Source organism: Eublepharis macularius, chromosome 4, assembly GCF_028583425.1.
Source record: "Eublepharis macularius isolate TG4126 chromosome 4, MPM_Emac_v1.0, whole genome shotgun sequence".
NCBI classification, from domain to species: Eukaryota; Metazoa; Chordata; class Lepidosauria; order Squamata; family Eublepharidae; genus Eublepharis; species Eublepharis macularius.
In genome coordinates this window covers 31,577,186-31,716,900 of record NC_072793.1, presented here as the reverse complement: position 1 = coordinate 31,716,900, position 139,715 = coordinate 31,577,186, and the positions used below count along the sequence as shown (strand labels likewise).

The 139,715-nt window shown below is 42.9% G+C and overlaps 3 protein-coding genes across 3 annotated transcripts; 1 reads left to right on the top strand and 2 right to left on the bottom strand.

Annotated features, from left to right (window-relative positions):
* Positions 1-6,608: 6,608 nt before the first annotated feature.
* CDR2L (cerebellar degeneration related protein 2 like) lies at positions 6,609-52,220 on the bottom strand. The gene is made up of 5 exons (XM_054977659.1): positions 51,458-52,220; positions 17,505-17,617; positions 14,854-15,002; positions 12,815-12,979; positions 6,609-7,696 (listed from the first exon to the last, which is right to left on the bottom strand). Exons 1-5 carry the CDS (start codon positions 51,534-51,536, stop codon positions 6,811-6,813), a joined length of 1,392 nt encoding a protein of 463 aa, XP_054833634.1. The 5' UTR covers positions 51,537-52,220; the 3' UTR covers positions 6,609-6,810.
* Positions 52,221-58,683: 6,463 nt separating this feature from the next.
* On the top strand, positions 58,684-106,483 carry HID1 (HID1 domain containing). The gene is made up of 19 exons (XM_054978302.1): positions 58,684-58,853; positions 69,361-69,510; positions 73,203-73,373; positions 80,574-80,687; positions 83,876-83,982; positions 85,524-85,640; positions 88,082-88,304; positions 91,184-91,240; positions 91,329-91,469; positions 92,257-92,347; positions 93,383-93,534; positions 93,725-93,803; positions 95,128-95,292; positions 96,310-96,537; positions 97,191-97,327; positions 98,410-98,490; positions 99,705-99,796; positions 100,610-100,768; positions 104,066-106,483. Exons 1-19 carry the CDS (start codon positions 58,788-58,790, stop codon positions 104,127-104,129), a joined length of 2,394 nt encoding a protein of 797 aa, XP_054834277.1. The 5' UTR covers positions 58,684-58,787; the 3' UTR covers positions 104,130-106,483.
* Positions 106,484-108,570: 2,087 nt separating this feature from the next.
* On the bottom strand, positions 108,571-134,110 carry OTOP3 (otopetrin 3). Its single transcript, XM_054978097.1, has 7 exons — positions 134,050-134,110; positions 123,413-123,875; positions 121,585-121,721; positions 116,058-116,116; positions 114,017-114,135; positions 110,904-111,817; positions 108,571-108,979 (listed from the first exon to the last, which is right to left on the bottom strand). The coding sequence occupies exons 2-7, from the start codon at positions 123,792-123,794 to the stop codon at positions 108,809-108,811; spliced, it is 1,782 nt and encodes a 593-aa protein (XP_054834072.1). The 5' UTR covers positions 123,795-123,875; positions 134,050-134,110; the 3' UTR covers positions 108,571-108,808.
* Between the last annotated feature and the right edge of the window lie 5,605 nt (positions 134,111-139,715).

Genomic DNA, 139,715 nt, shown 5'->3' with positions numbered 1-139,715 from the left:
CTAGGTGCTACTGGACTCTTGCTCTTTTCTACTGTACTAAGAAAGAATTATGTGAGCGCCATCCCCGTTGACCATTACAGAATGAGCTGGACACTATAGCCACCGGCCTCCCCCCGCGCGCCTTTTCCTTCATTTTCTAACGTTTGTAAGCGCAGCCGTTCAAAGGACCGGTCTCGCAATTTAAGCGTGGCTGCTATGGCAACCAACATGGCGCCGGAGCTCTCCAGAGGGAAGGAAATATCTCGAGATTTCCAAGAGCCTCGCTGCGCGCTGCGTTTCTCGTAGTGTGAAGAGAAGGCGCTTGCAATGAGTGAGATAGGTATACTAGGGTCTGTCTCGCTCGTTAAATTCTATCTCCCCACCTGAGTTTAACACGGCGGTGGGGATTCCAACCTAACCACAAACCGCTACATTGCAAATACTGTGATTTGATACGATACTGATTTATTATTTTATTCTTGTCCTGCGCTTCTTAATGTCTCGCCAGTGTCCTCAAGCGTCCAGTGATTCCAAGGGTTTCTCCTCGCCCCCTACAAAATAGTTCAAGCTCACAAAGTGTTCATATTTGTATTTGTTAAAGAAAGTGATTGTTTTTTTCAAAATTTCACTTTTAAAAAAATAAACATTTTTATTAATAATCAAATCAACGTCCTAACAACATTCAACTAAACATAAATTGCGGCAGTTTTGTATGGAAAGCGATTACATATATCTATCCTTGTCTAACCACAATATCAAATTACAAAGTAAAGTATCCAGTATTTGTTATTGAAGTGTAGTATCAAAATTTCACTTTTAAAGGATAAAAATGTAAAATACAAATGCAACTGTAGTTTGTAGATAAGGCAAAATACTTCATAAAAAAGAAAATTCAGATTGCAGTTTGCACATTGGAAGACTGACTGAGCAATGGGTGTGTGTGTGTGAAAGCATTTAGGAAGCCAACTAGCTACACCATTATAAATAGTTGTGCCAGTGCAACAGCCTGGTGTTACCACACCTGTCCTGGCTGCTGACACTGCACTCCTGCAGCCCCCTGCTGGTGGGCTGATCTCTGTGCCAGTATGGGTTGGGGGTGTAGCTGGAGTTGGTCTGTTCCCTAAATTGCTCCAACAGTGGTGGAACCACCACTAGTATGCCCCATAATTCAGTAGGTAGGCTGTGTGGCACAGGACTGTGTCTCAGAGCCCTCTGCTGTACATGGTGCTCACAGCATTGCATCTTTATGGCAGGAGAAGCATAGAGTGGGCACTTAGCAGTACTACAGGAGTGCTTAACACTAACCCCTAAGGAGGAGAGCATGACATCTCATTGTAGAATCCTAGCAGGTTCCCCATCTCTGGAGGCCTCTCAAAGGAGCAACCATGCACTGAGAGGTAAGTTGGGGTAGGAATAAAGCTGCCCCATCCTGGGAGCGTTCACCTGCTACTTCCATTCTCGTTGCCCAGGGCTGAGTGCCATCCCAACAATACTGGCTTCCACTACCAAGGCTGGTGGTGTGTGTTTGTGCAGGGTTGGCCCAAGCCAGCTCCTTCTGACACCATGGCCCATGCCATGCAATAGGGCATATTCCCAATAGGGCATGTTCGTGGAAGAGCTGCCTATAATGGGGGGAAAGTTGGGTTGCTTGCAGCTCTGTACTGGGCTGTTAGCACACTTTCTTGCAGGGGACAGAGCACAAGTGTGGTTTGGGGTACCTGTCAGCTGCCCTTACTGCACTGTGTGGATCAGCTGGCTGAGCAACTCAGGGACCCATTGACTTGCAGGATCTGAGCTCTAGACAGCGGCAGCAGCCCTGGATGGGGCAGTTAAAATAGCAGAGTACTTCTTCATGGGTTGAGTGTTATTTGGATGGCAACAGCATGTGCATCAGGGCTCCTGGCAAATGCCCCCATGGGGGTGGGACTGCAGATGCTGGTGGGGCGCCACAGGCATGATTGTGGCTGACATGGCATCTGTACTGTTTGCCATTGTTGCACATGTCTGTTTTGCATCTATGCAGGTAGTGATTCAACAGGGAGACTTTAGAGTACGGCCATTGCAGACCCTACCACTCTTCCCAGTCACTGGTTCTGCCTTCTGGATATTCCTGCCTTAGGCAGCTTTCTGACCTGGGAGTCTGCCTCACTCTGATGCATGCTGCACAAAGGATGGCTCCCCATGATCCCTGGGAGCAGCTTGCAAAGACACAGGTGCTGTACTGGACAGAGGGAGTTGGCAATCCAATGTATCAGTCCTCTTTGTGATTTGCAGTTCAATAAAGGTTGGGGTGTTCTGTGACTCTGTCCCTGTCTGTGACTGGATGAGAGTCGCTCCATGCCCCTCCCTGCTCCATCTGTTTCCTCCATCTGTGATTTCCCCTTAGGGCTGCCCCTTCACATGTTCAGGAGAGTGGGCGCTGACTCAAGAATGCAAGCTTCCAATGGCACCTTGCAGACAAACCCCTGCACTTAGGACTCCCCCCACCACAGTGCTGACTGCTGTGTACAGCGTGCACAGGGAATGGGTTGGTGGGTGGTCTGGGAGGATGTGTGGCTACTCTTGGAGGGTGAGGGTCTCTGTCTCTCATGTTCTCGCACAGCACTCTTGGTGTCTGATGAGCCATGCAGCTTGTTGGGGCAGGGGCGGGGATGCAAGATGGCTATTTCTATGGGTGCCTTGGGTGTGTGAGTGTTGTGGAGCACCATCCTGGTGAAAATGCTGGGTCTCCAAGCTGACTCATCAAGTGAGCTGCTCCATTCTCCCTTTTGCAGTTTATGTGGGTGAAACGTAACCTCTGGGGCTTTTGCCTGCCTCTCACCACTGTGGCTTTTCTGCTGTAAGACAGTGGATGGACCTGGGTGTTTGCTGGGTGAAGACTCTGGCCCTTCATACCATATGCATTTGAAACTTACTTATCTAAGATGCCTACAACTGTGCCAATTCAATCCCAGTTAGTATGGATCCGTGTTATAAAGCAGCTTCATGTGTTCCCGCTGAATTCTAGAGAAACTTGAAATTTGGTGGCTGTTTTAGAATTCAAAGATTATTAAACAACCAACATGTTCCAAAGGTCCTGTTGCATGCCAGTTACACCAAAAGTATCATTAGGGCGAAAAGGCTGTGATCAGTGTAGCATAGACTGGATCTTCAGTGCTACTTGGGCGGAGGAATAGAAAGGGCCAAACATGGGCTTAGGGTACAGGAGGGTAGAAGCCTCTAGGCCCTTGTATGTGCAGGTCATATCACCAACAATATACATGCCAAGGAATCTCAAAAGAAATTGAGCTATAACAAACTAGGTATCAATTGAATGGCCATTGACCAATTTACAGTGCCATCCCAAACAACTACACCCTTTTAAGTACATTGAAATCAATGAGCACAGAAAGGTATAAATCTATCTAGAATGCTACTGTAAATGACACAGCAAAGCTAAATGAATTCTGACCATGACAGGTGGAGTGTTTTCATTCTTAATCCCAACTGATTTCCAGTTTGTATTTTCATGTCGATGATCAACCTGATCAGTAATATGGCACAAAATATTAAGATGCACATATACTATAGAGGGAGAAAGTATATTTTTTATTTTTAGCAAAAGGCAACAGCTTGTTAGATTGAGACACAACAGTGTATATATAATAAAGCCAGTATTATTTTTGGACAAAGAAATGATGGGTTCAGCATTTTGCTGAATGAACCGACAATATGCTGCAGCTGTTCTTTTGTTAAGCCAAGTGTTAATATCTTGTCACTTGCATGAGTAATTACTTTGGAACCTGTTCAAAAAATAAAAACTGGCATTTGCAGGGATGGGGATGTCAAAAATGTTTGCAACTCACTGGAGCATTCAGAATGTCTACATATGTAAAGAGGTGCTTTTTATTAATGTAGTGAGTCCTTGTCCTGGAGATACAGAAAATGTCTATTATGTAATAAACTAGCCGTATGTCCATTCTCATCTTTCCTCTACTTTCTTATGCCTAAAGCATTTTCCTGACCTAAATGATGCTGAAAACGGAAAGCAAAGAAATACACACAGAAAAGTTCAGTGGTCAGAATACTGGTGTTTCTTTTTTATTTAAGAACAGAATAAAGCATTTTTTAAATATATTAATTTGAAGTATACTACACTTAAGTGGGATGCTTGTTTGTACATTAACAATGTTCAAAACCAAAGATGACTGCAATGCCTCACACCCACCCCAAATATTGATGCAAGAAACAGATGACTTCAGAACAAACATCACTCCAAAAACCCTTTAGTAGAAAGGTAGTAAAGGAAAGTTAACTAAAACACCAGCAGCCAGGATAGCAGCAATGGTGGACCAAGGTTAATGCTCTTAGAAACCAACTTCCTTTGTTATTGTTTCCAGATAACTGATAATTTTCACACTGTAAGGCATGAAGGTTTGTCATATGGTTACCAGCTTGGTAGCCACAATCATGTCTATGGCTCCTAATACTTCCAAGTTTGGGCTACATCATGGGTACAGAAGAAGACAAGTTTTGGCATTAAGTAATAGAGGAAGAATCCATCCAGAACAGGTCGTCCCTAGGCAGACTACCATGAAAATACTTTTTTATTTAAAAAGTGACCTCAATTTATTGAACACAAGCCCCTCCCCCCCAAGAGTATCCCACAGCAAGAATCTAGAGAACACACAGCAAGATGATGATCTTGTGGATGAGTATAAATGTTCATATCGGGTTTTAATTCATCACTGGTACCTCCACATGATTGCCCTCCTACCCTGTATTCACAAAACTGGCATTTCGTGCCACCATTTTGGTCAAAACCAGTGACAATATAATGAAATGTAAAAACATGGCAAGAGGCAGCAATGGTGAAAGGCTGCTATTGTGACAGCCGTCTGTAAGAAGCCACGCGTCCCAACCTGTTTGCTCAGGCCTGATACTGAACACTGTAAAGAATGTGGCGAACACTGCTTCAGGATCTGAGCTAAAGAAAGCAACGTGCTTAAAAATTACAGAACATGAAGGTAACATGTTGCGAATAATGAAAAGGCAGACTGAAATTCTTGTTTACACTAAAATAATTCCAAAGAAACACTTTCGACTTTTGAGTTTTATTCAGTTGCAACTAAAATCAGAAACGGTTCCATAATTCCTTCAAGTATAATACTGCTTGGTAAGTTAATAATCATTGCTACTATTGTTCTCTTGCAAAAGAGAACTCTGGTATGTGAACCCTACACTTAATGAAATATAATACTGCTTTGTCTTAATATATGGAGGTGACCCCAGTTAAATATCACTTACTGGTGTGTGATTAAAGAAGTTCAATTTTGCATTTCTGTGAAATGCTACTGTGATGATTCCTGAGACTGGAGAGGCCTTTTGCGTGTAAATGTGTGATACAAATGCAAACTATACGTATGAATAAAGTACAGACGCCTTCCGGACAAAAGGAGCGCAACTAACAAGTGAATTTGTGAGATAAGTGGCAAGTTAGTGGCGGCAACTGAACTTGGCGCTTGGCTCACGTACTTAAACAAGTCATCACTGTTCAGTTTTTGCAAGTCCATGCAAGTCACGTCTTAGGAGCCAGCTACAAAAGACAGTAAAAGGAACAGCAAGGCATGGAAAATCAACACCCAAACAAAGGTGAGGGTGTCTCTCCAAGCCATTAATAGCACTTCTTGTTTGGCTTCCGGGAAAGCCCAGGTAAAGTAGTGAAGTGACAACTTACTGAAATGAAAAAGTGTAAATCTTATGTTCACACTGTCAGATGTCTATGAGCAGAACAGTTAGGTGTGCTGGATGACGATGTAACAGCAATCAGTCTGACATTTCTCTTCAAGTTTTTCCAGTTGCAATGAGCTTGCATTGTAAATATTGAAAAACCTGACCAATAAGAGAATGGCTTAAACAGGAAGAACATACTTTCATTCAGTAAGTCCAGTCAAAAGTCTCACTGATGAATTGGTGAGTCCTTTACAGAGAACGGGGAGGAAAAGGAAATTCCAGAAATGAAAAAGAGTTCTAAAGTTCCTTCTGAAAACCAAAATGAGTTCTGAATTATTATGCCTAGAACTTGCCAGTAAGAAATCCAAGCTTAATCCCATGCTGTTTGCAGGAAACTAATCAGTGGTTATGGAAGAAAGTGAGACTGTAGCTGGTTGGTGGAATATCCTTTCTGCAGTTTCTGGTTGCTACAGTGACATTAAAGGGATTCCTTGTAAAATCTCTGATACCCACTACAACTACCACACACAGATTTTGCAGCACATAGAGGGACCCAGGCAACTTGGAGCACTGAGAGCCAAAACACACGTTAAGAAAAACCTAGGTTCAGCACGTGTTCTCTTACCTCAAGGTTTGCCGGGATCTGTAGGAGTCCTGGAAGCTTAAAGTAGGCATCCTGGAAGCTTAAAGATCTGTAGGGGTCCTGGAAGCTTAAAGTCCTGGAAGCTTAAAGGATCTGTAAGCGTCCTGGAAGCTTAAAGGCGTCCTGGAAGCTTAAAGCTTAAAATACAGGCGCCTGTATTTCCCTTTCCCTTTTTGCTGCTCTGTAAATGCTAAACTTTAAGCTTCCAGGACGCCTACAGATCCCAGCAAACCTTGAGGTAAGAGAACACGTGCTGAACCTAGGTTTTTCTTAACGTGTGTTTTGGCTCTTACTTAAAGAATGTAACTTGAGCTCTTCCCTTCTTGAAACACTCCAAGAGCTCCCTTGGAATATTCCTTGGGCTCCCTATGCAAGAGAACAAAGTGAGAAGCTTCCAGGCCTTGGAGGCCAGGCAAAATTCCTGGGGCCAAAAGGAAGAGTTGGGTGCGTGTGGCATACTGACGTGGCTGTTGCATTCATTTGCTGGTCTTCTTTTTCACCTTGGTGGCATTGATGTCTGCTTTTGTCTTCTGGATTCGCGAGAATATCTCCTTAAACAGGGCTTTGTACTCCGGCTGGCTCTGCTCTAGCCGCTTGTCCACAGCCTCCACATGCTTGCTAAAGCTCTTCTCCATGGTCTTAAGCTCATCTAGCTCGTAACCCTCTCCCCGGAAGTCTCTAAAGGAGCTATCACGAGAGATGGGGCGGGAGGTCTGGACCCCGGTATGACGCACACTGTCCTTGTGCTGTCGGCACTTGCTGAGGAGCTCCTCATATTTCTCCAGCAAGGCATGATACTGCTCATCCACCTCCCTTAAGATGGACATGCCCCTCTTGCGTACGTTATTGGCATGGAGCGTGTAGTTGCCCTCATGGCGGCTCACAGCATCCTTGGCCACAATGGCATTTAGGGCTGTGTCGCTACAACTTTTCCGGACTGGGTGGTTTGGAGAGGCTGTCATGGAAGATTCATGGTTTTTACCTCCATCTTCCTCTGAGAGGTCGATATAATCAGCTTCTGGGGCATTGTTTAAAGGCTCCAGAAGTGCTTCTGAGAGGTTGTCCTCTCTGCTGAGGAGATACTTCTTGACTTGTTTCATTTGCTGGAGTTCCAGCAGCTCTGCCTCCAGCTCTTTAATGCGCAGCTTGCAGCTCTCCATCTCACACACACGCTGCTCAAGGTCTGAGTACTCCTGAATAACAGAGGTATACTCTCTCTCCACTCTCTCCTTCCGCTGCTTTTCCTGGTTGACTTGAGACCGGAGGGAGTTTACCATTGCTTGCAGTCGCTCGTTCTCCCGTTCTAAGGGCATCTGACTGAACTCCATTGAAGAGCTGTGAAGCTGGAATGCATCTTCGTATCTGATATTAAAAAAAAAACAGCAACAAAAGTTGGTTAGCAAATTAATAAAGACAGATCTTAGGGAGAGCAGGGGAACCTGTAAATCCAGTGAAATCATAGATGAGTTATCTCCATATAACAAAATGAAATTTGTTGACACTTGTTTGTTTACATCTCAAGGGAACACATACTTAATCCTGATGTGTTACTTTACTGTGTATGGAGTTGGTCTCCCCGCATGAAGCCTTTAAATAGGTGATTTCCTCTACCTGCACTTTGAAGTAGTACAGTCCAGTAAGAGTTGTATCATGCGAGTCTACTGAACATGTGCCTCAGGTTCATAGAAAGAGGGACACAGATTGGCCTGTATCCCACCACTCCACTGAGCAGTCTCCAGCCCAAGAATCCTGCCTCCAACTTCAGTGGCTCTTCTTCCAAAGGAAAAGCAACTCAAGTTGGACAAAGACTCTTTAGGCTGGAGGAAAGCACCTTAGCTGAGAAGCCGGAAGTTCCTCCTGCCGAGGAAGGATCCATGCTGCTATGTACCTTTTAAATACACATCACCTATGTACTTTTTAAACACTCTACTGTCTGTCCTTTTCCTGTACTAAAGTTCTTCTAAGTGTACAGTGGAGCTAACTTGCCATACAGCACAGAGTGCATTTAGGGAAAACAGAAGAATCACCACCAGCAGATAAACCAAGTGGGCTAGGAAGGTTTATTCATATGGCTCAACTATGGGTGTGAACGTTTATGCTATCACTCATTCCTTACTCCCTCTGCTCAAACACTAATGAACATTGATTGGGGAACATGAGAAAGGCATTGCCAGAAGCCAGATTTGCAGAAAATGGAGCTGTCACTGTTCATTTAGTCTGGGAGCCCTCATACCGAAGGAAAAGGGAAGCTGAAGCAGTTCCTGAAATGAAAAGCACCTGGGTTAACCCTAAAAAAGACCATGTGGGAATTGGATGCTTCTGCTCTTCAGACATCTGGTTTGGTTTGAAAGGAACAGTGAAAGTGGGATGAAAGCAACTTTTACAAATTAACAGGCAGATGTTCACCCCTAGGTTTGGGGTTTTTACCCCATGGGTATAGGGCAGAATATCTCACTTGTTTAGTGGCCCCACATTATCGCAGAGCTTATTCGTTAGCTCGGTTTAATGTGCTACCTTCTGCGATACTTTATGGGAGATTCCATAAAACGCCATATGATAACAGGTTATGCACTTGTGCTCAGCGAGACATAGAAACCCTGGAACATGTTTTTTTGTATTGTACTTATTACTGTGATATACGTCCCACACTCATTGACCCGCTGTTGAGAGAGCAAATTGGAAAATCTGATAAATGTAAGTTATCTTCCTATTGGCTACTCAGAACCAAAAAGTTATCGAAACTGTAGCTAAATTTTTTGTATCTTGCATCTATGAGGCGAGTTGTGTATTTGTAGACTGAGTTCTGGTTGCGTCGAGTGTTTTTGTTAACATGGATGTAATGCCAATAAAGATTGCTGCTGCTAAATTTTTTTTTTTTACAAATTTACACATCTCCTCCACTTAGCAACAAACTGGGCTATCCAGCAACCACCAAGTAATACCACAACCACAGCTGTACTATCACACACCTGATGCTTTGTACAGATGATTACATCTGCAGCAATGGAAGCATCTTTCCTCTTACCCTTGTGGTACTACTAGTTTGATCCAGCATTGGTAACTTGATAACTCCACAACTGCAAATCAGGGGAGGAGCTGCTTGCCCTTTCCCCTAACCTCTTACTGAGCAGCCATTTCCCTGTGTTCCATACTGAGCCTTATTTACCAGACCAACTGTAGCTGCTGATTTACTTAATTTCACTCCTAAAAGAAAATTTGCACTGTTTCTTTAATATGGGCAAAACTATAAATAGCCATTCATCTCCTTTGTATACATATTGTTGTTGCTGTTATCACAGTCCACCAGATGTTTGGGCTGGAATTTTTGGTTCCGCACTGACTCAGAATCTTGTCGTTATCATCATGTGATGTTATCAGAGTCCACCAGATGTTTGGGCTGGCATCATTTGCTCCTTCACCAACTCAGATTTTATTTGTTTGGATTTTGAAATCCCACAAGATCGTAACTTGCTTATTTTCAACAACTTTCTTGGTCTTAAGTTCCTACCAATTGTTCATGGATTGTAACTTGTACTTGTTTCATAAATTCCAATACAGCATTGCAACGACTTTATAACAGCATTTTTTATAGTCAGTTTGTGCAATCTTGTTGCACACACTGATGAAATGGTCAACTCTTTCATCCGCTTTGTTACATAATTTACACTTCATTCATATTCATCGTCTTTTCAATTTTTGCTTTCATACAGTTCATTCTTAATGCCTGTTCTTGTGCAGCAGTTTCTTTTTATGTTGAGTCTCTTTTTTCGATATCCCTTGAGTTAGCCATTTCTAGTTGTAACTCTTGTCGACTTTACCCTCAGTATTCTTCATATATTGACCATGCAGTGGTTTCCTTTGTCATGCCTCCATGTGGTTTTTCAGTGTTTCTTTTCTATATTCATCTTTTGTACCCTTAATTTTAATTATTCTTTCTCTGTAAATGTCAACCAGCATCTTCTTTTTCATGCTCTTGATGTAATTATTCAGTGCCCTTTTTCCTTCTTCTATTGTCTATTTGTAACAATCCTTGGTCACCATTACTTCATGGCAAATAAAGTCAATCCATGTTGCTTCAAGGATGTAGTGTGTGATTCGTTGTCATAATTTTCCTTGTTGTGCAGTCTAGTGCATCCAATTCAGCTTGTGTCCAGTCAACAATTCCAGTGCAGTATCGAATCACTGGGGTGGCCAAGGTATTTATAGCCTGAATTATATTTCCACTGTTTAATTTCAATTTGAGTATTTTTGGACCCTTTATGTATTCAGCACAAGTTTTCTTTTCCACTATTGTATGCTGAATATCATTAGCTTGCAATATACCCAAATATTTGTAGTTTTTTTTCATAGACTAAGCTTTCGATTGTTTCCATTCACATTGTATTCTATCCAATCCAGTCATCTTTCCTTGTTTTATAGACAGCACTGCAATTTTTCAGTTCCAATAGCTATATCTTGACTAAATATTCGCACTGTATGCACCAGAAGATTGATTTTCTCTTCAGATTTTCTGTATAATTTAAGGTCATCCATATATAGCAAATTAGATATTTTCCCCATTCCCTTTGAAATCTCTTATCTGCAATATGTTTTACTCAGTATCATTGTTAATGGTATCATAGCAATGACAAACAATAAAGGTGATAGGGTTCACCTTGAAATATTCCACGCCTGATACTGGCACATCCTAGATCCACCCCGTCAGCTGTCAATGTTGTGCAGCTTTTTCTCACTGTTGCTGAAAAGCACTTTCTATTATTGTTGTTTTTGCTGTTATTAACAACCGTCACAAGGCTTTTCAGTACAGCATAGACTAAAAAAGACAAGTGTCTGCCTTCAGGAACACAATCTAATTTCTATTGTGGAGGAAACAAAAACGGAAAAGGCTGGAGGGGAGAAAAAGTGGGGGCACAAACAGACATCACGAAGATTGTGGCTGTTCATCAGTCTGTAAAAGGTAAATTGCACATGAGTTGAACTGTGATTTGAACAGGGTCATGCAGGAAGGGAGAGGGGATTTAACTCTTCAGGCAGTTTTGCTAATCAAAATGAGGCTACTTACACCGAGGATCTGTTTTTTCCCCTTAAAAATTCTAGAAACAGCATGGAAATCTTTATTTCAATTAGGGATAAAAAACCCTTCTCCTCTTCCCATGTGGTCCCAATCCAAACTCTGGATGCACCCATAATTTACCTTTTACAGACTGAGACCTTTTTCATATATGTTTGTGTGTCCTTAGACTAAAGAGTAGTAAGTGTGAATTTGAACAAATTAGTTTTGGCATTTTTAGGCTTACTTTCATTGGGGCGGGGGATGACGACATAATAACCTTCATGGGAAAAAAGGATTTCAAGGAAGAATTCGGGGGGAGGAACGACGACCCTATTATTTTATTATTAATTAATCAGTTTTTAAAAACTCTTTAAAATAGTTTCAGAAATGCTCTCAGCATTGCATCTTTGCACTGTTTATGATTGGCATTGTCCAAAATACGGCTACAGATTATACAACTACTTAAGACATTCATCTATTGCAGCAGTGTTGGAAATGCTTCTAGGGGCTTGTTCTGGTTCCCCAGGGAACTATTTGAAACACTAAACAAATCTGTTCAACCAGTCTGACCAGAGGCCCTTGCATGACACAACACATGAATGTATAATTCTAGGATAGCTCATATGTTAAAGTTTGTCTCTAAATCTCAAAAAAGCTAACAGTCTTTGAAGCAGTTCAGAATGAGTGGGAAGGGGAGAAGCATGCTCCAGCTGGAATTCCATGTGGAGGGCTGGGGGTGGGGGGGCAAGCTATGATTTTTCTTGGTCAGCATTCCTGTACCTTAATAAAAGCCCATGGTACATTAAGTACTTAAATGAATAAAAGGAAGATAAGATGTACCCTTTCCCCTTTTCTGAGTCTATTCTAGGAACTGCTGAGAAGGAGAGAGCCTTGAGACCTTAGTTGCTATAAATCAATGTGACCTTCAAAAATCCACATGCAAATTTTATAATCAAACTGCGCAGTCTTAAAACACTATGGGTTATGTACTACTGAAGTATTTTGGGAGAATATATCCACATAGTCCCTGAACAGATTTTGCCGAAGGTTAGCTTACGCCCTACTAATATCTTCCTTTCATTAAAACAGCAGTATTTGCCGGATCTCAGTGGATTGTGTTTTCTGTGCTGTCTATTGATTGTTTAAACTGTTTCAGCTCTCAGAATGATACAGGGATATTCTGTATCTAAGTTGCTAAATATCATCAATTTCCTCTGCAGTAAATAGGAATTCAGTAACTTTGGGAACTGCTGCAATGTAGGAATATACTTTCAACAAATATTATATTAAGTATAGAGGCAAGGACCAAGGTAGATGCAAAGGGCCAAATTTAATTAAAAAATCACAGGTATGCTATCAAAATCATCAAAAGACTGTTTAAGGAAAAGGAAGTCTTCCCCTTCCCTACCCATTTTGCTGCTAAGTACCTGGGACTTGAGCACAGCTCCTTGAGACAAGGGAACGTGTGGATGGTTCGACGTCGCTCTCTTTTCTCCCGGCGGACACGCAGCTGATCTAGGCTCTGCATCTCTTCCACCTGCTTTTGCAGCTCATCTACTTGGTTCTGCAATCCCTCAATGGTTTCTGTTAGACTTCACATGAGAAAAGGGAAAATGTTAAATTGCCTTTAGACAGAGGTACAGGTTAAACATTACAGTAAGGAAGATGTGACATAAGAAACAGGGGAAGCTACCCATTTGCCTCCCCTTTTCCTGTGGTAGCATCACTTGGGATCCCCAGGCTGCAAAATCTGTCCCGATTTGCCCAGATAGTTGCAAATCCACGTTTTTAAAATGCCCCCATCTCATCTAAAGTGTGGGAATGAAAAAGTATACAATTGAAAGTAAAAAGAAAGCATGTGTGGAGGGGTGCTGAACAATCCACCCTATCTATAACAGAAATTATCCTGGCTGAGAGAACAGTAATAGAAGAGGCTGGATGAATATTTGTCAGAGATGCTTTAGGCCAGGGGTGGGCAATTGTTTTGGCTCGGGGGGGCCACTTTGTGGGAGCAGAGGTTAGCGGAGGGCCGCACCTTTTAAAATGATTGCATTCATTAGTTAACTTTGCATTTCAGAAAAGGTATAAATTGTATCATAAAAATCAATAAATATAAATTAAATAAAATAGTGGTTTCACTAAAGTTGGAAATTTATAGATTTAGTGTTGCAAAGACAAAATTGAAATTAACCAGATCAACCGGAAAAGCACGTATCTACACTGCGCATGCGTATTGACGTAGCTGTCCTAGTGGAAAATACGAGATGAATCTTCAGTTCAAGGCGGATTTTTCTGACTGTCTTGGCGGGCCACAAAAAACTCTGTAGCGGGCCACATGTGGCCTGCGGGCCGCAATTTGCCCACCCCTGCTTTAGGCTGATCCTACACTGGGCAGGGGGTTGGACTAGATGGTCTGTATGGCCCCTTCCAACTCTATGATTCTATGATAACAAAGGTGGAAGAAGGACTCAGGATCCTCCACTGCCACACTTTCCATATGACGGGGCAGATTCGCACATGCAAATTGTCACATGTAGTTGGGACTAAGAGATGGGAAGGGAAACTGTATCCAGGGAGATAGTTTCAGGTAGGTAGCCATGCTCATCTGCAGTAGAACTGCAGGATTTGAGTCCAGTGGCACCTTAGAGACCAAGAAGAATTTCATGATATAAGCTTTGAGAGCCAAAGCTCTGAAGAAGCTGAAGAAGGGAGCTTTGACTCCTGCTGTTTCCAGGGAGTGAACTGTAAGAACAACAAGGAGGAGAGTTGTGCTCTAGTCCTGGACATTTGTTCTGTGGCACTGTCTTGTCACCTTATGTAACATCAAATTTTGCAATGTTTTGTTACTAAAGGTGTGCCCCTTCAAAGCACTCATGACAGCACAAGAAACCTTAGGATTTGCCTGCATCACACTGTTACAGTTAGCATTTTAGTTTGAATGTGTGCTTTTACTTTTGAGTAGCCATAGCAGCCTATTAATTGAAATGGCACGTCTCTCTAAAATATGAGTAAATTTACTTGCAGCAACATACATCTTGCCTCGAACGACACTATATGAACATCAGTGCCTTATGAATGAGTAACTCACTTCTGTTAGACAAATCCTGGAAACAAATCCTGGAAACAAAGAACATTAATGTAGGAAGAGGCACACTGTGGACTAGCTCTTTGCAGTATTTCATGCCCCATAAAATGGAGCAGACATACTTTTAGGGTCAACATGGCTTCAAAGAGGAATACTGAAACCTATAATAAGCTCCTGACTTATTGGCACTCATGACAGGTGATTATGAACTGGAAGTGCTAACCTCAGTGTGTAAACACATGAATTTCCTTTCCACTTCAAAAGCGACTTTTCAAAATGCATAGCTCCATTTAGAGTTGACAGCACAATGTTAACGCGTGTCAGAACCCCCCCGCCCAGTGGTCTGAATCCACCTAAAGGACCCACTAGAAGAAGGATTACCATTGTATCTTCTGCTGGGATGCTTTGCTTTCCAGCACAAGCTTCTGATTGGCCAGTTCTAGGTCCCGTGCTGTCATATCCAGCTGCTCATAGACCTTAGCGTGCTGTTCATTCATATGCCGTAACATTTCCAGCTGTTTTGTCAAATACTAGAAAAAGGAAAAATAAGAAATCCACAAGAAGATTTGAAATATAATACCATATGGGTTATTCTTTAGAGATATGATGGTTGGTCAAATAACAGATTACATTTCTCAGTTAAAAACCTTGCGATCAACTTGCGATTTAACTGGGTAACATGTTTAAAAATACTAATTCTCTTTAATATTATAAAAACTGCAAATGGCAGCCACTATCTTAGACAAGACATTGCCCTTCTCTCATACAGGAAAAAGGCCCTTTCTACAGTTGATACCTTCAACCTGTAAGAAGAGTCCTGCTGGAATGAAGCAGTGATCCATCTACTGCAGGATCCTGTTTCACAGGATTAGTTGTCCTGTAAGACCAACAAACAGGGCACAGAGGCCCGGCCTTCCGATGATGAGGCCTCCTTGCACTGGGTTTCAGAGATTGACTACCTCTGAATATGAAGGTTCCGCTTATTCACTATTGCTAGTAGCCACTGCTCTCCTTCTTGAATCTATCTAACCCCCCTTTAAAGCCATCCATGCTTTAACCGCTGACAGTGAATTCCAGAATTTAATTATTCATTGAGTAAAGAAGTATTTCCTTTTGTCTGTCCTCAATCTATTGTCCATCATCTTCATTGAGTCCCCTGAGTTCTAATAGTACAGGAAAGAAAGTTCTCTGTACTCAGTTTGGTGTAGTGGTTAAGAGCGGTGGGACTCTAATCTGGAGAACTGGGTTGGATTCCCCACTCCTCTACTCGAAGCCAGCTGGGTGATCTTGAGTCAGTCGCAGCTCTCCGGAGCTCTCTCAACCCCACCCATCTCACAGCGTGATTGTTGTAGGGATAATAATAACATACTTTGTAAACTGCTCTGAGTAGGTGTTGTCTTGAAGGCAGGTATATAAATCAAATGTTGTTGTTATTATTACCCACCTTCTCTACCACATGCATGATTTTATAAACCTCTATTATGTCTCCCCTCTTTCTCTAAATTGAAAAGTCCCAGACTCTTCAGGCTTTCCTCACAGAAAGATGCTCCAACCCCTTAATTACCTTACTTGTCCTCTTCTACAATTTTTCCAGCTCTGCAGTGTCCTTTTTGAGACCAGAACTGTACACAGTACTCCAAATAAGGCCACACCACAGATCTATAAAAGGACACTACAATATTGGCTGTTTCCTTTTCAGTGCCTTTCCTAATAATCCTCCATACATACATAATTTAAAAATACACTTTTGTTCTTCAAAACTATTGGTGTATTCATGCATAAATTTACACAGATTTAATCAAATAGTTAATGTTAAGATTTGTGTGATTAATCAGATGTGATTTCCAAGTGACAGCCCCAACATTCACAGTTTCTTCTCCAGTAAGGAGGAGGAGGAGGAGGAGGAGGAGGAGGAGGAGGAGGTGGTGGTGGTGGTGGTGGTGGTGGTGGTGATGATGATGATAATCCATTTATATACTGCCCTTCAGGGCAACTTAACAGCCATTCAGAGTGATTTACAAAGTATGTAATTATTATCTCCACAACAAACACCCTGTGAGGTGGGTGAGGCTGAGAGAGCTTCGGGAAGCTGACTGACCCAAGGTCACCCAGCTGGTTTCAAGTGGAAGAGTGGGGAATCAACCCCGGTTCTCCAGATTAGAGTCTTGGCACTCTTAACCACTACTCCAAACTGGATCTCCAGTGTTCCATTAAAATGACCAGCCTCTCCTGCTACAACCTTTTTCATACAGCTTTTTAAGAATTCCAGAATACATTAGTAATACTGATTAGGTATGCTGTGGGGAAAAACAAGGTTATCTCAAATAAGACAGTTGTTTTAGGACCTTTTACTTCTGTATTAAAAGCCAAGAAGCAGGAGTAAAATTCCCCTTTTCTTTATTTTCTTAAAGCCCTGTCTTACTCTTTCTAATATTTCTAGTTTAGAGTGGTCAACATTTTTCTCAGGAAAAAAAAATCTGCCTCTTAAGTATTAGAACTTTAGAATTACTAGAGGTTTTTCAAATCCCCTTTTTCTTTTTTCCCTTTGACTTCTATCTCCCTCTCTCTTCCAATGCCTCTAAACATATTGTTTAAAAATGCACTATCAAGAATATTTAATATATTTGTAATCATAATTTTAAAGTCTATGGGAAATGTAGAGGAAAACAGATGCATGGTGTCATGAGGGGACAGAACAATTTAACCCAGTTTCAAAGCCTTTTCGAACTAATCTGAGGACTCATAAAGCTCAAAGTGACCCTTTCAAAAGCTGCAGAGCTTGGAATGAAAACATATGGGTTGGGGGAAGCAGGCACATTCTCACTGGGTGGCTATGTTCTTGCAGGCTTTAATCCTTCCTGGTTTCAGCCCCCTCTCTGTATTAATGCATCTCCATGGCAGTAACTCGTGACGACTATATTGGCTAAAATGTCATCTTAATACACACAAAGTTTTGATGGTGTATTTTAACAGGGAACAGCAACAAAAATGGTTAAGTAGGTGACTGCTTCATCAGCACCTGCCTTTAGTACCTCTATCTCTTGCACTTGCTCCTCATTGGTTGCGTACATCTGTTGCAGAGAATCCTCCAGCTCTTTGTTGCGCTCCAGCAGGGTCTTGCCCAGTTCGGCAGCTAAGTGCAAGTCTGAAAAGTAAAAGAAAGGAAGTGTACGGAGAGCCTTTTCTCCACGCTCTTAGGAATGGAATGTGTGCAACTGCTATAGCTGATCAAGGAATTCACTCAAAATATTTTTCTCTTGCCTTTCCAAGGTTCAAAGCAGCTACCCACGCTCCAAAATATCACACACAATTCAATAATTTAATTTAAACATTTAAATCCTCCCTTTCCATCCAAGATAGGGTCCCCAAGGCAGAATTTTAAAACAATAAAATATCATTTAAAATGCATATTGATCATATTGACTTATACTGTTTAACCTGCCTTGAGTCTAAGTGAGAAAGGCAGACTATATGTAAACAACAACAACAACAACAACAACAACAACAACATACAATTAAAAACATAGATATATAAACACACAACCAGGGAGGAGAGTTTACTGGGGATACACCAAAACAATACAAAAAGTCTTCACTTGCTGATGGAAGACAATGACAGAGGGATACGGGCAAATTTCCCTGGAGAGGGAATTCCAAAGTTTCAGTGCTGCAACCGAGAATGCCCTTTCTCAGGTTGCCACCTGTCTAGTCTCAGATGGTGGGGACACCCAAAGCAAGCCCTCCAAAGATCATCAAAGTGGATGAGATTCATTTGGGAGAAGGCAGTCTTTAAGGTATGCTGGTCCCAAGCTGTATAGGACTTTAAAGGTCACTACCAGCACCTTGAATTGGGCCTGGAAGCAAACTGGGAGCCAGTATATATGGAACAAGACTGGAGTGATATGGTCCCTATGACCCACTCCAGTCAATAATCTGGCCACATAATTCTGTACCAATTGCAGCTTCCAGACAGTCTTCAAGGGCAGCTCCATATAGAGTGTATTGCAGTTATCTAATCTAGATGTTATCAGGGCATGCACCACAGTGGCAAGATGTTTCCCACCCAGAAAAGTCTGCAGATGGCTCACCTTTAGGGTGATATTGCCATTCCTGGGTCAAACATTCCAACCAGTAATACCCCATTTTGTCAGGATCAAATCACAAGCAAGACCCAGATTTATTGCTCAGAATTACGAGAAGCTTTCTTAGATACTGCATTTGCTCTTATTTTCCTAGTGGCCACGGCAAAAAGTGCCACTTTATAGGATACAGAGGCATCTACATCAGATCACTAGTATCGGAGTCAGAGAAGGAGTGTGTGTTAGTCAGGAATTTCTTTCTGGGTTCCGCATACAAAGGACAAGCCAGAACATAGTGAAGAAGGTCCTCTACTGTTCTACCACATAAACAAATGCATTGCTCCTTTGGTTTTTTGGAGCACCGACCTAAAGGTAACTCAGTTGGCATTGGCCGTTTTCATACTACTAACCAGCTTCCGTAACATTGCGAAACATCACACAAAAATGCGGAAGATAGCATCTTCTTGTGAGAGTTTTGCACGACATCGCGCAAAACTTTTTCAAGAAGATGCTATCTTCCATGTTTTTTGCGCGACATTTCGCAACGTTACGGAAGCAGGTTAGTAGTGTGAAAAACAGCCATTGTTTGGAATCTCAATGACGTAAATGCCATTCTAAGATTGTGCACAGTCAAGTAGATGGTTGGACAGTGGAGTGGGTGCTACACCAACAGAATCCCAATCCTATTTCGCACACAGCACGAGATATACACTCTCAAACCTAGCAGCGTCCTGGATAGTGCATCGAGCCAGGGGAACAAAATACTGATAGACTACAGTGACATCACCTCCCCACCCGCCAGGCCTATGCTGATGTGTCACCGATTACCCCGGGGCATAATGCAAGAAGTTAACTCCCCTCTCCCCCCAACCAGGTCTCAGTGATAGATGTCATGCCAGCCTTTTCAACCACAATTAAGTCCTGGATGGCTGCTGTTTTACCTGTAACTGACCTGGCATTTAAAAGAAAGATATCATATCCCGGCAGGATGTTGATATGATCACCACCATCACTTTGGCTGGAAGAAAAACTAGAAAGGGCAACAGCTTGCAAATGTCTGCTGCCCCTTCTCCTTATCTGGCCTGTTCTACTCCTACCACCGTATCAACCCTACCCAACACTCTTCTGATTGCGGCACCATCCCCCACCCCAAATCAGCAAACATAAAAAAGCCTTAACCAAACACAACTGTTCATAACAGTAAAACAGCAGCAGCAGAGGTGATATGTCTTCTGAAATAAATATGTCTTACAACATCCATGGAAGATGATGTAGGAAGATCTCACCGATACCTCACCAAGAAAGGCATTAGGTCAGTTGCGGGAAAGGCCTTGCTCCTGCCTTCTGATGGGCTAAATTCTCGAAACGAAGGAATGTGGTGCAGGGTCCAGCCTACAGGACACACCAGCTATGGGTGTTACCACCATGTCTGGTTGGGGAGACAAGCATGTACTTGATACATATATCTGGATGATTAGGCACATTTCTCAATGTGGCCCAATCCAAATTCACTCTGGGAAATCTCAGGGCAAGATGAATCCTTTCCTTCACTGTCTCTCATTTCCATCTTAAGAGGGAGCTTCAGGTTGTCCTTGGAGTACACTGAGAATGATGCGCACACAACCTCTTAAGAGATGTCTTGACAAAGTTTGGAAAACAGCACTGACATCCAGAGATATTAAAAACAGAGATAGCGAGCAGAATATAAAGTACGTACAAGCATTTAGAATAATGTCCAGTTTGCAGAGCATTAAATACTAGAAAACTCGTATAACCTCACTTTTTCTGAGGAATCATGATCAATGATCTTGGCGAAGGGGGGGAATGGGTATATGTTGTTTGGATAATGCAGTCAGGGAATCCTGGTCTTCTCATAATTATCTGCTCTAATAGAGTCACTGTGTTCTGTTTTAGCTGTGTGTTTCATTCCCAGTAGCATCAAGAGGGGTGGGGGAAGCGTTAAGGTCTTGGAGAAAAACTGCTTCTCCTTGGTTTAAATCTCCCCCACCACTGGAGAGCTCTCGTTCAATAGTGTGGCTCATGATGAGAAGCGATTGGTTGGAGGGTTATGTCGATGGCGATTTCTGCTGGTAGCAAAGTAGGGCGCATGTTCAAGAATCTCCTACTGGCCAACCCAAAATTGGAAGTAAGAAAGGAAGTTACTGAAAACATGAATTGTGCATGCACTTGAATCACTTGAGGGCACAAAAATGTTCTGTAGAATAAATAATATTTTAAATAAACCTTTATTTCAAGGTGATTCTTTTATTGCTGCAGTGATAGATCACAGACAAATCTCCTTTCCTGCTTTCTTTTGTTTTGTCCTCAATTGTGTTTGTCTATTTCACCTTGAAATCACAATCTAATTGTTTATATTAAAATTGTTTCCTCTGGTACGGAAATATTTAGCCCCCTATATAATACTCCAACCCCTATGAACATAGAAAAATGAAAGTAATACACCACTTACAAACCATTGGTGCATCGATCTAGCACTGGATTTAGACAATTTATTTTTAAAAAGGAGAAAAGATGAGGGGGGAGGAGGGAAGAGATGGAAAAAGAGGGGAGAGAAACGGGCTGGGTAGATGAGAATGGCCAGTTACAAAGAAGTGGCTGGCAGGGGGCAGAAGAGGGCAGAACTCTAAAAGCCAGAATAAAGATTATGCGCGGGGAAAGTATCGAATGGAAAACGTGTGTGTGTGTTTTTTTAAAAAGTCAGGGAAAAAGTGCTCCCAGAAAACCCAGGGAAAAGTCACATAAAAGTTGGACAGACTACTAATGGCACAAAAAAGGATATGGCAAGTTGAAAATAAATCGATGCAGGTTGGGAAATGACTTTACAATTAACCAGTCCTGAAAGGGTCTGATTCTCAGTCTCCCACACTGTTTTCTTTGGATTTTAATGAGCAATGTCTGTATGTGATAGAAGAGCAGTAATCCACATCCTTTGTTTCCTTCCTTCTCCAACTCTCCACACTTGTAGGCCTTGGGCTTCAATAAAGAAATTAAGAAGTTCTCTTTGCAGATGTCTTTCTTGTAATTAGCACTTACTGAACTGTATGCAAGAGTTGCAAAATGGAGTCCACAAAAGCCCTACTGAAAACGCACATAAAACTTGCTATTCTTAAGGTAAAGGGAGGTTAAACTAGAGCAAATCAAGGTCAGCATGACTTACATTGCAGAGTAGACATTAATAACTGGATTTTACCCACCTTTTCCTTATCCTTTACAACCTGTCAGAAAGTATATGGAAAGTGCTATATTACATCTGAAGGACAATCAAGGATTTTGGCATTATTCTTATTTTACCAGTTCTACTTAATTGTTTCTCAGAAACCTGATCTCCAGCTCTCAGTATTGTACCCTAGGATGAACTCTTGAGCGTTGACAAGCTCTTAATTCTAATAAACAATGTGGATCTGATAGCTACAATCTCTAGAAAGACTTGATTAAAAGATTAGTAGTACATTTAGTGGTAGAGAGATACTGTGTAAAGGATAAGGTGTTGGACTTGTATCTGGGAGATTCAGGTTCAACTTCCTACTGTGCCACTAAGCTCACTGGGTGACCTTGGGCCAGTTACTGTCTCTCAGCTGAACTAAACGTGATGAGTTACTAGAATTCTACACGTGTCTGCTTAGTTCAAGGTTTGATGGGAAGTGTAGGAAGTGTAGGTCCTTGCAGCTTTAAGTTTAAGGTTTACAGAGCAGCAGGGAGGGAAGTGCAGGTGTGGGTTTCTTGCTGGGTACCACCTCCCCCTCTGCTGTGTGTGCATGGGGGTTTCAGGGCCCCTCTCTGCCCCCCCTTCCCCACACAGCAGACAGGGTGCCTGGCTGCTGCTAGCGGGGCTGGGCGAAGAGGTCAGCAGCAGACAGGGCACCTGGAGCGCTGCTGCATCTCCCCCTCCAGTCGCCCAGCCCCCACCTGAAGTCACGCGGCCCAGAGCTGCATAGCCTGGTATCGCTCTGCGGGGGCTGGGTTGAGCAGGGGGGGAGATGAAGCGACATGCGGCTTCGGGCGGGGACCGGGAGAGCAAGGGGGGGAGATGCAGTGACACTCCAGGAGCCTTTCCCCCACTCACTCGGAGTATTGCTGCATCCCCCCCCCCACTTGCCCGGCCCCCACAGAGCAATGCTGGGCTATGCAGCTCTGGGCGGGGGCCGAGCAAGTGGGGGGAGGAATGCAGCAACGCTCGGGGCGAGCAAGGAGAAAGGCGCTTGGAGCGTAGCTGCATCTTCCCCCCACTTGCCTGGCTCCTGCCTGAAGCTGCATGGCCTGGAGCTGCATAGCCTGGTGTTGCTGTGCGAGGGCTGGGCGAGCAGTGGGGGGGAAGATGAAACGATGCTCCAGGCAAGCGGTGGGAAAGGCAGTGCGATGCTGGGCTATGTGGCTCCGGGCCGTGTGGCTTCAGGCAGGGGCCAGGCGAGCGGGGGGGGGGAGGAAGTTGCAGTGACACTCTGGGCGCCCTGTCTGCTGTGGGGGGGAAGGGGGGAAATAGAGAGGGGCCCTGAACCCCCCCCACACACACAGTGGAGGGGAAGGGGGGAGCTCAGCAATAGCCCCACGCCTGCACTTTCCTTCCTGCTGCTCTGTAAACCTTAAACTTAAAGCTGCAAGGACCTACACTTCCTACACTTCCCATCAAACCTTGAGCTAAGCAGACACGTGTAGAACTCTAGTAACTCGTCATGTTTAGTTCAGCTCTCAGACTAACCTACCTCATAGCATTACAGTGAAGATAAAATAGAGGAGCAGAGAATGATGTACACAGCCCTAAGCTCTTTGGTGGACGAATGGGATAAAAATGCATGAAATAAATAAATAATTCCTTGCAGTTGCCTCCAGTTTCCAAAATGCTCCCAAGAGACAATGGTTCATTCCTAGGGCTACCAACAGGCCAGAAGAAAGGTATTTTGTCCCTTTAAAGGAGGCTTAATGTGTGGAAATGGGCAGCTGAAGCTTTTCATGGTATGGAAGTAAATAACATTCCATTAAGCCTCTATTAAAGGGACAGGACATTTTTCTTGTAGTCTGTTGGCAACTCTATTTCATTCCTCTGCAGGTCAAGACAGAAATTTCACTTGCATTAGCTCCCTCATGTGTGACTGATGTCCTCTTCTTCTTCCCTAAATCAAAGGTTTCTGCTGCAAATTTTATCCTGACCTGCTTTGCCCGACATAACGATATCAGAACAGAAGCATTCATACTGCCTCATGCCAAGTAGCAAAGCTTAGGGGTATCCCTGTGTCCCCAAGGATTATATTAACCTCATTCCACCATATGGCATCTGATTTAATCTGCTGGGGTGAGTTAAGTGGATTATAGAGCCCAGGATCCAGCATCATGATGCAAAGAACCCTTTCAGCACTAATTCTGCAGGAGTTGGAAGTGGTATAAAATAGAGGCAGAAAAGATGAAAATATTTTCAGGAAAGAAAAGTTATTCTTTTCCAGCACTGAGGCTCTATGGAAGACAAGACAGTTGACCTTTCATTTAAAAGCAATTTCTTAAAGGGCTGTTTCAATAAACTATCATACACACCAACACACCAACAAATGACTAAGCAAAAATATCAGAAAAAAATTACAATTCAGCTCCATTTCAGCTTTATTTTACGGGATGCACCCTAGAGAAACATATGAATCCTCCACTGCCCTACATTCCCCCTGATAAAACCTGTATTTTAAGGCTGATTATGAACAAAAAAATTCTCATGAAACGTTTTTCTTTTCCACCAGCACCCATTCTATCTATTTTTTACAAGTATCTAAGAACTAGATTTGCTCGTTTTTCTCCTTTATGCCTTTTTCTTTTGAGCAGTGTGTTTTTATAGGTAGTTATTTGAATTATAAACCATCTTGAATGCAGTGGCAGAAAGGCTATATAAATGTATCAAACAAATAAATACACTTACTCTTTCAAGATATATAGTGAGCTTATGGTAACTACACAATATGAATGCTCTGCTCCAAATTTTTATGGTGCAGATTGCTCTTGGTGTCTCACTCACAAGAATTTGAAGGCAATTTATACAAAATTTCAATTGTTTACAATAGTCGTACAAAAAACGAATACAGATAAACATCAGAACCATTGTTTTACCCACTCTACCCCACCATAATCTTCCCTTGTTTAATACGTTTTAATTTCTGTTTAACAATTAGATCTTTTTATCTGAATTATGTTTTTAGGATATGCAGTCTTAAATATACATAGGGACCAAGTTTGATAAAAATGCCATTTTGTCTTCTAAATTTAGTTTGAATTTGTTATTTATAATTCCAACTTCACTCGTTTAATGGTCAAAATGTTTCCCATTGTTCATCTATGAACATCTTTGCAACTTGCATCAGATTTTGTGTTAATTTAATAAAGATTAGTAATATTCCCTTGATTTTTAAAATTTTATTTATTTACTTTATTTCTTTCTCCCCAATGGAGATACAAAGTGTCTCACATCATTCTCCTCTTTTCAATTTTATTCTCTCAACAACCCTGAGAGGTTGTTGGGCTGAGAGGATATATCGCAACAGAATTCTGTGGCTGCAATTCCAACAAGAATCATACATATACATAAATATATACATACGTACACACATGACGTATACATGTCCAGAATTGTGATATAATGGAACAAGACCACAGGCAAATAAAATCAAAACATGGAATTAGGAACTTTCACTGGAGAACCTCTATGATCTTAGCAGAACAGTGTTAGCAACATGTTACAACAGTGTTTGTTCTCCTTCTTGCCTACGTGTGCAAACTGCCCTTTCTGTGGAGTTTCTGTCCCATGTGTTAGAAATGTGTGTGCAGCAGGTCAGAGAGATACAGCCCCATCATCTGACCTAACAACAACATTTGATTCATATACTGCCCTTCAGGACAACGCCCACTCAGAGAGGTTTACAAAGTATGTCATTCTATCCCCACAACAATCACCCTGTGAGGTGGGTGGGGCTGGGAGAACTCTGGAAGAGCTGTGACTGACCCAAGGTCACCCAGCTGGCTTCAAGTGGAGGAATGGGGAATCAGACCTGGTTCTCCAGATTAGAGTCCCACTGCTCTTAACCACTACACCAAACTGGCTGGGGTTTATATAGTGCTGAGGACTGAGACAGGCTGCAGACCTAGGGCCCAACTAGCTATTACATTTTTAAATGTTATGCCTGAGTTCCCTCAACCCCACTTGCATTCTCTGCAGACAGACAGCAACTGCAGGGAACTGACGGCTCAAGTGCCACAAGGGTCCAATTCCGATTGGGACCACAGGTGTAAGGGAAGGAAGAGATTCTGCCTTCTTCTGTACCAGGATTCTGTTCAAAATGGCACCAAAGTGAAGTTATTTGCACACACACTGAATATTGCCTCTGTGATGGTTGGGTAATTAGTTCCCCACAAAAAGTCTGGCTGTGGGAAGTGCAAGTTGGATCAGGAGTACCCAGACCGGATTTTTTTTAAAAATGTAGCATGTAGTGTGAGCCCTAGGTTGATATCCTCAGTTGTGCTGCAGCTTAGGGGCAAGTTGGAAGGCTGAGAAGAAGGGGGCTTACCTTCTCACACTCCATGAGTTCGATACAGACATTTACAGTAATGTCAGGATTCTTACTGGTGTAATGTTACTCAGATAATGGTGATTTTTAACAAAGCTAGACGGGCTTAGAGTGGCAGGAGGTGGTGCTTGTGGTACCGTGTGCGCATATGCGTGCGCACTCCTGGATCCCACACAATGTCACTTCCAGGAAGTGAAGGCATCATGCAGGGTGCAGCTGCCCCCCGTGAGTGCTCCCCCGATTCAGGGCTGCTCACCTCCCCACCCCTTACCCCTCCACTGCAGCCGCTCGCCCCCCCGGGAGCGCTCCTGTAATTCGGGGCCACTCGCCTCCCCACTCCTTACCCCTCCACTGCAGCCACCTGTGCCGCCGCTGCCCACTCGGCGCACTCCTCAACCAGCAGTCACGGAGGGCCAGCTTGGTGCCCAGCGAGCCGGCCGCCCCATCCGCGCATCACGCGGCCATGGCAGCACAGGTGGTCTCCCAGCTCCCACGGATGTGGCGCAGGCTCTCCTTGGTGGCTGGCGCCCCCTAATAATTTTGCGCCCGGGGCAGCCGCCCCTCTGCCCCCTCATACTACGCCACTGTCTTAACCTCTGCTAACTGAACTACAGAAACATGTAAGTGCTGTGGCTGGAGTGGCCAAGTCTCCTTGCCTGTATGTGCACCTGGCAAAAGAGTCCAGAGCGCAGAGTAAAAAATATGCCTCTTCCCTTCAGAAGAGGGAAGAGAGTCTTTTTTCATAGGAACAAATGAAGCTGCCTTATATAGTCAGTCCACTTGACTGTATCAAGAACAGTACTGTCTATCCAGATTGGCAGCAGCTCTTACATATCAACTACTACCTGATCCTTTTAACCAAAGGATGCTGGAATGAAACTTGGGACCTTCTGCAAATAAAGCAGATGCTCTTTCACTGAACCATAGCTTCTCTTGATAATCTTCTCTTTTAGTATTTCCAAAGAATCTTCTATAGAACAAAGTTTTGCTCAGGGTAGCACCACTTCTCCAGTTCTAAAGTTTCTCTAATCCAGGCAGTAAGAAAAACTTCTCTGTTTTTATTTTCTACTCCCTTCTTTGAAACCTCTAAAGTGAGCATTGCACCTGAACTCTCTGTTCTCAGTATCAACCACCTTTATCTTTTGTTTGCTGCTCTTTGTTTCGCTTTTTAAAAGTCTGTTCTCTTTGCTTATCTCAAAGTCAGCCAGGTAATTACCAAAGGTTTCCAAGCCTGTGGCTCTAGCTGTTAAGTCTTCAATTGCTGTCATAACAAACAAAGTAGGTGATATCTGATTCGATTTCAGCTCTGAAGTCCCACTTTAGAAAAATGTTCCCTAACACTAGTTAATGAGGTGACGGAGTATTTACTTTCTTTTTTTTTTTTTGAAAATTTTTTTATTGGGTTAGAACATTTTTATTTTTACATTACAATCAATTTTCCCCTAATTTTTCGTTTCTAACCCCCTCCCTTTCCCCCCCTTTTGTTGACTTCCAACAGCTTTCCCACCCTCTGTCCCTTTTCCCTTACTTCTATTAAATTCCTCTGTCTAAAACAGATATACATTCTCCATTATATTAAGCAGTGCATCATTAACTCCTTTAATTATTATACACCCAAACTATACGTCTTTAGATAAACAATTTATCCCATTTTCCAGTTTTGAATAATTCTATATAAATCTATAAAAATATATAAACCATAAAAATTTCCCACATTTAAATCAAACAATTTGATTTATTCTCTATATATTACTCATTTCAACTTTTTATGGTAATTCTATATAACTCCTCAGATACTCAATCAATTTAACTCTTCTATACATTCAGTTTGGTGCATATAAATCTTGTCAAAGAAAGAAAATATTGTTAGTTAGTCAATCCTCATGTTTAAACCTTATCATTAATTATTCTCTATCAGTTGACCTATACATATCTATATATATCTCAATCAATTAATCTAACTGCTTATAAATTCACATTTCTCTTCCTCCCCCGGTAAAGTCACCCCTCTCTTTTATACTTTTATTATATTTCAGTAGTTCTCAAACTGCCACAGTTTTCCTCCCACCTCCCATTTCTTCTCCAGGTATTGTTTCAGCTTCTCCCAGTCTGTGTTGAACTGCCCTGAGTCCAGATCTCTCAGTTTTCTTGTCATCTTGTCCATTTCAGCCATATACAGCAATTTGTAGATCCAATCTTCAATAGTTGGTACTTCTTGTACTTTCCATTTCTGCGCATACAAAAGTCTAGCTGCTGCAGTCATATAAAAAATCAACGTCCTATGATGGGCTGGAATTCCCTCCATTCCCAAGTTTAGCAGCAGGAGTTCTGGGTTCTTATTTATTTGAAACTGTAAAATTTCACTCATTTCTCTTATTATTTCCCCCCAGAACTGCCTAGCTACCTCACACGACCACCACATATGATAGAGGGAGCCCTCATGTTTCTTACATTTCCAGCATTTATTAGAAGTATTCAAATTCCCTAGCGCAATCTTCTTTGGTGTCATGTACCAACGATAGATCATTTTGAAAATGTTCTCTTTAATATTGATACATGTCGTTGTCTTCATTGTAGTTTTCCACAAGTATTCCCATGCCTCCATTGTTATTTCTTTATTGAAATTTATAGCCCATTTCACCATCTGTGTTTTAACTATCTCATCCTCAGTATACCATTTCAGCAATACTTGGTATACCTTGGATATTCTTTTCTTGTCTTCTTTAAGAAGGGTCTGCTCTAGTTCCGAGTTCTCTGTTCGTATGCCCCCTTTTGCAAAGTCTGAGTTGTATAAATCTCTAATCTGTCTATACTGAAACCAATCATAGTTAGGTGATAGTTCCTCTTGCGTCTTTATTCTAAGTTTAGATACTTCAATCTTAGTTATTTCTTTGTACGTTAAACATTGTTGTTCATTATCCACAGCTCTCGGATCTATCACCTCATATGGAACCACCCACAAGGGGGTTCCTTCTTGTAGGTAAGTTCTATACTTCTTCCAGATTGTAAATAGACTTCTCCTTACAAAATGATGCAGGAACATCGAGTTGACCTTTACTTTGTCATGCCATAGGTATGCGTGCCATCCAAAAATTTTTTTATATCCCTCTAGGGCTAATAGTTTCTTATTCTTTAATGTCATCCACTCTTTTAGCCAAACTAGGCAGATTGCATCATGGTAAAGTCTCAGATTGGGCAGTTGCATTCCGCCTCTCTCCTTTGCATCTTGTAAAACTTTTACTTTCACTCGAGGCTTCTTGCCTGCCCAAACAAAATCTGATATTTTCCTCTGCCATTTTTCAAATTGTTTAGAGTCTCTGGTGATTGGTATTGTCTGTAACAAAAACATTACTCTTGGTAACACATTCATCTTAACTGCTGCAATCCTGCCCAACCATGACAGGTTCAATCTATTCCATTTGATCAAGTCTCTCTCTATCTGAGTCCATAATTTTTCATAATTATTCTTGAACAAATCTATATTTTTTGCAGTCAGCTCAACTCCCAAGTATTTCACCTTACTAGTTACTTCACAATCCGTTGTTTCCATTAACAATTGTTGTTTCTGCTTAGTCATGTTTTTGCATAATATCTTTGACTTCTTTTTGTTAATGAAGAAACCTGCCAAATCTCCAAACTCCTTGATCTTGTCTATCACTTTTGGCATGTTCTCCAGTGGGTCTTCTACAATTAACATTATGTCGTCTGCAAATGCTCTGACCTTATATGAATAGTCCTTTATTTTTATTCCTCGTATTTCCTCATCTTGTCGAATTTGTATCATCAGAATCTCCAATACTAAAATGAACAACAATGGAGATAACGGGCAACCTTGTCTTGTTCCTTTACTAATTGTCAATTTTTTGGTCAATTCATCATTCACTACAATTGCTGCAGTCTGATCTCTATAGATTTCCTTGATTGCTCTGACGAATCTTTCTCCCAGTTGTAGCTTTTCCATAGTGGCAAACATAAAGTCCCAGTTTAAATTGTCAAACGCTTTTTCAGCATCTACAAAGAAGAAACCAACCTCTTTGTCACAACGCTTGTCGTAGTATTCAATAGCATTGATCACTGTCCTTAAGTTGTCTCTTATTTGTCTGTCTGGCAAAAAGCCTGCTTGTTCCTCCTCTATGACTTCCGAGAGCCACCCCTTCAATCTCTCCGCCAATATCTTCGCAAAAATTTTATAGTCATTATTGAGTAGTGATATAGGCCTATAATTTTTCACGCTAGTCAGATCTTGGCCCTCTTTTGGGATCAATGATATATTCGCTTCGCTCCAAGTGTCTGGAATTCTTTGATCCCTAAAAACTCCGTTCATCACCTCTTTTAGGAATGGTGCCAGTTCATTGGCCATTGTCTTATAAAATTTAGCCGTAAGTCCATCTGGCCCTGGCGCCTTTCCTAGATTTGCGGATTGTATTGCCATATTTATTTCCTCATCAGTTACTTCACTGTTCAGCTTATTTCTCCAAGCTTCCGAGATCTCTGGAAGTTTGGTTTTCTCCAAATATGATGCTATTGATTCTTTGTTTACTTCTTTTTTATTATACAGCTTAGCGTAAAATTTATAAAAGGCTCTGCTAATGGTAGTCTGCTCCGAATACGTTTTGTTTTCTTCACAAATTTTATTTATTATTTTCTTTTCCCTTTTCTTCTTTAATTGCCATGCCAAATATTTCCCAGGTTTATTAGCACCCTCAAAAGCTTTTTGATTCAGTCTTTTAAGGTTCCACTCCAATTCTTTGTTACTCATTGCTGTTAACTGTTCTTGAAGAATTTTGATTTCCTGATGTATTTTCTTTTTCCCTGGTCTCTTTTTTAACTGTACTTCTTTGGCCTTTATTTTCTCCTCAATCTCTTGTCTTTTCTCCTCTTTCTTTTTCCTTGCTCTACCATTTAAGTCCATTAGTATGCCCCTTACAACCGCCTTATACGCGTCCCAAACTTTACTGGTTGGTACTTCTTTATTCACGTTGTATTGTATAAAAAACTTAGTCTCTCTTCTCAGTGTTTCCATATTCTCACTTTCCTGTAACAGGTCCTCATTTATTCTCCAGGCTTTCCTTTTTCTCCTTTTTCCAAATTTCCACATAATTGGGTTGTGATCTGAGCCTACCATCGGCATTATTTCTACCTCCTTAGTCCATAGCGCTAAGTCCTTTGAGGCCCAGATCATATCAATTCTTGATAATGTGAGATGCCTTGCAGAATAAAAAGTAAACTGTTTGGTTTTAGGATATTCTCTCCTCCATACGTCTTCGAGAGTCTCTTGTTGAATCAACTCAAAAAAAAGCTTTGGCAATAGTCCTCTTTTCTTTTGTGCTTTTGTAGTCTTTTTGTCTAATTCCAAATCTGTCACTCCATTGAAATCTCCAGCAAGAATTATCTGGTCATATACAAGATCGTCTAGGTGCTTCCTTAAGTCCTCAAAGAAGCTTTCCTTTGCACCGTTAGGTGCATAAAGTCCGACTACCAACACTCTCTTTAAGTTCCAATTACATTCCACTGCTACAAATCTAGCTTCCACATCTCTCATAACAAATTTTGGCTGCAGCTCCTCTTTTATATACAACACCACTCCTCTTTTTTTCTTGTTGGAAGCCGCTACAAATTCTTTGCCCAATTTTCCAGATTTTAAATATTTTACATCCTGTTTTCTAATGTGGGTCTCCTGCAAACAAACAATATCACATTTTTGTTTTAGTAGCCAATGAAAAATATTTTTTCTCTTATTCGGTGAGTTTAGTCCATTTACATTCCAAGATAATACTTTACACTCCATATTCATGGTTTTGTTGGTAAGTCTTTTTCATTGTCCTTGATAAATCTCTCCATCTCCCGCTCAGATCTGATGCGTTTTTTTGCCCCTCCAAACTCAAAGGACACTCCTTCCGGTAACTCCCATCTGTATCTGATATTCATGTCCTTCAAAGTCTGAATTAGCACTCTATATTTTTTCCTGTCCAATAACACTGATCTGGGCAGTTCCTTCATTATAATAATCGTCTTGCCATCAATCTCCAATGGATCTTGAAATTGTTTGATCACAATCCTCTCTTTCATATTTCTAGTTGTAAACTGCACAATCACATCCCTTGGTAGTTTCCTCTGGGTTGCAATTCTCGAGTTCACACGATACGCCACATCTAGGATAGCCACAATTTCCTCCTCCTCCTTCCCCAGGTAATCAGCCAACACCTCAGTCATCTGTTCTTGCGCTGACTTCCCTTCCACTTCTGGCAGACCGCGAAAACGAAGCTGCTTCTCCATGTGTTTAGTTTCTGCAACTGACATCCTCCCCTTCACCAGCCTCATCTCTGTTTGTTGCGTGTCTATTAAATTCTCCATCGCGTCTTCTACTGTTTTAACTCTCTGCTGCGTTCCTTGTAATTCACTGCTAATCGTTTCCACACCTTTTTTCACTTCTGACAGCTCCGACTTTACTGTCTGTGTAACTTCCTTGACCTCTTTAATAAGCTCCAATTTCGTGTCCTTAAGTTCTTTCATCATGTCTATAAGTTTTTTGTCCAAGTTTTCTATTGCCGATTGCCACTCTTTTTTCGACATCGTGGGGCTTGCTTTAGCTCGCTCCCACGAATCTGCTCTCTTCCTCAGCTCCGTGGCGTATAATTAAACGTTTTCCTTTTTTTTAAATGTCCCAATCTTTGCCAAAATTAATTTTTTATATCCAAAATGTCGGGCGTCTTTTCTCTATGGTTTCTCTATGTTATTATAATCCAAGATGGCCTACTTCCTCTTCCGCTGAAGCCACGACCCTTCCACTTTCAAAGATGGCGATTCCCCACTTCCTGTCCTTTGGCAAGGGCCGCTTCCCTCCAGCCACTCTATTGTTGTTACGCACTTCCTGTCTCCCGTCTTCCCACAGCAGGTCTCGCGATGGTGTCTTTTTCCCACAGCTCCAAAACCACAGGTATTCAAAACAATAGTCCGATTTTTGTAATAACTTCTTTAAACTTAGTCTCTTTTAAAATACAACTCCTGCCGAGTCTTCACCTCCTTTTCGCTAGTCTGTTGCAGTTTAAAAGTCTACTTTCTTTCCTCTCTGTTTTTGTCAATCTGTCCCGTTTCAAGAGATAGCGATCTTTACCTTCTCTCCAGCTTTCTCGGGTTGTAATCGCTGTTTCGATCTTAAATTCTCCTCTCGACTTCCCTCCCCGATCGAAGCTTGGGTATGTAGGTCTTATGCCAGCCGAATTGGCCCCAAAATTGCCGCAGAGATTATAGCCGACCCGTCGCAAGGTGGGACCTCAAGGATCGGGGGGGAGACTCCTTGTGTAGAGCCCCCCCTCGTCCGAGATCTAACTCACCCTAGGGTCTTGAGCGTTCTTTGCCTGCTCCCCGCCTGAGAGCAGTCGGCCGCGGGTTATTTTCACCCCTCCGGCCGGTTAAAACGGCAATCCGGTCAGCTCCACAAATGGAGCTGCGTTAGACCTCCATGAATCCCAAACCGGAAGTCCCGGAGTATTTACTTTCTATGGGTGTTTTAGATGCCACATTAAATGTCTCAGAGAAACCCTTGTCTTCAGGGCTGTGCTCTGTTTGCAGGCCTTTCATTTTACAGAATCACAGAGTTGGAAGGGGCCATACAGACCTTGTAGTCCAACCCCCTGCCCAATGCAGGATGAGCCTAAAGCATCTCTGACAAATATTCATCCAGCCTCTTCTTGAAAACTGCCAGTGAAGGGGAGCTCACCACCACCCTAGGCAGCTGATTCCACCTTTGAACTACTCTGACCGTGAAAAAGTTTTTCCTAATATCCAGCCGGTACCTTTGTGCATGTAATTTAAGCCCATTGCTTCGAGTCCTATCCCCTGCTGCCAACTGGAACAGCTCCTTGCCCTCTCCCAAATGACAGCCTTTCAAATATTTAAAGAGAGCAATCATGTTCCCCCTCAACCTCCTCTTCTCCAAACGAAACATTTCCAAGGCCTTTCCTCAGAGGGCTCAGTCTCCAGACCCCTGATCATCCTCGTCGCTCTCCTCTGCACCCTCTCAATTTTGTCCACATCCTTTTTGTAGTGAAGCCTCTAGAACTGAACACACTACTCCAGTTGCGGCCTGACCAAGGTAGTATAGAGAGGAGCTATGACCTCCTGCGATTTCGATGCAATGGCCCTTTTGATACAACCGAAGACTGAGCTTGTCTTTTTTGCCACTGCATCACACTGACTGCCCATATTTAGTTTACAGTCCATTCTTACTCCAAGATCTCTTTCGCATACACTACTACCCAGAAGTGTATCCTCCATTCTGTATTTGTGCTTCACATTTTTGTGGCCCAGATGTAATACTATGCACTTATCTATGTTGAATTGTATCCTGTTCACAACCACCCACTTCTCCAAAGTATTCAGGTCTTGTTGAATTTTAACTCTATCTTCCTGGGTGTTTGCCACTCCTCCCAATTTGGTATCATCAGCAAATTTAATGAGTAGCCCGTTTACCCCTTCATCCAGATCATTGATAAAAAAATTGAAAAGTACCGGGCCCAAAACCTGTGGCACCTCACTGGACACCTCCCTCCAATCTGATGAAATGCCATTGACCACCACTCTTCGGGTGCAGTCCTCTAACCAGTTCCCTATCCACCGAACTGTCCTATAGTTCAGTCTGCAGTCTTCCAGTTTACCCATTAGAATGTCATGGGGAACCTTATCAAAAGCTTTACTGAAATCCAGGTAAATCATGTTGACAGAGTTCCCACAATCCAGTACGCTTGTCACTTGATCAAAGAAGGAAACCAGGTTGGACTGGCAAGATCTGTTAGGGACATCCTTCAGATGCTTACAGATTGATCCCTTTAAAATCTGCTCTAATATCTTCCCAGCAACAGAAGTCAGACTGACCAGCCTGTAGTTTCCCAGGTCATCCTTCCCTTTCTTAAAAATCTACAGAGATTTCTTCCATCTTTAACAGATTTTCTGGTTCATTTTTCAGAGTTTTTGGCTCTCTTTTTAGACTTAAGAGTGTTACAGTGTTTTTATAGCATGTATGTGGTTTATTTTTATTGTGTGTGCGTGTGCGTTTCAGAGCCTCAGGCACTAAACAGAATGTGCATGTCATGCCTGTTTGAGTCACTGGATTCGATTCAAGGTTCTAGCTATCACCTGTGTGTGTGTAGAGTGCCCTCAAGTCAGAGTTGACTTATGGCAACCCCTGGTGGGGTTTCATGGCAAGAGACTAACAGAGGTGGTTTGCCATTGCCTGCCTCTGCAACCCTGGTCTTCGTTGGAGGTCTCCCATCCAATTACTAACCAAGGCCGATCCTGCTTAGCTTCTGAGATCAGACGAGATCAGGCTTACCTACAAAGCCCTTAAAGGGCTTGGACTCACATACCTGCAAGACCACCTCTCCCGCTTTGTTCCACCATGACTGCTGGGCTCATCTGAGGAAAGCTTTCTGAAAGCGCTCCCTTGCAAACAAATCAAATCAGCAACTTGCCCCTTCACATGCATTCTCTGTAACAGCTCCCACATTGTGGAATGGCCAGCCTGAGGCTATCAGGAAAGCCCCAAGATTCTATCGTTTCACAGAATATGCAAAACAGAAATGTTCAGGACGGCATTTTTATAAAGGGGTCAGAAATACAGTATAATGGATCAGCTCAGGAGGTTGCATCTATAAGGGATATTGTTATAGAATTCTGAAGTGTTTATTGTACGGAACTGCCATTCATTGTCTTCTACTTTTGTTACCCTTTCTTTGGTATGGTCAGGGCTTTTTTTCTGGGGAAAGAGGTGGTGGAACTCAGTGGGTTGCCCTCAGAGAAAATCGTCTCATGGCTGGTGGCCCCGCCCCCTGATCTCCAGACAGAGGGGAGTTGAGATTGCCCTCCACGCTGCTGAGTGGCACGGAGGGCAACCTACACTCCCCTCTGTCTGGAGATCAGAGGGCGGGGCCACCAGCCATGTGACCATTTTCAAGAGGTTCTGGCACTCCGTTCCCCTGCGTTCCCCCTGAAAAAAAGCCCTGGGTATGGTATGTTGAACCTTGGACGGTCTTAGACAGTTTTGGTTTCGTTTGCCTGCATTGTTTCCCAGTTCTTCAGTCCCAGCCCCACTGCATTCTATTGTTTGACTTAATCGTTCTACATATTTTATAAGACGCCTTGAGTCTAAGTGAGAAATGCAAGCTATAAATGAAGTTAAATAATAAATAATCATGGTATCAAGCTCCCGTCTTTCCTGATGACTTCTGTCTCTTACCCTCTCCTGGGGAATTTTCATATTCATGATTCAATAATAGGGCAACTGGATTTGAAGTTGCAACCCACTTAACCCCTTTCTCTTCCACCAGGCAAATAGAAGGTGTAAGGAATATTTGCAAAGGAGGAAAAGTGATGAAGGCCTATGCATTTAACTTATTATTTAGCCCACATTTGTATTAAATGCAGAATAATAATTTTCACAGGGCAAAGCTGCTGGGATCGGCAAAAGCTATGAACAGTTCAGTGGCACACAAAGAAACCAAATAAAGGAAACAACCAGTGATTACATTCAATGGAATAAAGAGGCAAGGCTTTTTCTTGACTGCATGATCTCAAGCCACAGGTGGGGGTATTGCTTGACTGAACAATACCCCATGCTAAGAATGCACATAAAAAACAGCCTGTCAAGAAAAAAGGCTAGGCTGTATCCTTCTCGCTGACATTCTTGTTCCTTGTGCCCAAGAAAACTATTCCTGGGGAGAATATTCTAGCTTTCTTCCAGCTTCCCCAGCAACTTCACCCTGAAAAGCTTTACTGCTTGATTTTACTGAATGTTAAACTCACCTTAAGAATCATTTAGCAAAACAGAACATAAATTCAGGCATACAGAAAATAGAGACAAATTGTACTACCAAAAACAGGGGATGTTACAAGTCTACCTATCTCATTGACCCACTTCTTTCAGCACAGCCCTGGTGGGTTAAGACCAGAGGCAAAGCTTGGTAGGTTGAGAAGTAGACCCAACAGATCAAAGTTCAGAAGGTACAATCCAGAGAAAATGCTTTCTATAGCTTAGAAGTATTCAGCCAGTAAGTATTACCATTTACACTCTATAGTTGGCCACTCTACATCATCCTTACCACAATGACTCCAACGGAACAATAATTAGATAGTGGCAAATAACCTGCATGAAGGGCAGATATCTCAATAACGCCAGCCAAAACGTTCCACTATTATAATTTGATAAAGAATCAATAATTTGGAAGCCTGGTTAGAAAACATTTACTCATTTTGGAGACTAACATCATGATAGCAAAGCCTGGGAGATGATAGCATACACAAGCTGTTCTCGTGTACACTGGATGAGAAGATAGAAAAAGTAAAACTCTCTCCCAAGTTGGCAGAGAGGCGGTATATATATAGGAAGCGCTTATATTTAGTGCACAATACTGATGGAACACCAATTCACTAGTAAAGAGAAACATCCTTTGATAAACCTATGTGGGAAAGGTTGTCTCTGTAGAAACATTTTAAGTCAAAATCAACAAAGAGCAGATTGCAGGAGGTTAACATCTGAGGCTGTATCAAGGAAAATAAGTGGCGAGATCAGAGGAAAATGATCAAATCTTGCTGTGATTACAAATCCAGATGGCTGTGAAGGAAATGCACAGGAGTTCATACAGGTTGTGAAGCAAACACACAATAAGGAAGAATTATACAGGGTTTCAATATCCATCATAATAAAAGACTGGAAAATCAAACCCTTGATATTCTGAGGGACTGAGAGCAAGTCACAGAGCTCCATCTTTTTCTTATAAGACTGGTAAGTCGATCTATTTTAACAACAACAACATTTGATTTCTCTGGTACCAAAAGCCTTCAACCAGCAGAAGCATCTATCAAAGAGGTGCCCCAGAAAAAAAAAACTGCTGTTAGTGGAACAGACTAGAAGGCTCCAACCCTTGTGTGACATTCTGACTACAACGAGAATTCTCTCTTAGTTTACCTGATATAAGGCTGGCTAGGAAAGGATTCTCTTTGGTCTAAAAGGCCAATTGCCTATCTCCATCTGATGAAAGTATCTTTGACTCTCAAAAGCCCATACCCTGGAAATCTAGTTGGTCTTTAAGGTGCTACTGGATCCAAATCTTACTCTTCCATCAAATTAATGGCTCTAGTCATTCATGGTTATTTGGTTTGAGCTAGTTTCCTTTGCATTATCCATGTGATGGGCTAATTCTCTCTCTTTCTCTTTCATTGGCTCAATCAATGACATGCCAGTCAATCTTAACTGTACAGTCTCAACTAGGGGTGTACAATTCAGGTTTCCAATTCGGGTAAAATTCCCAAATCAGACCCAACTCGCAAAGATTCGGGATTTCCGGATCAGGTCCAGCATTCGGAAACCATGAATCTAAGCTTCCTGAAGCGATTAGTATTGCTTTGGCAAGCTTCAGGTCAAGGGGTTTAAATGCCTCTTTCCGTGCTGCTGCGAAGCGGCACGGAAAGGGGCATTTACACCCCCAGATCAGCTGCTGGGTGGGGAAATCTCCACCTAGCAGCTGATCCAAGCCGGCGGAGGCTGCACTTCTGGGCCCTCCCTGATGCCCAGCTGCCCCTGGAGGCAGTGGCATGGTGGCCCAGGCAGTGGCTCCTGGCCTTCCCACTGCCCTGCCAGCCTCTCCGCCAATGGAGGCTGCACTTCCAGGCCCTCTCTGCCACCCAGCTGGCCCCAGAGGCAGCAGCGTGGCAACCCAGGCAGCAGCTCCCGGCCTTTCTGCTGCCTGGTGCGGCGGTGACACAAGTGGCGGAGGAGCTGGCTCCAGGCCTTCTCACCTCCCAGCTGGCCGGCACAGCAGCAGAGGTAGTGGCAGCGCGCCTTCCTGCCGCCCAGCTGGGCTTCCCTCCCATCAGATAGGTAAGTGGGGTGGGGGGTGGGCTAAGTGGGGTGGGGGAGCTGGGACAATGCTTCCCCCCTCACTTCAGTATGCTCCGAATCTTTACAGAGCATACCAAAGTGATTTAAAGACCCGAATCCGAAGCAGCTTGCTGCTTCAGGGTTCAAGTCATTCCGGAACTGTTTCCTGCTTCGGGTAAACCTGAAGTGGGAAACCCAAATTTTCCCCAGTGCACACCCCTAGTCTCAACCCTTAGGAAAGTTTAAATGGATGTGGCTTTTTTTGGCTAATTCCCCTGCATGAGTAGCCTGCAAAAAATGAGAGTGTCCAGATGATTTTATGCCCAATGGGGGCACATGACTTGTCTGGTTCCCATTCCCCTCCCCCCTTTAATCCACAGAAAATAAAAACCTCATTTTCTCCATTTTAAACGGGAAACTGTACAGTGTGACTGCAAACAAAGCATCCACTTCGATGTTCTACCTGTAGCGACTGCAAGGAGTGGAGCCAAGTTAAGATCCTCTTTAAAAAAGGTCAAGGAGGGTTGCTTCTACGTGCCGCTCCACCCCTCTCCTGCCCTTTAAAGAGCTTTCCCCCTTTCCCAGATGAGCTGCACCATAGTTTACAGTATGGTGCAGTAGGGCAAGGGGAGTTGTTGGGCTGGGATGAGGGCAAAACTGTCACTGCATCTGAACTTTAGCACGGGAATGATAGAGAAGATGGGGGGTATGGGGTGGGCCGACGGCAGTAGTGAGCAGAGCAGGAATGGGTATATGCCGATGCCGTCTCTACCCTGCTTGCTGTTTCCACTGTACCAAGGCCATGTTTTTGTGCTCCTGGGTAGATGCATCCTTTGTCTGTGGAAGAAGTTGGTTGGTTGTTCCTAAAGCACAAAGGGCTTAGAGTTGAATTTCCTGTTTCTTCTCTCTGCAATAGATGCATGGTTCAATTCAGCTTTTAAGCCTTTAAAAAGAAAGTCTATAAAGTGTGTAAGTTTTAGAACCCTGCCTAAATTTGCATTTGATATCAGTCAATGTAACAACAACAACATTTGATTTATATACCAGCCTTCAGGACTACTTAACGCCCACTCAGAGCAGTTTACAAAGTATGTTATTATTATCCCCACAACAATCACCCTGTGAGGTGGGTGGGGCTGAGAGCGCTCCTAGAAGCTGTGACTGACCCAGGTCACCCAGCTGGCTTCAAGTGGAGGAGTGGGGAATCAAACTCGATTCTCCAGATTAGAGTCTCGCACTCTTAACTACTACATCAAATGGGCTCTTCTACTTTTTATAAATCATTTGTAGGAGAAGTCGTCTGCTTTCTACCTTTTCAACTCCCATATGGCATTACTGATTTTCCTTTTTTTATTTAACAAAATATAAGGCTGTGGCTGTGGGATAATGTTCTGCCTGCTTAAGTTAAGGCTGCTCTAACTGCACTATCATTGTTTGCAACTCAGGTCTTTTTGGGGGGTGGGGTGGCCTTTTTATTCCTTATATAAGAATATTCTAAAAAATATATTCCGGTCTCCTAAGGAACTATATAAATATGTTCTAGGTACCTGAAATCCTAGATGGTGGCAGTTCATGGTTGTCTTAGATCCTTGGTGGTGTTAAAAGAGAAATCTAGGCTAGGAATGCAGAAATTTGAACTAAAAAACATTCCACACATTCCCAAGAGTCTAAGATTTCTGCTACTGCATCATTTGAGACCACGCTCCTTATGCATTTTTTATTGCTCTGAAATGCTAGGGTAACTGGTCTTTTTTATTTCCTGACTGATATGCCTTAAAATACTTAATAAAACAGCAAGTATAAATGCTTTCTGATGCTCAGATGTTAAAAGGCAAAGTCCAGGCCATGGAGGTAGTACACCTGTAATGGCTCTTTTTCATACCAGCAGTGGCCATATTTTAAGGCTGCCAACTCTTGGGGTTGCCAGCTCCTAAGGTTGCCAATTCCTGGGGATTTAGGAGGTGAAGTCCAGAGAGATGGGAGGAGGGGAACTTTGGTGGTATACATACCATCCTCCAAAGCAGCCATTTTCTCCAAGGGTACCGATCTCTATTGGCTGAATGTTAGTAACTCTACCTTTCCAAGTAGGTAGTACCAAGTTGGTAACTTTTTCCAAGTAGGGTAATGCTGGTTTAGGTAACAGCCGTTTTATTTGTCTCTGCCACATGGCCTGGAGTTTTTAAAGTCAATATTTACAATGTGAGAAGGAAACAGTTCCGTAGTGGAGGAGCTGAGATCAGGGCTTATTAATGATTTATGTCTGTATCAATGAATTAAAGGCCTGTACAAATGATTTATACAAAGGTCACTTGAGCGAGGGTTGCCAACAAACCTTAAGGAAAATGTCCTGTCCCTTTATCAGAGGCTTAATCTGTGGAACTAGGCACCTGAAACTTTTCATGGCATGGAGCTAGCTAACATCACCTGGTAAATAATTGCCCATTAAGCCTCTATTAAATGGACAGGACGTTTGTTCTCCTGGCCTGTTGGAACTCTTACTCATTTCACGTTTTCTTCAGCTCTCAATATACCTGGCTCCTTAGCCATGTCATTTTATTCATCAGCAATACATTAACATTTTTGCTTCACCTTTTACACAATGTAGCCCTGATTCTCTTAATCCTTAGCACTCAGAGACACTGTACCATTGCCGCACTGTGTCAGTGCAGTTGGTGATTGGGCAGCCAACAGGCCAGAGCAGTTACTATTCATTCTCCTGTGAGCTTTTCCCAAAGACAAATTTCCTTGGGAGTCCTCTGTCCATGTAATTCAAATATACCTTAGAAGATGGTTGTTGTGGGTTTTCCGGGCTGTATTGCCGTGGTCTTGGCATTGTAGTTCCTGACGTTTCGCCAGCAGCTGTGGCTGGCATCTTCAGAGGTGTAGCACCAAAAGACAGAGATGTCTCAGTGTCACTGAGACAGTCAGCCTTCGACAATACCTTAGAAGGTCTGTTTTAATACCCTTATTGTGAAACTACATTAGCAGCAAATGCAGAACACAGTTGCAAGGATAGTGACAATTAGTAAGGGATACACAGGCAAAGGTTGCAAAAATGGCAAGTACTTGATAGAGAAAAACAATGGTGAACGAAGAGATTGTGATCCCATGAAATTTAAACATGTATATGTTCTATTGATTTCAATGGAAGAGCTGGATTGTGCACATCACACACGCACGCGTGCACACACACACACACACACAAATAAAATTTTATTGAAGAACCATATACAACGAATTAATTACAATACATAACCAAACAAAAATACTATTTGAAGTATATTATCTCAACTCCTTTTAGGGAGTCTACAATGCACATTCAACCTAACTTATAATTAACATTAGATATTGATAACGCAGTGGTATTGCTGGTCCTGTATTTAAACTATGTTCTTTTTCCTCTTTACTTTACAACACGATCATTACTTAATGCTATAGTACAATCAACAATATCTAATTTCTCAGGTTCTTCGAGATCTTCTATCTCCTTGTATTATAATAATATATGAATGTCAAGCTACAATTTATGAGAAAACACATGCTTTCCAACCTTGTATATATTTCATAACTTTAGAGGGAGAAACATAAATAAATAAGAAAAAAACGTAAGTTTCAATTAAATATGGGCGGCGGGGGGGGTGCTTCTGGCAATAAGTTTGTTAATAGCTACTTTCCTGGTTACATAACCAGGCAAGCAATTTTTTGTAAATTGCCTTTCAGGCAGCCAACTTGCCACAAAGTGACTAACACAGGTATTTATGGGAAAGAAGGCTAATACCCACCTGTGTGGGTTAGTAGTTTTTGTTGATTTATTTGAAAAAGCTTCCATAAAAGGAGCATTGGAACCAGCTGGAACGAATACTTCCTCACTAGAAATGTTCACTGAAAGTTTGTAATGGCATCCATTAGGAATGCTTTAGGTAGAAAGAATTCTGATGCAGAGCAAGTATATGACTACAGAATTAACTGGAAGATTCCTTTGAGACGAAGACGTGTTTTCTTTTTAACAAAGAACATTGCCATTTAAATCAATTCAAGTGCTTATCCAGATAATCAGATCAGAGCCTGCTCTTAGCATATTTTAGCTTCTGTAGGTAATACAGAATGTATTAGTAATGTAGTAGTCCAACAATACCTTATCCAAACATAATGGACTGTGCTGACTTTCCTCCTCTCTCTTTGTGAAAGACAGATGTGCTGATGTATCTCCTCATTTTCAAAAGACTGCACAGAATGCGCTCAAGCACATTAGAGAAGGCGCATTCGGCTTCCAAAGAAGAGATTCTCATGGGAGCTAAGCTGCACCCATATTGAAAGGTAGAGGGGGGAAAAACTCCGATTGTCTTCATCCCTGCAACTTTTACAGTATCCATCAAATAACACAACAACTACATTCTGCTACAGATTTTACATGTTGTGAAATCAGCGATGGGAGCTAGTGTAAGGTGTCAAACTGTTAAGTCTTTGATAAGTGCACTTCGCTTCTCTTTTACTGTTGTGGATAGACGTTTTCTATTATTTTCTTCCTTTTTACAGATGTCAAGCTTCACAATGCAACTGTCTTCTACATCCACTGTTTTACAAGCCTACGAGTTTGCTAGCTGATTGCAACCCGTTTTGTCTTGCTTCCTCGTGGGCTATGAACGTAGTACAAAAGGCTATCTGTTTCATTCATTCATTCATTCAGTGCTTCTGCTCAAAGCCATGTTGGTCAGTTGCCAACAGAAATCACCTGTATATAGCTACTCCCTCTGGTAGGTGGCTGCAGAAGGTAAAAGAGGACAGCGGCACACAGCAGTTACGGCTGCCTGCCCTCTAACTATCTGACAGAGGCAGTGAAGAGCAGGAGCCATGATCTCTAGTTGTGGGAGTGTTGTGTAAACCAAGGAATGCAGGACGGGCAGCCACAACACTTCCCGGGGGGATCAATACCACCATCCAGACAGACGGCACACCAACCACTGCTGTGCCACAGTGGTGGTGTCCCGACAGGGTTGTCCACTCTAGCTTGGAAAATTCCTGGAGAAATGGGGGTGGAGCCTGAGGAGGGTGGAGTTTAGGGAAGAGAGGGAGCTCAGTAGGGGTACGAAGTTGCCATTTTCTCCAGGGGGACTGATCTTTGTAGTCTGGAGATCACTTGTAATTTTGGGAGAACTCTAGTCCCCATCTGGAGGTTGGTGACCATAAACCCTGAGGTTTGGCAAACTGCAGAATGCCTTCCTTTACAATTACTTTACATTTCCTTTACGATTATACAATTACAATTATTTTACAATTATACAATTACTTTACAATTATACAATACAAGTTTAGTCCTGGAAATGAGTTGTGGCAGGAATCTGGTGCCCAAATATGTTAGAACTGGAGAAGGATCTGAAACAAAGAGCTAAATATAATCCTTTTCACATACCTTACATCTGACCTATTGTGTAGCAGCGCTTAGCATTTAAGTCTAGGATTGCAAGTGGTTCAGCAATTAGTCGGTGAAAAACTTTCCATTAGCTGTAGACACCTGCAGTTTCAACCTCATGAATAAATAAGAGCCTCAGTTATTGCAGAGACAGCCGACATCCCTTCTGACTGCAGCTTTTGAGTCAAACAGCCAGCCAGCCACGGCAGCACAGCCTATGAGGTCAGGTGATCTGCACTGCACTTCTTCAAGCAATGCAGCCAGATTTGTAACATTGCTTGGGAAGCTTCTTGTCCCCTTATGCAGTGGCTGTTTCCATTCCTGGATGACCTGTCAAGCAGCTGCAGCTTTAACCACAATACTTTAGAAGAGATATGGCAACTCAGAGGCTGCTATCATTGTTAGTTCCAGGGCTTTTTTTCAGCAGGAACGCAGTGGAACGGAGTTCCGGAACCTCTTGAAAGTGGTCACATGGCTGGTGGCCCCGCCCCCTGATCTCCAGACAGAGGGGAGTTGAGATTGCCCTCCATGCCGCTTGGCAGTGTGGAGGGCAATCTAAACTCCCCTCTGTCTGGAGATCAGGGGGCAGGCCCACCAGACGTGACCATTTTCTCCGAGGGCAACCTACTGAGTTCCACCTCTTTTCCCAGAAAAAAAGCCCAGGTTAGTTCATATATAAAACCTAAAAATGGCATGCTACTGGACTGATGAAATATGTATCAGAGGTATTACCGAGTGTACATTGGGTGGTATCTAGTAGTTCCTTCCACTACGGGAGGAATCTTTTGCTGGAGAAAGGCTCCTTCCATTCCTCCAACAGAATGATTCTTTTCTCCAGCATCAGCAGTCTTCCTCCAATGGAAGGTTTTTCACTTAGCAGAAGAGAATCACTGGATTCAACAAGCCTGCTTCTGATGCTGACATACGGGCATCAACACCAGACGTCTTCTTTTCCTCCCTCACTCTGTTTTTGTTTTAACATCCAACTTGATAAAGTGTTTTGTAGAACTTGAAGGGCTGCACAATGTGTTTCTGAGAGGCTGCCAACTGGCTGGAGAAAAATGTCTTGTTTCTTTAATACAGGCTTCTTAAATACAGAGCTCTGCTAAACAAGCAATACTTCTCCATCAGTCACTCATGCCCAGCTACTCTCAGTGACGGCTGCCGCTTCTTAATATGTGAAAATGGGCCCTTGAAGCTTTTCGTGGCATGGAGGTAAATAACGTCTCATCAAGCCTCTACTGAAAGGCCAGGACATTGTTTGCCAGGCCAGTTGGATTTTGGGTTTGGATTCAACACACCGATTTTACAAATAGCAGTTTGCAAAGCTGGCACCAAAATATCCCAATTAAACAAACAAGCGAACACGGTGGCTATATTCGGATACTACACTAGGCCAGAATTAAATTCCAGTGTTCTACAATGGGCATAAACATGGCTTGTTCACTCTCCTCACACCTCCTTACTTTCTTCTAGCAAGGTGAATTAAATTAAGAATAAATTCCAATTGCCTGTAATGTAGCACAGATTGTTTGTACCCCCTCTTCCACATTCAAATTCGGGGGGGGGGGCAGGATTCCAATGAATTAAGATGCCTGCATTTAGATCTCATGAGAAATTAGAGATTTCATTTATTTATTTAAATGCTTGTAAAAAACCTTTCACCTCACAGTGAACCCAAGGTAGTTTTGCCTTCAATATAAAATGGGAGTGGATATTGCAGGAAAATTGGCATGATAAACAACAACTAGTGCAATGGCTCATACAGGGAGATGCACTCCTGTTTTCAAGAGAAATTTGGTTTTGCACTTTGTGTAGAAGGGAGGAGGGAGGAGAGCAGAGCAAGGAGAGCATGTGGATGTGATCAATAAGCAAAGTTCGTGCCTGCCACAGCAAACAGGAATTTAATTGAGTTTGGAAAGGAAGAATCCTCCACCCTACTTTACATCCAGCTTAACATATTATATACAACCACTTCTTTTCTACTAAACCTGAGGAGAGAGGAGAGGAACAGCAAAGGCAAAGAACATCAGCAGTTTAATCCCCAGTGAAATAAGGGCAAACCTTAAGGGTATGAAGGACTTTGTTGCTGGAGTAAATGACTGCTGTTTCAGAAAGTCTGATGGGATCGTTCCCACAGTTTAGCGAGGCCTGGGCTGTCCCTCCTTGTTCACCACAAGGGCCACATCAGAAAAATATGACCTGGACGACAGCAGCTAATTTGTGTCATTAAGGGGGCAATCCTAAATGGGTCTACTCAAAAGTAAGTCCAATTTTATCCAGTGGGGCTTACTCCCAGGAAAGTGTTGCTAGGATTGCAGCCTATGATACAGTAGATAGTAGTATATAATATAAGCCTATGTAGAAGTGTGCCTTAAGTCACCCTGGGAAATCTTGGGCCAATAATATATCTCTTGGGCTACCATAGTTCATATGGTTGTTGGAAGGATAAACTGGGAAGGAGGGGGAAGTACATCACGGCAAGCTCCTTGGAAGAAAAGTAGGATAAAAATACAGAAAATGTAATATAATATAAATGCAATTTGCATACATTTGGCATGAATATCACGGAAGCCCAGCTATAACAGCTAAATAAATTATTTTGCATCTGACTGCAATCAAATTTTTAAAGCATTTGTTCTAACACAGATGATATCCCAAGGAGTAGAAAAGACTTCCCTGATTCTTTACAGTTTGGGTTTCATAAGTCGCTCTCTTAGACATTCATAGCAAACATTCCTTGGGAAGCTGCAGCATGACATCATTAGAGCCACATCACCACATCCAGCTGCCAGAAACAAGGCCCATTGTCTCTACTTTTCTCCACCTTCATTCATGCATTCCAGTGTCAGGGCTTCCTTAAAAGAACAATGCTTTTGACCCAGAATGCCTTTCTTCAGCAAATGTGAAAGGGGTTTGGGATTACACTCAGTACATGCTGTACAGAGATCCTTGCTTCATCAAACTTCCATGGATACACTGTGTGTCTTATGGGCTGTCAAATCACTTCCAGCTTATGGTGACCCTAAAAATGAATGACTTCCAAAACAACCTGGCTCAGGTCTTGCAAACTGAAGGTGGTGGTTTCCTTTATTAGACTCAGTCCATCTCAATGGAGAGGGGGGTGTCTTCCTCCTTTCCTACTGCCTTCAACTTTTCCTAGCATTATTGTCTTTTCCAGTAAGTCTTATCTTCTCATATGACCAAAGTATGATAGCCTCAATTTAGCTATAGCAGCTTCTAGGAAGAATTCAAACTTGATTTGATCTAGTACCCACTTATTTATCTTTTTGGCAGTCCATGGTACCTGTAAAACTCTCCTCCAACACCACATTTCAAATGAATCTTTTTTTTTCAAGAACACTAGAGAAATATAACGCGCAACTTAGTACCATTATTTTAAGACGCCATCTTCAGCTGTTTGTTAAAACCAAGAGAGAAAAAAGTCTTAGGGCTACACCCCAAATAAACTTTTTGTTCCTCTCTCTTCTCCCTCTCCCAAAATATTAGAACTTGAGGGCACCCAAAGAAACGGATAAGCAACAGATTCGGGATGACAAAAGGAAATATTTATTCAACAAGTGACTAAACGTGAAATTTTCTGCCAAAGGATGTAGTGAAGGTCACAGGCATAGACAACTTCAAAGGGGGAGCTAGACAGATTCATGGAGGATAAAGTCTACCACTGGCTACTAGCCATGGTGACTAAAGGGAACCTGCATCTTCAGAGGCAGTAAACCTCTGAAAACCAGTGCCAGGAGGCAATGTCAGGAAAGCCCTGTCCTTTATGCCCTGTCCCTCTATGCTCCTCCAGAGTAACTGCTTGGCTACTGTGTGAGACAGGATGCTGGACCATATGGACAACTGGTTTGGGTCAGCAGGGTTCTTCTTAAGTCAATACTGCACTGTCCAGACTCAAATGGAACAAATACAAACCAGACCCAATGAAGACCACTTAAGCTACCATGTACCCACTCAGTAGTTTTGTCAAAGCAAATAGTCAAACAGCTGGAACAAACCAAGCAGTTTAGTCTACCTCCCATCACAGGGTCTAAACAACTAAAATTTCTCACAGATGAGCCTGAAGGATAAAAAAATACAGCATACATGACTGTCCAGATTATAGTCAAGGGTCTAGGGTCCTTTTCTAAATGGGCCCATTTTGGAATCAGAAATGCATGCACAAATTTGCACACACTATCTTAATTTATTTTAGTTTCAGTATCTTATTTTAAATGAAATGTGCATCCTAGATTGTTGTAGTTAAGGGCAAGTTGGGGAGCAGCATGGGGAAAAAGAGAGACACCCACAGAGTGGCCCTCTGCTTGCTGGAAGTCCTGTGCCCACAATGTGAGCTTCAAAAGACATTTCCTTTCTAATTTTCAGGAAACCATGAAAGACAGGGACCTACTTTTCCTTAGAGATAGGCCTTTTTTAGACTAGGAGAAAACCTGTGAATACTAGAGCTGGAAGCAACTTTGGGTCTCTATGCCCTTGGCCTCTGTGCCCTTGGCCTCTATGCTCTGTTGTTGGGCCCTTGGCCTCTATGCTCTGTTGTTGGCTCTTCATAGTAACTGGTTGCCTACTGTGTGAGACAGAATGCTGGACTATATGGCCCATGGATCTGATCCAGCAGGGCTGCTCTTATATTCTTATAGTAGTAAAGGTGTGATATGCTTTAGAAAGGTGTTATAGTCAGGGCTTTTTTTCAGGGGGAACGTTGGGGAACGGAGTTCCGGAACCTCTTGAAAATGGTCACATGGCTGGTGGCCCTGCCCCCTGATCTCCAGACAGAGGGGAGTTGAGATTGCCTCTTTCTGGAGATCAGGGGGCGGGGCCACCAGCCATGTGACCATTTTCTCCAAGGGCAACCCACTGAGTTCCACCACCTCTTTTCCCAGAAAAAAAGCCCAGGTTATAGTTAACTAGTAGCCAAACAGTTAGTGAACAGAACCCTTGCTGTTCCTACTTAAACAGTCGCTGCTTAGCAGGCAGTTTTCACAAACTCTACATACAATAACCTTTGATGACCTATCAAAATCGCCAGTAAAGTATTGAGGATAAATTAAATAACTGAGACAGCGGGTTACTATAGATTACTTTGCCTTTAGCAGTTTCAGCACTTGACCTAAAGATAGGGTCACTGCGAACTGACATTTGACGTCTTCCTGTCTGACTCGGCAGCCGAGCACTGCCTTTCCTCCATGGCCCCTGGGAGGCTGGCATCCTGATCGTCTTAGCAATGCATGAATTTTAATAACCACACAGCACTTCTCATGCTAACCTCCCCTTGTTTTCAGCCTCTGCAATGATGTATTCTCCTTGCTCTGTTGACTGTTGCTCTGCCTCAGTGATGTCAGTACTTGAGAGTTTTGTGCCTCATACAAATTAAGTGTAGTTGTAATTGGGCAGTGATCTTCCATTACACGGGCTTCGACCAAAGACTTGTCCATGTCTCCATTCTTAGTAATTACTACTTTCTTGCACACTCTTAACATTGGTGTCAGTTTATCAAGCTAAGATATCATTGTTGAGTCCCTGTAATATTAGTGTAAAATTATAATTTTTGATGTTCTGCGAATGCTGGCATGCCTCCATCCCGACCTGCTGTTAGCTTAGTGAGAATCTTGTAGCTTTTCAAACTGTCTTTATCCTGTACCAGTATTTCTTTTCATAACTATGCAAACTCATCCCCCGTTCACACAATGAAGCAGACATATACGGATGCTGTCAGAGACAGAGTTTTAGTTTAGTGACATCAAAAGTCCTTCCAATGTCTTCACTGTTAGAAATTAGATTTATATTACTGATGCACAAGAAACTGGGGCCAAGTTGTATGCTATTCAGGGTCAAATTAATCTGACCATAATCTCAAGTCTCTATCTAGATTGCATCCTAAACTAGGAATTTAACCTCTTGTCATCTGAAACAAGCTGTAGAGCCCTCAGATAAGTAAGTGCACGATCAGACCAAAGTTTATAGTCCCATTGATTTTAATGGGGAAGTTAAGCACATGCTTAACTCTCCCACTGAAATCAATGGGTTTAGTTTAGATTTGATTATATCCTGTCTTTATTCATCACACAAGGGTAGGAATGGTGTTCATCTCCAATTTCACCCAGGAAGCTCGAGGCTCAACATTTTGCAGCTCTAATATCTAGATGACAATATATTTTCCATCAGATTCCACGTGTGAAGTTGTAAATTGAACGCTTTAATCCTAATCTCTCTTATTATCTGTTCTGATACTGAAGTTGTGAAAATTTGTATTTGCAATAAAATATATAAGAATACAACGGTTCATGTGAGTTTATCTCAGCACTTGTTAAAGGTATAGAGTCAATGGTAGGTTTATTTTAATACGATTGATTCTTATTGTACACACAGAAGCTGGTTTGTGGAGCACGTATATGAAAAGAAGAACTTTCCTTGTAAAAGTATGTTCTCCAAAACAAAACAAAAAAAATCAAACACCGTATTCATTGCACCTTGCAGAATAAATACTCTTGCTAAAAGCACACAACATAAAATTGTAACTCATTTTAAAAAATGGCATTTTTATCTTGCTTGGGTTATATTTACAACTGAAAACCTCACTCCCATTTTCACGTCAGATGCTTCTTAGCATAAGAAATTTCTGATTTTTTTTTACAATTGCCTATAACTATCTAATCTAAACTTTCAATAGCATTTATAACAAAATGATTGGGCCTCAATCTGCCACCTGCCATGCCAATTTTTAAGTCTAATACCGTGATAACTAATGATAACTACAAGATCTTTATCCTATTAGAATAACAAAGAACAAAATTTACACAGGTATTTTAACCTGCAATGGTCCTATGATTCATTATTTAAATATACCAATTTTATACCTCCCCCTCAAAAAAGAGATGCTGAAGTATTTCAGGTACTGACGCCAGGAAGGGTGTCAAAGGCAGGGGCAGAGACGCTCCTGTGCCCCACTGAAAAGGCAAGTTGCGTCTGCTCCTGTTCTGCTAGGTCATTCCTACCTGGGATGCGCCCCCCCCCCCAAGCTCTGGGGCTGGCTTCTGGGCTTCCTTACCTTGTTCCAAATCCTGCTGGTCGTACCAAGGCTCCTCTTCCTCACTCTGAAACTCGTCCATCCTGTCAGCGCTCAGCATGAGCTCGCCCAGTCCCGAACCATCCAAAACAGAGCGGCAAGCGAAAGAGAGGCCGAGCTCTCCCAAGGAATACTGCAGAGGCAAGGGTGAGGGAAGGCGGGGGCGCAGACGGGATGTTCTTCCAGAGACCGACGCCGAGGAAGGCAAGAACCCGCCGCCGGGCAGTAAGGCCGAGGGCGGCCGGAACGGGCCGAGCAGACCTGCGCTCGGGACAATGGCTTTGCAGCTGTTCTATTGTGAGCCGGGCTGCGGCAGTGGTACCAGGCTGCAGGCTGCCGCTGCCTTTGCATCACCTTCTCTCCCGCTCCATCTGCCTTTTGCGAGGGAGGGAGGGAGGGAGCCGAGGGGCCGAGACGTGGCAGAGGACGCCCGCCCGAATCCCTCCGGCCTTTCCCCTTGTCCTCCACGTCCAACTCCTCACTTCTGGAAGGGGCGGCTACTAGATTATGAGTCTTTGTTACGGGAGAAACCCAGAGCCCGCGGAGCTTCTTCTTTGCAGGCACAAAAGGAAACGCGCCCTTGCAAGGCGGCCGGTTCCTCTTCGTGCGGCTCGGCGGAGACCTCTAGCAGGGAAGCGCGGCGCGAAAAGCCCCGGGCGCGAGGGAGGGGGCGGCAGGGAGACAGGCTCCCCCCTGGGCATTTTTGCCCGCCGAGCCTTTTAACCGGAGGAAACCCGCGCGCCAGGCTCGCATTCCGCCAGGCTCGAAGGAGCAGGGGCGGAGTCCCGGACGGTGCCAGCCAGGGCGAAGCCAGTGCAAGCGGGAGGAGGGCTCTTGACGACGGCAGCCGCTTTAGATTGCGATTTGCACGCAGAGGCTGCGTGCGCTCGTACGAGCGAGCGGCCGGAGCCCGGTGACAGTTCGCGGCTTTTTTGCGGGAAGACTTCTTCGCCATTGTTCTGCGGGGGGGGGGGGGATCTCCACTCTTGGTTTTGCTGCAGTCCCAATGGAAGGCATCCGGATCCAGTTTCTTGTTGAGGGAAATAGAGGGGAGAGAAGACGGAGGCATATAACGTGGGCTACCACCGCAGCCAGCCAGCCAGCCAGCCCGGAGTTTATTCTGATGAGCCATGTTCACTGGCATTTAGCATAGGACCTTCTGTCGCTATAAAACGAGTGTTAGTGAACGTGTTCCTAAAATGATATCTTCGTCTTCTCTTAGATCTTTTGTTCTCTTAGACAAACCTTTTCTCCCAGTGCTGGGATGAGGGGTTCCCTGATACTTCATATTTTTTTAAATTAAGTATTGTGTATGGGCTTACTTATGCAAATGGTTATCTCTCATCCTCTGTTCCTCATCTGCATAGTAGAACTATTACCAATCTACTTTGCAGGGGTGCTGGAGGGTGAACGAAAGTTGCAGACTGAGTCACCCCAAGCAAAACATATACAAATCACACAAACAACTGACAGTATTTTAAGATGCATCATTGGGCATTGGAGTTGTGCACTAGCCTCATGCTTTCACAGTCTCCATTGCTTCTAGTCATTTTTAAAAAACAAAAACTGTGATTCTCATAGAGGCCTGAATGTTAACCTTATTTCCTTGTGCATAAAGTCTAAAAACTCAACAACCCACTTGCAAAGGGGTCACTTCTCTTCATCACAGGAGGTAGGCATTGGTGTTTCTTTGCTTCTTGAACATAATAGATAACACAAAATAAATACCATTATATTAACTGAACTGGAGATAAATTCGCAAAAAATGCTGGGTAAACTTTACTCTATTTCCCCTTGAATGTATGATGCTGAGCCTTCTGAGAACAATATTCTCTCACAGTTGTTTTCTTGTGTTCAGTTTTTTCCTCTTCTTATTTGGGTGACAGAATAATTCAGCAGGTTTAAAGACTTCTAAACGCTCTATAATTAATAACAGTGTTTATTAGTCTCTAGATAAAACTGTGCCCAAAGTGGCTTACAGTAAAAGTCAACTAAAACATAAATCATAAAACTTGTGTGATAAACTCAACCCAAAGCAGTGATCAATACGATCAATAAAGCAGCAGAATAAAATGGCACAATAAAATGATTTAAATAGGGCATTTAATGGGCAGCATTAAAAAATTAAGGTCATTCAAAAAGATACAAATAATAGTGTCTAATCAAATAAAAAATGCTTCCATAAGATACCTAAAGCTTAAAAGTCTAGTTGAATCACTGTGGGGAAGGGTCTTCCTCTGTTGGGTACCATTGTAGAGAAATCCCGGTCTGCTCCCAACTCACCTGACTTTCTAAAGTAGAGCACACAGACCAGGATCTTAGATGGAACTTGAATGGCAAGCAAGTTGATATGAGAGACAATGATCCTAAAAATACCCTGTTCCTTGGTTATTTAAGACTTTAAAGATAAGAACTAGCAAATTGTCCCCAGAAACAAAATGGAAGCCATACTAACAACATATGTTCTCTGTATCTCAACAGTGAGATACATATTTTGCACTATATGAGGTTTTCAGTCAGTATTCAGGTAGGGCATGTTAGGCTAATTTAACCTGGATATGTTAAGTTATGGAAAGGGACTATACTTCTATCTGGAAAAAAGAGAATCCACTATATATGCTGGCAATAATCTCACTTTGGCAAGTGAGATGGGGACGGTAATCACCAAAATATTAACTACAAAGCAATCTTATTGAAAACAAAATCAAACCTCAGATCAGAAACCATGTAATACCTTTTATTAGGATTAACTAAAATAACACAACAAATTGTGCAAGCTTTAGAATGTTTCATCAGGCTGGATGTTACAAAGCAATATATATTGTTTTAAATGGAAGTCTTAAGCCATTGCCTTAAAGCCTCTGTCTTTATCTTGAATAGGAAGCTTTGTTGATTTCAGTGAGTACAGGGTATGGCTAGGTTGTATCGAGCTGCACCCCCAGTATGTTGGGGAAAAGCAAAAATTTATGCCATCATTCAGTTGAAAATATAGCAATCATTAGTTAATCGGTTGGGAGGGAAGGTGGCATTGTATAACCTGATCTCATCAGCTCTTGGAAGTTAAATAGGGTCAGTATTTGGATGGGCAACCACCCAGGATGACTCTGCAGAAGAAAGCGTTGGCAAACCACCTTTGCTTCTCACTTGCCTTGACAGCCCCTTGCTGGGGTTGCCATAAGTTGATTGTGACTTGATGGCACATACACACAGTTTATCAAATGTCCCTCTAATGCCTCTTAAAAGATTGAGGGTAGAGGAAAAACATAGTTGTCCTTATATTAATAATGTTAGAGATTAATTTGAGTTGGTGGAATAAGTAAAGAGTACATAAAAGCAAAATGGTGTTAGTATTAACAAGTGAAGTTTCCCAGTCCTATACTTGAATGTCTATTTTTACTTGTAAAGTTTTAAAAAATCTATGGTTTTAATGATATAAATTAATTTTAAATGTGTTTTAACATGCTGTAACCCGCCCTGAGCCCTTCTTCGTGGGGAGGGCAGAATAGAAATCCAAAGAAAATAAAAATAAATAAAATAAATTGAGCTGTCCCTTTCTTCAATAACTACATTCCATAATTCCCAGAGTAGATTTAAAAAGTGGATAAATGTGTTGGCTTATAGCAAAATCCAACAGCAGAAGCCATGTAATAATTATTAATAACATTAAATTTCACAGTGTTCTCTACCATCTTTGTAGGTCTTCTTCCAGAAAATTAGTGAGGTAGAGCGCTGTTAAACTTCCGTTCAACTGATGGAAGAAAGAGTGAGGCTGAAACAACATACAAGCCGAGGAGGACTCTATGTCAGTGGGATTCCTAACGGTTTGCTTCAGTGGAGTATTTGCAGAATTGGGTCTTTCTTTCACCTTGAGGGGTTTTTTGCATATGAGGTTTAAATAGCAATTTGCTTACACCAATCTTGAATACACATTTAAAATCCACATTGTGCAATCTAGTCAAAAGGTCTTCCCTCTTCACTAATTACATTCACATGTACTACAACAATGTATAAGAGGACAGGAGCATGAGAGGAGCATCAGGACTGCAAGTTTGGGTCTGGGAAGCTAAAATGGCCCGGGAGCAAGCCCAGCTGAGGGCCCCGCCAGTGTGACAAGCCAGCACTGCATGGACCACTCAGCTCAGATCTGGCCAGTGGCAGCAATGATGGGCGAAAGATCACTCATTGTCTCCTTCTGCACGGCTGCCAACTGGCAGAGGTAAAGGAAGAGGCAATTGGTGTCACAATAGGCAAAAATCATTGTTGCCATGGAACAATTTTAGCCAAATAACCCCTGTGGTTCTGACAGTCCTGGGGCTTGGCTTTGCTGGCACCAGGTTGCTAGAAATAGAGAGAGTACCATGGTGAAAAAACAGACAGTGAGAAACTAACTAAAGCAAATCAACAGGACCTCTGGTACCCCTGGTACCTGTTAGAATTAATTCAAAATGGAGGATGGATGCTGATTGACTCTGTAAAAAGACTGTTGATTTTTGTAGTTGTAAGTATGAAATGAATTTAAAATGAATTTCAAAAATTTTATATAATGTATACTGTTTATTTATGTTTGATATTAATGATTTTAGGACCTGTTATTGCTATTGATAACTGCCTGGATGAAGAATGAATTTTGAAACGGGTTCATTTGCTGGCTTCCCATCACAGTTATTATCAGCTTGTCTCTCAACTACTGGATCCTTATGGAATAATTCTTCTTATGGAACTTGATACTTTTTGAAATATCTTTGGATATATTGCTTGGACCTTATTGTACCATCTGGGAAGATATATCTGTATTTATTATATTTGTGGTACTGTATTATATACATAACGGTTGTTAAAGTATTGGCACTAGCACTTTAAAAATATTTAATCTGTTTACAGCAGTAGGCACTTTAGCTTTGGCTGTTTCAAAGTTTGGATTATTGTTTGATGCTTTGCCTACTATATGTAATCAACATGTTATACATGTACCACTTTACTAAAAGTGCTTTATGAATAAGAGTTTTTGACTTGTGAAGGAATCTTTTTGATTTGCTTTAGTTAGTTTGGCACCAGGTTGCTAGCAGCCCTCTGGGCAGTGGCCCTTGAGAAACTTTTCTGCAAGTTAGTTGGTCAGTCTCCCCCATCTGTGGTGGAGATGATTCCTTTATGTTTTCAACCCTTGGTTTGTTCCTTATTGTTGTATACCTTCTAGTGCTCAGCTTGTGTGTCCTGTCTCAAGCTCACTTTGCCCATGGTCTTGGCTCCCCCCATCCCTTCTTGTCATATGAACCTGTTGTTACATTACTTCCTGTCATGTACTTGCAGCTCAGTGGGTTGCAGTTCTGAAAGGTAGAATAAATAATAGATATACTTAAAAGGCAAGTCATATAGAAAGGTGTAAAGAAAGAATGCCAGGAGCTGAGAAGAACAGAAATCAAAAGAGGAGCATGAAGATAGAAGGACAGAAGTAAGAAATGTTTTGTCCCTCATATACAGTATCACATCATGATATTATGGGTTAATAGATCCAGAATAATCACCACACTTGGTTCATTATGTGGATTAATTATGTGGTACAGAATGCTGCAGCTCGATTATTGTCAGGAGCTAGTCAGAGCTTGCATATTACTCCCATTCGGCAGTGACTCCATTGGCTACCTATCAGTTACTGGTCTCAGTTCAAGGTTTGGACTATCACTTACAAATCCCTTCATGATACCCTCATATTTGCAAGACTGCCCCTCCTCCTATGCTCTGCCACAGCAGCTTTGCTCATCTGAACAAGGCCTTCTGCAGACACCACACTGCAAATGGGCTAAATCAACAGTGCCTGTACACGTGCATTCTCTTTGGTGACCCCCGCCTTATGGAATGGCCTGCCTGAAGAAGTCAGGAAAACTTTCATTTTCCTGGCTTTACGCAAACTATGCAAAACTAGATTATTCAGGAGGGCTTTTAAAACTCATTATAGGATTGTGCTGCAAGAGATGGTTCAGAGAGATGCTTTGGTTTGGTAAAGGGATAGGGACTGTAGACTATACTACTGTTTACCGTCTGTTGATGCAGATAGGTCCCTACTGGGTAGTTTCTACATTGCTTAATATGTGATGTTAAATTAATTATGTTTTGTTTCATCTCTGTATTTGGATTTCTGCTTGTTTTCAAATTTGTGCAGTCCATCCCCTATTGTATTGAATGTCCCAGCTGTTGATATTGACTGATATACTCTGCAATCTGCCTTGAGTTTCAGTGAAAGGCTCACTATAAATAACATAAATAATAATATATAATTAAAATTCCCTCTTCTCTCACCACAACTCATTATAAGTTGTGGGGGGAAGGGGGAAGGAAAGCCCTTAACTGTGTTTTTAAAAACTAATTCTGATATATGATGTATTGAGGTAAAGAAGCATGTTTTTTAAAAATTCCCATTAAGTGCCTTTGAGGAGAGGTGTCTAAAAAGTGTTCTCTGATCATGCATTCTGTTCAGTAAAATGTCACAAACCAGAATTCTAAAACTGATTTCTAGTGTGCAAAGGACTTTAATATTGTACATTCTTGCCACATCTTATTCCTTCCCGGAAACCACTGAAACGGATTAATCCTGTTATTAGGAAGATGGGCAAAATGATGAGCTTTTGGGGTAGAAGAAAACTATGGCAAGTGGAAGGCAACTAACAAGAGGAGAAGTAATATGGACTAAGCAACAGAGTCTGAGGGAAGGCATGTAATATCTTGACTTAATTGGGGAAGGCCGAGGATTTGGAGAAGGCAGCAGAAAAAAAAAGACTGCAGCGTGTGCCTGAGAGAAATGCAGGCAGCAACACAGAGCGGGGATGGTGGAGGGGGGGGGGCAAGTTAGGAAGGTCTGGCGCTGTGAGTGAAGGCGCAGGGTCTGAGAAAGGCTAAAGGCCTTTGTCTCCGGGGAGGAAGGGAGGATTAAGGGCTGACGAGACAAGGATGTGGGATTTGTGAGATGCGAGGGGAGGGGAGGCGGGCTCGCGCCTGGCTCTAACCGGGAAAGGAAAAGAGGCGGCGATGGAGGGGAGAGGCTGAGGAGGCGCCGCGCCTCTGACGAGGGAAGGCGGGATCAGGGCCAACGGAATCAGCTGTGCGGCTGCCGTTGACAGGGTGGTGGGGGGAGGCGGCAGGTGAGCGAGGCGGCGGGGATGGAGGCCGCCGCGTCAGAGAGAGGCGAGGAGGAGGGGGAGGGCTGTTAGCGGTGACGGACGGCAGGGAGGAGGCGGCCCGGCCTGGCCCGCCGCAGGGAGGCACCGCGGGCGAGCCGCGAGGAGGGAGCGCCGGACCCGGATTCAGGCGTCGCGGGAGGATGGGCAACGGCGACTCCAAGCTCAACTTCAGGAAGGCGGTGATTCAGCTCACCACCAAGACCCAGGTAGGGACAGGGGGAAGGAGGGCTCTGCGCGGGGCGCCCCTCGCCTCTCCCTGAGGGTGGGTGGGGGGACCCGAGAGCCCGAGGCAGGAGAAGCTCCGGGCTGGCTGTCGAGCGGATGAGGGCTGTGAAGGCGTGGAAGGGTCTCGGGGGGAGGCCTCTCGAGGCTATGCCTGTGCTGGGGTAGCTGTTTGAGGGACAGCTGTTGCAGGTGGTGGGGTTTGTTTGGAGATAGAGAGAAATGGTGAGGCTCGGTTAGTGGAAGCAAGCTGCTGGGGTAGAGAGCGCCTCCATCTCTTATGGGACATGGTGGGGGGTTAGAGCCCAGCATCTTTATATAGTACAGGTGTGGCCTTTGGTAATTCATCATTCTAGAAGGAACTGGATTGCTCACTCATGAGGTTTTCTTGCATGAGCACAGGCAAGCAGTGCCCTGCTGAAAGCTCATTGCCTCCAGCCATGCCTTGTAGGAACCGTCTTTCACTGATGAACAACATATTGTCTACATAATGCAGCAGCCATACAAATAAGGAGTTCTCTCTAGTTTGATTTTGGGTATAGGCTCTTCCTGCTGAGTTACATTAAAGCCTTTGAGATTTCGGTCTAATAAGCAAAGGATGCGGATGCTTAATCTCACACTATGTAATCCGCCTTGAGTCTCAGTGAGAAAGGCTGAATATAAATAACATGAATAAATAAATAAATAAAAGGGGGAATAGCACAGAGTGGTGTGCAATCCTATGCTGAGTTACTTCAATCTAAACCCATTGAAATAAATGGGACAGACTGGAGTAACTTTGTATAGGGTTGCACTGTGCATATGAGGGAGAATGCTGGAGGGCATTTATTGCATTATACCGATGTGGTTGGGCTTGATGGAAGATCCTCAGTCACAGTATGAAGCAAAGTAAACCCCTTTGAAGTAAAAATACACAGATGTATAATTCAAATAGAAGCCCATCTTTGTCTCTCTGTAAATTGTGGGATTGGTTTGGTGACATGTACCTGTTACATTGATGCAGTTACTGGATGACAATTCTTTAGGGATACGCTTTAAATTTTCTCCTTTGGTGATTTTACCTTTTACCCTTTCAGAGAAGTTTGTGAAATAGCAACTGTTACATAGCAGGACTTCTGTTTAATAATGTGTTTCTAAACTTGCTTTGCCAGTTTTTTTGGTGCTATTGCAAGGTCTTATTACTATTTTTTATAGCACGTACTTTATTTTTAAGCCACTTTAACAGCCACATTTGACTGACAGTTTGTGTGATTTGAAGCTTTAAAAGAAATAATTGAATGTTTTTGGATATCAGCGCAAAAAAGGTGTTGTGGAGAGAAATACTAAGGTAATAACTGGTAGTTTAATAGGCAAACAACAGAGTAGCTATATACAGCTAAGTGCAACAGCTGTTGCACTTTAGAAATATCACACATGCTGAAGGCAGGTGGGGCTGCCTAAAGTGGCATTTATTGACAGAAGGAGAGGAAGGACTGTAGTACTACAAGGTCTTTCACAGCAACTTGAAAAAGGAAAGCGTGGTTTGGGGGAAGATTCTGTATCATACCTGTAGTCTTCAGCATACACTGTTTGTTTAGAGGTTTCCTTACTTTTTAGTATTTTTAGTAATCTGAATTGGGGTCTGTGGTCCTAAAATAAGGATATTAATCTTTAGTCCAACTGGTCAAAATACAATTGTTGGTAAATTTTCTCAAATCATAGACTTAGTAGTGCTGATTAGAGAAATGTATAGTGTGGGAGTGCAAAGAGAGAGTTTTGTTGGTACATACCAGTAACTGATTAGAAATAAAATGAATTTCTTTGTACTCAAGTGCTGGCAGGTCAAAATGTAAAAGTAAGGCACCCTCTAAAGCTGTGTTGACTTACTGATAAAGCTGATTTGAAATAATAGATTGTCATGGTTTTCTTTGAGTTTAATATTTTGCAATTTATTTAGGTCATTTATACCAAATCTTTCTCCTCAATAGAAACCCAAAGAGGCTGTAGCGTAGTGGTTAAGTAGCTGGGTTCCATAACAGCGCTCTGCTCGTTTGACTCCCACTACTGCCGTGAACTCTGCAGGTGGCCTTGGGTAAGCTGCCCCTCTCAGCCCCAGCTCCTCAGCTGTAATTCACGGATAATAACACTGACTTTGTTCACTGCTCTGAATGTGGCACTGATTGTCCAGAAAAGCGGTATATACGTACATTGTTGTTGTTTTTATATCTTTCTCCTCTCTTCTATTTTATCCTCACAACAACCCTGTGAAGTAGGTTAGGCTAAGTGTGTGACTGGCCTATGCCACTTATCAAATTTTCATGGCAGAGTGGGGATTTGGACCTGGGTCTCCCTGATCCAACTTTGACACTCTGACCGCAACACCACATTAATACACAATAGCTAACAAGAAGTGCCTTTCAAAATAAAGGACGTATAGCTAGTACTTTTGTCGTACGCTGAGATGAGTGGTTCTGGTATGCTTCTTTGATTGTATGGAATGGATCTTGATAATAATCACATTCGTGGGTATTTTTTCATTTGTGTTGGAAGCCTTAACTTTCCTTTACTCTTTGAAGGCCTTTAAAAGATAAGGGAATCTTCAGGAAGCTGGCAGATAACATTCGGGTGAAATTCCTTCCTGGATCCTGGACATGACATTGTACAATTGTCTTAGCTGTACTGTTTTTTATTCTTCCCTTAACAGATTTTGAAACATGCCACGGAAACAATATGCCACAGAAACAATAAGCTATCTTTCTGGAATCCTAAGACAAGTACTGTTTTCTAGTAAACTCAGTCTAAAATCACCCTGTGAAGATGAGTTCATGCAATCTCTGCGAGGGGAACCCTTTCTACTATTATATTGACTGGTGCTTGATGAAAATAAAGCTGATCACATGGGTATTATCACCAATCTGCTGCAATGTGGCCAGGATCCAAAAATAGAGAAAGTGAGGGGATGAGTACACTTTACCATGTCCAGGTCTGAACTGCGAGCCCACTTCCACAATAATTTTCTTCCATGGCACTGGAGCTTGTATGGCATGGGGACATATTGGTGGATTATGTTAATTTGCACTGTGTCCAGAGAAACGATGCTTGAACCTTGAATGTTACATGCGGAGCCCTGCTTGCAGCAAAACAGTTTTGATAATTTGCTAAAAAGGGTTTTTGACAGCTACATAATGAAAGACTAATACAAATTCAGAACCAAATGTAGCTTGTGATACAAGGAAAAAGTGAACTAGCTTTTTCCATTAGTTTTTTTTTCTCCAGTCAGGTATAAAAGAGTAAAGGAAATTTAAGTGTTGCTCTGAAATGAATGATTATTACATTGCTTCTGCCATCACCAAATAATTTGGTTTGTGAAATCTTGTAAGAGAACTTGGAGTTTGGACAAATATTTGGGAGGCAAGAGAATAGAAATTTTATTGGGAAGACTGTTGGTTTTGTTGAATAATGATAACAACAACAGCAACTGCGCTTACATACTGCCCTTCTAGACAGATTAGTGCCTCACCCAGAGCAGTGAACAAGTCAGTGTTATTATTATCCCCACAATACAGCTGGGGAGCTGGGGCTGAGAGGAGTGGCTTACCCAAGGCCACCTACTGAGCTCATGGCAGTAGTGGGATTCGAACCAGTAGAGTGCTGGTTAGTATTCTGTATTCTTTCCATCTGTCAAAGGAACACTTCAAAACTCTGTATGTACTGCAGCTATAAAATTAGGATTTTTTTAAGAACATATTTTTATTCCCCTTTTCTCCTGCAAAGTAAAACTCAAGATAGCTTATACATTTAAAAATACAGTAAAACAACAACAGAAAAAACAGCCTATCTACTTCTACAAGCAGCATATCTTCCAGACAGATATTTCAAATCAGGAAAATTCTACTACTCCTGTACTGTCAAACCACTCCCGTCACCTTATGCTTTGTTGACTTTTAAAGTTCGCTTGTTTAAAAGGGAACGTTGTGTGCTCCTAGCTGAGTTGGTTGAAAGCTTCTAAAAATGCAGGTTGTGCCATTGGGGGAAAAGGGAACACCTATATTTACATACCTGAGAAAGTCACTACTTGCAGGTGTCGTATAGATGACTAACAGTGCAATCCTAAACAGAGTTACTCCAGTCTAAGCCCATTAAAATGAAGGGGTTTAGTCTGGAGATTCTTTTTAGGATTGTACTGTAAGTTTTCTTGTAAGTAACCAAGAGATGTATTAGGTCTGTTACATATTCTGTATGAACAAGTGACCCATATTTTACCTTATGATAAAAGGGTAGATTTTTCAAAGCTCTAGGGGATTGGTAAGTAGTTGCTTGACACTGTTTGCTTTTGATGTGTCAAAATGATGTCAGACATGCCTCTATTATAGTGGAGTAGTCAGATATAATAAAAGGAGGCATCTTAGTTATGTCTATGTAACTCTAGTACTCTGAAGGTTTTTTTTTCTTTTTAAAAGTCTAGCAGCAAATCTAAAGCAATTAGAAAGTTCCAATTGAAAGTTTTTGGAGTTACAAGTACATTAATAGTTTCTGTTGACTGCTTTTGCTTCTAATGTTTATATTTGCTGTTGGGAAAAGTGTGAACCGTCTTGTACCATGCACCTTTTTTGCAGCTTTGCATATTTGTATGTGGATATTTTCGGATGAAATATGACGTATTTGTGGTGACAGTAAATTAGTCAGTCGATCAGTTCTAAGGCATGTAAAATTGTTTATAATTCCTGAAATTTCATAAACTGCCCCACAGAAGAATGGCATTTATCTGTTATCTGAGAATTGCTGCTATTGTATGCAAGCCAGCATGATTTTATTATTAGCCAAAACCTTATGCTCCGGTTGGTTGCTTGGTACAGAATACTGCTCAAAAGTGTTCTGGCTTGATTTAACTCCTTTTTCCTGAGAAGGAAGTATGGATTCCTTTTTCATCTGCATAACTGCCCTGTTCCTACTGTCTCGCCCATTGGTGGGTAGGTAAACAAATCGAAGGACCAACGAGTCTAGTTAGTACTGCAAATGGTTACTGTGGCCTTTTTAGATATGAAAAGCAGAAGTCACCTGGGTTACTAGTTTCAAACTGGGATTTCTTGCTTGGCAACATTAAAAGGTCAGCAGGCTATTCTATCGGTTTTATCTTGCATGTGCACCCTATCTCAAGAACAGAAAAACAGGAAAAATTTTTTACTCATTGCCAAAAACTAGTCATCAGAATGCAAATTGTCTGAATTCTCCTTTTATATGCAGTTTCATCTTGTAACCTAATAAATGTAAGTAGGTCACAAAACATTTCTTATTTTCTCTTAAACTTAGGCTAGACTGAGAGATGGTGACTCAAAGCAAAGCTTCCAACTGAGCTTAGTCGGTTGAACAGAAATGTGAATCAGTCTCTTGCACCCAAACCCAGGACTCTGTCTTCAGCATTGTTTAATCTTTATTAAGCTAATGCTATCTGAATATTTAGGCACCTTTAATCCTCTGATGAGGCAGTGCTCAGTGACCATTTCCTGTTTTGAAGAGGTGCTCAGAGCAGCTCTATCCTCTTGTTTTTGCAGATGTATCCTGTTTCCTTAGGAATTTCATTCAGAGTTGTTTCTCTGGTAACTACCAAGATGACTGGAATCCCAAGTTGTTGCTTTTTTCAGTTTGAAAATGAAACTGTTAGGGATGGGATCCCTAAACCAGTTATGCCACTTGATATTCACTTTCTATTGGTGTTAGTTAGAAACCACAATATTCTTTTTACTTCCCAGTACCATGAAAATTAGATGTATAGCTTTTTGCTTCATAGCTGATTACTTTAAACCATAGCAATGCTGTCTTTTATCCCCTTAAAAAGCTTTGCTTAGGTATGTTTCCTGTATGTTCCGATAGATCTGGAAGCCAGTTTGCTATAGTGGTTAAGTGCAGCAGGACTCTGTCTAGAGAGTCAGGGTTGAGTCTCCACTCCTCCACATGAAGTCAGCTGTGTGACCTTGAGTCAGTCTCATCCCAGGGGAAACCCAACAGAAGTTAACTGAAGCAAGGGAATGGCATTCCTCCCCAAACCAAAGAGAAACAAGGAAACCAACATCACACCAGAGAATCACATCCATTCTACCCAAACCAAACAGAAATAAGGAGCATGTTTGCAACTTAGGCAACAGAAACAAACTGAAGCAAGGGAATGCCTTGTGCTTGTGGCTGGGTACTACTTGGTTCTGTTCTGTGGTGTTTCTCCACTGGATGACACTGGTTCTGTTGGGTTACATTGCAACAGTGTTTCTGCAATGGGAGTCAGTTTTGATTCCCCCCCCATAGGATATAATGGAGTGGTTGGGGGCACCTTGTTCAGGGCCCCATAGAAATGGTCTTCAGGATCCAGTCTTCCTGAAACTTGGGAGGCTTTAGAAGACAGTCAGAAGCAGGTTCCCTCCAAATTTGGTGGTTTGGTTAAAAAATGATCCCCTAAGCCCACTGGATAGCCCCCAGAGTGATTTTCCGATAGAAAACAATAGCCAAATGTTACTGTATTTCTACTGAAAATTTTGTAAAAATTCAGAATACCTGGATTTTGCTGAATCAGCCAAAATTCAGTATTTTATTCCAAACCGAACTGCACACCACTTGTTTAGTCATTCATATTTGGACAACTTTTCTGCTGAAACTTATAGAAGGATGAAATAATCATTCACAATAACCATTTCAAGTGTTTTATTTAACTAAAAACAATAGCATTATATAGCATATGTATTCCTGTATTTGATTAAGCATCCACGTTTATTATCTAATGTGTTTAAACAAAAATATTCCCAAACTGTGGAATTAACCTTTATTTCATGATGAAAAAACTTTGGGCTGTAATATATTTTAAACAGAAAACTATTTAGATATATTTTTTCCTCAAAAAGCATTTTATCGATCAAAATCCAATTTAAATAAAACAATCTGATTTTTAATTTTTTTTTTTAAAAATTATTTTTATCCACCCTTGTGGATAAGCCCAAGTTTGTATGCCTAAGAGAGAATTCTATGAAGCTAAAAATGTGCTATCATGTCAACAATCTATCCAATATCAAGTACCATCTGAACCATTTGGCCTATTATGAGAAAGCTTTTCATTCTTCTTGCTTTCCCACATTTTAGGAAAGCTCTCTTCTGGGCTCTCTTCTGAATAAATCCATTTTGTGGATGTACTAGGTGTATGATAAACCATGATGAAGAATTAATTTTATTAAATCCCAGTAGCTGGGTTTTTTTGGTCAAAGACATTATCTACACAAGTTATTTGCCCCAGTTTTGTAGCTGTTGGGGTGGGGTTTTTCTTGCTTCCCCTCAGCATCATGCACCTTGCAAGGTTTCTCGGGCCTTTTCGACAAAGTTTATGGAATGTTTGCAAGAAAATATGGATGGCTACATAGGTGGGAAAGTTTGAATTTTCCCAGTCCTTTCTATATGGTAGCCATGTTCCCTATCTCTGCAGCAGCCATTTCTTCCCCCACCACCAAGAGTTTGGGTTTTTTCAGACCATTAATTGAAGATCATTATGTTGGTATAACAATCTATATCAGGTTCTCTGAATTACCAGCTTTCTTTTTTAAAAAGTATACACCTCTAGCCCTTTACGTTGCAGAAATATAGGAGTATATCTGCAACAAATGGGCTTAGACTCTTAAAAAAACCCAGAGATTCTAATACACATATTGTTATATCATTATAACCATATTCTATAGCCAGTTTTAAAAAGCTGGAAAAGCCCTGAGAGTGGCCACTGCTGAGGGATTATGACAAAGAAACCATTTGAAAACCTGCCATGTGGAAGCCCTGTTGCCACTATGCCGTGTTGGCAGCTGCAGGATCAACAGGGAAACTACACAAGCCAGTCTCCATGTGGAAAACACCAAAGTAACAGATGTATCTGAATTGCCCAGTTACTCACAAAGACCCATTTCCATTTATAAGATTAATCTTAAAAGGCTGTTAATCAAACAATAGATACGTCTGAATGCCAGTTTGAACACACTCTTCAGTTGCTGTGGAGGCTGTGCTTGTTGACTTCACATAATATGTGATTCTCAGTAACTTTCTCGTACATCTTTGCTGTCCTGCTAAATTTATCCAAAACGGCTCATCCATCCCCTTTTTTCAGCAAAAGAAACTGATTGTAGACTTACTGTATTACCCATTAGCTAAACATGCAAATATGTTCTGTGTAACCATCTGTGACTAAGCACCTACTTCCAGAAAGTTTAAAGGGGCTATAAAGACGGTGGCAGGAAGGTAGTTGGCATCAGCCTGTCACAGAAATATAAAACTACCACAAAACAAACCTGCTCTACCAGTTTAGGCTTTGCTTACCTGTTCTTGCTTTCTTGTCTTGGGTTTTAGTGACACATCACCTATTCCTGGATAAGGCAGTGTGCTTTCTCTTGCATCATAACTAAATGTTAAATAGACATTGTGCAATTTTCCCTGTCTCTTACAGTTTAAAACTTTTATTAATAATGGTATACTGTAAAGTCACAAAACTGTGTCAGGAAATTGTTTATTTAAACATCCATATAGCTTCTCTTTCCTTGCCTTTTCCAAACACAATTTGAAACCTCCCACTGGTTCGAATAGCAGCTATTAGGCAAGTCCCATTTGCTCTTGAGCTTTTCCTTGTCAGTCAGATAAAGGAGTCATGATTGAATGTTTATTTTGCCTTATTGAACATCATTCAGTGAATGCTTTCCTAAAAAGTATTTCTACAAAGAGTGACCTCTGTTGTAGTAGCAGAATAAGCGAATGCATACTATAGCTTTTATGGTTGCCTGCAAACATAGCCTGTTTGTGTGAGTGCGAATGAATGAATGAGAGTTCTTGCAGAGAGAATACTGAGCATAACCTATCCATGTACATAAATCTGTTCCCACGTGTACAGTGATTCATGCCCACTATGGTGTCTAATGTAAAAGCTCTAAAAACCCAAACCGAGACCACTTAATGCCTGTTGTTTAGCAAATAAAATCTGTGCTCCCTACAACATGTCCTTATCTCTCCCGAGAGCCCTTATTATCCGTCTCCTTGTTTCCAGATTCTCTGCACTACTTGTCTGTCTTAAGAGTGGCTTCAAAATCTATTTCTATATTTCTTTGCAGGTATCTGTTACTAACCTTGTACTTTCCAAATTGGTGTGGAGAGTGCCATCAAGTCATAGTTGACTTATGGCAACCCTTGGTGGGGTTTTCATGGCAAGAGACTAACAGAGGTGGTTTGCCGTTAGGTCTTAATTTTTGTTCAAAATCGCCACAGAATGCAGAGACTAATTCTATGAGGAGAGAAAGCTGTAGTGTGATACAGGATATAATGGTGATTATACCATTTCCCATTAATGCAATTTGGCTCACTTGTTTGCTTGCTGTTGTAGCAAGAGCACCGGATACAAGTATGGAGACTTATTTCCCTCATTTGATGAATGATAAAGGAATCTTTTAGACTGTATCTTGTGTCAAATGCTTTGATATGGAATTACTAGCCTGTTGATGGAACTTTTGAAACTATGTAAAGTTTGCTACTTACAGTTCTTCTAACCATAGTGGCATTATAATTCATGCTTAGATAAATAGCTACACTTGATATTGAGAGGACTGAGACACTGGACCTCATACACTTAACAAAGTAACTGATATCATACTCAAATTGGTGTTCTTTTATGCTTGCCAAAAGTGTCTTCTTAAGACAAAGAAGTTTCTATTGCCATAAAAGAGGCTGGCGACGTTTCACCATTTATCAAGGGTTTCCTGCCATAGCACAACTACAGTCTTTTTGCTTCTGATTAATAGCTCAACTGCTAAAGAGCTAATCAAATAGCTAAAAACCAGTGTAGATTGTAGCCCCTTCTGCACCGGGGACATAACTCCTCACTTTTCTTGAAGTCAAACTGAAAGGCATGGGGACAGCTTGTATGTGTCCGTTAGCACCTCTCTAAAACTGGATATTAAATCTTTATTTTTGATACCCAGATATTTAGCTCTCTATGCAATATTCCCACCTGAGCCAAAGCAAAAAGAATAAAAAGGGAACTTCCCTCTGTGCTTTCAAAGCAGCAATTCATCAATTCTGCACTGGACTTTAAAAAAAAAATTAAAATAAGAAGAGAGAGGGAGGTGGGAAAGAATGGAAAGGAGGGAAGGGGAGTGGCTGGCTAGATAAGAGTAGCCAATCATAATGCAGTGGTCTGGCAGGGAGTGGGAGCGGGAGAAGAGGGTGGAACACCAAAAAACAGAATAAAGAGTATGCATGGGGGAACAGCCTACCACAAAACGGATTTTTTTAAAAAGTTGGGTATAAGCGCTCCCGGGAAAGCCAGGGAAAAGCGGCATAGTGGCCAGAGTGACTACTCATGGAGGCAAATCTGGTGCAGAGGGTCACGAAAGAAAGCTGTGGAATGAGAACTGAACCAGCGAAATTGACCTGTGCTCCTTAACTGCTGATTATCCCTGTGTGGATTTTAGTCCTCCCAAAGTAATTCTTGCAATCTTTGTCTCTTTTCAGCCTGTGGAGGCAACAGATGATGCCTTCTGGGACCAGTTCTGGGTAGATACGGCTACTTCAGTACAAGATGTCTTTGCCTTAGTTCCAGCTGCGGAAATCAGAGCTGTGAGGGAAGAATCCCCTTCAAATTTGGCTACTTTGTGTTACAAGGTACGATGGCTCTGCTTTCTTGGATTTATTTTTTCTTTCTTTCAAAAGCTAGCTAAACAAATTTTTATATCTGCTTCTTTCAATAATGAATTTCTCCAAGATGAGATGCCCCTCATTGTGTACTCTTGAGCGAGGTTGGGAGGGAGAGGAGCATTCACTCTCTAAGATATGGGATCACCCTATCTTAAATTTGCAATAAATAAAATCAAGCCTTCCATGTCAGCGATTGAATGCTTTTTTTCCTCCAAGGGAGGCAAATATATCCCAGGGGGGTTGCATGTATTCAATATGAAAATCATCCCACAGCTCCTTTATGGAGCTTCAATATGAATTCTCTGAGTAAATGAGAACGTAGATCACCAACTTTGCCACTTTCTGCGACGCATTACAGGAACCCCAAAATGTATAGCTGGGATAGCTCTAAGATTAGAATTGGGCCAAAGCTCTATTAAAGCCAAAGCATGTCTGCATGGCATTCAAACATAGGCTAAAGGTTCTTTTTTCCACAAAGAAGGGTGGTTTGCTTTATGAGCTAAACCAAGCTCAATTCTGCTCTCCTTGTATGCAAGGACAAGAAACTATCTAGCCTCAACCTAGCAAAGGACAATATATTGAGACTTCGAAAAAGTGAATCCATACATGTTAAGAAATACTCCAGCTCCATACTCTCTGAGCTCCATCTGAACTCAGAGAGTATGTTCCACCCAGTTCTTTGGCATCCTTCCACTTCCAACTGCTCCAGCCTATACTAGATATCTTACAGTTCCTTGCTACTGTAGAGCATTCTTGCTTGCATGCCTGAACGCTGACCCCTCAGCAGTTCTACTTGGGAGATACTGTAATTTATTGAATATAAGCCCGTACTGAAAAAAGGGTTTGGGGCCTAGACTGCAGATACTGATATAGACCAGACTAACAGACCAGACTAGCTGATAACTGATGTGTACCTAGGCTTGTATTAATTTGCATATTTAGCAAAGGCTCATGGGGCATGTGTTGGAAAAGACCACCATGACTATGAGAGGTGGTATAATGCAGGACTAGGCTACCTGAAAAGACTGGAAGGGAGAGAGGAATGCTAAAGCTAGTGCTCTTTGGAAGGCAAAGCTTGTTTCCAGCTTTGGATCTAAGAAGGTCACAGAACTGAAACTGCTAGCTGGGAAGAACTGAACACTTCTCCCTGGGAGAACATCAGTAGCTGGGAAGAGCTGAAGAAGCAAGGAAGAGCAAAGAGCAGGAATTGCTGACAGCTGAGTTTTTCTTTGACTGCCCGAGACCAACACCCTAGTACAGAGCTGCCCCACTTTGTCATGAGAGGAGGAAAGGGGAACTGCTCCTAGGGCAACAAGCAAGCTCTAGGATTCATACAGCATCTTCATAAAAAGAGTCCTGCTGTTGCAAGGCCTTCTGGATATTTGGGACTCTATTCCAGGCATAGCCTCTGGCCAAATCCACAAAACTGCCTGCTCCCTCTACCAAGTGGATTGCGAGTAGGACTCTGCCCTGGGGTCACTGGTTAGTTAACTGGTATTGGTAACTTTGGGAACATTTTCACAGTTGTGTTCTGTTATATTTAAGTAAATTGAATTTACATTTTGAATTTGTAAACATATCTCTAGAAATTGAATCTGACCCTCGGGACTCTGGGGGCTTACACTTACTTGGACAGACTCTGCCAATATGATTTGAAAAAGGTTGACACCCTGTCCCATATGATACTGGCATGTCCTCATTATAACTTTAGTTGCGATTTATGGATTGCCCCTATTTTAACTAAATTATCTCCTACTGTATTAAAAAATAATATAGTTCCCTGTCTGCTAGTGGACAGTGAACCAAGAATTATGTTGACAGTGGCCAAGTATCTCTCCATCATATTTTCCTTAAAGAAAGACTCCCTATCTGCTGCTCAAGGTCCTTGGATCAAAGAATCTTAAAAGGAAAGGATATGGGATCATCTTGGAAAGTGTATTTTCTTAAACTCTGAATGTAATTTTAAAGATTAGGTAGGAGCCTTCTGATGTTTATTCATATTTCATGCTCCTGAATTTTAGGGTCCCTTTAAGTACTGTTCATTGTTCAAAGTATCTGTACTCTACTTCTTCAGGTAAGGGCAAGAGTAAGAGGATCCAAAGCTCCCTAAGCCTCTCCAACTATAACTAAAGAACATGTGTTCCAGGAGCTGGCACAATAAGATTAAAAGAAAAGAGAGGCACTAAGATTGTATAGGAAAGTCCAGTGAAGGAAAAACTCTTTCCTATTGGTATCCAATACCACTCTTATCAATATTATCTGACTTTAAAAAAGTCCTCAGTGCTCAGGGACCTTAAAAGGTGATGCTAGTACACAGGATCTAGAAATTTACTTCTGATAACATTCTGATTAGTGCATGAAGGGATACAGTTTCTCAGGGTTGAGAGATCAAAAATAGTCCATACTTTCCTAACAAATTGTTTGTACTTAGCATCTTCTAGGTATTTAAGAATGGCCATCCTTTGAGAAGTATTATCACAAAAAGAATAGCAGTACTGTTCCTGCTTTCAGAGCAAAATTGAGTAGATATTAACCTCACATTTTGCGGTTTGGTTATTACAGGAAGTTTGTCTTGTAAAGCAGACCTCTGATTAAAGGGCCAAAAGTACTCGAAGGACACATGTTAAGACTTGCTTCGGGCCTAGGAAACATTTTTGAATCTCAGGTGATTCATCCTTGTATCTGTGACATATATAAGAAAAATATTTATCACCACTGGGTATATCTCATAGAAGAAATATGTATTAAGCAGCAGGAAACTCATCTGCTGTAACCTGGATTGTGCATCTGTTATTAATGTGTTGGATCTGGAATTTCCCTCCCTGCCAGTAGCCCCTTATGACCCTGGAAGGTAAATTGTTGGAGGTGGTGGTAACAAATATGCAAATTGGGCAGCTATAGTGGGGAAGGGGGTGAAATCTCCCCCTCTCCCTCTTCTTTCAGCAGAGCTGCACTGACTGAAGAGGTAGGAGAAGACAATTATACTACTTTTTCTCCTCATCGTAGCCCCCCCCCCCAAATCTATATGACTTTCTGGGGGTTGAAAGGGACTGCTGGGTGAGGGAGGTGTACTATGGTAAGGGCCCATATTCCTTCTGGTGACAGTACTCAGAATCCAACCACATGTTTCTTTCCCATGTTGAAAATATTTGTAGTGCAGGACCCTTCAGCAGAGTCCTTTGGTAGTCTTAGTCAATTGAGGTTTTCTTTTCTCCTTCTCTCTTAATCTTTGATGAACACAACGGGTACCTGTCCGTGCAGGTTGCAGCCACCTACAGTACTGTGCTTACTGATGGATCACACTGTTCAGCAAGGCTTGGCATATATTGCAAGGCAATGAGCTGCTACTCAGTTTTTAGTCCTTTGAAACAAAGGAAGATTTAGATGGCACGCACTAGCATTTTAAATTTTGGAACTGGAGTTAGGATGAAATTGAATTCTTATGATTTCCAAGTTACTATATTATGATAATGTGATTTCTTTGTTTGGATTTTTCAGTTGTGTCCAAAGCAAGGTCAATTGAAATAAGAATAATTATACATTTGCATAGTATTATGAACCCGCTGTCAGCCACTCAAACCTTTGTTGAATGTCTGTGGTAAGGATTGGTTCTTGTGTGTCTATGCCTCCTGACATTTGCTTTATCTCTATTGTTTCAGGCTGTAGAAAAGCTGGTGCAAGGAGCTGAAAGTGGCTGTCACTCTGAGAAGGAAAAGCAGATTGTCCTGAACTGCAGCCGCCTCTTGACGCGCATCCTACCTTATATCTTTGAGGATCCTGACTGGAGAGGCTTCTTTTGGTCTACTGTTCCTGGGGCTGGGCGAGGAGGAGTATGTACCTTCTAGGCAAAATTGTTCCTTTCCAAAGGCATGGAGGTTCTTGCACAGCATTGGTTGTGCAATGTCAGAGTGTCAGACTAGGATCTGGGATGCAGGTTCGAATCCCCACTCTGCTGAGCAGGGTGAACAAGCAGGAGCCAAACCTGTCTCTTTTGATCTAATTTTTACCCATGAACACTTCAAGAACATTGCATTGTTCTCCTCTGGGCCTTTGCAGCCTTCTACTCTTGCAGTTTCTCTTGGTTATGGAAAACTGCCTTGAAATTTATTCCACTTTTAAGTTAGGAGGGCGGGACGGGCAATTTAAAATGTGAGACTAGTGCTGCCCCGGCAAAATGAAATGTGGTGGGTTTTGTTGTTGTGTTTCATCCAGTACCAGTCACTCAGTATTGTTCCTTATTCAGCGCCTGTATTAGCCTGCTCAGGAATAGTTTTGACCTGCAGTGATGGTGATGAATTTCAAGGACTCAGTACCCTGCATCTCTTGTTCTAATTCATGCACATTTATGCTATGTCGTTTCATATATTAGGAGATAGCTATTGTGTTCCATTATGTGTGCAGTCCTTACACGCTAGAGTAGGTCTCCCTCTCACATACTCAGTGCAGTGAGTCTAAGGATGCCTGGCTTTGGTATAAGTAGGACCTTCTAATTCTTGTCAGATGAAAGGCAAGTTGAGAGTAACAGTAGGTGCTTCCACCCTAGGCTTGTTTTCTGGAATTGATCCTACTCCCTGGAGAATAAGGGCAATGTTCATCTGAAAACCACAGCAGCGGAAGTCTGGAAAGAATGCATTTGCAAATAGTGATTTGGAATGAAGTGACTGCAGCATTATTGTCTTGCTATTGTCATGGATGTATGTATGTGGCTGGGGATGCTGTGTATCCCTGCCTGCATCTCTACTTTGCCTACCTGTCTGCCTTTTCACCCTTTAGAAAAGACGCTTTGTTCTTGTCAGTTTTACATTACATTTCCTTAGAAACAAAAATAGCTTCTCTGTTTTTCCAGCCAGTATGCACATTTCATTTTCTATGCCAATACAATAGTAGTCTCTCAGCTGGTGAGCACTGGTGCGCATGTATGACTCTCTAAGTTTGCACATGCTTTCTCTGCTCATTGAAGCAGAAATGGCAGCTTCAAGGAAACGTACATACAGGTCTTTGAAAAAGGATACAGTCCTGGCAACCATCTAGAGTGGAGGGACGGAATCCAGCCTCCTGTTCTCCCTCCTGAATGGCTGATTGGTGGAATATTGGGTCTATTGTTGGTTCACCAGGACAGTAAATAAATAGTGTGTGAAGGGAATAGAGTAAAGGAGGGTGGGAGAAAATATGTGAAGTGCTTTGAACACTTTTAATACAACCTTTTAACGAGAACTGGAAATTATTCAATTAGCGATGAGCAGGGCTAGTGTCAGTATATGGGCTTTTTTGCATTTCTCTGGAATAACTCAGCCTGTGAATAACGTTGGCTCACTTTTCCCCAAGGCCCAGTGGAGTTCCTCTGTCTTCTTTCCGTGGGTTACCCCAAACGCAGTTCTTGCCTAGGAATCCATATAGGACAGTGCAGAACAAATTTTTCAGTGCAAAAAAAAATGCATTCTGCTATTTCATTACTTTCCTTTATGTCTTTTTTAGTCCGCCTTTCTCACAGAAACTCAAGGCAGAGTACACAGTACGAGCTTAGTATAATCAGTATCAAGCATATGTCTATACAGTATATCAAATACACTTCCATACATTATCAAGTACATTTCCATACAGTGTCAAGGGCATTTCCATAAACTTTCTGTAATTTATTTAATTTGCTTTTTTTCAGTTGAGTTTACTTTATTTCAAAATTATGAACTTTTAGACTCTAGCCACATGACATAGGAATGGATTTTTTCTAAAAAAAAATATAGTACAGGCAAAAATTGTAAAGTTGAAAATGCCCTAAATTTCTTTCTACCTCAAACCTCTTGTAAGTTGTCAGTCATGTCAAATATAGATAAAATATGTATCCTCAGTAACAGATGGAATGTGTCTCCCTGGCAACTCAGTTTGCCTTTCTGTAGTTTATCCTGATAAAGTTTGTCAGTTATCTTTAAAGAGTTGTGTTGCTGATTAACTTTTAAAGTGATTAATTGATTGTATAGTATAAGAGATAAAATATTGGTAATAAACGTGAAAATAGTTTTTATGACTAAATACTTGGTTAAATAATTTAATGGGGGAAAATAAATGTAAGTGTATTTGGCACTGTTCTTCCACCAGATTCTTCAGGACAGCCTCACTGAAATGGAAAGGGCTTTTAAGAGCCACAGGTGCGCTGTCATTTTTCATCCATTCATGTTGGTGGAGCTTGAGGAAGAGAAACTCCTAGGGGATTAAAACCTGTGCTTAAATCAAGAGGCGCTTATTCTGTTGCAGACCATAGCTGTGTTTAACGTTCCTTATTGTTAATGTGTGAAGTAGCTGATCAGTGCCTCTGATTAACCAGTTAATGTTTCAGCCCTTAAGATTCCGAGATAACTCTTTCTGCATCTCTGACTTGCAAACTGAGTGGAAGTGTCGGCAGTCTGCCTGCTTTTATCTCTCGTAACTGTCTGTTTCTGGACTTGGAATGATTTTATTGGTTGTCCCGATGCAGAAGGCACTAGACAACATCAGATCAATGCGGGTCATTATTGTAGTCCAGATGCTTGCCGTGAATGGCTGTGTGTTGTGCACAGGCTGATACAAGCCTGGCTGTCACAGATAAGCTTCTGTTGCTTTCCGTAGCTCTCTCCTAGCGGAGGGGGAGGGGCTCAGATTGAGGATGAGCTTCGAGTTAGGTTTGCAGAAGCAACTCGTGTGGTTCCCTTGGAAACAGCTGTAGATTTGTGACTGAAACATCAGCATTGAGATGTAAGAATAGGGCTTGTTTTGACTGCCTGGGAGCATTCAGGTTGCTCTACAAGAAGATGCTTGTTTTGTCACAGCAGGCTAGGGCTGTCTCCTTACTGAATAGCCCCTTCTGCAGGACATTTATCATACTCTTCTATATGAACTATGTGCCTTGTTGAAATCCCCCAAAGCATATAAGTAATATGGTGCAACTGAAGCCACTGCAGTCCTGTGACTAGACCATTTGGTCGGGGAAACTTAGGGCCTTTCTATAGTCACTTTGGACCAATCAGTAGTGTGTAGTCATGTTTCATGCACCTTGTCCAAGATAACTCTTTTATTATAGGGATATTACATTTTGTATGCAGCAAAAGCACTATTTTCTGTGTACGGGAAGCCATAATACAGTTCCCAAATAACACGTGTATACGCATCTTTTGTGATAGACTGCAAACTCTGGCATGCTGGGTTAGGCACGAGGTCCACAAGGCATATCTAGTCCAGCATTTCTTTCTAATAGGGGCTAGGTTGATGGCCCAAGAAACTCATGAGTAGGGTGTAATTGAGATGGCCAGCCCTTGTTTATGTGCACATTTTAATTAGGTAAATGTTGCTTCTTAACATGAAAACCCTCTTTTGCCCAATTTTCAGATATTATGGGTAATTACTGTAAACAAGCTCTTATCATTTGATCTATGACATCACACCCCTTTTGTTATCCATCATCATCAGCATATCTAGTTCTCAGCATGGCCTCATCTGTGGATGCGTAAGTCCAGAGATCTAACATGCAAGTTAGATCTTTCTACAAACCTGAGAAAAGCCCCAGGTTTGCGGAAAAAGCTGAATTCTTAAATATAAATATAAATTTCAGGAGTTAACCTCTCCCCAACAATAGAAGAAGCACTTGAAATGGATGCCCTCTGAGATCGTAGTAGCAGTTGTGGGGGTTACTAGGTAACCATAACTATATTCCCAACCTTCCAAGTCTTGGTTTCTATCAGTAAAAGGCAGGAGTTGGGGCAGGGCCCTTTCCATGCCTATTTTGACCTCCAAGGCCACCTCGATTTCCCTCCCTCCTGCCCTGGAGGGAAGACTCACTGGGGCCAGGCTCAGCAGCAACCACTGGGTAACTTGCCACCATACAATTTCTGCAATTTACCAGAGTGCAGCCTTTGCAAGAACTTGATGCCACACAACTCACCTTGGCCCAGTGGCAGCTTCCACACATCTTGCGTGATTGGGCTGGGCCTGGCAGTGGCCGCTGCACACCTAACCTGAGTGACTTGCCACTGCACAGCTTTTGCAACTTGGCCAGACTTTTCCTAGGGAACGGCTGCCAGGGAGAGGGAAGGAGGGAAAGCTGAAAGCGGTTGGAGTGTCAGACTAGAATTGGGAGACCCAGGTTCGGATCTCCAGTCTGCCATAGCAGCTTGCTGGTTGACCTTTGGCCAGTCACTCTTTCTCAGCCAAAGGTATCTCACAGGGTTGTTGTGAGGATAAAATGGATGACAGGAGGAGATGTAAGCTGCTTTGGGTCCCCATTGGGGATAAAGGTAGATTATAAACTAAGTAAATAAAGCTGAAGACTGGAGGCAATTAAAAGAAAGGTTGTTTGCTGAGTGGCAAGGAGAGAAGGGCGGATTCCAGACGACTAACCTGAAGGCGCTGCATGCCGCCATGTTCCGGATCGCGACGGGGAAAACGTGAAATATCGTGTTTTCCCCGTCGCGATCCGGAACATGGCGGCATGCAGCGCCTTCAGGTTAGTCGTCTGGAATCGGTCAAGGAAGCAGAGAAACAAGAGTGGATATGGGGGCTGCTAGGAGGAAAGAAAGAGGACATGGTGTGAGAAAGGGGATACAGGGGTAAATAAAACCATCCCCACAAGTCGTTGTTTGTTCCCTGTTTGTTTGTTTATATGTTGAACATTTCCTCTCAATTCAGTCTTCTAGTTCAGTATCAGTATTTAATACAAGTTTGTGTACTCAAACATCCTGTCCTCCAGGATGAGTTGGATGTGCTTTTTTGGTCATACATTTTAAAGTGATAATGTGCATTTTCAACTACTACTCCTTCAACTCAGTTTTATGTTTTCCTTCTGATTCCTATAGTGCAGAGAATATGCATGAAATACTCCTGAATATATATTCGCGTGATGGAGTGCACATCTCGTGGGATTTTGAAAATGAAATAAAAAGAGTGGCAGAAAATCATCAAGTTTATACCCAGGCTAATGAAATGCCACTTTTAGTGAACTAAATATAACAATGTGGATATAATAGCATGCTATGGTCTGCTAAGCTTGGTGGTGTAGAGTGTAAAATGAAGAGACCAACAGAGGTAGTTTGCCATTGCTTGCTGTCTGCATAGGGATCCCGGTCTTCCTTGGATGTCTCCCATTCAATTACTAACCAGGGCTGACCCTGCTTAGCTTCGAAGATCAAGCTTGTCGAGGCTATCAAGGTCAGGGTCTGTTTAGCATAGGTGCATACAAACTGCTGATTGGTAAATGTAATAGAAGGAAGCTTTAAAAAATACCATCTACAGATAAGCCTTTTGTTTCAAATCCTAGCCCATCCAACGTTATAAGAAGTCCTGAGTAAAATACTAATGCTTAAGTTTTCCCGGTTGTGAACAAATAGGAAATCATGAGAAAGTGAAGAGAAATTCCCTTAGTGGTCCCTGCTTTGTCTTCTGGCTTCTGATGCCTGTCCCTAGCTGTCTTTCTCTTCCCTTTCCTCCCACTGCCACCTCTACAGATCTGTCCTGCTTCCCAGAGCTCTGCCCACCACTCTGTTCACTCAGTCTGTCAATGGGCTGGCCACTTGCCAGTCTTCCCAGCTGAAGTGCTGTTGCTGCCTGCCACAGTGGATGCCCTCTTCTGCCCATCTCAAGCAGTGGGTTGTGGATGTACCAGCTCCTCTCCTGTATGTCCAATTCATGCAGTCTGCCCAGTTCATGTGTGTGTGGGAGCAGCTGCTCTTCCCTCACAGCTCAGTGGCCCGTCCTCTCTCCCCATCACTCTGCCCTTCCATCAGCTTGTCTCCTGCCACTCTGCCTGCCTGCCCCCTTCCCTTTCCAATCAGTTGTGTCCTTGCCTCTGCCATCAGGCAGTGGTTCACACAGAGGTGTTAAATCCTCCTGTTTCCCTCTCCATCTTCTCCCCCAGTTTTCAGATTTTTCTGCAAACCTGGGATGTCTTTATTGTCTCAAAGGAGCCCTGATCCATGGATTTAAGTATCCACAGATGGGGGCCACTTTGAGTATTAACGTGCCTTACCTCTTGAAGTGCTTATATAAGGACCAATATGATAGGGAAACAGTGTTACTAACAGAAATAGGCCAGGCTCTAAATTGAAATAAAATGTACAGCTTCAAGATGTTCAGGTACTGTAACTACCATTTGCTTTCACGTATTTTCTTTCTGGTCCCAGTTTATTTATCATTGTTACTGGATAGAGCCTATTCCAACATAGAGCAATGTGTCATTTGGGGAAGCAGTGGCTCACATGAGATGAGAGGCTCCTGTGATAGCAAGCTGTCTTCCACTGGAGGACTATTTTAATTATGAATGTACTCCTTATCTTTCTTCATGATCACTTTTATATCCATTAATGGAAAGACCAAAACAAAACTAAAACAAGAGAGCCCTGTGGCGCAAAGTGGTAAGCTACAGTACTGCAGCCCAAGCTCTGCTCACGACCTGAGTTAGATCCTGGTGGAAGCTGGGTTCAGGTAGCTGGCTCAAGGTTGACTCAGCCTTCCATCCTTCCGAGGATGGTAAAATGAGTACCCAGTTTCTTGGGGGTAAAGTATGGATGACTGGGGAAGGCAATGGAAAACCACCCCATAACAAAAAGTCTGCCAAGAAAACGTCACGATGTGACGTACCCCCACATGGGTCAGTAATGACTCGGTGCTTGCACAGGGGACTACCTTTACCTTTAATGAAAAGACTCCAAACTGCAAAAAGAGCTTATTTGTAAAATGTTAGAAGGGCCAACAAAAAAGTGTGATCATGAAAACAAGCCAACTGTTTGCTCTAGACTCTTGCCTCTGTAGGATTTCCTATTTCTTCCCCTCACCCCCACCCCAGGTTTGCAGTACCTGTGGTGCTTTGATGAGTACTGATGATTTTTTCCCCAAAGGAAACCAAATGAAGCAGTTCTATGTATTTTTTGTAGTTCTTGGTGTCTTCTGTTTTCTTAGCCATGTCTTCCTTTCACCTTAATTGAAAATCCACCTCAAAAATTCCTTGTTTTTAGTGCTGCTCTGTAATGACTGTGAAATTCAGGCTGAGAATGCTGTAATTTGTTCTGCAGGGGGATGAAGATGATGAAAATGCGAGGCCTTTGGCTGAATCGTTGCTCCTGGCTGTCGCCGATTTGCTCTTCTGTCCTGAATTCACGGTCCAGAGTCATCGAAAAAACAATGTGGTAAGTTGAATAATCTGCAGTTTGGGTCAGTTGGGCAGACAGATTCAATTCTAATAAGGTCTTCCTTAGGCTCATTCCATGGGTTTTTGGAGGAATGTGGAGAGCTGTTTGCTGCAGGATAGGGATTCACTGCATGTGGAGCTTAGCATGATAAGTGCTGTGTTTGGAATCTCTGTCTTGTCATTTGTTGGGATGTGCCTGAAAATAGTAGAATTTTCTGCAAGGTCTGTCTCTAAGCCATCTAGGAGCATCTGCTGTAATAAACTTGGTACTGCTGAGGTCTAGCAGCAGTGATTATACTGGGGATTTTATATTGATCCAAAGCAATGTTGATTTCTTGCACCTTTTAAACACTGCAACAGACTGCCCCCCACCCCCTGGGGAGTCCATTTCACAAGGAGTCAAGATAGAAAAGGAATCGGCTCTAGCCAAGTGAACCACCATAAACAAGGGAACAACTAGAACACTGCAACCAGAACACCGTTGTTGGAGCAAGGGATACGAGAAGAGAAGGCCTTTCAGGCTGCCATTCAAATACTTTAGGCTCCATGGTTGTGTGGGGTTCTGTTAGTCTGTTTCTTGTGTAATCTTTTTTAAAAGTTGCACAGCCGCATACTTGCTGGCTACAGGTAGAGCTGAAAATGTGCACAAATATGCAGTTGTCCAAAAAAAGGTACCATGGGGAGCTAGGAACAAGGATGAAACTGTACTCCATTTGATAGATGTCTCACCTTTTGAACCTGTTGTGATGGGCCAGCATTGGGTAACAAATGTATGGAGTTAGCAAAGATTGGGACAGGATGTTCTCACACTGCCCTTCTACAACTATATGAGAAGAAATTTTGATTTAATGTGATATTTGTCCATACGAATTTGGGAACATTCAGAATTGAGGCAGCATAGACAATTTGTTCTCTCCAGTGCGTGGGGCACTGATCATCACCGTAATATAGGTGGTAGGCACATTCCTAACTTTTACTCATATGGTTAATGGGCACACACTAAATTGACATGCTAAGGCAGGGGTCCCCAATCTGTGCTCGTAGGTGTCTGCTGACATCTTTCCTGGCAGGGCAGGGCCAGCAGAAATCTGATGAACTGTGCAGATTAAAATAGCATTGTTTCAGTGGCAGCTGCCAGCCACCACAGTGTTGGTTGTATTCCTTCTCACACCTCTTTCCCAGTGTATTTTAACTACCCCTTTTCTCCCCTGCACTTGGGCTTCCTCTGCATGGTTGGGCTCCATCTCTTGCAGCAGCCATTTTGTGGTTGGCTCCTCTTCCTCTGGCAGCCATTTTACAGTTGTACCTACCAATTCCAGAATTCTAAAGGTGCCCAGACTCAAAAAGTCTGGGGATCCCTGTGCTAGTGCATGACAAATCATTAATGACTTGTCTGACATATCAGATACCTATATTTTAAAATTTTTCTTTACTGGTATGAGATCTCAGGGGGAGGGCCTGTAGGCTTGGAGAAAAATGTTTTTAACCCTTTAACAGAGTCTTAATGTGTGGAAATGTGCAAATAAAGCTTTTCCTGATATGGAAGTAAATAACATCACCTGGAAAATAACATTCCATTCCCCCCCTCCCCCCGGCAATTGGCAACTGTGCTCAGGGGAGATGTGGTATTTGTAAGATTTTAAAAGGCTGATCATGGCCCTTTTTCGTCTCCAAGAATTTCACAATATTTGATTTAATGATCTGCACAAGTTAGCCTTGTATACTGGAGATTAGTGAAATGTTGGCGATGGGGAGGAGCTTGCAACTGTTCCAGTTAGAGTCTGCTTAGAAGTTAATCTGCTTTCCTGAAGGAGATTCTCTACACAAGGGTATCTGAGTAGGCAGAAAACTGGATGATATTCCAACCATTTGAACTACTACCTTTCTGTTGCAGTGTGAGATTGACTATTGCATCATGGAAATCCCGAAACATTAGGTAACGATTGTAATGTGAACTAGTGTGCGCTAGAAAAATGCCATTTATACAGAATTTGCTTAATTAAAGCATTGAAATAAAATGTGTCAATGATGCCAGGTGGCCTTGATTTGAGCGCAGTGCAGCACATCATTAGTAGTTACCACAAAAGAAAAAGAAAGAAATATGGCATCCATCAAGGATATTTTAAGGATTGTATGGTGCTAGTCATGCAAAGTTACATAACTTGCTGCAGTTGGCTTTGATAAATTTTCTTTGGCTCCAGGACCTTGCACAAAAATTTAGGAGCTAGACACATTTTTCATCTGTTAAGTTTTTGTATTTTAATGACAATATTTTCTAATTACTGGTATCCCAAGACCTAATCCTAAACTTTTCAGTTTCTCATAATTTAATGACAGCTATGATAAAAGTGCTGTAGTATATTAATAAATACAGGAGTGAACCTGGTTATCACCAAAAGAAGGTAATCTCTAACCCTAGCATAACTTTTTCCTAGTTTTTAATAATTCCATTATTGATTTAAAAAACTCCATTTAATTGAATATTGGAGCCAGTATAGAAAGCAACTACTTAAGAAATTAATTCGTTCACCATTGAATGGTGTAAAGTTAAGTTTACATACAAACAAGGAATAACAAGCAATTCATGCACATTTATTTTTATATTATATAATGTTCTGGTACAAAATTATAAACAAAAGTTGGGTTGGATCCAGCCAGTTTTTTTGCTTAATCACAGCCAATTCCTTTTCTTATTACAGCTCCCATTTCGTATGTCTTTTGTCCATGATCCCAACAGCCCTTTTGATGGTAAAGGGGACTCCTTCATCCCCTTTTTTACCAATGCAAAAACTGGTTTGATCCAATACTTCGTACTTCCATTAAGAATTGCTGAGAGATGCTATAATAGAATAATTACTCAAAATACTAGGTGCCGCAATAAAATTTCTAGGCAGCATGGTGACCAGTCACCTGGGATTTGTCAAGCTCTGTGCTAGGTCTCAGTTAAAATTGCTGTAGGCATCTTATGCTATAACCTTCTGTGCTTCTTGAACAATGGTTCCACTTGTCATCTGTATGCTAGATGTCCTCAGTATGTATTCCTTTGTCTAAATCTTTATAAAGCCCATGCATACAGCTGAAAGACTCAATAATAGTTACTCTGGTAAATACTAAGTGTGCCCTCATGTTCTTGTAGCCTCCGTTGGCATGAGTATTGATCTTTCTTTCCTTGGCTTTCCCCCCCAGGATACAGCTGAGGATATCCATGCAATCGATAGTTGTGAATACATCTGGGAAGCTGGTGTTGGGTTTGCTCATTCTCCGCCACCCAGCTACAACCATGATTTAAATAGGTGAGCAGGGCAAGCAAAGAATACGGGTGAAGGTGATCAGCACTATACAGAATCACTGTCCTGTGATTAGCACTCTACACAAGGGTGAGGTTGCCTGTGAACCTTGGCAGGGGCCAACATGCTCGAATTCATACTGCGATGAAAACTGGGAGGTATGAAGTTTTAAAGATTCTTGCTGTCAGAGGAAAGCCTGTATTTCCTATTCAATGATGCTTGAAAGAACGTGCAATTCAAGAATTTTTTTTTACCTTACTGGGAAGCTCTCAGTTAGCGACACTACAGGACCCAACAGTGTTTGTAATGCCCAGGCCTCATCTGGATGGCTATTCTCTTTTCAATTGTTAGCTGTTACTATTTGTTTCATGTAGATTTGTGGGCTATGCGATTGCAATGGGACAATCACATGACATCATCATGTCGCGATCATAACTTGTCATTTTAATAGCTGCTAACGGACATCAGAAGACTGTATTTGGGGCCTATTGCTCCTAGTGATCAAATTAATATTGTGTACAGGAGTGATTTATTCTAGCACCTTTTAAAATACATTTTTGAAAACTTTGGTGTAGTGGCTAAGAGCACGGGACTCTAATCTGGAGAACCGGGTTTGATTCCCCACTCCTCCACTTGAAGCCAACTGGGTGACCTTGGGTCAGTCACAGCTCTCTCAGAGCTCTCTCAGCCCCACCCACCCCACAGGATTGTTGTGGGGACAATAATAACATACTTTGTAAACCACTCTGAGTGGGTGTTAAGTTATCCTGAAGGGCGGTATATAAATCGAATGTTATTGCTATTTAAAATGAAACTCACTGCAACAAAACTGGAAAAAGCTGAAACCTCAATATATGCACATTTTCAATGGTAAACGTAAGACCTCCCTCCCAGAAAGTTAGGCAGCAACCAGACCACTTGAGTACAAAAAAAGTGTGTTATGAAACTAGTGAGTGATGCAAGGCTGACCTATTTACAATACAGCCAAGAATTCCGAACTGTCCTGATACAGCTGCTCATCCCACCCCTGTAGGAGCATACAGCCTGGCAGCATCCACATGGCAGTGATTTTTCATGTTCCTTTCATTGCCACTGCAAGTGCAGAGGCCTTCACAGCAGCAACAGGCCATTCACAGGGGAGCTTTTCTCATAGTTTTTCTGGAGTGTTTTTAAAAACAATCAGTATTTGATGCATTGCTATAGAGTTACAGTGATATGCCAGTTGCCAATTTAAAGCTCTTCCTGTGGGGTGGGAGCAAGGGAGAAATGGTGGCTGTGGGAGACTGAAAAGGAAAAAGGCACTGATGTGGGCAGGAGCTACAATTTTTTTTTTTACTTTCTTATCCACGCAGTGTATTGTCTTTACCAAAAGTTTATACTAAACCAGATTTGGGACGGATCATAGCAAAGCAGGGAAAACATGGAATGTGGATAATGAGGGGACAGCACTGTATGGATGCTCCAAAAAGGCCCCCTCCAGCTTAGACGTGAAACTGGAGCAAAATCTCCACGTTGCAACCCGAGATTTTGTTTTAATGCTTTTCCAGGACAGAGCTGTTGAAACTCCTGCTGACATGTTTCTCTGAAGTCATGTACCTTCCACCCTCCTCCGACAGCAGCAACACTAACCCCTGGGTCCAGTTCTTTTGTTCCACTGAGAACAGGTGAGAGGTAGCTTACTTCCGGTGGATACATGCTGTGCATCTGTCCTGATTTAATTCAAACCGTTATCCTTCCATGAAGAATCTCTGTATATCTTGTCTCCGTTTTCCTCTTTCTTCTGGTGGTCGCTTTCAAAACTCGTGTGTTCCATTACTTCCTTAAGAATGACCGTATTTGCTTAGTGATCTGCAACTCCTACATAAGTGGAATGGATAGACCTTCTCTATACCTGTCTCATGATTGCAGCTTGATATTTACTGAAGTGGGGACTTTAGACACTTAGATACATTTCTTGCATATTTTGGTTTATATTCTTTAGTACCTGTTGAATGATGCCCTCTTGTGGCAGTTATTTGAATATCCCAATTCTCAAAGCGGCTTTCTTCATTTCAGCAGGTTAGTTAACTGATACTACCATTGTTTTTAGTAGTCTTCTAATTGTTTTTCAGTTGCCACTTTATTTGGCATAATTAATAACTGATTGTTGATAGCATTTCAAGTATGCAGCTGAGGTGCTTAATGAATCTTCCTGAATTTTGTCATTCAAAATCACTGGAACGTTTTACCAGAGCATCACTGGTAATGTCAAAATTCACTATAGTTCTGGCATCTGTACTGTGAGGAACACTGAATGAATTCAAAGAATAGAGACGAGTTTTATAACTTAATGTAATGTTCTGTGGTAGTGCAGAAAGGAAAAAAATATTTAAAATGTATTTCTTCTGTAGAAGTGGGATTCTTTAAAAGTAATAGAACTCAAGGCATAATAGAACTACAAAGTAATAAAGAGTGGAGGCATCTGTTCATTTCTCATGTGCCTAGATGTACAGACCAGGCCTTTCTGTGAATGGTCGTTCCTTTCAGCGCCAGAACTTAGACAAAGCATCTTCTCGGATGACCTGCACTATATTTGTCTTAGCCTCTGTCCAATGTAAGGAGGACTGTATCCTGTCCCTTCCCCCTCCATGACAGGAAGGGTGCCTTTGTGGGTGGTTAGGTATTTGCTACTTTTTATTAAAAAGGAGAAGATGTACACAGCAGTATTGGAGGCTGTGATGTGTGCAGCCACCAAAGATTAAAAACCAATAGGCAGAACTTTATGTGAGTGTGTGTGTGTGTGGGGGGGGGGGGTGGACGATTCTTATTGTTGCCTCTCCCTACTTCGTGTGATAGGCAGGAGGTTTGTCCTGTCCCTGAAAGTTAGAACAGCCACTCAGCTTTTTCATCCTTACGGGAGTGCTGCTCTAACATCCAATCACCTTTCAAGAGGAGGATAGAATTTTGGAGTAGTTCAGTTCTGGGCTGCTTCAGCAAGACAGCAGACAGTTTCATGTATAGCTCTGCCTAGTATTGTGGCTGAGTGGTCTAACTCTGCCTCTGGGAGAGGACAGAATTGTGAGGACTGTCTCTGGTGATGAACAGACCCCGGATCCTTTAGTCCAAAGGGCAGGCTGGTGTGGGTGGAATCCTGTGTGTGAAAGGATCCTCCAGCTTGGTGGTTAAGCAGTGTTTGTAACTACAAGCATTAAAAGGAATTTAAATCACAACCAGCTTAAGTGCCTCAGCCAGACTTCTCCTGTGACTGTCTGGAGACCTTGGCTGCTATTCTGTTCTTTCATAATCTCCTATACATAAATAAATCTTCTTTGTTGTTTTGTTGAACCTCCTGGCACAGTGACCTCTGCGTTCTTCAGGCACAAAAATTACTTCGCAGCAGAAAACCCTTTACACTTGCTGCCATAAGAATGTCTAGTAACTGAGGGAAAGAGTCCTATTTCAAAACAAACCTAGCTCCCCAAAATATAGGAGGCAGTGTGGATCCCCTCAGCTAGAAGAAAAGGCTGGTCACTCCTCCCCATTTCTTAAAAATTAAAGAGCAATATGAGCATGTTGGTGTTTATTTGGTACGGTTAGGAGGCCTTGGTCTCTAAACCAGTAAAATAAATATTGTTAAGATCATAATATTGTTTACTGGTTTTTATTAATTGCTGTGGTCAGATTTGAGGAAAGGATAAGTTTTAAAATGTGTGTACTGCTTATGTCTAGCAGTGTTTCTATCCAGTAGGTATCCATGTAGGAAACTGATATCCTTGGATAAATTAAATGAGATATCCTTGGAACAGTAACATGTACTTGAGGAAAGATATGAGTAATAATGATTTGGGCCTGGTTTTATGCTGTTGTATATATGGGACATAATTTTATTCATCCAAATGGGTAGGAAGATTATCTTCAGATGATACCTGAAAGTAGTTTCCTCTCTCCTCTCACTAACCCTTATTGTGCCTGTGGTGCATAGCTGTTTTCACACTTTCACACCAAGATGGATCGATGCTAGTGGAATGTACATCTTGTGGAAGGTCTGCTTTTCTTTGGAAGGCTTTTAGCACTACAGAACCATTTTCTAGTGTGTCTGTTTTTAGCATGTTGGATCCTTTTTCAGGCATGCGCTACCACTGTTCACTTCCCTCTTGAATATCATCTGTGCTTATGATCCAGTGGGCTACGGGATCCCTTATAACCACTTGCTGTTCTCGGACTATCGTGAACCCCTGGTGGAGCAGGCTGCCCAAGTCCTGATAGTCACATTGGACTATGATACGTCCACCAGCTCCAGCCCCACAGTAGATGGCACTACTACTGGAACCGTCATGGATGATGCTGAAGTGAGTGTCTTCCAGATTTAGCTGTATTTCTAGTCCTTTGTGTGGTGGTGGAGGTGCTGCCTGCCTTTTCTAGAAAAGTTTTTAGATACATTTGTATAGAATTTGATACAAAACAGGAAAACAGAGTTTTGGCTAGAAACGTTCATTAATGTATATCATAACAACACTCTCAAATTGCAGAGATCAGAACAGTCTAAATCTGTTCATCTGGTTAAAGTTTTTTTTTTTTTTTGCCACCACCCAAACCACTTTTTACATCCAAGTGACTCTAGGAACCTGGTAGTTGTTAAGACTTATAGTTAGCCTGAAGGCCTGTCCACCAGAAACCAGCTGGAAGGTTTTCTAAAGCATTTTAGGCAAAGATAAATGGTGTTCCTTGAACCCTTAAACACAAAAATGTTTATTTTAAAAGAAAAGCAATACAGCTACAAAGAAAAAAATACAACCCATAAAATAATAGCTCAAGGCTTCCAAATGGTTCAGTGTAGGCCAGGACACTGGTTTTCTCTCAGAGAAGGTGAGACTTCTTCTCACACAAAGCCAACAAGTCAGCCAGATGCAACATGAGCTCCCCCACCCACCCCTATAGTTCAGATTTCGGTGTAGTGGGCCTCTCTCTGAAGTCCTGGATTTCTCTGACCTCATGTCAAAACTTTGACCTCTGCTGAGACCATTGTAGCAGTTGTGGTGGTTCTGCAGCATGGACACCAATGTTCTTTCAGAGATGTACACATACCTTTTTAATTCTGAACCAGCTCTGAATCTTTGTCCTGCATTACCCTGCATGCTGACTAATTCACTTCAGGCTTTTCATACACCGTTGTGAAAAGTACTTAGTTTTCTCTGCTTTTATTTCTACCTCCACAGCATACTGAAAAGTTGTTATATCATTTTGGAATAGCTGAGACAGTAGAAACAAAAGGAGCATTTTCTGTACTAGGTGACTACTGCGGGAGTCTCCAGTACTGAAACATTTCTGCTGGGTCTAACTGGTACTCGGTCTTCCAAAACTGGATGGTTTTCAGCTATCAGTCCTGTAAAATTTCCAAGACAGTTATGAAGAATCTTACACTCCATAATGTTCTGAGGACTAAACAACATGTTTTATGCTATGAATGCACTTAACCATTTCCCTTCTGGCAACTTCTTCCTCTCCAAATTGCCCCATCTATTTCCCCCCTTCCAAATTCCAGATTTGTGTTTTGCCAGGGTAAACAGTTCATAAGCTGACAGTTCCTAGAACAACTTGGGCAGGGACAGAAGAGGCAAATTACAATGGTGGTTTGAAATGCAGGAACAGCTGGCAAGAAAGGGTTAGGCATCCTAGCCTGTCCTTTTTCCTATTGCTTTTCTTTAAAGAGTAGTGTGCGGTCATTTGCCTCTGAATGTGCATGTTAAACTCATTATGGAAACATAGCATTTCTTCCTGTAGTATTTGGTGGTGTCACGTTAGCTGAGTTAATCCATTTTTAGTTTCTGCTTATGAAACCATACAAACTTTGCAGAGATTTTTACCCCTTCAAGTAGATACTGCTTTATGAAGATTGAGGGCTGATTCACACATTGTAGTGTGAACAGAAGTGAACGGAAAAAAGGGAATATCTTGTGCTTGTGGCTGAGTACCTTGTGCTTGGTTCTATTCTGTGATGTTTCCCCACTGGCTGAACCCAGTGCCTGGCTGCTGGTTTTGTTGCAAACATGTCCCTTGCTGCAGTTCGGTTTGGGTGGAATGGATGTGAATTCTCTGATGTGATGTTGGTCCCCCTGCTTCAGTTTGGTTCTGTTGGGATTTCTCTGGGATGAGCTCAGCTTACATTTGGGAGAGAGCCTTGGCCACACAAGCCTTGCCCTAGTGTGTTTCTGCAGAGGGAATCAGCTTTCAGTTTTGTCCATAGTGTCTGGGAGTACCTTCTTCAGGAGCCCATAGAATTGGCCCCCAGGGTCCAATCTTCCTGAAAATCGGGGTGTATTTAGAGGACAGTTAGAAGTAGATATCCTGCAATTTTTTTCACGTTTTCTTGAAAATTGCCACCCACAGCTCCCTGGATATCCCCCAGATATTTTCCTCAGAGGAAATAATGGGGAGTGGGTGGGGTTCCTTGTTTAAGGGCTCATAACATTGGGCCCCGGGGTTCAATATTTATGAAACTTGGGGGGGGTGTCTTTGGAGAATAGTCAGAAGTAGGTTCCCTCCAAATTTTGCAAAGTTTGGTTGAAAAATGACTCCCCCAGCCCACTGGATACCCCCAGAGTGATTTTTCCATAGAAAACAATGGCCGTCTTCTTTGGAAATAGCTAAACTGAATTAGAGAATCAGTTTTGAATTCAGGGAAATCTGGAAATTCCAAATTTTTCCTCAGATTCATTATAAAAAATTGGAATCACCTAAATTTATGTGTGTGTGTTCACACCCCTGTAAAGGGACTTGAGGAAGTGACTTTTCAGGCTTTGGCCAGAACTTATCCATAAGAGGTCATGGTTCAGAAAAGTGGAAGGGTATAAAATTCTCTAATATATTTTTTAAAAGACACAATTCTTAATCCCAAGGCAGACATAAGGAAGGAGTGACATCGTATTCTCTTTTGGAATATTTAAAGAAAGTTGCTCTGAAGAAGAACACCTTTTTCCCAGAATAAAATGTGTGCATAGCACACATAGACTTCAGACTGTGGTTTTGGGCAGTGTATACTGCAGGCTGCCTTTTCTGTGTTTCCTGTAGTAAAACAGCCATTAGATTTTCAGCATTTGTCAAGCGTTCTGCAAGTTCTGATGAAAAAAGTCTGCCACAGAATTCAAAGAATTTCATATATGCCCTTACAGTAAGGTTTGTATTTAAAAATCAAATACTAAGCAGCATGTTCAAATTCCTTTTAACGCAGCCTCCAGGACCAGACAACCTATTTGTGAATTACCTATCTAGGATACACAGAGAAGAGGTAATGATCTCTTTTTCCTTTGGACTGTTTGTTGAACTTGAATTCGTCCCCGCACTGTGTTTTCTACTTACGTTCTCTGCATTGGCAGGATTTCCAGTTCATTCTGAAAGGAACGGCCCGCCTGCTTTCCAATCCGCTGCTCCAAACGTACCTGCCGAACTCTACCAAAAAAATCCAGTTCCATCAGGAGCTCCTGGTTCTCTTCTGGAAACTCTGTGATTTCAACAAGGTACAGCCCTGCTTGGTAGTGCTCAGGAGTGGAATGTGAGAGAGCAGCACTTAGGGAAAGAGAACAAAAGGAGCCAGTGTGATGTAGTGGTTTGAGTGTTGGGCTAGGATCTGGGAGAGGGTCAAGTCCCAGAAGGGGGATGAGCAGGAAGGAACCACTGCAGTTGAACGGAAGGGGAGAGGAGTGGGAAAACCTGCATAGGGAAGCAGCCTTCGTTGACCGGGTTTGTCCAAATGGCCATTCCAGCGCTGTAGCAAAGTTTTGTTAGAACGAAAGGTGCATGTGGGAAGATTAGCAGAAGTAGGAAGTATTAATTAGTATGGGGATCCATGCGTTGCTAACTCTTTTGAATGTTCCCAGCCTTGTTGCTGCCAATCATTACTTGGAATGGCATTTTACTGGCAACGTTTAGTATGAACATCAACTTGGGCCATGTGTGGGTTGCTGATACTGGCACCTGGAAAAGCCTCCATTTAAAGTTGCCTGTATGGACTTGGTCTGCTGTTCTGGTGGACCACTAGTCAACGATTTCCTCACATCAGAGAGAAATGCTTTGCAGAACAGCCTTTTAATTGCTTGGGATAAAATTGTGGGGGGTTAATCATTTTCCCACTGCAGGGCTTCTGGCAAGCCACACTTCTAAAGGTGAAAGGACTGGCTCTGTAAATGCTGGTTTTGCATTCTTGTTTTCGCTGATACCGTTTTATGGGAGCATCAGCTTAATTTGGCAGGCCAGTAATCCTTAAAGAAAAAAGCTGTCTGAAGGAGATGAATTTTTCTCTTTCAGAAATTTCTCTTCTTTGTGCTGAAGAGCAGTGATGTCCTGGATATCTTAGTGCCAATTCTCTTCTTCCTGAATGATGCTAGAGCAGATCAGTGTAAGTTTATCTTGGTTGTTCGGAAAGCTTGTGCTGGAACATTGGATGCTCTTTTATTTTGTTTGTTGGTTGGTTCATTCATTTGTGATTGTACCCTCATATTGGAAATAATATCACGGGCGTACCTGCAATTAGGCCGCAGTTGCACAAAAGTGATTGTGATCATATGCTTGTGCTTATGGAAATGAGCCAGAAATTACTAGTCTGCTTTTGTATAGGTTCAGGGCTGACTCAAGCTGGTGAATCAACCCAACTGCCCTTCCATGTCCCCCAGTAGGATCCAAGATGGCATAAATGAGAAGCGGTATGTGCTTCTGCTCATGTTGCTGTTGCCCCTCCACTGCCTTTGCTGGGTGACAGTAACTTGAGACAAGGTGATAGCACAAACTGCATCTGCTGCCTCCTTGCATGTCAGCATTCTCTGTTGGTTTGGTGCCCCAAACAGCCCCTTGGATGGCAAACCTGCCCTGGCCTACAGCTTCTGTATGCTAACAAAGGTAACGTTGCATGCAACTATCCCAGGATTGCTTAACTGGCAGGTGTGATATAGGAACTTCTATGCACAAAGGAAGTGCTTAGAACAGATAGAACAACCAAGATGAATGTGGTTCATTAGGACATGTTTGAGAGAGTGGCTGTCTGGACTGAATTCACAGGCTCCAGAAGGCTGATGAATTTAGAGTTCACAAGTGTAATTGGACCTTTCTTGTCCTTTCCTAAAACCAACAACTGTGATATGAGAGCTCTTAAATGAGAAGCAAGAGATCTGTGGTACTCTTCTTGTCCTGTGCCAGTCTTTGGATATGTTGTTTTGCTTGTGAATCAAATTTGTACAAATTTGTGCTTGGGTATCAGGTAGCAGCTATGGGTTAGGTGAATCCATAGTTTCTTTGTTACTGTCCTGCTCCATATAATGATAAAACTATCCGCTGAACTGCAGTAGGGTCCTGTATTCTACCTTTTGCTTTTATTTTTAACTAGATGTCTCCATTGGACAAATGAATGACATATTCCGCACTGTGTTTCTTTTCACAGCTCGGGTTGGGCTTACGCATATTGGTGTCTTCATCCTGTTGCTGCTTAGTGGGGAAAGAAATTTTGGGGTTCGCCTGAACAAGCCTTATTCTGTGCGAGTACCAATGGATATCCCTGTATTTACAGGGACACATGCTGATCTTCTCATTATCGTGAGTACAACTTTTTGGGCAGTGCCTATGCCTTTCTAATTAGGCAGAAGTCTCTTGAGGAGAGGTGGACAGGAAATAAAATTACTGCTTCATGACAAACTGTCTGGTTTGTATTTGTACCTCAACAATCACCACAACAGAAGCAAGCATTGTAATTCTGCCTGCTTTTCATTTTTGTTCTGTGCTCCAGGTCTTTCACAAGATCATTACTAGTGGGCATCAGCGACTGCAGCCCCTCTTTGACTGCCTCCTTACCATCATTGTGAATGGTAAGAAGCCTGATCTTATATACTCACCTAAATGTTGAGATTTTAGGTTAAACCAACATTATTCCAAAATGCCAGTAGCATTTAATATACCAGCAACATATTTCTAAGAACCTTGGGCAATGTGGGCAAAAGTTGTGGCTGGGAATTTTCACTCTAGGTCGTTAAGGACTCCTTTGGAGTTGGACATTATGAATGGAAGAGTTGTAGGATTGCCATTCAGTTGTGTGTTCTCAGTAATGTTCAAAAGAATGCTATGTTATGTCAACCTGTACTGTGAACCTCAAAATAATTTCATGTTGGGTTGAAGAGGCGCTGCACTTCTGCCTTTTGTACAGCAGATGGCATATGCTAACTTCACCAGTACAATGCAGCTGCTTATTAGATGCTGAAATTTATTTTTTTTATTTAACTCCCATTTTTCCTACTGCTTAGATTGCAAAAATTAATACACGTGCTAAAATAGCATAGGGTGCATCAGCTTGAGAGTTTCTTCAGGTGTTTAGTATATTTGCAATTTTGCTTGTAACAAACTAAGGCATTTATAACTTTTAAATTCCATAAATATGTCAAATATTGCAATTGTATATGCTAAGTTATAAAGGATGCATCTTATGTTGTTAAAGCAGGAAAATTAGTTTAGGTTTGATAGGACAGTAAATATTACATGTAGTTCAGTTCCCCCCCCCTCCAATCCCCATTTTTTTCTGGGGGAAAGTCCCCCCCCCCCGCCATGGTTTCAAAATTTCCAAAAACTACATCTTTGAGCTGAAACTGTTCCAAATTAAGAAATTGCACCAGCGTCTTCCTGGTGCAATTTCGTGTGCAAAGACGCCGTCTTCCACAATGTGCCAGCAAAAGGTAAGACGTGTGGAAACGGCCCTGGTCTAGACTATTTGTAGGGAACAAATCCTATTGCTTGTTATAAAAATTTACTTTTTGGCTTTTTATTTGCCTTTACCTTGTCAATATGTAATGAGCACTTTTTCTAATAAAGGGCTAAGCAGATCAGTGAATGTGTCTGTCCTAAAAACTTGGGTTTTATGAAGCCTTTGTCTTATCTCTAATCCCCAATTGTAACTAAGTCTTAAAAAGTACATCTGCACTTGCTTACATTCACCCCTGGGTTCCCTTCCCTGCCTCTTTGCCTGTCTTCCTCATTGTCAAAATTTAGGTTGAGTCTCCCGTGGTTGGAATTGGGTACCTGTTTTTGTGCTTGTGAAGCTCAGTCAAACTCCATGTACCCTGATGGCATTGACTGTGTACATAATTTCTGGTTCTTCCTAATTGCTTTCCCTCTACCTACCCTTCCCTCCCCATCTTCCAGTATCACCATACTTGAAGTCTCTTTCTATGGTAGCTGCTAACAAACTACTGCACTTACTGGAAGCCTTTTCAACTACGTGGTTCCTCTTCTCCACTGTCCAGAACCATCACCTTGTCTTCTTCTTGCTGGAGGTTTTCAACAATATTATCCAATACCAGTTTGATGGTGAGTAGCTAAAACATTCTGTCCTATTTGCCTTTTTGATACCATATTCCAAGCATAATTTTTGCAAGAAATGTGTTCTTTAGAAACATATTGGAGAATTACCCGTAGTAGGAATGGAACAGGCATCCCGCCCTCTAGAATTCCTGTCCCTGATTTCTGTTCAGCTGTTGGAGTTGGGAGCCTGCCTATTTTGAAGACTCCTGGAATTTATTTTATTTTTGTTTTCATCTTCCTTTTCAAACTTTTTATTAGAAAAGGAAACTGCTTCTAATTAACGACAAGCTTAAGATTTTTCTTAAATAACCAAAGTAAAAGCTCGTTACTTCAACTTCTGTGATTCTCTCATCATTTCAGCCATGTTTTGATGTACATTGCTGTAGCTTCCACTTTACATATGTGAAACTAAGGCTGAGAGACAATTACTTAATCAAGGCCTATCATTGAGTCATAGCAAATCAGGGAAATGCAGAATTATCTCAAAAACAAATCCTGCATACTTATTACCAGACAACGGTCTTTTCCTTACTTTTTTTTTTCTGTTCTGCTATTTTAAAGTCACTTTTGGTGACTCTAGACTCTCACCTCCCCAAGCAGCTGTGGTCATATTTCTGTCTAATGCTGCAAGCTGATTCTCTGTGTCCAGAGACCCTTGTGCAGCCTTGGGCCCTGGGTGACTGAAGGTCTCTTGTTAAGAATAATAGTTCAAGAACTGAGTCTTAGCTTTGTAGAACAGATTTCCCTACTGTCTGGAGCTGTCCAGTCTTCTCTGATGAGGATGAAGAAAGGGAGAAAACAGGAAAAGACATTAGGTCCTCACATGCCTCTATAATTTCAGTATAGCTTTGTGTTGTTTCTGCTGCTTTAATGCAAGGACTGTAAATATCATTTTTTCTTTGGAGCTTCCGCTTCATTCCTGGTCAGCCCTCTAGGCATACTTGAAGTCCTTTTTCTGCCTCCAGAAGAATAGTAAAGGTGGCAGAGTTTACTTGTTCTTTTTTCCTTGCTGTGGTTTCCCAGGCAATTCCAACTTGGTCTATGCCATTATTCGCAAGCGAAATGTGTTCCACCAGCTGGCCAATCTGCCTACAGACTTGCAGTCTATCCAGAAAGCTCTGCAGCGCAAAAAGAAAGCTCCTGAACCCATATCTCGTACCAACTCTCAGGATGGGATGTCCATGGAAGGGTCTCGACCTGCTGCACCTGCTGAGCCTGGGACACTGAAAACCAGCCTAGTAGCAACTCCAGGTCAGACAAATCTGCTGAGTGTATGCTTGTTGTAAGGAATGCAATAACTTTGTTTTAGAGTCATGAATCAGTTCAACCTTTTGGTTTCTCTTCTGACAGTATGAAACCAACTAGCTTGTTTGCTTCAGGGTATTTACTTATGCCCGCACAAACAAAATGCCACGTTCTCCCATTTGTTCAAACACTCTAATGTACATTGCAGACGTGTCTTTTGCCTGGTTTCCATTATAGAGCCTGAGAGGACCCATATTCGTGCACAGCAAAATTCTAAATTACTTCGTATGAAATAGTTAATTCAGTCAGAATGTTTTCAAACAGATATTGTTTGCCTGGGTCCCTTAATTTACAGCAAACTTATGATTAATTTTTGAGGTTTCTGTTTTGAGTTTGTTTTGGGATTTGTGTGTGTGTTAAAATCTGGAATTTGTATGTGCCGTGAACACACTTGGCTACAAAAAACTGAAAAGATTTTGGATTCCTAGAGCTGAAGCTTAATTCTCAATTGCCTACATGATCATAATAACTTTTTTTCTCTAGAAGGATGCAAGTTCTTCTCTTAAAAATGTACTCAATAGAAAGATTGAATTTTCTTTCTTATTGTGGTATTGACCCATTGCTCAGTCTATTCCTAATGTTTTTTCCCTAAAATTCAGGCATTGACAAACTCACAGAGAAATCCCAAGTGTCAGAGGATGGAACCATGTGCTCCCTAGAGCCAGAGTCCTCCTCCCAGTCTCCAGTAGAGGGCAGCCCCCCTGGCATTGTCAGTGATACAGAATCTTGGAGTGGGGTAAGGCTGCATTTTGCTGTCATGTTTGCACACCAGAGAACGAATTGGAACATAATGTAGTACTGTAGTTGGTGCTTCATACCTTAGGCGATTAAAAAATTAGTTCTGAATCTTTACATATTAGTAGTCTGGTACACCATGTACAGAGAAGCCGTAATGAGTTACAACCAATAAAGTTCTCCGCCAATTAAAAAAAACTAGTTTCTTCTTATAAATGGGAACAATCTATCAAGTATTTTTGTTGGCTAATTGTTGTCTGTCGTTGGAATAGTATCTTAATCTGTCAACCAGGGATGATTATAAATGAGGGGGTAAGGGAGCTGGGGCAGGTTCTCATACTCAAGGGAATGGAAGAGGGCAGAAGCAGAGCCCCAAACATATTTTTAGAAACTTTATTGGAGATGTATTATCATCCTCAGAGCTATGAATCATAAAGTTACTGTAACTGTAAATAATGGATTGCATTATCACTTTATGGTGATAATAAATAAGCCTGAGACACCAAGCTAGAGACACAGGATATCCCGTGTCTTGGTTGCTTCTCAAAGAGCATTGCTGACCCTGGGACTGATGTCAGTGTTTTTGGAGGTGAATGAGGTCAGTTAGGCACCCAGGTCAAAATTTCTGGGTATAGAAGCTGGACTTCAGCTTTCTCTTACTGAAATTCTTTGATTGGGACTTAATGTGGGAGGGAGGGGGGCATATTCAGCACAGGAGTCCCTACAGGAAACATTATTGACTGAATCTTCCTGGTAATTGCACATTTGTTCTATGTAGCCAATGAACATATCAGTAGTAAGGTACAGCTGCTGTACTTCTTTGCCTTAATCTGGAATTGTTAGCCCTCAGATATGAGGAACCTTGGATCAGTCCTCCAAAAGTAATGAAACTAACTTCTTCAAAAACAAAAATTGCTATACGTTTCCCCCCTTGTATTTGTCTCCTTGTTTCTTAGTCCTGAATACATGCTGCTCTTTGGCTTCTTGGTTCATCTTCCCATTTGACCCTTATCTCAATATTAATTGAACTAAAGTTAGAGAGCAGAGGAAAAGTTCAGTGCTATGTCAATGTCATCTTCTTAGGACTCATTACAGCCTAAGCGTGATCGACGGCGCTTCTCCAGTGCATCCTCAAGTGGGCAGTGGAATCCAACTCCTGAATGGGTGAGAAGCTGTGGACTATTGTTATTGATTCACATTACTGAATCATAATTTTATTTTCACATAGAGCGTACAAAGTGAATTACAGTTCTTTCCTTATTAGGTCATGAAGACGGCAATGGTATGGTTAGATATGATAAAGTGTGCAAAGGTGTAGTATCTGCCTGCAGTGTCTTTCTGATCAAAATGGCAACAGTATGCTGCTTTATTATTTTTAGGCTGCCACACATTATTCCCCCTCCTATCTTGCACTCTGTGAAAGGGATTGGGTGTTTTTCTTCTCTGAAAAAGCACAAAGCGCTTTGCTTTATCCTTGTCTGTTGCTTTAATTATGACTGACCTGAAATGACCACATTTCTGTTTCTGTTAACTCAATAGGTAGTACAAGAATGAGGAGTTCAAAGAACCTAGACCTCTAAAAGCCTCCATGATTTTGTCTGCCTACTTAGAAGTGGGTAGTTCTACACACACACACACACACACAAACATATATACACATATATACATATATGTATATTATAATAGGGTAACAACAGGAAGAAATCCTCCTGTGGCTCACCTATTCCTGTATGTGTGGGGTAAATAGGTTTCCCTGGTTCTCCCAACAAAATACTTCGTTAGATGCTGATCTTTCAGAAGCCTAGGAAGTTCAAAAGAAAACTGATTATGTTTGGAAACTTTGTTCTGTTATTTAAAACTAGCAACAGAGCATGTTGTTTAAAAAACAGGCCCTAGAATACCCAGGAACACTGGGCTTCCCTCCTCAGTGGTGCCCTCCAGAGGGATGAGCCAGCTTGCCTGGCTGTCCCCCCCATAGCGGCACCGTCGGAGGCCGCATTGGCCACAATGCACTTCCTATCCTGGTGCTCCTGCGCAGGCACACCAGGAAAAAAATGCATAGTTGCCAATGTGGCTTGCCTTTTATATAGAAAGAGAGAATGCAAGCATTCACAGAAACCTAGGCTGCATTTAGATGCAATGACAAACCATGGTTTAGCATTATGAGAATGAGATTTGGAAGTCCTTGCGCACTTTGAGGCACAACTATCTCTCCGGGGATTCCTAATAACAAAATTGTTTTGTTTTGTGTATTATACATTACTGTTCAGGGGTAGTTATATGTGCATAAATTGAATCAATATTCTGCTAGAACTTGTTAAATGGGTTAAGTTGTACTCAAATCAACAGATCTCATGTGTTCCTTTTTTCTTTTGCAGGTGATGTCTTGGAAGTCAAAGCTGCCCCTGCAGACAATCATGCGCTTGTTACAGGTCTTGGTCCCCCAAGTAGAGAAGATCTGCATTGACAAGTAAGTGTCCATGGTTTCCTGAACACAGTTATTTAGATTGTAAGGTAGTAAGGATTTCAGGACCCACCATCTTCTCACACTGTTGCAGGAGATGGCACAGGAGCATACTTCTGGGAGGCTGCATGTATATCTCACTTCTCAATCAGGAGGTTTTTAGGGAAGTTTACAATTAAAATAAAATTCAAATTGTCTATTGTCAGGAGCTCTGGAGACTTATCTTTGATAACATCAAAGATGGCAATAATGAGCTATGCTCATTAGTAAGGGCATAGTCTTGAACATCAAGACTCTAATTAGTGGAATCTGGGAGACCACAAATAGGAATTAATCTGTATGCCCATTGATTTCCAGGGTCTAGATTTTTAAATCGGAAACAGGGTGCATGGTTAGTTGGTTGGCTCACATGTCTGAGCAAGAACTGTGGCTCCTAGATGTCTAAGGATCGAGTGTGTGAGGAGAGGGAGCCAGTACCTTTCAAGAGGCTTCTCCTTTCCCCCCTCTCCCCATTATACACAGGAGAGCTCATTCTTGTGTGAGTTGCTCTATGTGCCCTACACTCTGCCATGGCTAGATGGAGGTGCAAGACTGCAGAACCATGGAGCTCCATCTTTTGCAAGGAAATAGCGGGCTGTTCAGTGATACCTTCTGTAGAAATTTTCAAACACTGGAAAGCTCTTGATGCTTTTTCACATAAACCTTGTCCATTTTTAATGGAATACTTGTACACGAGTCAAGTCTTTGTGTTCAGAGTTCTCTTTGCTGTTGCATCCAGAACAGTTCATGGTATTGATTCGTGTCTTCTTCTGTCTGCAGGGGCCTCACGGATGAGTCTGAAATCCTGAAGTTCTTGCAGCATGGCACACTGGTGGGGCTACTCCCTGTCCCCCATCCCATCCTGATCCGCAAATATCAGGCTAACTCTAGTACTGCCATGTGGTTCCGTACCTACATGTGGGGAGTTATTTATTTGAGGTAGGTAGGTTGGATGCAACCCAGCTCCATTTGTTTCTTGCTAATAGCGTGTTTGATGAATTCCTTGGGTGGGAGCGGCCTTAAGTCTGCTTGGGTTTAGGTTAACTACCTTAGTCCAAAGCCTTTGTCATATCATGAGCTTGAGTGACACGGCTACCATTCAATTTTATAAGTGTAATTTACATAATATTTGTTTGTCATGCCATTGATGCTTCTCATACTGCTTTTATGATAACCACATGAGCCGGGTTAGACTCTAGTGCCCTAAGTGGCATTTAATTTTCAAGTAAACAATTCCTGCCATATCTTGCAAAGTGACCAAACCTTATTTCCAGTCAATGGTAACAAGCATTTGGGGTTGAAATGGAATGAACCTAGAAATAAGGCAGTTTAAAAATATTTAAATGGATAAAGGCAAGCATTTTTTATCAGATCCACTGACATTAACACGAGAAGCAGTGAATTTAAATTACAGAAGGGTAACTTTTAAGGTAGACCTTAAACAAAATATTCTTTAAATTCTATAAAAAGTCCAGCCTCAAAGAGTAAGAAATCTCCTTCCTTTCACTGACCTTAGAGGAGCTTCCATTGAAGAACAGCAAGGATATTCATAGAACAAATTGTTGGGCTAGGTAGTTCATTTGTGATTCTGTGAGCATGCAGTTGTTAGTCATTTTATTTAGTTTTGATTCTGGACATTTAAGACATTTCTTTCTTGGTTTATTGTGTGAGAGAATACATATAAATATTCTGTCATGTGCATGCATGTACACAAACAAACACAAAACCCTCCTCTTCTCCAAAACTATAGACAGTTTAAGAATAGTAACTGTAATCAAGCTTGCAATTACTATTTAGTAATGAGTATTGTTCGCAGGGGTGTCTGAAAGCTGCTCTGAAGATCTTCATAGGGAGACCAGGTTGTTGGCACAAACACTTCTTTTCCAGCAGGCATTTGACTAGGCCAGTTAACTGAACAGTTGGAAAACTCTTGAGGATTGGGTGGTGTGTGTTAGTACATTTTTAACCTGTTTCTAGTAAATTGTTTGGTTTTTCTTTTAGGGTTTTATTTTCTGCTTTACTTCATAAGCTTCTTTAGGGACTTGGTGCATCAAGGTTGTGTGTGTGTGCTATGTGCCATCAAGTCGTCTCCGACCTATGGCGACCCTATGAATGAAAGACCTCCAGAACATTCTATCTCTAACACACCTACTCACATCCTGCAAAGTGGAGGATGTGGCTTCTTTTATTGAGTCCAGCCATCTCGTTTCAGGTCTTCCTCTTTTTCTGCTGCCTTCCACTTTTCCTAGCATTATTGACTTCCGGAGAATCTTGTCTTCTCATGATGTGACCAAAGTACGATAGCTTTATTCTTGTCATCTTAGCTTCTAAGGAGAATTAGGCTTGATTTGATCTAGTACCCACTTACTTGTCTTTTTGGCTGTCCGTGGTATCTGCAAAACTCTCCTCCAGCACCACACTTCAAATGAATCAATTTTTTTCCTGTCAGCTTTCTTTACCGTCCAACTTTCACATCCATACATGGCAATGGGGAATACCATAGTTTGGATTAGCTTGATCTTGGTTTCCAGAGAGACATCTTTATCTTTAAGGATCTTCTCTAGCTCCCTCACAGCTGCTCTTCCAAGTTATCTTCTTCTGATTCCTTCATTGCAATCTCCCTGTTGGTTAATGATTGAGCCAAGGAAGAGAAAATCTTGAACTTCAATTTCCTCATTGTCAACTTTAAAATTGAGTAATTCCTCGATAGTCATTACTTTTGTCTTCTTGATATAAGCACAGTTATTATCATCTTAGAGACTAACAGGATTTTTCAGAGTATAAGCTTTCGCACCTCAAAGCTCTGACTCTCAAAAGTTTATACCCTGAAAAATCTTGTCAGTCTCTGTGGCACCACTGGATTCAAATCCTGCTGTTCTACTGTAGACTAACACGGCTACCTCCCTGAAACTGTTATTCTATAACTTTCTGCTTGTCTGGATGTGATAAAGATCTGGATATGTTCCATACTTGTGCTAAAGATACCTGCTTTAGGGACTGAAAGAGGCTCTTAAGTGGTTTAAGCAGCACAGGAAGTTGTAGCGTAAGAAGTCTCCAATGAGTCTGTCAGGCTTTGCTGAGGAGGCGTCAGAGCCTGGGTGAGGGGAGGGCTCACCCTCCAGGATGGTCTGCTTGTCTAGGCTGGCTGCCAAGTGCGCTTCGGAAATGGGGAGGAGGGGGGTTTACAATACCCTTGTTCCCTCTCTCCTCTCCAAGTAGCCTATCACCCTTCTCTCTCACCAGTAGGTTACCTGGCACTTCCTCCCCAGTGACCCTGGGAGGCCCGCCTTTTATAGGGCCTTCCTGGAGGAATTCCTGCCCCTCCTCCAGACTCCATCCTGTCCCAAACTCTGCCCCTCCTCCCCAGGGTAAACTGACAGGGCCGAAGGCCGATCTGGGGGCTTCCAGGGCTCCTCCCTGCCCCCTCCCTGGCCTCTAAGGGCATCCCCGCAGGACTGGGCTGGCCATCCCTCACAAATCTGTGTAGTTGGGCTACTGTGCCCATGTGCTCTCTGGTGGCTCCACCCCAGCCACCTGTGCCAGCGTTGCTCCTGGGCATATCCTGTAGACCTGGCTGTGCTTGTCGTCGCCAAGTGGGGTGGCCACCTGGTCCACCAACAGCGCTGGAGCAACTTGGGCAGCCACAAGGTGGCTGTGGCACTCGAAGCCCTGTCTGCCAGCTGCTTTTCCTCACTGCCAGCTCCAGTGGCAGCCCCTCCTCAGCTGTGTGGCAGCGGCCTTCGGAGCCCTGCCTGCTGGCTGCTTTCCCCACTGCCAGCTCCAGCGGCGGCTCTGGCTCAGTGGCAACTTTCCTGGCTCTGGTGCCTCAATGGGTGCTGGTTACTCCATCGGGAGCCCAGGTAAATCCAGGGGAGGGGAGGTCTCAGTGACCCCGGACAGAGTCCAAGACAGGATTGACAGACTACGTATCTTTGAGATTAATACTTAGCTGGTTTGTTACATTTTTTTCCACAAGGAAGAAAGTTGGTGGAGAAATTATTTTTAGTAGGAAAACTAGCAGAAGGAAAAAGGGTTACTACATTTTGTGAAAGTAAAAAAATGGTGTGGGGGACTATACATGACTGAATATCGCATATAGTTTGGCTCTTAGTATCCGTGGGTCTATTAATCTCTTTTATGTGCAAAGTTATAAAGTGCTTAGGCCATTGTAATTGCCCTAGATCAAAGGATCAGGTTGTGTTTAACGTGTAAAAACAAACGTCTGTTTCTTTTCAGAAATGTGGATCCTCCCATCTGGTATGAGACTGATGTGAAGCTGTTTGAAATTCAGCGTGTCTAAAGAAAGGGAAGGCAGGGCAAACTTGCCTCTGTTAAACACTGGAAACAAGGATCTTGCTGTGCGCTTCTACATCACAGCTATTCCTTCATTTCACTGCCTGTTGAATGAAGCAAAAGACGATCACTTCCCTTTACCCACCTGCCACTTTAAAGCTAAGAGACCCGTCCTCATGACCTTGTCTGCAGAGCTTCTGAAGGAATGTTAATGGAAGAATGCGTTAGGACAGGCAGCTTTGGTGATTGCACTAAAAACCAAACCATGTTTCATGCTTATTTCTGGTGTGATTCTGAACCTGACTACGTAACCTGGGAAGCAGTTGTCTCGCTCCCTACTCAGATTCAGACTCTACATTAAAAAAAAAAAACTGAATGTAAAGAGTTATAAAACTGGACCAATGAAGGAAGTACTACTTCAGGTAGTTCTGTGGTTCTTGTCCAAAGAATGTAGCCCAGCCCTTTCACGTTGTAGGCGTTTTCGACACTATACCTAGCCATAGTTGGGCAGTAGTTTCACTCATTCACTTAGGTGACTATGGGATTCTATTTATTTAAACCACTTCAGGTTCTTTTGGGTTTGGTTCTCTTATTTGCTTTTGAAATGTGCTTAACTACTTCATACCTGATGCTGTAATGTAGCAGTTTGGTGTAATGGTTAAGAGCAGCAGGCCTCTAATCTGGAGAGCTGGATTTGATTCCTCTCTCCTCTGCTTAAAGCCAGCTGGGTGACCTTGAGACAATCACAGCTCTTTCAGAGCTCTCTCAGCCCCGCCCACCTCACAGGGCGATTGTTGTGAGGATAATAACACACTTTGTAAATCGCTTTGAGCGGACATTAAGTTGTCCTGAAGGGCGGTATATAAATTGAATTATTATTATTAGCATCTAAATTTGTATCCCCCTACCCTTTCCCACTTTGTTTTAGAGGGTATCCTGTTGAAGGTGGATGTGTGTCAAAGGCCATCATGCATCCTTTTTATGCTCTGCAGGGCAGCATAAAGCATATTCTACCTTACTGTGTGCTGGGAGTAGTTTATTTTCTTTGCCGCTTTCCAGTTTCCTGTAGCTCAGTTAGACAGGGTAGCCAGGAAAGAGTTCTTGCAGAGCTAGGCAGCCTACGATGGAACATCTCTCGAAATGGTGGGTGGTACTAGACATGTGCATCTTTTCAGAAATCCAGAGGGAATATTTCTGATATATTGAATAAGAAAAGACACATTGTTAGCATGATAATTGAAGCGGAGGTGAATTACTTAGGAGGCTGCCTAGTGTTGCTCCTATTCAAGGCTGACTAAGTTAGACTGTAATAGATTCAAGTTGTTGTTTTTTTAAAATTGAGAATTTCTGTCTGGCATAGTTCTTGAGCTGGCATGGGCTGGTCGTTAGAATGTATGACCAAGTTATCCCAGTTCACATGGTGCAAGCCAATATCCCTTTGCAGATAATGGGCCACAGATCCATTCCTTGGCTTAATTCTGCTTGAACCTCAGAGATCTCATTTTAGCCAGAAGGGCCACACTGCAGAAACACAGGTGTATAAGACTGTTCTAACCATGGAGAATGGTAGGTGTGTCATCTTCGCCACCCTGTGTTGGCCTTGTTCTCAACTTAATATGCACCATGAAGCGGTATGTACTCTAGGTAAATGGCTCTGAGATTTCAAAGGCCGTTTTACTGCTGCCCTCTCCACCTGCCCCTGCCCACATAATAGAAACTTCCACTCTCAAATGTGAGGCTCTTAAGCTAAAGGTTTGCCACCCCTTCCCTTTATCACAGAAAAACAATAGTAGGTTTGCCACTGTTTATACTAATGCAGTTTGCTTATTTTGTTCAATAATTTAATGTTTTGGGATCTAGACATCTAAGGCTATTCAATATTGAATAAAGTAAGCAAATTCCAGATGTTATCTGGAACTTATTCTAGATATTTTGAAGGTCAAAGAATAGATGAAAAGTCCTCTTTCTGTCCTGCTTGCCTCTTCAACCCACAGAATCCTCGCATTTCAGCTTTTCCCATCTTCTCATTTGACTGATCGGCCCCACTGAAAACGTCAGTCGCTTCCCTGAAGTATCTTCTGTCTCTCAAATGTGATAGTTTTAGCAAGGAGGCTGATTGTACCACATTTGTATCTTGCAGCAGGTGGGAAGGTTCTCCCTGTCAGAAACGGGTCTCTCTGTTCTCCCCCCCCCCCCGCCCATACTCTCACACACTATGATCTTACATCTTTTTGTTTTGTGATTGTGTATTTTCCTTGTGAATTTATCTAGACTTTTGCGTTCTTTGGTGTTGCAGGTCTGATCTTTGTTCAAATTTGCACTGTAAACTATTTGCTTTACATATAGAGATAAAATTATCTTAAACACTGCAACTGGCTTTATTCAGTCTGTATCAGAAGAGGTTTATGAGCTTGTTTGTGTTACGGTTTGATTTATGATGATCTGGTGTTCTTTGCAACATGTACCTTTCCATTAAAGGCATGGCTGCACAGGAACTCCTGGTTCAGCACTTAATGCTAAACGAAATAACACCTGGGGGGAAAAAGTGGTCTGCTGCACACTTCTTTGTATTTGCCGCCTGTCACATGGACATGGGCCCTTTTCACACTGCTTACCTTCACTCACAACGACCTGGAACATTGTGCAAAAAATGAGGAAGATCGCGTTTTCTCGCACGAGATTTGTGCGATGTCGTGCAAATCTCGCACGAGAAAACGCAATCTTCCGCGATTTTTGCACGATGTTCCAGGTCGTTGCGAGCAAAGGTAAGCAGTGTGAAAAAGCCCCTGGGATGGTGTGGGAGTTTGGTGCAGTGTGGCTTTCTCGGGTTAAAATGTGTAGAATGAAATGTGCACCTACAGAGCGATATGCCAGTTGAGAACTTTCACAAATTGGCAACCTTTTTCTGCTATGGATTTGTAATGCTTCCATTTTCAGATGTTTGAATTGAGGGTGCTTCCACCTCAATCTGGTGAACCGGTTTGTTCATCTTTGTGGCTTCTGTGCAGTCCCACAGGTGTGCCTGCATAGAAGACCACTCGATGAACAACAGTTACAGGTAAGTGCAACTGTGTTATCTTGAGTACTATAAAACAAGTCCAAGACTTCACATGCTTGCTGCCCTTACCTGTCCATTGTTGTTGGGTTTTTTTGCATGATCACTAACTCTGTTTCAGTTCTCCATCTAAAAGTTAACCTTTGGTAAGTTCCTTTGATGGGATCCTGTGCTTTAAGCTGCGAGGCATAGGGTAATAATTAACTTTTAAGGGTACTAATTTATCTTGCTCTTATTTCTTCTGACAGTCCCTATTGACATAAGGCTGAGTGAAATTAGCATAGATGCAAAGTCCAAACTCATTTGACCTTTTGTCTTCCTAAACTGAAGAGAAGTGGTCTGGATAGCTTGGAAGGAACACAGTTTGGAATTTGAGCAGAAGCGCCTTAGATTGGGAGCTTGCATAAGCCCTTTATAACATCTGTTTGGCCCCCTTTTTAAGGTAAAACTTCAAAGGGAGCCAACTCCCCAGCCCTAACCAAATAGCTCTGGGAGTGATTTATTTTACAGTAGAGCAATAAAATGGGAAGTGTTTACACTTCCATCTATTAGCTCTCAGCAACAAGAAAAATTTAGATAGGGCTAAAAGATGAATTGATTACAAACCTGGGACCAGCCTTTAATCTCTTATATAATCAATCACTGAGCTGAGTGAAGGCTTATAATTTGAAGGCAACTTTCCATTGTTTCCCCCTTTGCTTTGTCCTGAACCCAGGGTGAAAGAAAGATGGTGTAGTCAATAAGCCTCCAGCATTCTGCTTGGAGATACTATGTCTCTGTTAGCATCCTGCACACCTTCCAAAGTGCTGTTTGTCTTTAAAGGATAATAACTGAACAGACCCCAGATGTCAAGTTGTGACCCTCCCTTCAAGAAAAGATCAGAAAACTGTATTACAAATTAGTGTTCTTGGCATGTTTCTGGTTGATACAGAGATTATATCTAAGTCTTTTTGAAGGTTATTTCTAATACAACTTGTACTGTTGGTAGTCACACCCATGTCTAAAGATCCAAGAGAACACCAAGCTGCATGTCTAATGAGGCCACTTAATAGGGAAAGGTTCCAACAGGATCTCTGGAAATGGTGCATCTTGGGAGAGATGTATGTTTCCATGGCTCTTCAGACATGGATGACTGTGGCACTTGCACAATCATTTTCCTTGGCTTTTCCTAAAGAGATTTATGAAGTGTCCCTAAGTAATCAGCTTCTTAGTTGGTGTTTGATGGCCATCCATCCAAAGCTTTTGGTGTGCTCATTGTGGGTAATAATTGTATCCTATTACTGTGGTAACAAAGTCAGCTTCCACATCTTCTGAGACTTCTGTTTTAAGGTCAACAATTACTTAGTATCATAATAATTAGACACTATTAATATACACAGACAAAATGATGCAATCTTACAATAAGCTGCTATGCGGTGCGTGCATTTCTGCTAAACAGGCTGTTTACCAAGAAGATTGGGTCTTATTTTTTAGTGCCATAAGCTGTACAAAAACAAGATAACAAATCTCCCCTCGTGAAACCCTGAGAAAGTAATGTCCATAGAGACTTTCTAAAGTGCCAGCTCTGGGCCTATAGGAATGTCTGTTCAGCATTTTACTGTGACATCAATATTCGAAGACTTATGTTTGATTCAGACTGACCGATACACCTCCAGAAGATCTCCAACTGAATGCATTCTGTAGAACACACCCAAAGGCAGCCCAAAATTGACGATAGCAAACCAGGTGGAGTAGCCATAAAATGATTTCTCCAATCCATTCTCAAACTCTGGATGTGCTCCGAAGGATGGCATAATCCACAGCTGGAAAGGGTTGTGAAAAGAGAGGAGTTAGAGGATTATTTTTTATTTGTTAGGCGTTAGAGGATTTTTTTTTTAAATTGTTAACTATGACTGTAACTTCTGCCTTAATTCAGACCTCTGTTTCTTAGGACCAAGCTGATGGGTATCCTCATGGTGGCTACGCAGGTGCCATTTTAAAGTGATTTTAAAATGCTGCAAGGGCCTGTGGCATGGAACTCTCCCCCCCCCCAATACCTTTTCTGGTGCTGAATCTGTTGTGGGAGTATGTGCAGCCTCCCTCCCCATATGACTGTTTTGGCAGTTGAAAAGTGGTAAGGAAAGAGCTCCATGCCAGGCCTTTGCAGCATTTTAAAATCACTTTAAAATGGTGACAGTGTCTTCATGGCAGCTATGAGGGTGCTGTCACATTCAGTTTGGCCCTTAGTTTACCCCTTTCAGTAGCTTGAAAATTGTAGTTATTTTGGTTCCTTGTTCTCTCCAGCAAATGGGTAGTGTTACCCATTTGCAAAATCCATCAACCCATTTCTGATCCTGACTCTGTCCCATATTATGAAATGTCATGACAGTCACCCCCCCCCCCCTACTCCAGAACCCCAGATTTTTGAGGGAACATATTTGCATTTACCAAAGCTGCATGTATTTGGAAAGTATGTGTTTCCTCATTCACGCAAAATGGTGACCCTGCATTTTGGGTTGGAACACTAAAATTGAAGCCTGCAAAGGCCTACCATCTCCTCTAGGTGTCCCTTGAATGACCTTGCTTCTGGTGTAAGTCTCTCCTTTCTTTCTGTAAATCCCATCCTATCCCATTAGTTTCTGCAACTGGTTCTTCTGTTGGTCCCTCCTGTTTGGGATGATCTCCCCTCCAGCATCTGACCATGCCAGCATTCCTTGGACTTGAACTAAGGAGTAGAGCCATCTCAGCATCATTCATGCAGGAGTAGCCACCTAGTGTCAAAAGATACCAGCTGTTTGTCTATTTGTGGCCAAACTATGCTTTCTGATAGTTGTACCTCATGATTTACTGAAGTACAAGCTGAGCTCTTCATTAAAAAAAAAATCAGCACTTGAGTATCATATTACCTATATCACTGCTGAGGCCTCTCTATCCCCAGAACTTCCCCCTTCTTCCCTCTGCATCTCTAATTGCTTGTCTGTTATTTCTGTTTAGAGGGCTTTTTCATACTGAATGTGCCCAGAGGTGAACCTCTCAAGCCCCTGTGCATTTTCCATACCTATTGTCAGTGTCACCATTTATTCTGTAGAAGGGGCATGAAGCTGGGCTTTCTTTGACGTTTTTTCTGTGCTCCCCATACGCAGTGTCACCAAACCCTGCTGTTTATTACTTAAGGGCCAGTTACTTGTCTCGTTTGGTAAAACTCTGTCTCATGCTCTGATCCTCTCTTGCCTTGACTACAGCAGCCTCCTGTCTGGTCTTCCGCTGTCACGTATCAGCCCCCTCGCCTCCCCACCCAGCTACCAGAACCAGTCATCTCATCATTCTGACCCCGTGTTGACCCTCCTTAAATCCTTCACTGGCTTCCTGTCCACTCCCCACTTCTGACAGCTGACACATCCTTGCTTTGTTCTTTCTGTTCCATCATCCTCTGGCCATCTGGGAAAAAAATCCTGTTCCATCAAACAACTTCATCCCTTTCCTTTTGCCGTCCTTTTTGTTTGGAACCGCTGCCCAGAATACCAGCCCAGTGCCAAATCAACTCCTCAAAGCCCCACATTTCCCACAAAGCCTTTGGAACAACCTTTTGGTTCTCGTACACAAGGTGCGGTGAAACTAAGCCTAAGGTACATAGAATGAATAAACTCAGATGCTTCCCCCATTTATTCCTGCCTCCCTTTGTCATCTTCCTTGCATGGTATCAGGTATATTTTCCACAGGTTTCTCTATGTGTACTTAAGTTCTTACTGTGATGTTGCACATGATCAAGAAGCTGGAGATCTCCTGCAGAGCTTTCCTTTTCCAGTTCCGGATGTAGGCCTGGGAAGCTCTTCTGATCTCCTTTCTTATCTCTAAGTTATAAGCTTTTGAAGAACTATCTTCAGATTTCTCTCCTTTTGTTTTCACCTCCTTGTTGGCCGTGGATGAGATAGGTTCTTGACTGCTGTGTGATGTGATAATGTCTTTATTGGGTGGGCACTGAGTTGAGGTGGAGTCTTGCATGGCATGTGGGCTACGGCTGGAGTCTTCCTCTACCACCAATGGCTGCCTATGGAGCCCCTCAATAATGAAGATATTCTGGGTAATGTGCTGAATAATGAGGCATACGGAATAGGCTAGAATGAGGCTGTTCAACAGTCCCTTAGGATTTGTGGCCACAATGGCAACAATGGAAAAGTATGAGATACCAATCTGGCCCAGCGCTGCTCCCATAAGCAAGATCACATCAAGGCTTCGTGTTGGGTTTTTCAGTGTGTCCAGCTCCCTTTCTTCTAGGCCATGGATGATAGTTCCAGCCAGGGCTCCTGTCGTCATCAAAGGCAGCAAAATGATGTAGTAGGAATAGTAGAGAATGAACATGTGATAGCTAGGGGAGGAGCTGGTGGCTTGGATCTGATACAGCATGAAAATACAGATGCCAATAATTAATGCAGAGATGCCAAGTAGAGGCCCAAAAATTAAGCCACGGATCTGGAATTCAGGCTTTGGATGAGTAGCATGCTGTTGAGAAATGCGTCGGCCCACATTCTTCCACATGACATATAGCATGGAACAGGAGATCAAGCAGTATTCTGTGTTGAAGGGGTACAGTAAAATATACCCTTTCTGGAAGACCTTGCAGACTGTCGTGTTAGGACAAGTGCAGGAGCTGGTCCTGTTTCCTGGAGCAAGACAGTGAGAATGGTGGGATCATAAGGGAAGATCCTATATGTATAAAACCTAGTTTTCGGCTGGAGACTTGGAATGTTATGAGATGCTAATGCTGAGAGTACAGGGGTGAGATTCCTTCTTACCTGCTAGTTTGGGCACTAATCACAGCTGGGCAAAAACCTGTTCCTGACCATGACCACTCTTAATTTATCTTGCCTGACAGCTGATGTTTCCTTAGTTAGAACATCTCTCTCTCTCTCTTTTTAATGCTGACATTCTGAGGATTCCAGGACAAACATTATCCATGGATTGTTTTACTCTGATGCCAGGGAGCAATGCTATGAGGAAGCTGGGTAGTTCTTGGAATACTCACCAAGGTGCCTCTTGAGTAGACATGGGCATGAACGGGAAAAAAATTACAAACACCCTGTTCGTTGTTTGTTGCCATCCCCGAAAAATGAACAACAAACAGAAGCGAACATGTCCCCTTAACAAACATGTTTGGTGTTCATGGCCCTTTTAAGAGCCCTTTAAACTATCAGCTGGCAGAGGGGGAGTCCCCCTTGCCAGCTGATAGTTTAAAGGGCCCTTTCCTGGCACGTGCAAGGGGCAGGGCCCTTTAAACACCCCACAACTCCCAGCCCCTGTCCCACCCCAGTGCCACTGGGCTGCTGCTGCCGGGTGCGAGAGGGACAGAGAGATTCTCTCCATCCCTCTGACAGCGGGCAGAGCCAGCACTGCGGGGCCGCTTCTGCCCGCTGTCAGTGGGACAAGGAAGCTCCCCCCGTCCCTCTGACGGGGCAGAGCCAGTGCCACCGCAGGGCCACTTCTGCCTGCTGTCAGAGGGATGAGGAGAGACTCCCCTCATCCCTCTGACAGCGGGCAGAGCTGCTGCTGCCATGGGGCCGCTTCTGCCTGCTTTCAGAGGGACAAGGAGAGACTCCCCTGGTCCCTCTGACAGTGGGCAGAGCTGGTGTTGCAGGGCTCCTTCTGCCCGCTGTCAGAGAGATGAGGAGCTGACAGCAGGCAGAGCCACCACTGCCACGGGGCTGCTTCTACCCGCTGTCAGAGGGACGAGAAGAGACTCCCCTCGTCCCTCTGACAGCGGGCAGAGCCGCTGCTGCTGCAGGGCTCCTTCTGCCCGCAGTCAGAGAGACGAGGAGAATCTTTGTCCCTCTGACAGCGAGAGAGCTAGCACCACCGTGGAGCCGCTTCTGGCTGCTGTCAGAGGGACGAAGAGACACTCCCCTCGTCCCTCTGACAGCGGGCAGAGCTGGCGCCACGGGGCTTCTCCTTCCCGGTGCCAGCAGGATGGAGAGATTCTCTCCATCCCTCTCATACTAGGAGAGCCGGCGCCACCCCGTTTGCTGTCATTTTCTCTTCACAGTGGCAAAAACTGTACTGCCTGTTGGAAGCTACTTTGAGGGGTCACAAAACTGACCTTCCCAATGTTCAACACCCACCAAATTTGCAGGGTACATATTCCTCAGTGCCCACTGAAGACCTACCAAGTTTCAGAGACATTGCATCCCGGGAAAGGTATGATCCATGGGTCCCCCCCTTTGCTGTCTATTTCTCTTCCGAGTGGCAAAAACTGGACTGTCTGCTGGAAGCTGAAGGGTTAAAGCCAGAAGAAAAGCCAGAAGGAGTTCAGACAGAGTTCAGTCCCTGCCATTGCCAGGGTAATTGATTGAAAGGCGCCAGACTGGCTTGATGAACTGCTGCCAAACACAACGACTGACCGAGGCTTTACAACAACTACTGGTTCGTTTGGAATGGGGACTCACTGTTCGCGAACTGATGAACGGGCTGTTCGTGGGTTTTTTTCGTTCGTATTGCTGTTTGTGCCCATGTCTACTCTTGAGTTAGTCTCCTTCTCTCTTTCACATACTAAGTTACGGGGGAGTCTATGTGGAAAATGTGCCAGGCTAATGGAGCGTCTCTTTATAATTTAGGTCTAAAACAAATGTCGTACACTGCAAACCTCTCCATTACTGCTACACAAAAAATCTTGGAAATGTATTTCTCTTCTATTGGATTCCATGGTCTGGGCTAGCCCCTTGTGATTGTGAAAATACCATGCCCAGAAGTGGTGGGTGTGGAAATGTACATGGCATAGAACAAGTTCTACTGTGTGTTAATCTTGTACACCTTCCATCTTGCCCACCCATTTATTTTATAATTTTAAAAAAGAGAAGAATGACGCTTACCTTCAAATGCCCGCACAAGTTTGTTAAGTTCTGAATCAATTTCCCTGTGAATGGAGTCATTGGTCACTGCTAAGAGCCACAGCAGAAGGTTAGTGGCCATAGTAAGCATCAGTCCACATCTGTTAAAGAACAAATGTGTCTTTATACTTCCTTGCCATGGTAGAGTAGTCTTTGTTAGTCTGTTCTTGGGATATTGTTTTTTTCAGTCCTTCTGACTTGGTACCCCATGCAGACTTTATGAGAGTGAACATGTTGGTAACAAAACTGGGAATTCTTATAACTGCTATGGGTGAAAAATGACTGCCCTGGTTGCACTTCCTTTTTGCAGAATGGACAGAAGTTCTATAACGTTGTCACCTACACATTAGTAAACTATGTTGTCAGAGCGGAGCCAGTAACCTCTTAATGAGTACCTATGGTGCAAGGTGCCCCTGTTTCTCAATGCTAAATTTTTCACTGAGTTGCAAAAGGAGGTCAACAAACGAGTTAAGGAATTCCATTTCCATGATCATACTCACCATGTACATATTTTGACACTGGGTGCAGGATTCAGCATCATAAGTGTTTCAAGTCTGATTTATAAAAAAAGCTTATTTTATAAACCTGCTGAGAAATTCTTAATGCTAGAAAGTGCAAGGACTTTGTGCTGTCTGCACAATGATCCCTGATCTTCTTGGCTCTCCTCTCCCTGGTGGCTTTTTCCGACCAGTGAAAGTTTATTTCTGGAGCTGCAGGACTCGCGTGATGTATGCTAATAGCTGTGTAGGACAGGAGGCTGCAGTAAGGAGAGAAACGGGGCAAAATTGCTTCCTCCGACCTCATGCATGAGTGGATCTCTGATGATAGGAGAGATTTCGCCCCCTTCTGCATCCCCACTTCAGGCTCCTCCTGACCTGCAGGTCTATTTCCATACTCCATGTAGATCCTGCAGCCCCAGGAAACATATCCAGGGTTGGAAATGGATATGACTCTCAGAGCCAAGTGATGCCTGACACAGGTTGGACATTTGTCAGCTTCCCTCAGGTTTTGATGGAAAATGTAGGCATCCTGGTCTTGCAGCTGTAATGGAGAGCCAAGCTGTAAAACCAGGACGCCTACATTTCCCATCAAAACTTGAGGTAAACTGACAAGTGTCCAACCTGTGTAAGGTGTCACTTGTAGCTTGGCTCAGAGTGTAGAAGACTCATCAGTACTTTCTGCTGACAGATGTAGAATCCAGCCCAGATATCACAGAAGGATTTATCACTTTTTTATATTGTATACTGGGCCCTTAAGGTAGTTGATAATTTCACTTAGGAAAACAAAGTGATGTAAAATCCTGTGCTGTATCCATAAGGGTTAGAAACTAGATGAGATTCTCAGGAAGCTAAACTCTACGCAAAACATTCTGTAGGCCCTCATTCCCTGAGCTACAGCTATCCTCAGCTTTTGTCTCTGCAGTCTCTTTTATAAGGGCCACTTGTTAAAGTCTCAAGAAGTTTGATTGACGGGAGGAAAAGAGAGTTCCAGTTCTTTCTTAACTCTGCTCAGTCACCACACCTCACACATCCAGTGCCTTGATTCTTGCTCTAGCTGCTTCAACACCAACAGCTGCAGTAAGGAATCGAATAGCAGGAAGAAGGGGTAGAAAGCTCTTCCACAAGGGTAGCATGTTATTTTTCCCCATAGGAATGAATGGCAGCCATTCTCTGGTATGGGAGAAAGCAAAGAGGATAGCTTTAAGGATATCATGGAGATGGGCCTAAACAAATACTTGGTAACCCCAGTCACTGGGAAGCTGGCTTGCTCTTTTCTGTTCATGCCCATCCTGCTTCTTTGCTCCACTCTTCTTAGGCCTTGCTGTGCGTGCCACCCCCAGCAAAGGTTAGCTAAGTGGCCACTAGGGACATGGCCTTGTGAGTGGTGGCAGCAAGATTATGAAATGTCTTCCCCAGGAAGGTCTGACCACAAATGAAATATGGTCCATGGTAGAACCTACAAAGGCAAAGAGGTATGGCATGGGGATCTGGTCAGTCCATTATAGAGGATTCTGTTTTCCTACCTGGTGAGGTTGTGCTGAACCTGGGTACAGTCCTTTGCATGATGCCATATAAAATAAGTCTGAAATCAACAAAAAGTAAAAAGTGTGGTATAAGCTTAGTGAAATTTATATAACTAAATAATAATTCCTGCTCTGGGGCAATGCCATGTTTTTTTCCTCCTCCTCCTCTGTCCAAGCAGGCTTTGGTGTAATGTGAAAACCTGTTCTGCCTCTAGCACCATCCAATGAAATCTGCAACACACCCTGTGTTCCATTTTAAGATTCTACAAACTTCCCCCAAATTACTTATTTCTCTCTTCAGCCCCATCTCTTTTTTTAGTAGTAAAAAATCCAGCCGGATAAAGGGTTCTCTAGAACTCAAAAGCTTGCACACTGTTCTTTAATATTTTGATTGGCCCTAATAAAAGCTATTGCATGACGTTTGAGTCAGGAATTTTTCTACGGACCAACATGACTACTGTATTGTCGAAGGCTTTCAAGGCCGGAGAACGATGGTTCTGAAGATGCCAGCCACAGCTGCTGGCGAAACGTCAGGAACTACAATGCCAAGACCACGGCAATACAGCCCGGAAAACCCACAACAACCAACATGACTACTGACAACCTTTAAATACTTTGAGTGTCCCAAGTGCTTCACTCAATTTTACAACACCTCTGCAAAGTGGGCCAGTATATGTTGAAAGTGGAATGCCCATGTCAAGCGAACCAGTATTATTGCAGATGGTGGGACTGAAACTGGGTGTGACTTGCCTAAGGCCGCTTACTTTTAGCAAAAATGAGATTTGAACAAGAACCTCCTGCAGCAACTTTGCTTAGCCACATTGTTACACCAGTAGAAAGGATGGTGCTATGAGAAAGGAACATTGGATTTACTGCGAAGGTTCCTCCTATTCGAGGTAGAGGAGGATGGCCTGATGCTTGGATAGTCCTCCTCCCATGATCCCTGGAGGTCATTCCTTTCCCCTCCCTGAGGACCCCTCCTTTCTTCAGTTCAGAGACCTCCAGAGCGTTCCATTGAAACCCACCAAGTGTGCCATTGCTTGTTGTCCTCAAATAGAACTTAATCTGAAGATTAACACAAGTAAAGGGTCAGGCTCCAAAAGGGCCAACCTCTTTTCAGAATAAAAGCACATTTAACTATAAACTGTTAACAGCAGAAAAAAATGGTTAAGACATACGGCAAGAGAGCTTATCGTCCCATAGGTAAGGGTGGGTCCAGGATGTCCTCCTCTGCTTCAAACAGAAGGGACCTTCACAGTTAAGTCTAAAGTTCCTTTCTCATTTGAGGAGAGGAGGACAACCTGATGTTTGTGATGTCATAAAGCTTTCCCCAAGATGGGTGGGCAGCCCTCTGTCTCTGTTCCTCTTGCACCACCTATTGAAGGACTTGCCCCCCCATAGGCCACATCCACCTATGCATAAGAGTCCATTTTGTAATGGCGTACAAAGGTAGATGTAGCTGCCCAAGTGGCTGCTCTACAGATATTCAGAACTGATGCACTGGAGTGAAAGACAGTTATGGTGGCCGCACTCCTGGCTGAGTGGGCTGTAATTCTTTCCGGAGGTTTAAGCCCTTGAGAAGTGTAAGCCACTCTTCAGCCACCTGCTGAGACATGCTTTGGAACCTTCCTACGCTTGGCTACTAGATGCTATGCCACAAAGCATCTGATCTCCAGATTGAAGCCATATGTTGATTGCAGATATGTAAGACCCTTCGCACATCTAAGGTATGTCATATAAGGTATGTTCTTCTCCTTGGAATGTGATGGATTGAAGCAGAAAGATGGACCTGTGGAACACCAAATTCACCCTTGGGATGAACGAAGGTGCAGAAACCTTTAGTTATAGATAGTGCTCCCAACTCTGATATGCATCTGGCAGAGGTGATGGCCATAAAGAACAGCATCTTAAACATGAGGAAGCTAAAAGATGGCTCTTAGATAGTGGCTCAAACGGATGTTGTGTGCTTGGAGAACCCACATGAAGTCTCCAGGAGGGAAAACATTGAACTGATGGCAGGTTGGAAGGAGCCGCTCCTCCGAGGAAATGCTTGATAGGTGAGGCGTCCACAACAGGAATTTGGAAGAGACGAGAGACCTTGGGAGGGAAGGAATATAGTTTCTTGGAATGGCCAATGTAGAACAGGTGGCCAGAGGGTACAGCCCATTCCTCCTTGATGCCTTCAGTGAAAAAGCAAGGAAAAGGGAAGATGGAGCCTAAGGTTTGGGACATACCATGCACCCCTGTGGCCCCATCTTCCTCATCTGACTCTGAGTCCCCCTTGAGGATGGACAGTTGCAGACTTTTCACAGCCTTGTAGAGTAAGGCAACTTCACGAGAAAACAGCCTATGAGACTGAGGGGCCTGCTGAGGTGGGTCTTCATCTAAACGTTCCCTTTCCTCTCTCTCGGAGTTGGATTCAGAGTGCTAAGAATCAGGGTTGTAGATAGGGTTGCCAAGTCCCCTGGAGCCTGGACTTGGGGGTTGGGAGGGGCACACATATTGGGAGTGCTTAGCTTGCACATGTGCTTTATGTGTGCGCACTGCTGAGCACTTCTTTGTTGTGCAAGGAATTACATCATTCCCAGCATGGCAAGGAAGTGAAGGTCCCTGCGTGGGGCTGATTTGAATCTAATGTGGGGGGGGGGGCTGATTTTTATCAAATTAGCCCTGCGTGGGGGCCTTCACTTCCTTGTTGTGTCACAAATGATGTCATTCCTGGTATGACAAGGAAATGTTCTGCAGCATGCAGGAGGGCGCTGCAGTGGTCTTGGGCCCATTCCCCAAGCCTTTTCCCCTGCTGGCCTGGTGAGTAGTGGCAGCGGGGCTGAGAGCGGGGGACTCTCCCACCCCCACTCGGGGAATGGGATCCCGAGCTCCTCCAGCAACTCAGAGATCTCAGAGAAGAATCCCAGGGATATGGGGAAGGTAGGCTTTTTTGTGTTGCTTTAGCAGGCCAAAGGGTTTCCCCAGTAACTTGAACCTGGCCTGCAAGATCGCCCTGGGTAGCCTGTCTCTTAGGAGGCAAGCAAGAGGAAGAGGGAGCACCCAAAGGGCCATGCCTCTCTCTGCCCTGAGATTGCTCTGTTCTGATCATCTTCTCATTAAATAAGTTGGTCAGCTATTCCTGAAAACCTGGTGGGGCAGCAAATTAATCTGTGCCCCCTCCCAAGGGGCCCATGGAAACAGGATTAACCTGTTCACTCACTACCTCCTGATTTGGGCTGCCAATCCACTGGTGGGGATGAGGGATCCACCCATCCCATCCTCTGCCCCATGCCACCATTTACCTGGCCATCAGCCGGGGGTGGGGGGGAAGGTGCGAGAAATGGGCCTGAGAAGCAAGGGACCTCCTGAGCAAGTGCACAGTGGGCCTGCTCCCCGGTGGGAGCGACAATGTCACTTCATCAAGTGACATCATCGCAACCAGCGGCAAGCATGTTCCCGTGCTTTGCAGGGGCCAATTTTTGGCCCCAGCTGGCTGAATTGGCCCTACACAAAGTGCAGGAGCAAACCCGCTGCCAGCTTGATGATGTTATTTCCCAGAGCTGATGTAACTGGGTCAGCACTGGGTGCACGCTCGCGCTTTAAATCCCAGGTAAGTGCCAGGTTTCCCCTCCTTCAGGGAGGGTATAGGGACCTAGCAACCCTGCTCCGAATTGGTGGGCGTGAGAGCTGCAGGGGCAGTGGCAGCTGGCACAGGCTGATGGCAGTGGCTGTAGCAGAGAATAGGGTTGCCAGGTCCCTTCACTCTCCTGGCAGGAGATCGGGGCACTGGCTCTTACCTCCCCTTCTTCCTTCAGCTGCTTCTCGCACACGTGTGCTCCCAGCTGGTGTGATGACATCACTTCCTGGAAGTGATGTCATCACGTGGGTCAAAGAGCGGCCCGGGAGTGCTCCTGCACTTGCCAAAGGGCTGAATGTCCCCCTGAGGGGCCCAATTTGGCCTGAAACAGGCCCACTGCAGGGAACGGGAGCACACTGCTGCGGGGCGCAGGAGCGCGCTGAGCCACCTGGGGGTGTGCCGCACCACTGCGGGGGTGCCCTGGGGGCATGTCCTCCCGCTGGCCCAGTAAGTGGAGGCAGGGGGTGGGAGGTGGGAGCAGGTGGGGGAATGACAAGCCTAGCAGAGAGGTACACCTTTCCCACCAAAACTGCAGCCAGCCGGAGTAATTTCAGTTTCATCATTGCTCCATAGTGCCGCTTTTAGCAGCTAATTTGTTCCTTTGCTTTTGTTTCAGCCAGTCGTTAGGCATAAGGGCTCCAAGGTTGCTTTCCAGCACTGTGGCCATCTATCTCCATTTAGGTTGATTGAAAGGTAAATGACATCACTGCAGAGGTGACTCGTGGCAGCAAGTCACTCCAATGGCAGCGGAGTGGAGCAGGCAAACACCAGCAGACAAAGAGTTATTTTTTAAAATGGAGACAGAGAAAAAGAAAAAACGCACATCGAAGGCACACTAGAGAAGAAGAAAAAATGTCCTAAGGAGCTCTGGAGTAAAAAAAGGGCCCAAAGGCAGTCAGGGCTCCAGCTCCTGCACTCACAAGAAGGCAGGAAAAGAACTGAAGAAAGGAAGGGTCTTCCCTCTCCTCAGAGGCGGGAAAGGAATGACCTAATGACCTAAGATGGCCTCCAGCGATCATGAAAGAAGGAGTACCCTTTTCTCTTCCAGTGAGAATGGCTTAGCCTGCTGTTGCTCTTAAGTAGCGAGTCAGCATTAAAATAACCCTCCCAATTTCGGCTCTGTAATATTATTTTAGTGTATATGAACTATAAACGAGTTACTGTAGCACAGTGGTTAAGTGGTTCAGCTGAGAATCAGCACTTTACTGGTTTGAATCCCACTACTGCCATGAGCTCAGTAGGTGGCCTTGGGTAAGTCACTCCTCTCAGTCCCAGCTCCCCAGCTGTATTGTAGGGATAATAATAACATTAATTTGTTCACAGCTCTGTGTGAGGCACTAATTGTCTAGAAGAGCAGTATATAAGTGCAGTTATTCTCAAGTCGCTTGAGTACAAGCAATGTGGAGATTGTCAGGTTGTAATCTGGACACTCCCCTTGAATCTTTAAATTCAATGCAGCATTAGGAGATGAAGCAGCCAGCCACAGCCTCTCCTATGTGCACACACAAACGGGTGAATTTGTCCTCCAGCCCCCACTCCTTATGCCTGCTGCACAGCACAAGTGGGGTATTGCTGGCTGCAACTGGAAGGGAAGGAGGTGAAAGAGCCGGGAAAGGGAGAATGAGTGGAAGAAACTGCAGCATCTCTTTCCCTGGTAAATCTCAAAGGTATAAGTGGAAATCTCCAGGTCACAGTCTGAAAAGCCTCTGTATGATAATGATGGTCATATAATTGTACTCTTATATGTAATGATAGTCTGTGTTATGAATGCAAATATTGCTTAAAGATAACCAGAAACTGTGAACTATCTTTTTGCCATAGCAGATATCATATCCCCGATTGCTTTCCTTTCGACATGGTGTAGATAAGAGGCTCGGCTGTAGAAAAAGTGGCATGTAATACCTGAATGCAGATGAAGAGGATTTCTATGCAAGGGAACAGGATTTCCAGCTGGGATTTGCACTGAAGGTGGATAATGTCATATCCCATACGGAACACATTCAGGAGGATGCTGCACACGCCAAATAACATTAGAGACCCTGTACAGGGACAACATCCTTGTTAAAAGCAAAATAATAATAATAGTAATAATAATAAAAAATTAATAATAATAGGAAGGTGTATTTGCAAAAAGAAACGGCACGTTCCCAAAGGAAACTTTACAAATGGGTTTGTGATTGTTTTCATCATTTGCAGTGCTGGTTCTGTCTGGGTGAGTCTCTGTACACAATAAAGAACTAAGAACCATCCATTCATGACAGCATTTCTGCAAATATGGTTTACCATTCCCGCCGTCCCCCAGAAAATTAACTTTCTGAACTCTGGTGTGTTTGCAGTAGGGTCTCAGAGCCAAGCTACAAGTGACGCCTTACACAGGTTGGACACTTGTCAGCTTACCTCAAGTTTTGATGGGAAACGTAGGCATCCTGGTTTTACAGCTTGGCTCTCCATTACAGCTGCAAGACCAAGATGCCTACATTTCCCATCAAAACTTGAGGGAAGCTGACAAGTGTCCAACCTGTGTCAGACGTCACTTGTAGCTTGGTTCGCAGTCTGTGTATGTGGCTACAAAATGACAGTTTAGCTATAGACAGTTCAGCCCTACTTGGTAGGGTTATTAAATTCAAAAGTCACAAGATGACATATATTTCTGGCTCAAGGGAGGAGGTGCTGAGTTGGGTACAAAGTAAATTTTCCCATAATAGAAGGGAAGATGTCATTTCTACCAATTTCCCCTCCCTGCTGCAGATCTCCGGTTGCCCTCCCATGCCATTCCTGAGTGCCCCAGGAGCAGTATTTCAGGGAGCAAACTGAAGGCGGAGGGGAATTCAGAAAAGTTTTGTTTTGCTAGAAGTTGTGATGATTCCCGTCGGCTTTGTCCATCACCCGCTGGTCTGCCACTGCTGACTGACGCTTCCCCGGGGGAGAGCCCCTGCCCCCAGCCTCCTGGCCAGCCCCAGAGATGTTGGGTGAGTCTTCCAAGGGCTGCCTCCTTAGTGGCCTCAGACACAGCAGAGGAGAAGGTGGGGAGGTGGACCCCTAAACCTAGTGTTACCAGGTCCCTTTACCCTCCCATGTGACCTCATTGCACAGATGCCCAAATTAACCTGTTGCAAAGCATGGGAGCACTCTTGGAGTGGCGCGATGACATCACTCCCAGGAAGTGATGTTGTTGCACTGCCTCGGGAGCATGCCTGGGAGGCCCAATGAAGATCTCAGTGAAGATGGCCCATTGAGTAAATTGCAATCAACTTATGGTGAAAGCAAAGGGCTTTCCAGGCAATTGAGGTGCTTTGCCATTACCTTTCTCTGCAGAGTCTTCTTCGTTGGTCCCCCATCCAAGTCCTGACCCTGGCTGTTTCCACATGTCTTACCGGCCTCCGGAACATTGTGCAAAACACCTGGAAGATAGCGTCTTCTCACGCAAAATCGCACCAGGAAGATGCAATGTCGCGCAATACTCCCAGATGATAGCGTCTTCCTGGCACGATTTTGCGTGAGAAGATGCTATCTTCTGGGTGTTTTGCACAATGTTCTGGAGGCTGGTAAGACATGTGGAAACGGGCCGTTTAGCTTCCAAGATCTGATGAGCTCTGGCTATACCACGCTGCCTTCCCTCCCAACTTAATGCATAGCCCGTATCCATTTTATGTACAGTAGGATAACAGATACTGTTATCCGTTTAGTACTATAGGGATGTTACTTGGATCCGGAATGTAGCAGTACTTACCCTTAACCCAGATTGGCCCTGCATGGGCATCCCGATACAAGATGGCATGTGGCTTCCGCCTAGTGAACAGTAAATAGTATGCTATCCAGCCTAAGGACAGAATCTTGAGGATGGATAGGAAGATCCAAACATCCCCCAGAGTAATGGCCACCTTGTTAAAAATCATACTGCAGATGAATGCGCTGCCTAAAAACACTACGTTCATGGCTAGCAGGCCTGAGAAAAGCTGCCCTGCTTTCCGGGCTTGCTTGTCCCTGCGCAAAACTGAAGAGCAGTGTCGGTGCAACCAGAATTTCTCATAACGGATCTTCCAGGCCTCTGGTTGGGTAGGTGTCTCCGGCTGGTCTCCTCCAGCTTCCTGGGGATGGCGTCTCTGCCACATGGCTGCTTTCCTATCTATGGCTCAGAGCTGAGTAACTCTTCTGCTTGGCTGCCTGATAGGAAGGAGAATTTGCTTCCAGTCCTGCAACATTAAACAAACGGGGGTTACAGACCAAGAGTAAATGCTGTTGGAGTAAATGTCTCTTGGTTCCAGGGGGAAACAGAAAAGAGCAATGGGGTGGACTTGGAGTCCCCCTCCCAGGATCAAATCTCAATGTTTCAAGGTTTAACCTAAATCAGGGTTTGGGCTGTATGAAGGCTCACTCAATCCTATTTTTATTGCCAGGACCACTCGTATCGTTAGGTGATTGCAATAGAACTAACATAAGAATTGCACTCAAGTTTCACCACCAAAAAAGTTAAATAAATCACCAAAGTCTAAACGCCTGTCTGGCAGAAGTCTCCAACAGGTAGCTTGTGGGAGATAGGTAAGTTGTCAGCTGCTACAGAATAGCTCGTGCGTCCCCTAGAAGACCATGGGAAAGATCTGCTCAAAGCTTTTCTTTTTGTTTGTTTAAAAAGTATTTTTCTTTGTGTTGCTTAACTGTTAACTTTATTTTATTTGCTCTTACTAGTTCATGTTCTATTTCTAGACCAGAACATGGTAATATGCTGGTGGGGGGAAGTGACATATAAGAATGGAGAAGGTAGAGGCAGTAAAATCGAAACAGGAAAAAACTGATTTAGGCTGCTTCCACACACGTTGGATAATCCACTTTCAATACTCTTTAGTGAACATTTAAAACTGCTTTTCCATGTGTGGAACAAAAAATCCACTTCCAAAGGATTGCTAAAGTGCATTGAAAGTGCATTATTCAACGTGTGTGGAAATGCCCTTAGTTCCCCCTATTTAGTTTCAATGTACTAGTGTAAAGTAAAAACAGGAAATTAGAAACAATCATGAGCTTATTATTTTGTTCTTGGAATTTCATGTTTCTGTATTAAAAATTCAACGTGAATACATTTATGAAAAAAAATCCTCTTGGATACTTGGAATTATATTCCTATCAAATCAAGTGCTAGTTGGGATAGGTTGATATCTCTTTTTTCAGCTTAAGATTTTGTTTTTGCTTTAAAAATGGCATATTTAGTGTCAATATACATTCTAAACTAATAACCCTTGTTTCATTTCAATATAAAGCATATTTTAAAATATTTTCTCAATGGACATCTTAATTTTTTTTGCAGTAATTTTGGAGATGTCAATTTTTTGAGTAACTGTAAAGGATTTTTCAGTTACAAATTTTCCCATTAATAAAAAAAAATACAACCCTAAACTTATGTATGCCACCCTGGGTCCTCATTGAGAAGAAAGGTAGAGGTATAAGTTAAGTAAACAAACAACCCTTTCAGATTTGTCTTTCTAACAAAATAGAATACATTTGTTTTAAGCTAAATCTGCAGTAAAAGACATCACAGTACATCCTTATTTAAAAAAACTTTAGCAGAGATACCACAGAAGCTTCAACAGATTTCTTTTTAGTATTACTAACCAGCAAACAGAGCTACCTAATAGGTGGCAAATGTGTTCTGCCGTTTAACAGAAAACGAATTTGGTAACATTGAAAAAACTTATCATCCACAATGTAAGTCAACAACCTCTTCCTAGGATGCAAATAGCAGTCAATGGTTAAAATGTGGACGACTGAATAGTTGTAACTGTACAAATAGAAGACAAGGAAATGTTGGTTGTACAGCCCCTCTATTGGCAAGGTAGCTATTATCTTAGAAGTGCTTGAATTGCAAAATATGCATCATGACAATATGGGTTTTCCCATGTATTATTTTAAAATGATGATACCAAAAAGCTAAGTTAACTAAGAGCGAAGTTAACATGTGAATGTCTATACTTCCCTGTCTTAGATTCTAGGTTTGGAAAGCTTTGACACAGTTATCTATAATTCTCTACACAACCAACCGTGGCCTCTCAAGAGGACAGCTTCAAAATGGATTTACCAATTTATCAAAGGTGGCCACCATAGAGTTCAAGACAGTACTTGTTCCTATGCTACTACTAATCATTTCAATAGAGATTGTGCAGCATAGTCTATCCTAATCGTAAGAGCAAGATTTGAGTCCAGTAGCTCCTTAAAGACCAACAAGATTTCCAGGGTGCAAGCTTTTGAGAGTTAAAACTGCCTTTGTTAGGTATCTGATGAAGGGAGTTTTGACTTGCAAAAGTTTATACTGTGGAGATCTTGTTGGTTTTTAAGGTGCTACTGGACTCGAATCTTGCTTTTCTACTGTAGCCCAACATGGCTGCCCACTTGGAACTATCTAAATCAGAGATCTCCAGAATGCATTTCAAAGGTCCACTAAAAGGCACTGCCGTCTTAGAATCAAGTGACCTGGAAAATAATGTCTCACAATCCTTTTGCGATCCATGCCTAGTTTAAGGGATCAAACTCAACCTGTTTCCAAACCTCAGCACAAGGAGTTGGTGGGGAAAACACCGTTCAAAGGCCGTCACCTCATTAAATCACCTTTCTTACCTCAGCATTAGCAGTTATACCAGGAAAACCAGATGGGACAGAGACTCTCTCTCCTACATCTCCCAGACAAAAACGCAGCTAAGAACAGGTAAGAAAAGGTTGTTTCTAAGTTCAGCAGGACTTGAAGTCTTCTCAGAAGGGCTGACAAGTAGACACAGGCAAGTACAGCTGCCAATGGAAAGTGTGCTTTGCTTTTTCATGTATTGATTTTTTCCCCCTCCTGTTTACCTTGGGGATAGTCTTGTCATTATATTAATTACCAGGCTGAGAGGCTCATTAGCCCCAGACAGTCCAACCAATAGGAATCAACTGCCCTCTTTTTGTACCTGCCCGGTCAGCTCAAGTCAACCACCGTCATTTGCAGCACAGGATGTGCCGGCTGCAAAACCACAAACCTTCATGACTAATGCCCCGAGCCTGTCATTTGTCATTCAAGACTCCAGAAACAGCCACGTTCTTCTTGGCAGGATAGGCCAGCTGACCGATCGACTGGCACTTCTACACTTAATTTGGAACCAATTCTCTTGAAAGGTTTGACATCTCCCTGCAGACTCTGGGGTTGACTTTCATTCCCTTCTGTGTCAAAATGATGGGTGCTTGACAATAAAGTCTGTGGAACGTATTGCTGCAGGATGTGCCCATATGGGGCATGAAAATGGGCCCTGCCGTGGCAAGAACAGCAAGTAGTGTGGGAGTGGGCAGGAATGGCATTCATGTACCTCATATGAATTTGAGACTTCCAGCACTGTATGTGGCTGGGGACCCCATGTAGAAACAGTCTCTTATAAAATGATTTAATTCCATCATCTGACACATATTTATGATAGCACCTCCATACACTTGAGACTATTGTTTACTGTACTAGTAAGGACTCTTAGTTCCTCTTAGCTGTTGTCATATGGATCTGACCAACTAAAATAATCTTCTACATGGAGTTTAAAATGCTAAAAAGTAATTTGTAAATCGGCTGCACTGCTGGGATGAACAAATGACTGTCACATTTTCAGGTTTCTCACTGCAGCTGTAATTTTCGGCTGCTATAAGGAGGCTCTTCTCCAAGACCAATAACTAAACAATATATAATAGAAAAAGCATCCAGTTAAGAAATTCCCCCACGTATTTACTACACTGTAGTATTTACTACTACAGATGTGAATAGGATGCAATTCAACAAAGACAAGTGCACAGTATTACATCTGGGCCACAAAAATGAGAAGCACAAATACTGGATGGGGGATACACTTCTGGGCAGTAGTATATGTGAAAGGGATCTTGGGGTAAGAGTGGACTGTAAACTGAATATGAGCAGTCAGTGTGATGCGGTGGCAAAAAAGGCTAACTCAATCCTGGGTTGTATCAAAGGGGCCATAGCATCGAAATCGCAGGAGGTCATAGCCCCTCTCTATACTGCCTTGGTCAGGCCACACCTGGAGTATTGTGTGCAATTCTGGAGGCCTCACTTCAAAAAGGATGTGGACAAAATCGAGAGGGTGCAGAGGAGAGCGACAAGAATGATCAGGGGTCTGGAGACTGAGCCCTATGAGGAAAGGCTGAGGGCCTTGGGAATGTTTAGTTTGGAGAAGAGGAGACTGAGGGGGGACATGATTGCTCTCTTTAAATATCTGAAAGGCTGTCATTTGGAGGAGGGCAAAGAGCTTTTCCAGTTGGCAGCAGAGAGTAGGACGCGAAGCAATGGGCTAAAACTACATGCACAAAGATACCGGCTGGATATTAGGAAAAACTTTTTCACGGTCAGAGTAGTTCAAAAGTGGAATCAGCTGCCTAGGGAGGTGGTGAGCTCCCCCTCACTGGCAGTTTTCAAGAAGAGGCTGGATGAATACTTGTCAGGGATGCTTTAGGCTGATCCTGCACTGGGCAGGGGGTTGGACTAGATGGTCTGTATGGCCCCTTCCAACTCTATGATTCTATGATTCTACTACCTCAGCTACTGTTTGTATAAACTAGGCCTTAACACCTTTAGCAGTGAAAGCTTAGCAGAATGGGGTGGAGGTGTCCTGCCATTGTGCCTGCTTAGGGATCCATTCCCTTAGTGTGGGTAGGGGATCCCTTGCTCCCAGCTTTCGTCCCTTGCCACCACTCACCTGGTCAATGGGGAGAAAGGCGCAGGAACAGGTTGAACCCCCCCCCCCCCGAGCACGCTGAATCACCTCCACATTGCGGCAGGAATGATGTCATTCCCAGTGCGACACGGAAACACGGGGTTGCTTCAGGGGTCGTATAAGTAAAGAGCCCCAATGCTAGATTTTTACCAAATTGGCCCCTGGCATGACTTATTGCTTTTGCGTTGCACCAGGAATGGCATCATTCCCAGGGGGATGTCGAAGTGATCTGGAGTGTGCGCTGCACATGTACACTGCATGCATGCGCAAGGTAATTTCTCCTAGTGCCCCCCTGGGGATTTGGCAATCCTATTACTGCTTACAAAACAAAAAAGATGATTTTCAAATATTAGGCACATACATGCCCTGATAACAAAGCTAGCTCTAAATTCGCAAAAAATCACTTTTAGAGTGATATAGTAGTTAGGATTAGACCGAGAGCTGGGTTCTAATTCTAATCTCTGCTCATCATTCAGGTTAAATCATGTGAACATGTGAAGCTGCCTTGTACGGTCAGACCATCAGCTTATTAAGATCAGTATGGCCTATTTTGACTGATAGTGGTTCTCTGGGGTCTCTGGCAGAGGCCTTTCACATCACCTGCTGCCTAATTATTTTTAACTGGAGATGCTTGAGATTGCACTTAGGAGGACCTTCTGCATGCAAATTAGTTACTGTACCAACGAGCCATGAAGTGGTTTGTGACTCAAGTTGTTCAGTCTGTGCCATACAACAGTGCCATGTGGTTCTCCCCATTTTTTGAGAGCCTGCCAAATCCTTTATGTCACAGTTGTGCCCGTGCTCCATTTCTGGGGCTCAGTGGTTGAAAGGGCATCAGTACCTATCGCAAAAATAATCATTCTCCACTCCTGTATCTGCAACCATTGAATAAATAGTTTTACTTGCACCCTTGGTGTTTGCTCTAGGATGTTACAGCATGTTAAACATTGGCAGGCAGATAAAAACCAAGATGCCCAGAAGTCTGTGTAAAACACCAGTGTTTGCACAAGAAGGTGACATAGAATATCGTATGCCTAAGACAGCTACCATCTCACACCTTGCTTGCCCACAGATAAATGCAGCAAAATGACGTCTTGTAGCATAAACCACTTTTACAGCTGTGTTTTTTCTGTGATAAGGTCTGTTTGTGTGACCTTTCCCCCCATTCTGTAAAGCCGATACTGTAAAAATATTACATCAAGCTTACAGAAGCTTACATCAAACTTAAAGTACACAAAAAATGAATCCGTTTATATATGCTGTTCCTTTTTCAGATTGATTGGGGCTCGAAATGCATCTTTAATGGAATAAACACTGGAATTCTTACACATTAAGATTCAGGCCTGCACAACTTGGCCTGCACAACAAAGCTGAATGCAGTCAACTAATGCATCCCACACAAGACTGAAGGAACAGTCTGTTTTTATTGCCTGCCTTGCGGAACACCTCACAAACTGGAACACGTGGCTGGATTAACTTTGTTGGGTCACAAATTCTGCAGGATTATTTTGGTTAACAGCTATCTGAATATATTATTTCTTTGTACGTCCTCTAGCCTTCTACAAATGGTACTTTGATATTCTGTATACACAAAGTGGTAGCCATCCAGCTGCACATTTCAGGAATGCAATTCACACAATCACAGTATCACAAGGAATGAGCAACATTTGGATTTTTCATGCAGGTACAGGTATCCAGGGCTTTTTTTCAGGGGGAACGCGGGGGAACGGAGTTCCGGCACCTCTTGAAAATACTCAGCAATAGTGCTTGAAAATAATATGATTTCAAAGAATCCCGTGTGTTTCTTCCTTATTTTCCTCTTGAGAGTTCCGCCACCTCTTTTCCCAGAAAAAAAACCCTGCAGGTATCCATTCACATGACCCAGAACCCTGATTTTCCAAGTATCTCTTGCTAAGTGTTTCTTTAAAGTGCTTCCCTCTGTTCAACATGGAATGGCAATTTAGGGCCAAACTAGATGTTACAGCATCCACAGGTTAGACACGGGGATGCCATTTTGGAGAAGAGTTCAGCCATTTAAAAGTGCCGTGAGGTACAGCATGGTGAAACTAGGTTATCTAGTCCTCCCCCACTGCCTTTTCAAGTGCACCAAATTCTTTTTTAAAATGGTGTCAGCATCCACAGGTTGGACCTGTGCACATCCTAATGTTTGGTTTGGCCCTGTTGTCTTTTTTCTCCTGGTACCTGCTAACTGCCGTCTCTGTAACCCATCCATACAGAATACACAAAATTGAATAGGCTATTCAGTATAGAATTAATTGAAGAAAGTAATTTTAACTTTGTGTGTGTGGTGAGGGGGGATCTACTGCGATGATGAACGCCATAGGACTATTTTTGTTCTGCTTGCTCCACCAGCTGCATTTACTTGCAGTTTAATTATTCCTTGATTTCTCAAGGTCCCCCCCCCCTTTCCATCATTCCAGGATTGATTGGAAAAGACTTAGTTCTCCTTATTCAGGTGTTTAGAATGAACACAGTAAGAGGGAGGGGAATCAGAATTGCATTTGTGGAGTTTGCTAGCATATTTTATTACTACATATGCAAGCAACGAAGGTTCCCCATGTGCTATACACATCCTCAGTTTTTCCAGCATATAGATCTTGTACACAGAGGCACTACATGCTTGAGTGTAAGTGTAGGCTGCTGTACAAATGGCATGGTGAACACATGGAGGTCAGGGGCTAGTGGGCATAGCTTGTCTCCCTCTCCCTGCCTTCATTGGGAAAGCCTGAATAGGCCTTAACCAGGGCTTTTTTTTCAGCTGGAACACAGTGGAATGGAGTTCCGGAACCTCTTGAAAATGGTCACATGGCTGGTGGCCCCGCCCCCTGATCTCCAGACAGAGGGGAGTGTAGATTGCCCTCTGCACCACTCAGCAGCATGGAGGGCAATCTAAACTCCCCTCTGTCTGGAGATCAGGGGGCGGGGCCACCAGCCATGTGACCATTTTCTCCTAGCGCAATCCACTGAGTTCCACCACCTATTTTCCCAGAAAAAAAGCCCTGGCCTTAACAAATATGGCTTCAGAAGAAATCACAGAGCATGGAGGAATATGACATTGTGCTACACCAAAGCACCATTTTTGTCTGAGGAGTTCCTGGAAACCTGAGCTTACACCTCAGTAGGGACAAATGCTGGGAAATCTGCCTGCTGCTGGATGTTCATTAGGGTTGCCAGTCCCCTGCTGGGGGTGGGAGATCCCCCATTCCCAACCTACACCCCCTGCCAGCAGGTGAAAGCGCCTCTTGGGGCACGCTTCTGGGCGGCACAGTGCACCTGCACGTTGCAGTAGACTAAGTTCAGCCCAATTCGGCCCAAAATAGCCCCAATTCGGCCCAATGCAGACAGAGTGCAGAGTGCAAGAGCACTCTAGGACCCATTGCGCTGCCCCAGAAGTGTTCCCATGCTCGGCAGCAGCCTGATTTGGTCTGAATTGGGCTGCTGCGGAGCACAGGAGCACTCCAGGGCCTGTCGCTCTGCCCCAGCAGCCCGATTCAGGCTGAATTGGGCCCAATTTGGCCTGCTGCAGAGCACAGGAGCACTCCCAGGGGTGGCATGTGACCAGCGTGATGATGTCACTTCCTGGAAGTGCCATCATTGCACAAGTTGGGAGTGTGTGGGTGAGGACAGCACTACAGTAAGTGCCAGGTCTCCCACCTCTTGCCCAGAGGGTAAGGGGACCTGGCAACCTTAGTGTTCATATTTTACGTACATATATGGCACAACACTGAGTCACTGGAGTGGGAGAATTAAAGAAGAGAGAGCAGTTCCAGCAACTATTGAGCTGGTCATTCCTACCATGGGCTCAGCCACTACTAACCAGAGCCCAGCAAATACTGTCACATTGACTAACCAGAGCCCTGCAAATACTGTCACATTGAAGCAAGATTTTTAGTTTCTCAGAATACTTCTTCCAGCTAGATGATAATCGAAGAAAGAGCAGGGATGAGCTGTGTGAAAGAGTGAACAAGAGATTGCTGGACGTGAAAACCCATGTCTGCAGGGTGTGATGATGCTAGAGCAAATGCATTCTTAATTCAGGAAGTCCAGAGCTGCTTCCATAAGGATGTTTAGCTCTGCCTTTGTTTTCATACTGGATGTTGTGTAGCTTGGTGCAGGCAAGGAGACAGGCCAGGGCAGGATTCTTAACACAAGCTTTTATTCTTCAGTCTTCCTTACAGCCGAGGGTTGCCAGCTCTGGGGAGGGATATACCTGGAGATTTTAGGGGTGGAGCTTGAAGAGGGTGGGGTTTGCAGGGGAGCTGGAGCTCAGCAGGTTATAATCCCATATGGTCCCCTGTCTAAACCAGCTGTTTTCTCCAGGCGAACCTATCTCTGTCACCTGGAGATCAGGGGTAATTCCAGGAGGTCTCCAGCCACCACCTGGAGGCTGGCAAGCTTATTACATCCCCCGTTTAAGCTGTTGTGCTTTTTCCTCCATCTTTCTTTCTTTCTTTCCCCTCCTCTGCTCTTTTCCCTTCAGTATCTGCCCAGCTATAGACTACAGTTGTCCCTAATGGGACAAACTTCTAACCATTACAGTGAAACAAGCTACAGCTATTAAAATACAACAGTGAAGCACTTTTTTTTATGTCCATGCAACATTATCTTCTAATCACTCACTTTCCAGCTTTTCCTGTGCTTTTATTTAATATTTCCCAAGGATGCTTCGCTACAATCTGAAAGAATGCAGTCTAAGCACATTTCATTATTGGTTTGTTTGTTTATTGTCCCAGAAGGCATGATATCATCACACAGGGCCCTGGAGCACTCCCACGCTTCGCGGCAGGACCAAATCAGCCCGCTACGAATTACGGGTGCATTCCCCGGGCCGTGTACTGACATTACTCCTGGGATTGACATCATCATGTTGTCCTGGGAGCAGGCCTGGGAGGCCTGTTCCCTCGCCTTTCCCTCCTGCTGGCCAAGTAAGTGGCAGTGGGGGTGGGTGGGAGTGGGGGATCCCCTGCCCCCCTGGGGTACATGGCAGACCTATCTGACAGTGTTCCATCTTCTCCTGAGACTAGGGTTGCCAGCTCCAAGTTGGGAAATTCCTGGAGATCTGGGGGGTGAAACCTGGAGAAAGTGGGGTTTGGGGAGGGGAAGGATCTTGGCATGGCATAATTCCATAGAGTCCACCCCTTAAAGTAGCCATTTTCTCCAGGTGAAGTGATCTCTGTGGCCTGGAGACTACTTGTAATTCCAGGAGATCCCCAGCCACTATCTGGAGGCTGTTGTCTAGTTAGGCATACTGGATATCTAGCCTGTTTTGCTACCGACTACTGGAGGCTGGCAACCCTACCTGAGACTGATTAACCCCTTCTCCTTACCAAAAGAATCCCACATAATCCGGAAATCCAGGAAAGAGGTCATGGCTTTCTAGCGTAATCAAAGAACCATGATTCATAATGAGCAGGTTCCAGATGAAGATAAAGGAGGGTTTTTTTATCTTTGGCTATTTCCCTGGTTAGAGCCCTCGTTGTGTAATGAGATGATGAAAGACTTTGGCTCGGGGGTAAGAGAATCATCAGAATAATGGAGCCACCTGGCTCTTGAAGTGCCCTTGCACCCATTTTCCTTCCCACCACACATGTACCTGTGTGTAAGGGCAATAAGAAACTCTTACCTTCCGTTTCCATGCTACCACCCCCTTACCGGGACAGAAACAAATAAAATTCCAACTTTCGCCATGGCCACCATTCTCCCTGGGCATATGCAAACTGTACTGTGCACTGCGGCAAAGCTTGTAAAATGAAACTTAAAACTGTTAAAGTCCACTTCAGACCGCAGTTGGCAGTTCCCCAGTGCCCCAAACTCTGCAATTCATGGAGTAAGGCTTGGTGATGTAACCTTGAACAGCAGTACTAAAATAGTACTTTGAACATACGGTATCGGCAAATCATGTACCCATATAAACAAAACTCCATGACCCTACTGAATACTTAAACCATAGCTAAAGATTGGCTTAGATTTGCCAGCCTCCATGTGGAGCCTAGAGATCTCCCAGAATTACAGACGATCTTCAGATTACAGAGATCAGTTCCCCTGGAGAAAATGGTTGCTTTGGAGGGTGAGCTCTCTGGCATTATACCCCGTTGAGGTCTCTCCCCAGGCTCCATCCCCAAATCTCCAGGAATTTGTCAGGCAGGAGCTGACAACCCTAGACTGGCTTCAAGCTTAGTTATGGATTGCATTGGATTGAAAAACATCATCATGGCACAGGGTCGCCAGGTCCCCCTACCCCCCGGGCAGGAGGTTGGAGGCTTGGCACCTACCTTTTGATGTGCCTCTCTCTCACTCAGAGCACACATGCACGCAACCTGTGTGATGACATCACGTGCTGCCCTGGGAGCTCTCCTGTGCTCTGCAGAGGGTTGTATTGGGCCCAATTTGGCCCCGAATCAGCCTGAATTCGGCCGCTGCAGAGCATGGGAGCATTCCTGTTCTCTGCAGCAGCCTGATTCGGCTCGAATCTGTCTGGAATCCGGCCAAATCGGCGCCTCGATTTGGCCTGAATCTGGCCCTAATTGGGCCACTGCAGCATGCAGGAGTACACCGTGCAGCCTGGCAGTGCGCGCACGCGCACACCAGGAGACATGTTCCCCCTCGCCAACCAGGGCTGAATCCACATTACCTCAGCGCGTCCCGATGTTGCACTAAATGTTTGCTAAACACCCAGAAGTATAGCATCTTTCTAGCGCGATTCAGAAATCGCGCTTGAAAGACGCTATACTTCCGGGTGTTTAGCGAACATTTAGTGCAACACTGGGATGCGCCGAGGTAATGTGGATTCAGCCCAGGTAAGCGGGGCGGGGGGTGGGAGTGGGGGATCCCTCACCCCAGCGGGGAACTGGCAACCCTATCAGGGCAAGACAACAAACAAGTCTGGCTGTTGGCTCTATAAAGGCCTTCTGGATCAAGGGATGGCCTTTTAAAATAAACCTTGGTTTCTTTGCAGGTATTGCAACTAGGGGTTGGTCAACAAGCTATGTTTAGCACTAACCAGTGGTTAGTTTTATGTTTGCATAGGTCTAGAGTGTTGGCTGCTTGAGCTTCTACTGGTCCATTTCCTGGGCAAAGTATCCTATGGCTGTGATGCCAATGGAGACTTTCCCTCTTGTCCCTTTCTCTGTTCTAGCCGCAGGCCATGATGCAAACCAATCAATTGACAAATCAATCCCAGGAATGACATGTACAGTTAGGCCCTGAGATTTGAACCTGGGTCTGCTCCGTTTCCCTGAAGCTCTTTGGCTGACCTTGAGCCAGTCATTCACTCTCAGCCTAACCCTACCACACAGGTTACTGTGTGGGGAAAACTGAGGAGCCAGATAGGCAAGTTGAGCTCCCGAATAAAAGCGGGGTGGAATGTAATAGATGGGAGAAGGTGTTGGTAGACACTCTGTTTGACCCACAATTGCAGCTCCTTGGATTACTTGGACCAGAAAGAATTAGGAGAATGACTGTGGGAGCTGTGTGGCTGGAGGAAGTCCTGGCCTGAAGCTTCCAAATAGCCCAGATGTTGACATCTTGGCTCCAGCCTTCCTTTCTAAGCAAAACTCCACCCTCTGTGCTTTGGCATGCATGCGCCTTTGATCCCGAAACCTATTTGTAAAATGTAATAATATTGACTCTTGTTTTATTCTTCAGTAGGGTGGGGCAGCTTAACCTGGCCTAAGGACCGGAAGGGTGAGGTTTTAGTGGAATTAATAAATCAAATGATGTATGTTTTTGTGAATATAACCACAGGTGTTAAAAGGCCAATCATTCTACTGTTGTGTTAAAACTTTTTACCCTTGACTGTACGAAATGGAAATTGGCATTACCAATCTGAATAGAGGGTTACACCCTTGGGTGTCCACTGGCATCAGGTTTGTTTAGGACTGTACTTAGACTCCTAACTACTTCATAAAATGGATTGGAACCAAGAAACCCAAGAACTATCCACAATAGAGCAACACATGAATAGGTGCTACAAATCATTATCTAGCTCAATTAGGCCCACAACTTAGGGGAAGCGTATTTGGGAACAACACCCCTAAATATGTCATGCCCAGGGGTCATTTCGTAGAAAAAGAGCTGGAGGAACTCATTCACATAACTCATTAGCATATACCACGCCCCTTGACATCACCTAGCCTGACCGTTTTGGACCCAATCTTGGCCATTCAGGGCTGAAATTGGGCCCAAAATGGCAAAAAGGGGCTGAAAATGGCCGAAAAGGGGCCCAAAATGGTCGACTGGGCCGCTGCTGAGTGGGAGTGACCCACCACCTGTCAGAGGCCCAATCTGGGCTGTTTCAGCCTCAATCCAGGCTGAAACGGGCCCAAAATGGCCGAGCGTCAGGTAGGTGGGGCCACCTGACATGTGACCTCTTTGGGGAACTGCTGGAACTTCGTTCCTGCGCATTCCCCCTCGAAATAAGCCCTGGTCATGCCCCATCTCTGAACTCCCAACTTTAATTTAGCTTTTTTCATTTCAGAGTCAGAAGGGAACATTTACCTGCAGTTTTTGTCTGATTGCCTGGAAGGGAGAGGGGGGGGGACCCTGCAAATTGGCTGGATTTATACCTTTTAATGTTTGCAGAGGGAAATTTCTATCAGGAGGGGGTGGGGCCACAGGAGGGGTCCAGGGCTGAAGAATAAATGACCATTTTCACACATTTCAGTATCTTATTTTAATCCTTAATTGCAAACAATCCTATTGCAACTAGCAAGTGTAAAGGAATACATGCCTCTGAGCATGTTCAGAATTGCTTTTTGCTCACTAGTGAATAACGAGTATCAAGCTCTCAATTAAAATAATTGGAAATGGGAGTGTCCCAAGGGCCCATAAATCATTGCTGTAGAGCAACAACTCTCTCTGGCTCCCTTTAGCTTTATTGGCACTAACTGGCAGGGTGTGTGTGTGTGATGTGTTCATAGGCGGAAGACAGTGTGGAAGAGGATGAAATGCTGCCAGAGAGGCTGTGCTTACTGAGGGCAACTCGCTCAGGATGCAGCAAAACCTAGAGCAGGCTTTGCTATCTATATCATGGCAAGTCCCCAGCAGCTGGCTAATAATATATCTTTGAACCTTTCATAGACAAGTTCTGCCTAATTTTCAGGGCTGGCCCATGCAGAGATGTACAATTTCTGGAAATTCTGAAGCCATGGGGAGACGTGATTTTTTTATTTTTTTTTTTTGAAAAATTTTTTATTGGGTTAGAACATTTTTATTTTTACATTACAGTCAATTTTCCCCTAATTTTTCGTTTCTAACCCCCTCCCTTTCCCCCCCTTTTGTTGACTTCCAACAGCTTTCCCACCCTCTGTCCCTTTTCCCTTACTTCTATTAAATTCCTCTGTCTAAAACAGATATACATTCTCCATTATATTAAGCAGTACATCTTTAACTCCTTTACTTATTATACACCCAAACTATACGTCTTTAGATAAACAATTTATCCCATTTTCCAGTTTTGAATATTTCTATATAAACCTATATATCATAAACCATAAAAATTTCCCACATTTAAATCAAACAATTTGATTTGTTCTCTATATATTACTCATTTCATCTTTTTATGGTAATTCTATATAACTCCTCGCATAATCAATCAATTTAACTCTTCTGTACATTCAGTTTGGTGCATATAAATCTTATCAAAGAAAGAAAATATTGTTATTTACTCAATCCTCATGTTTAAACCTTATCATTAATTATTCTCTATCAATGTTCTATCAGTTAACCTATACATATCTATATATATCTCAATCAATTAATCTAACTGCTTATAAATTCACATTTCTCTTCCTCCCCCGGTAAAGTCACCCCTCTCTTTTATACTTTTATTATACTTCAGTAGTTCTCAAACTGCCACAGTTTTCCTCCCACCTCCCATTTCTTCTCCAGATATTGTTTCAGCTTCTCCCAGTCTGTGTTAAACTGCCCTGAGTCCAGATCTCTCAGTTTTCTTGTCATCTTGTCCATTTCAGCCATATACAGCAATTTGTAGATCCAATCTTCAATAGTTGGCACTTCTTGTACTTTCCATTTCTGCGCATACAAAAGTCTAGCTGCTGCAGTCATATAAAAAATCAACGTCCTATGATGGGCTGGAATTCCCTCCATTCCCAAGTTTAGCAGCAGGAGTTCTGGGTTCTTATTTATTTGAAACTGTAAAATTTCACTCATTTCTCTTATTATTTCCCCCCAGAACTGCCTAGCTACCTCACACGACCACCACATATGATAGAGGGAGCCCTCATGTTTCTTACATTTCCAGCATTTATTAGAAGTATTCAAGTTCCCTAGCGCAATCTTCTTTGGTGTCATGTACCAACGATAGATCATTTTGAAAATGTTCTCTTTAATATTAATGCATGTCGTTGTCTTCATTGTAGTTTTCCACAAGTATTCCCATGCCTCCATTGTTATTTCTTTATTGAAATTTATAGCCCATTTCACCATCTGTGTTTTAACTATCTCATCCTCAGTATACCATTTCAACAGTACTTGGTATACCTTGGATATTCTTTTCTTGTCTTCTTTAAGAAGGGTCTGCTCTAGTTCCGAGTTCTCTGTTCGTATGCCCCCTTTTGCAAAGTCCGAGTTGTATAAGTCTCTAATCTGTCTATACTGGAACCAATCATAGTTAGGTGATAGTTCCTCTTGCGTCTTTATTCTAAGTTTAGATACTTCAATCTTAGTTATTTCTTTGTACGTTAAACATTGTTGTTCATTATCCACAGCTCTCGGATCTATCACCTCATATGGAACCACCCACAAAGGGGTTCCTTCTTGTAGGTAAGTTCTGTACTTCTTCCAGATTGTATATAGACTTCTCCTTACAAAATGATGCAGGAACATCGAGTTGACCTTTACTTTGTCATGCCATAGGTATGCGTGCCATCCAAAAATTTTTTTATATCCCTCTAGGGCTAATAGTTTCTTATTCTTTAATGTCATCCACTCTTTTAGCCAAACTAGGCAGATTGCATCATGGTAAAGTCTCAGATTGGGCAGTTGCATTCCGCCTCTCTCCTTTGCATCTTGTAGAACTTTTACTTTCACTCGAGGCTTCTTGCCTGCCCAAACAAAATCTGATATTTTCCTCTGCCATTTTTCAAATTGTTTAGAGTCTCTGATGATTGGTATTGTCTGTAACAAAAACATTACTCTTGGTAACACATTCATCTTAACTGCTGCAATCCTGCCCAACCATGACAAATTCAGTCTATTCCATTTGATCAAGTCTCTCTCTATCTGAGTCCATAATTTTTCATAATTATTCTTGAACAAATCTATATTTTT

What these genes read in the sequence shown, in the direction of transcription:
- CDR2L (XM_054977659.1), bottom strand. Translation starts at nt 51,536, where the DNA reads ATGCTGAGCGCTGACAGGATGGACGAGTTTCAGAGTGAGGAAGAGGAG. An exon ending in TCCCAGCAGAAGATACAATG is followed by an intron (nt 12,980 to 14,853) that starts GTAATCCTTCTT and finishes TCTCATGTGAAG; the next exon opens with TCTAACAGAAACCATTGAGG. An exon ending in GAGCTGTGCTCAAGTCCCAG is followed by an intron (nt 7,697 to 12,814) that starts GTACTTAGCAGC and finishes TTTTAATATCAG; the next exon opens with ATACGAAGATGCATTCCAGC.
- HID1 (XM_054978302.1), top strand. Translation starts at nt 58,788, where the DNA reads ATGGGCAACGGCGACTCCAAGCTCAACTTCAGGAAGGCGGTGATTCAG. An exon ending in CTGGGGCTGGGCGAGGAGGA is followed by an intron (nt 73,374 to 80,573) that starts GTATGTACCTTC and finishes TTTGTTCTGCAG; the next exon opens with GGGGATGAAGATGATGAAAA. An exon ending in CTAGGATACACAGAGAAGAG is followed by an intron (nt 91,241 to 91,328) that starts GTAATGATCTCT and finishes CTGCATTGGCAG; the next exon opens with GATTTCCAGTTCATTCTGAA.
- OTOP3 (XM_054978097.1), bottom strand. Translation starts at nt 123,794, where the DNA reads ATGTGGCAGAGACGCCATCCCCAGGAAGCTGGAGGAGACCAGCCGGAG. An exon ending in AGGGCCAATCTGGGTTAAGG is followed by an intron (nt 121,722 to 123,412) that starts GTAAGTACTGCT and finishes GTCCCTGTACAG; the next exon opens with GGTCTCTAATGTTATTTGGC. An exon ending in TGATCATGTGCAACATCACA is followed by an intron (nt 108,980 to 110,903) that starts GTAAGAACTTAA and finishes AACCCTTTCCAG; the next exon opens with CTGTGGATTATGCCATCCTT.